Source organism: Budorcas taxicolor, chromosome 24 (genome assembly GCF_023091745.1).
Source record: "Budorcas taxicolor isolate Tak-1 chromosome 24, Takin1.1, whole genome shotgun sequence".
Classification (NCBI taxonomy): domain Eukaryota; kingdom Metazoa; phylum Chordata; class Mammalia; order Artiodactyla; family Bovidae; genus Budorcas; species Budorcas taxicolor.
In genome coordinates this window covers 32270135-32410289 of record NC_068933.1, presented here as the reverse complement: position 1 = coordinate 32410289, position 140155 = coordinate 32270135, and the positions used below count along the sequence as shown (strand labels likewise).

The 140155-nt window shown below is 51.1% G+C and overlaps 4 protein-coding genes and 1 non-coding gene across 6 annotated transcripts; 3 read left to right on the top strand and 2 right to left on the bottom strand.

Moving 5' to 3' along the window:
• Positions 1 to 21061: 21061 nt before the first annotated feature.
• On the top strand, positions 21062 to 53131 carry RAB11FIP1 (RAB11 family interacting protein 1). Its single transcript, XM_052661443.1, has 6 exons — positions 21062 to 21438; positions 38851 to 39290; positions 40490 to 41279; positions 42461 to 44191; positions 44854 to 44962; positions 52912 to 53131. Exons 1-6 carry the CDS (start codon positions 21062 to 21064, stop codon positions 53128 to 53130), a joined length of 3666 nt encoding a protein of 1221 aa, XP_052517403.1. The 3' UTR covers position 53131.
• TRNAE-UUC (transfer RNA glutamic acid (anticodon UUC)) lies at positions 51404 to 51477 on the top strand. The gene has a single exon. It is a non-coding gene; the product is annotated as a tRNA-Glu (tRNA).
• Positions 53132 to 61886: 8755 nt separating the features above from the next.
• On the top strand, positions 61887 to 66265 carry BRF2 (BRF2 RNA polymerase III transcription initiation factor subunit). The gene is made up of 4 exons (XM_052661301.1): positions 61887 to 62075; positions 62766 to 62825; positions 63723 to 64044; positions 64852 to 66265. The coding sequence occupies exons 1-4, from the start codon at positions 61922 to 61924 to the stop codon at positions 65579 to 65581; spliced, it is 1266 nt and encodes a 421-aa protein (XP_052517261.1). The 5' UTR covers positions 61887 to 61921; the 3' UTR covers positions 65582 to 66265.
• Positions 66201 to 102204, bottom strand: ADGRA2 (adhesion G protein-coupled receptor A2). Its single transcript, XM_052661300.1, has 19 exons — positions 101939 to 102204; positions 90000 to 90071; positions 78455 to 78526; positions 78135 to 78206; positions 77925 to 77996; positions 77485 to 77648; positions 76929 to 77142; positions 75957 to 76121; positions 75163 to 75361; positions 74614 to 74763; positions 74332 to 74493; positions 73136 to 73360; positions 72738 to 72954; positions 71906 to 72114; positions 70800 to 70927; positions 70410 to 70533; positions 69848 to 69993; positions 69120 to 69209; positions 66201 to 68935 (listed from the first exon to the last, which is right to left on the bottom strand). The coding sequence occupies exons 1-19, from the start codon at positions 102202 to 102204 to the stop codon at positions 67684 to 67686; spliced, it is 3999 nt and encodes a 1332-aa protein (XP_052517260.1). The 3' UTR covers positions 66201 to 67683.
• An 18450-nt stretch (positions 102205 to 120654) lies between these two features.
• Positions 120655 to 129107, bottom strand: PLPBP (pyridoxal phosphate binding protein). Of its 2 annotated transcripts, none has more exons than XM_052661369.1 (8): positions 128959 to 129107; positions 126608 to 126715; positions 126482 to 126517; positions 125921 to 125996; positions 125265 to 125399; positions 123322 to 123464; positions 122797 to 122895; positions 120655 to 121930 (listed from the first exon to the last, which is right to left on the bottom strand). In XM_052661369.1, exons 1-8 carry the CDS (start codon positions 129055 to 129057, stop codon positions 121799 to 121801), a joined length of 828 nt encoding a protein of 275 aa, XP_052517329.1. In that variant the 5' UTR covers positions 129058 to 129107; the 3' UTR covers positions 120655 to 121798. The 2 variants fall into 2 exon arrangements, with proteins under 2 accessions (XP_052517329.1, XP_052517330.1); XM_052661370.1 differs by having other exon boundaries at positions 123322 to 123440.
• Positions 129108 to 140155: the final 11048 nt, after the last annotated feature.

The following is a 140155-nucleotide window of genomic DNA, read 5'->3' as shown; positions in this document are numbered from 1 at the left end:
TGGGCAACAACACATTGTCCATGAGAACTTTTAGGCCGTCTACCCTACGAGTCCCTTCACTGCTAACCACCCATTCCTACCAGGAAGTGCAGAAGTTCAATGACAGAGTTTGGGTTTAGGACCTGTCTTATCAACAGTATGTCGGGTATCGCTGATGTGGTTGGTGTGGGGATGGGGTGAGCATTCAGTTCAGTTCAGTTCAGTCACTCAGTTGTGTCCAATTCTTTGTGACTCCACAGACTGCAGCATGCCAGGCTTCCCTGTACATCGCCAACTCCTGGAGTTTACTCAAACTTATGTCCATTGAGTTGGTGATGCCATCCAACCATCTCATCCTCTGTCATCCCCTTCTCCTCCCGCCTTCAATCTTTCCCAGCCTCAGGGTCTTTTCAAATGAGTCAGTTCTTCACATCAGGTGGCCAAAGTATTGGAGTTTCAGCTTCAGCATCAGTCCTTCCAACGAATATTCAGGACTGATTTCCTTTAGGATGGACTGGTTGGATCTCCTTGCAGTGCAAGGGATTCTCAAGAGTCTTCTCCAACAGCACAGTGGAGGTGAGCATCAAGCTTTGGGAAAAGGGTGGGTTTTGATGGAGGAGGGGTTGGAGTGGAGTAGGCAGCTTTTGAACTGTGGTGTTGGAGAAGATTCTTGAGAGTCCCTTGGACTGCAAGCAGATCCAACCAGTCCATTCTGAAGGAGATCAGCCCTGGGATTTCTTTGGAAGGAATGATGCTAAAGCTGAAACTCCAGTACTTTGGCCACCTCATGCAATGAGTTGACTCATTGGAAAAGACTCTGATGTGGGAGGGATTGGGGGCAGGAGGAAAAGGGGACGACAGAGGATGGGATGGCTGGATGGCATCACCAACTCGATGGACGTGAGTCTGAGTGAACTCCGGGAGATGGTGATGGACAGGGAGTCCTGGCGTGCTGCGATTCATGGGGTCTCAAAGAGTCAGACACGACCCAGCGACTGAACTGAACTGCACTGAACTGAGGCAGGGGACACGGAGCCATCTCCATGGCCTGCCCGGTTGTCCTGCTCAATCTTTGCTTCTCCCAATAGGCTCATGCAGTGGGAGGGAAACTCATTCCTCTCTAAACGGGACTCTCCCAGGCTCACACACATCGGCTCTCTCCCATTTCTCGACTTTTGAGACAGTAGGTGGTGCTGTTTAGCAAACTTAGGAACTAGGAAGAAGAATCCTGAATTTTCAACTTGAGAAGCGGGGCAGCTCTAGCCTGGCAACTCTCTCCTTCCACCAGCCAGGCAGAGGAGGGTGGGGGAGAGGAACCTCCTTCCTCCTCAACCTCTAAACAACTCCTTAGCTGGCCCCAGGGAGGTGGAGCCCTGGATCTGCTCTCAGGTGTCCTTCCCACGTGTGCTGGCATCCCTGATGTCTTTGGAATGCAGTTCAGGTGAAGACCTGGGTGGGGGCCACCTGCAGCTTGTCTAGGAGGGGTCAGGAAATTTGGAGGTGTTTTCACATTGCCCTCCACCCTCCAGGCTGACTCATTCTCCATCCAGCTTGGCGGTGGCCTCAATGACTTATCCTGCTTCCCCTGGTGCTCGGAGTCTCCCTTTTCGCCGAAAGCTCAAACTGCTCTGAGGCATCTTCGAGGCCACAGTAAAACAGCAAACACCTGAAAGCCATCTCCTTAAGCTTATTTAAAAAAATTATTTATTTATGTTTGGCTGCACTGGGTCTTTGTTGCTGCATGCAGGCTTTCTCTACTGCATTGAGCGGGGGCTACTCTTTATTACGGTGCGTGGTCTTCGCATTGCGATGGCTTCTCGTTGCAAAGCACAGGCCCTAGGGTGCTGGGACACTCTGTAGTTGTGGCTCAGCAGCTTAGTTGTCCCCTCTGTTGGCAGGCGAATTTGTAACTGATGGACCACCAGGGAAGTCCCTCCTTAAATATATTTTTAATTTTTAGGCTTCGGTCCAGTGATTGCAGGTTCCGGAAAGCCTGTGCAGGGACTGGTCGGTGAACTTGGCTGTGCTCTCCTCATGGGTTAGAGCACCGGGTTAGGTAGGAGGTCTGCTTCTGTCCTGGGAATCCGGATTTGATTGTTTCACTGGGCTTTGTCCCCAACAATGACAGGATTCTGGGGAATGAAAACAACACTGGTTTGACAGCTTCAGCAAGTTTTTAAGAGCCCAGAGCCCAGCGTGACCTTGGGGCTCCATGGGCTGTCGCTCACTCTTAGCACAGTTTCACGCCCCTACTCGTGTTTTTCCTCTGCTTCGCCTTTTTCTAGTACTGATCTAATTTATGTGCTTTAACTTCGTTATGTGGTTTTGTAAGCAGCCTTACGTCCTTTTTGAAACAAGATAGGGTAAATAAATAGACAGAAAAACAGGGCTCTGAAAGGTTAGATGCTCTGATATCGGCTGAACTTTGTGCTAACATAAGAAAATGACTCCATCCCTCAGCTTCCTTAACATCCAGAATCTTCCATGGCTGACGACAGAGAGAGGATCTGCTTACGGGAAAAGGTGACAGAACAACAGAGCCTTGACTTTGACTTCCACCCTGGCACTTCTGGGGCTTCCCCCAGCATCTTTCTAAGGTTGCTGCTGTTACCACCAAACCTTAGGGTGGGGTGGGGGCCGAGGATGCTGTGTCCCTTTAACTGTTTTGCTGTGGTGGACTTGTGACCTTTACTGTAAAACTCCCTGCAGAGCTTCTCAAGCTCTAAACCCAGAAGGTCAGAACATGTGAAATGACTTCTAAACAGATAAGCAAAATGGAGGCAGAACAGGGAACTAGGTCATCCAAGTGACAGTTTAGGAATTTTTATTTCATTTTCCATTAGAGGGGCCCCTCTTCCCTAGTCTTTAGCCTACCTTAAGACAGTGCTATCATCTTAGGATATACGCACACATCTCTTCCAAATCTAGAGAGCTAGCGAGCAAGGCCTAGACAGAACGAGGGAACATCCTTATCTGCCAGTCCTTTCCTGGTTTCATTTTCTATCTGCGTATCTGTCTCTCTTGACACTTGGAATGATGCCTTTCAGGGATGTTCCTGTCAAAACAATGTACTATTCTTAATACTAGTTACAAACAATAACCTCAGATATGCAGATGACACCACCCTTATGGCAGATAAGCCAAGAACTAGAGAGCCTCTTGATGAAAGTGAAAGAGGAGAGTGAAAAAGTTGGCTTAAAACTCAACATTCAGAAAAAAAAAAAGATCATGGCATCTGGTCCCATCACTTCATGACAAATAGATGGGGAAACAATGCAAACTGAGAAACTTTATATTTTTGGGCTCCAAAATCACTGCAGATGGTGACTGCAGCCATGAAATTAAAAGGCGCTTGCTCCTTGGAAGAAAAGCTATGACCAACTTGGACAGCATATTAAAAAGCAGAGACACGTTCAGTTCAGTTCAGTTCAGTTGCTCAGTCGTGTCCGACTCTTTGCGACCCCATGGACTGCAGCACACCAGGCCTCCCTGTCCATCACCAACTCCTGGAGTTTACTCAAACTTATGTCCACTGAGTCGACGATGCCATCCAACTATCTCATCCTCTGTCATCCCCTTCTCCTCCTGCCTTCAATCTTTCCCAGCGTCAGGGTCTTTTTCAATGAGTCAGTTCTTCACATCAGGTGGCCAAAGTATTAGAGTTTCAGCTTCAGTATTAGTTCTTCCAATGAATATTCAGGACTGATTTCCTTTAGGATGGACTGGTTGGCTTTCCTTGCAGTCCAAGGGACTCTCAAAAGTCTTTTCCAACACCACAGTTCAAAAGCATCAATTCTTCGGTGCTCAGCTTTTTTTATAGTCCAACTTTCACATCCTTACATGACTACTGGAAAAACCATAGCTTTGACTAGATGGACTTTTGTTGGCAAAGTAATGTCTCTGCTTTTTAATATGCTGTCTAGGTTGGTTATAACTTTTCTTCCAAGGAGCAAGTGCCTTTTAATTTCATGGCTTCAGTCACCATCTGCAGTGATTTTGGAGCCCAAGAAAATGAAGTCTGTCACTGTTTCCACTGTTTCCTCAGCTATTTGCCATGAAGTGATGGGACCGGATGCCATAATCTTAGTTTTCTGAATTGTCAGTTTTAAGCCAACCTTTTCACTCTCCTCTTTCACTTTCATCAAGAGGCTGTTTAGTTCTTCTTCACTTTTTGCCATAAGGGTGGTGTCATCTGCGTATCTGAGGTTAGTGATATTTCTCTCAGCAATCTTGATTCCAGCTTGTGCTTCATCCAGCCCAGCATTTCACATGATGTACTCTGCATATAAGTTAAATAAGCAGGGTGAAAATATATAGCCTTGACGTACTCCTTTCCCTATTTGGAACCAGTCTGTTCCATGTCCATTTCTAACTGTTGCTTCCTGACCTGCATACAGATTTCTCAAGAGGCAGGTCAGGTGGTCCGGTATTCCCATCTCTTTAAAAATTTTCCAGTTTGTTGTGATCCGCACAGTCAAAGGCTTTGGCATAGTTAATAAAGCAGAAATAGATGTTTTTTTCTGCAACACTCTTGCTTTTTCTATGATCCAACAGATGTTTGCAATTTGATCTCTGGTTCCTCTGCCTTTTCTAAATCCAGCTTGAACATCTGGAATTTCACAGTTCATGTACTGTTGAAGTCAGGCTTGGAGAATTTTGGGCATTACTTTACTAGCATGTGAGATGAGTGCAATTTTGTGGTAGTTTGAGCATTCTTTGGCATTGCCTTTCTTTGGGACTGGAATGAAAACTGCCCTTTCCAGTCCTGTGGCCACTGCTGAGTTTTCCAAGTTTCCTGGCATATTGAGTGCAGCACTTTTGCAGCATCATCTTTTAGGATTTGAAATAGCTCAACAGGAATTCCATCACCTCCACTAGCTTTGTTCATAGTGATGCTTCCTAAGGTCCACTTGAATTTGCATTCCAGGATGTCTGGTTCTAGGTGAGTGATCACACCATCATGATTATCTGGGTCATGAAGATGTTTTTTGTATAGTTCTTTTGTGTATTCTTGCCACCTCTTCTTAATATTTTCTGCTTCTGTTAGGTCCATACCATTTCTGTCCTTTATTGAATCCATCTTTGCATGAAATGTTCCCTTGGTATCTCTAATTTTCTTGAAGAGATCTCTAGTCATTCCCATTCTATTATTTTCCTCTATTTCCTTGCACTGATCACCGAGGAAGTCTTTCTTATCTCTTCTTGCTATTCTTTGGAACTCTGCATTCAAATGGGTATATCTTTCCTTTTCTCCTTTGCTTTTCACTTCTCTTCTTTTCTCAGCTATTTGTAAGGCCTCCCAGACAGCCATTTTGCTTTTTTGCATTTCTTTTTCTGCGGGATGGTCTTGATCCCCTGTCTCTTGTACAATGTCATGAACCTCCATCCATAGTTCATCAGGCACTCTGTCTATCAGATCTAGTCCCTTAAATCTATTTCTCACTTCCACTGTATAATCATAAGGGATTTGATTTAGGTCATACCTGAATGGTCTAGTGGTTTTCTCTACTTTCCTCAATTTAAATCTGAATTTGGCAATAAGGAGTTCATGATCCGAGCCACAGTCAGCTCCCAGCCTTGTTTTTGCTGACTGTATAGAGCTTCTCCATTTTTGGAGAAGATTGAATATAATAAATATATATCAGATTGAATATAATCAATCTGATTTCAGTATTGACCATCTGGTGATGTCCATGTGTAGAGTCTTCTCTTGTGTTGTTGGAAGAGGGTGTTTGCTATGACCAGTGTGTTCTCTTGGCAAAACTTTATTAGCCTTTGCCCTGCTTCATTCTGTACTCCAAGGCCAAATTTGCCTGTTACTCCAGGTGTTTCTTGACTTCCTGCTTTTGCATTCCAGTCCCCTATAATGAAAAGGACATCTTTTGGGGGGTGTTATTTCTAGAAGGTCTTGTAGGTCTTCATAGAACTGTTCAACTTCAGCTTCTTCAGCATTACTGATTGGGGCATAGACTTGGATTACTGTGATATTGAATTATTTGCCTTGGAAACGAACAGAGATCATTCTGTCAGACTCTTTTGTTGACTGTGGTGGCTACTCCATTTCCTCTAAGGGATTCTTGCCCACAGTAGTAGATATAATGGTCATCTGAGTTAAATTCACCCATTCCAGTCCATTTTAGTTCGCTGATTCCTAGAATGTCGATGTTCACTCTTGCCATCTTCTGTTTGACTACTTCCAATTTGCCTTGATTCATGGACCTAACATTCCAGGTTCCTATGCAATATTGTTCTTTACATCATTGGACTTTGCTTCTATCACCAGTCACATCCACAACTGGGTGTTGTTTTTGCTTTGACTCCATCTCTTAATTCTTTCTGGAGTTATTTCTCCACTGATCTCCAGTAGTGTATTGGGCACCTACCAACCTGGGGAGTTCATCTTTCAGTGTCCTATCTTTTTGCCTTTTCATACTGTTCATGGAAAGAAAGCTGAGCACTGAAGAATTGGTGCTTTTGAACTGTGGTGTTGGAAAAGAGTCTTGAGAGTCCCTTGGACTGCAAGGAGATCCAACCAGTCCATCCTAAAGGAAATCATTTCTGAATAGTCATTGGAAGGCCTGATGTAGAAGCTGAAACTCCAATACCTTGGCCAACTGTTGTGAAGAACTGACCCATTGGAAAAGACCCCGATGCTGGGAAAGATTGAAGGCAGGGGGAGAAGGGGATGACAGAGGATGAGATGGTTGAATGGCATCACCGACTCAATGGACATGACTTTGAGTAAACTCCAGGACTTGGTGATGGACAGGGAGGCCTGGCATGTTGCAGTCCATGGGGTCGCAAAAAGTCAGACACAACTGAGCAACTGAGCTGAACAAACCCGAGCTGTTCTCAAACTGTAAGACCACCCATCCCCTTCCCCCACAGGTGGTCCTTCCTTTCCTAGAATCACTTTCTTTTTTTTTTTTTTTTAGAATCACTTTCAAATCAGATGATGCTTCACAGCCTCCAGCACCAGCCCTGGCTTTCAGTTTTAACTCACAATTTTCTCCTCCAATCTTTTTTTTAATTCTTCACACCAGATTTTTATTCACTCATTCAAGCACCTTCTTTTCCATGTGGTTCAAGTGGTAGAGGTTACAATCTATTACTACTAGTACAAAACAGAATCAATCAACATTCTTACAATATTGAAAGACTAGGATCATTCCTAACACTACTTTGCTTTACTTCTTACTCCTAAATTTTAAGTCATCCATTCCTTCAACATGCAATCTCAGCATTATTGAAACAATGTTTTATATCTAGAGATTTTCTAAACTTTGTAGGGAACTAGATCTATAAACTGGAAGTTTTTTTTTTTGGTTATTAATACAAAAAAATGATTATTTCTGAGGTTTACAAGCTAATTATTGCCTGCAAAACTGAGTATTCTTCCTCTATACAAAGGTAACCAACTTAACTTCTCATTAGAAAAGAAAATAACCAAACAACAAACACAAAATAAGAAATTAGCCACAAAGCTACGGCTTGTTTCCCACTCAGAAAAAAAGCTTAACTGGTAACAAATAAGGTACAATTTTCATAAGTGGATATTTTTTTAAACTTGTAAGTTTTCCATTTCTAATACAGAAGAGTTGAGACACTTTTCTAATCAGCTTAATCTGTCAGAAGATTTATTATCAATATTTACACCCTCAGTACTTTCTATTTTGCTTTTCTAGTCTTTAAAGATGAATGTAGCCATATCAAATACTTAGAAATAACTCCCTGCCTTCAATGAGGTATTTCAAGCAAAGACCTGTGGTCAGAGACATCTCAATGTTGAAAAGTCATCTTTACCATACAAGTAGATTTCAAAGAATTTCTGAGACTAAGATAATAGAGGGGCTTCCCAGGTGGCTCTAGTGGTAAAGAACCTGCCTACCAATGCAGGAGACATAAGAGACGAGGTTTGATCCCTGGGTCTGGGAAGATCCCCTGGAGGTGGGTATGGCAACCCACTCCAGTATTCTTGCCTGGAGAATCCCATGGACAGAGGAGCCTGGCAGGCTGCAGTCTATAGCGTCATAGGAGTCAGACATGACTGAGCAACTGAGCACGCACACACTCAAGATCATAGAGATCTTTGGATACCATCCTTGCAGAATATTGAGGCTGGAAACAACTAGAGGACCTGCTGAAGTTTCCAGAGCTAAAGCGTCTACATTAAGATTGATGGCTGTTGATTCACAGACCACTCCTTTTCTCACCTCACTGCCCATATTGGTTTCTTCAACATCTAAATAGACGTGTAACTGTGCCTGGAATTTTCTTTACAGAAGTAGATGATATATATACACAAACACTTAATACATACATATATACACACACATGCAAGATAATAGGATTAGGAATTAAAGTATTCAAAGAATGACTCTGTGTTATGTACACAATTTTAACTGCTCATCTCAGGTGTCTTAAGATATGCACAGAAGCAAATCCGGACCACTAGTAGATGGAATGAATGAATGTGTCTGAAGGAGAAGAAAACTAAATGCAGAATTAGGGAAAACAATGAAATTTAGATGCGGTCCTACCCTTTATTTATCTTTTCTTTGGCCATGCCCGAAGGCTTATGGGATCTTTGTTTCCCAACCAGGGATCAAACCCTGGCCCCTGGCAGTGAGAGAGCAGCATCCTAACCACTGGACCATCAGAGAATCCTTGGTCCTATCTTTTATAAGTTCATGAAGGATAGACATGCTTAAATAATTCTAACATAGAGCAGATTTTGATGAACATTGTTACTGCTGACAATGTGTATAAGTATGTAGTGGGTGTATCGTTATATGTGTAGAGATAAGTGGTATCTCTAGAGATGGTATCATCTGAGATGAATTCTTGAGTCACTTTCAGCTTTTATATGTATTAGATATATATGTATATACTACAAACAAATGGAGTTTATTCCAGTGATGTAGGGCTTGATCAATATTTAAAATTCATTGAAGATAATCTGTCATATTAACAGTAAAAAAATCACATTGTATTAATTGTATCAATTGTTATGTATTTCGGGTAGAATTTCAAGGAGATATAGAGAGTTCATGACAGTGTTTGTGTGCATGTGTGGGCACTCAGTTGCTCAGTGGTGTCTCACTCTTTGTGACCTCATGAACTGTAGTCCACCAGGCTCTTCTGTCCATGGAATTTTCCAGGGAAAATTACTGGAGGGGACTGCCATTTCCTCCTCCAGCCATTTCCTCCTTCAGGGGATCTTCCAGACCCAGGGATTGAACCCAAGTCTCCTGCAGCTTCTGCATTGCAGGCAGATTCTTTACTGCTGAGCCCCTGGAGAAAGCCTATGACAATGTTTACAGATAGCAAAGGGTTCGAAGAGTTATAAAGGGCCTGTGCTGTGCTTAGTTGCTCAGTCGTGTCTGACTCTGCGACCTCATGAACTGTAACCTGCCAGGCTCCTCTGTCCATGGGGATTCTCCAGGCCAGAATACTGGAGTGGGTAGCCTTTCCCTTCTCCAGGGGGTCTTCCCAACCCAGAGATCGAACCCAGGTCTCCCACATTGCAGGTAGATTCTTCATCATCTGAGCCACTAGGGAAGCCCAGTATAAAGGGCTTGCTGCTACTGCTGCTGCTAAGTCGCTTCAGTCGTGTCCAACTCTGTGCGACCCCGTCCCTGGGATTCTTTAGGCAAGAACACTGGAGTGGGTTGCCATTTCCTTCTCCAATGCATGAAAGTGAAAAGTGAAAGTGAAGTCGCTTAGTCGCGTCCGGCTCTTCGAGACCCCATGGACTGCAGCCTACCAGGCTCCTCTGTGCGTGGGATTTTCCAGGCAAGAGTACTGGAGTGGGGTGCCATTACTTTCTCTGGTATAAAGGGCTTAGGGGAGGGAAAATCAATTATATGGTGCTGTCATGAAAATGTGGCTTCAGGGTAAAGATGAAGCCAACTTTCACCCTTTCTGTGAAAAAGCCAGACTTATAAAAACTTTAAAGTCAGTTTTTACACAGTAGCCTCATAAGGAACCCTTGGTTTTATTCTATTTACATCTGATGAAGGAAATGCATTTCCAGTCCAGACCTCTCCTTTCCACCAGTCTGTTTACCATCCTCTTGGATGTCTCAAGGGTACCCAAAATTCACATGTCCAAATTGGAAACTGGTCCCTCTTCCCGTGTTCCCTAGCTCAGTAATGGCACCAACGCCCACACAGTTATGCAAGCCAGCACCCTGGAGACAGATTATAATCTCTTGGAGGGCAGGGACCTGGGCCTGTCTTATTTTCTGCTGTATTTTCAAGACCTACAACAGTGCACGGAACAGAGTGGGTTTTAATTACTGCCTGCAGTCTCTAGACTGCATTCACTTCCCTCCCTCTCCACCATTGCTACTCAATCCACCTCCCATAACTTCTCACTGGACCTGTTGCAGTAGCCTCCTAACTCACCTCCCTTGAGCTCTGTCTTCCACTCTAGCCAGTGATCTTTTCAAAACACAAATCTGATCCTAAGGCAAGTGTTCTTGCCACGGCCTCTGAGCACTTTTCCAACCTCCTTGCACGCAATGATTGCTCTTGTTCTTTAGATCCAATCAATTAGCCCCTTTTTACAATGCCTCCCATCACTGCTCTCTCCTGCCACAGGGCCTTTGCACGTATTGCTTTCTCTGCTTGGACCATTCTTCATCCACTTAATTTCTATTCATCCTCTGGATGTTACTCTCAGAGAATTTTACAGTATTAAGTCCTGTAGGTCCTGAGGAGACTGTATTTTATGGAGAAGTGCTAGTCAAAACATCTTGAAAAATGCTGGCAAGAGATATCTCATAGAACTTATTGTGGTTTCATTTTAATGTTTGCATGTAAATTATTTCCTGCCAAAAGTTTTTTCAACTTGTAAATTTTTGACATGAGACCAAAGATCTAATCAAGGACCATCGATGCTGTAACCATTTCTCCCTTTCTTTATGAAATTTTGGAAAGTATTATCAAATATGTTTCCCTCTTTTTTTTTTTCTATTAGACATAAATTCTGAGAAGAATTTACTCTTACTCTGTTTTGGGGTTAACATTTATAAAGATCATTCCTGGTACAATATGAATGTTTAATGATGCTTACTTAAAATATCTCATGATGGTAGACTGTGAGGTCCTCCTTCCTTTATGTTTATTTATTTATTTATTTTTGTCTGTGCTGCATGTGGGCTTTATTCTGGTTGCACAAAGTCGGGGCTACTCTTAGTTGTATGGGCTTAGTTGCTTCGTGGCATGTTGTTCCGTGGCATGTGGGATCATCCTGGACCAGGGATTGAACCTGTGTTTCCTGCATTGGCAGGTGGATTCTTTACCACCAAGCCACCAGAGAAGCCTTCTCCTCACTTCATAAATGCTCTATAGGATAGTTTAGGTGTAGTTCAGCCTGTTCATTATTTGGAAGGTTCGATAGTGTAAACATGTCAAATTTCCCCAAAATGAATCTATCAACACAATGCAATTTCAATAAAATTTTTTTTCAAAGAATTGAAACATGGATTCCAAAATATATATGAAAATGCAAAGGGCCAAGAATAACCAAGAAATCTAAACAAAGGAAGGACAAAGCTGGAGACTTTATGTGACTAGATACCTAGATATCTAGGTATCTATACATCTAGATGTATTTAAACAGCTATGATAATTAAGACAGTGTGGCATTGGTTCAAGAGTAGACTAATAATGCCCTTCAAGTCCATCCACGTTGCTGCAAATGGCATTATGCTAAGTGAAATAGGTCAGACAGAGAGAGACAAACACCATAAGATATTATTTATGTATGGAATCTAGAAATTTCAACAAATTAGTCAATAAAACAAAAAAGAAGCAGACTCAAAGAGAGTAACCTAGTAGCCACTAGGCGGGAGAGGGAAGCACAAGGGGCAGTATAAAGGCAGTGCTTTTGTGCTTTGTGCGCTTAGCTGCTCAGTCGTGTCCGACTCTTGAGATCCCACAGACGGAAGCCTGCCAGGCTCCTCTGTCCATTGGATTCTCCAGGCAAGAATACCAGAGTGGGTTGCCGTTTCCTTCTCCAGGGAATCTTCCCACCCAGGGATCGAACCCGGGTCTCCTGTATTGCAGTCAGAGTCTTTAGCGACTGACTGCAATATAGAGGGTTAAAAAAAGGGTTATCATGGGACTATATGAAATCATGTGTGTGAAACTTTAAAAAATTATAAAGCACTACAGAATTCAAATAATCTTTCATTCAGTAAAATAAATAAATGTATACAAATACCTCACCCCACCAATAGACTAATAGACCAACGGAAGATTGACCTCTATCTGATATGATCTGGTAGGGAAAATTTTGTGCTTCAGGGAAAACTGCATTTTCTGTAACATCTCTGGGTTATCTGATTTTGATTTTATGGTGGCTGTTTTAGAACTCTGAGGGAGTTCTTTGGTGGTCCAGTGGTTAAGACTGGACAATTCCTCTGCAGGGGAACTGGCTTGATCCTTGGCTGGCGAACTAAGATCCTGCACGCCGTGTTGCTCGGCCAAGTAAAATCCCTCTTCAAACAAACAGAAACTCTGCAACTTGTAGATTACTGATAGAAATACAAAACTCATGAAAATGAATTCTATCTGGTGGAGGGACACACCCTCAATCTTAAAAAAACTGGTTTTGCTTCAGTTTTGCACATTTATTAAAGTATTCCTGATGTGTACACGTGTCTATTCTTGATTCACCTCGGAACAGGTTGAAAAACCTTGCCACTTTTCCTTCTTAATTCATTAAGTAAACCTTTAACATTTGTTCATTTTTATATCTGTATGAGTCATTTTTTATTTTGAAAAATTATGTTTACAATAAAGTTAATCTCAGATGGACTGCTAACTTAAAGTGAAAGTAAAACAATAAAGCTTCTAGAGGACTATAAAGGAGCTGATATTTCTGACTCTGAGGCAGCAAAGATTTCTTAAATAGGATACAAAAGCACCAACTATAAAAGATTGATAACTCAGATTTCATTAAATGTAAGAATCTCTTTTCACCAAAAACACCATGAAGAGAGTGAAAAGGGAAACCATTGAGCGGGAGGGAATATTTGCATTAGATGTTTTTTAACAAAGGTATAATGTATGCATATATATTATATATATTCTGCAAATCAATAAGACAGACAACTGAAAAGAAAAATGGGTGAAAGAAATAAACAGGCAGGGGTTCCTTGGTGGCTCAGTGGTAAAGAATCCGTCTGCCAATGCAGGGGTCGTGGGTTCAATCCCTGATCTGGGAAGATTCCACATGCCACAGGGTAACTAAGCTTATGTGCCACAACGATTGAGCCTCTGCTCTAGAGCCTGGGAGCCACAACTACTGAGCCCACATTCCAGAGCCCCTGCTCTGCAACAAGAGAAGCCACTGCAATGAGAAGCCAGCACATCACAACGAGAGAGTAGCCCCCCTTGCTGCAACTAGAGAAAAGTCCAAGCAGCAACCAAGACCCAGCGCAGCCAAAAAGAAATAAAATTTAAAAATTTACATATATATATATAAAGAACAGGCATATCACAAAAGACCATATCCAAATGGTCAATAACCAAGCTCACAACCCCCTTAGTCATCAGGAAAGTACAAATCAAAACCACTACACACCCACCAGAATGACAAAGTAGGAGAGACTGACAGTACGAAGGTTGACAAACAGGCAGAGAAACTGGGTCTCTCAGACATTGTGGCTGGGAGTACAAATTGGTATCACTACTTTGGAAAATGATTTGGCAATCTCTCTTAGCGCTAAACATACATCCACCCTGTGACCCAGCAATTGCATTCTTCTGTGTGTGTATGTTTACTCATATGTACCAAAAGACATATGAGAATGTCCAGCGAATTTATTCCTACTAGAGGAGGTGACTCAGTGGTAAAGAATCTACCTGACAATGCAGGAGCTGCAGGTTGGATGCCTGGGTCAGGAAGATCCCCTGGAGAAGGAAATGACAGCTCGCTCCAGTACTGTTGCCTGGAGAATCCCAGGGACAGAAGAGCCTGGTGGGCTATAGCCCATGGGGTTGCATGGTGCTGGACATGACTAAACAACAACAGCAACAAAGCCTGTGTTAGTTTCCAGTGGCTGCACATTTGGTGGCTTAAAGCTCTAGTAATTTATTCTCTGGCTGTCAGTTCTGGAAGCCAGAAGTTCAACAGTAGAATGAAAAACTGTGGTATAGTCACACTGTGGAATACTACAAAACAATAAAGATGAACCCATGACAGCTATATGAACACCGTTGGTGAATTTCCTAAACATAATGCTGACTGAAAGAAGCCAGGCCCCAAATAAATACCTAATGTATGACTCATTTACGTCATGTTCAAAAAATAACAAGAGTGATCTGTGGGACAGAAGTCTGGGTAATGCTTACATTTGGAAGGAGGACACCAAGCGACTGGGGGTGAGCCAAGAGGACATTCCGCAGGGGCTGACCCTGTTCTGCGTCCTGATCTGGGTGGTGAAATTCACCAGGCTGGACACCTGTTTTGTATGTTTCTCCGTATAACATTTACAGTACATTTCCTTCTTCTTTCCTTGATTATAGCTCAGCTGTAATGTTATAATAAAGTTTATTTTAAAAAATATGTTCCTGGGACTTACCTGGCGGTCCAGTGGTTAAGAGTTTGCTTTCAATGCAGGGGGCCCAGGTTCAATCCCTGGGTGAGGAATTAAGATCCCACATGCCATGAGGTGTGGCTAAAATAAAATAAATCTGTTCTTGCCTGGATGGGAGGGGAAGAATGCATTCGGGTATATGTATGGCTGAGTCTCTTCACTGTTCCCCTGAAATTATCACAACATTGTTAACTGGCTATACCCCAATACAAAATAAAAAGTTAAAAAAATAGAAAACAAGCAAGCAAAAAAAAAAATCTGTTCTTATGTTATATAAGCATCTTTCTTTCATTTCCTGAATATTGTTGTTGAAAGTCACTCAGTTGTGTCTGACTCTTTGCGACCCCATGGACTGGCCATGGAATTCTCCAGGCCAGAATACTGGAGTGGGTAGCCTTTCCTTTCTCCAGGGGAATCTTTCCAACCCAGGAATCGAACCGGGGTCTCCTGCATTGCAGGCAAATTCTTTACCGACTGAGTTATCAGGGAAGCCCTTCCTGAATATATTAGATTTTAATACATATGTATATTAGAATTATGAATGATTATGACAATATTTTCATTCTCATTATGGGTTTAGGTGGTACCCTCTCTCAGGAATGTCTGTTTAAGGGACATGTATATGTATTTCTAGTCCAAAAGGTTTCGAAGAAAACTTGAATTGGAGGATCTGATTGTGCCATGGAACAGACTATTTTGTAATTTGTTTCCCCAACTATTCTCTAAGAGTTTAGTGTCACTACGCTTCCTGGCTAAAGGCATCCTCCAAACCTGGAGTGTGGATAGTTGGGGTGGGAATGCTACTCCAGAGTGCATGATTCAGACTTAGGAGTGGTGTTACACATCTTAGGATGGGTAAGGAATAGGATTTCCCAAAGAGGCATAGAGCTCTGTAAGAGGTATGTATGATTGAGGCCAGGAAGCAGGAGGCTTTTAAGGAGAGAAACTCATTGGAACCTGGTGCTGTACTCAGAGGGAAGCCCTGAAATAAGCTAGAGAGAATTCCCTGGTGATCCAGTAGTTAAGACTCCACACTTCACTGCATGGGGCAGGGGTTCAATCCCTCGTTGGGCACCAAGATCCTGCATGCCTTCATGTGGGCAGAAAAGGCAGGAGGGAAAGAAAGCTTTGTGCAGAAAGGGGGAAGGGGAGGGCTGCACATTCCTTGTAGCCTTTCAGCGGTGGGGTCTGGGGGCCTTTTCTGAAGGGACCTGACGAACTGGAAACGCTATACGTTTGCTTTATCAGTGAGGCAAGCTTTGTTAAACCAAGTACCACTGTCGTGGAGATTGGAGGGAAGTGGTACTTTGGCCATGGTTTCAACCTCCTCCCAGCCCCCTGGGCACAGGGAAAAGAGCCTGAGTGTGGTGCTCACTGACTCCAGGAAGGGCGCTTGCTTCTCTGAAGGAAACTCTGTCCACCGAGTGGGCAGGAGAAGCCAGAGGGCTGTTTGGGCGGCGCCCAGGGCATGAGTCATGTGTGTGGATGGCTGTTGCCACACCCCAGAGACTGAGGCGGAGGAGAAAGACCCACAGCCCTGCCAGCCCCTGCCTCATCCTCCGTGCGGGGCAAGCACCTTGGCACATCCAGGGTCCCCAGGACGACTTCTGAGGTCGTGCTCCTGCTGCTGGGGGATGCCGAGGGGACAGGAGTTGGGGGTGAGGGGGAGGCCGAAGTTAATAGGGTGGTGACGATTGTGGTTCCCAGGCCCTGCCTCCCACCTGGCCCGGACCTGCACAATGTCTTACAAAGAGAGAGCCTTCCAGCCGAGCGGAAGGACAGATCTGTGCTGGAGACCCACTGCAAAGCCTGGCGCTGCCCAGGGAGAGGCCCCGGGCCTCTCTGCTCTGCTGCTCTGGGAACACAAGCGGCTGACCCGCCCAGTCCAACCTGCCAGGCACCTTGTCTGTTGAACCGCCTTCCTCTCCCCGTCAGAGCACCGGGCAGGCGGGGTGAGAGGGAAGAGCAGCCAACCCTCCTCCACACCCGGGGCGGGCGTGGGAGGTGTTTACAAACACTCGGGGAATCCAGTGAGCCGGCCAGGGGTCAGTGGGCTCGGGGACTGGGGGGGCACAGGCCTGATGCCGGCCTTGCTTTTGTCGCTGGGGCCCTCGCCTCCACACCTGGACTCTGGGTCTATTAAGCTGGAGGAAGACAGCCTCTTGGACTCTGGATGGCCTTGATCGACAATGTGCTCAGCCTGGAGGAGGGGAGTAAGTCACCCCGAGGCATGTGGAGGGCAGGAAGCCAGCTCCGAAGCATACCCTGGGCTGGACCTCTTGGCATCTCTCCTCTGACGGATTTCCAACTCTGGCCTCCCATGAGGCCCCCTCCTCTGAGTTAACCCCTGCCCGTGTCCGGCGTCTAGAGACAAGGATCTTGAGGGGAGTTTTAGGGGGTGGCCAGGCTGCCCTCTTCTCCCCCAGCCTCCCGCTTCTGTTTAACCACAGAGACTATTTGTGTCTGACAGAAACCCAAACACATGAGGTCATCAGGTTTCTCCTCCCCTCCCCCACCCCTCTCTCTCTGTCCTCGACTCTTTTCCCTGAACGGAAGCGATGCTTCAGAGTCCTACTCAGCCTGTGGGGCTGTCCTGCTGGGTTTCATTCCTGATTCTGTCTCCTGTGGGGGCGGCTGTAACCTCATGAGGGTGGGGGAGGAGGGGAGGCCGGAGATGAAAACCTTGACTACCAGGGTCAGTTTTGATGTCAAATCTCTTTGTCCAGGTGCAATGTAGGGGAGCAGGGGATAGGCAGGGCAACCAGAGGGGAGCATGGTATGAGTTATTTAATCAGTACAACTGGCTTCCCAGGTAGCTCAGTGGTAAAGAACCCATCTGTCAATGCAGGAGACAGGGGTTTGATCCCTGAGTTGGAAAGATCTCCCGAAGGAGGAAATGGCAACGCACTCCAGTAGTCTTGCCATGGAAAATCCCATAGACAGAGAATCCTCGCGGGCTGCGGTCCATGGGGTGGCAGAGTCAGACACATCTGTGTGACAGAGCAAGCGCCCACAACTTAGAATCGTCTCCATGGATGGATCAGAGGTGGGGTGGAATACAGCCAGAGGCAGGAAGTCCTGAAGGCAGGTATCTGGCTGTGACCTGCTCTGCTATTGGCTGCTGGGCTGCTTCTGCTCATAACTGCCTTAAGGGCTGATCACGCCACTGCTCAAAGTCCCCTGGAGGCCTGCTCACCTGGTCCAGCACTCTGTGCACACTCCTTAGCCTGGTGTCCACAGTCTGCACAATCTGGGCTGATCTATCAGGGCTGTCTTATCTCCCTCACCCACCCACAGGGTGCTCCTAAAGTATCCCACAGTCCAGCCCCAGCGGGGTACCCTGGCCCCCACACTTTTGCTTTGACTATCTGTTCTCTCCTGAAAAGCCCTTCCTCCATGCTCCCTTCTCTGCCTGTCAAATCTGCCATCTCCTTTAGGGCCCAGCTCAATGTCACTTCCTTCATAAAAATCAATTGACTATATACATGTTAGCTATTATATCTAGAATGGATAAACAAGGTCCTGCTGTGTAGCATGAGGAACTATGTTCAATACTCTACGATAAACCATAACAAAGAATATTTTTAAAAGAATATGTGTATAACTGAATTACTTCCCAGTACAATAGAAATTAACACAACATTGTAAAAAACTACGATTTTAAAAAAATGCACTAGCTTAGGGAAATCACGATCTTCTAAAAATACCCTAAGCATTTGATGGATACAGGACTCCCTTTACAGCATTTATCAGGGTGTGCCGTGGGACCAATGGCACCCCACTCCAGTACTCCTGCCTGGAAAATCCCATGGGTGGAGGAGCCTGGAAGGCTGCAGTCCATGGGGTCGCTGAGGGTTGGACACAACTGAGCGACTTCATTTTCCCTTTTCACTTTCATGCATTGGAGAAGGAAATGGCAACCCACTCCAGTGTTCTTGCCTGGAGAATCCCAGGGACGAGGGAGCCTGGTGGGCTGCCATCTATGGGGTCGCACAGAGTCGGACACGACTGAAGCGACTTAGCAGCAGCAGCAGCTGAGGGACCAGGACTCATTAAAAGGACTGTGTGCTCTAAGTCAGTAGCACCCAGCACACGCTGGGTGCCAAGTAAGTTCTCAATAAATCTTTAAAGTAATGAATGGAGCCACGAGGTTGAATGAGGTTAACAGATTGTCACACAGGGGAAATGGCACTAAAACAACAGAGTTCTGCTAGGTTTTCCTGCCTCTTAGATGGCTGGTACCTCCTTTCCTTTCCCCTTCCGATCACCGTTAAACATTTACAATGTACTAAATAGGCCTTTCCCACACTGTAGCACCTCTCAGGAGGAAACCTGAGGCAAAATGTCTGTCTTCTAATTTCCGTCTTTTTAAAAAAATTTTATTTATTTGGCTGCACCAGGTCTTAGTTGCAGCAAGCAGGATCTTTGATTTTTAGTTGTGGTATGCAGGATTTAGTTCCCTGACCAGGGATCAAACCCAGGCCACCAGCATTTGCAGCAAGAGCCTTAGCCTCTGGACCACCAGGGAAGTCCCCATCTTCTAATTTCTTACATGGTAAAAAGCAAGCACAACATGGTTGACTGGCATAACTTGCCAACTCTTCAACTCTGTAGCACTTCCTGAATACCTACTGTGTGTCCAGGTTTCTGCTGGAGGAGACAAGTCACCACCTGGTTCTGCCCTGAAGAGGACTGTTGGAAGAAAAGCTTGGAGAAACCTGAGTGAAGCTTTGCAGTGGATAAGATGTGGGTTGGCCAGAGAGAGAGGTGTGCCGGGCAGCCGCGGGCCAGCCTAGTGAGTAAATGGCTGAAGTGGGACGTTTATCTGGGCTACAGTTTATTCAGGAGATAGAGGAGAGGGAATCAGGGTGGGGCCCACATAGGAATGCCTTGAATATCTGTTAAGTCTGAGGTTAACGCAGTTGATGGGGAGGTAATGTTGCAGAATTGGCTCAAGAGGAAAGGAGCCTACAGACAGCAGTCCAAGATGCGGGTTCTGAGGATCTGGGAGAAGTAAGGGATACAGCAGACACACTGGATGGGAGTCAGACACCCCGGGCTCTAGTCCTGGTTCTGCTGTAGGGCCTTGAACAAATCACTTCTGGGCCTTTCCTTAACTCTAAAATCTAAAAACCTTCTGCGACCTCTGCAATCTGATGCTCAATAGATACTTGAGTCCCCAGGATATTGGAAATGAAGGGAATCGCCAATCTAAAGGAAACTGCGAACCAGGAAGTGCCTGATCGAGAGCCCAGGGTTAAAGAGCGAGGAGAGACTGCAGGGGTCCAGCGAGGAGAAATGGGGAACTGCGCGGGTGGGGGTGGAGGGAGGGCCTCTGCTCCCGAGGAGGTCCGTGTGGCAATCCCATTTCCAGTTCCTCCTTTAGTCCCCTTCCCTGACTTAGCCTCTCGGCCTCACCTTATTTGGTGAGGGTGGGGCAAAGTAGAACGTTCCCAAGCCACCACAGGTGCCCCCTGCTTCCCCTTTTCAGGCCTTCAGAACATCTTCATCAATTGCCACCCACCTGGCACCCTCCCCGGACCGACTTCCCCCAGAGTAATGGCCCCAGCGGCCAAAGTAGGAAGAGCAACGAATCTGGGATCGCCTTCGCAGTCCCTCGCATTGTTTTCGTTCTTTAGTCGCTAAGTCGTGTCCGACACTTTTGCGACCCCTTGGACTCCAGCCTCCTCTGTCCATAGGATTTCCCAGGCAGGAATACTGAGTGGGTTGCCATTTCCTGCTCCAGGGGATCTTCTCCACCCAGGGATCGAACCTGCGTCTCCTGCACTGCACGCGGATACTTAACCACTCATCCTCATATCTACCATTTATTGAGAACTCGCCCTGTGCCAGGTAACATGACTTTTTTTTTTTTTTTAACGGCAATCTCTGAGGTGGTTGCTCTCTCATTTTACAGATAAAGAAACTGAGACCCAAAGGTAACTAAGGAAACTGTACAAAGCCAAACACCTGCCAGAGGGCAAGACCAGACTGGAAATGAGGTCTGCCTCGCCTAATCGCTGCTCCGGCCAGATCCGGTTGGGCTGGGCGAACTTTGGCCGTTGGGGACACCTTTCCACCTCTTAGCATCAACTCTGGGCATCACCGACTGCACGGACATGAGTTGAGCAAGCTCCGGGAATTGGTGACGGACAGGGAAGCCCGGGCTGCTGCAGTCCATGGGGTCGCAGACTCGGACACGACTGAGAGTGAACTGAACACAACCGACCACCCCTTAGGGTAGAAGTCTCCAAGGCCCCGCCCCCGCCCGCGCGGCCCAACCCGGGCCCTAAGGGGCGGAGTCGGCCAGGTCCTGCAGGTGGGGCGGTGGGCGGGGCCTGGCTGAGGCGGGGCACCGAGGGGGCGTGACCGGAAGCCTTAAAGAGGCCGCGGCGACTGGGGCGGGCGGTAGAGGCCGCCGGTCGCGGCGATCACCTCCTTGCTTTTCGGTTGGGTCGCAGAACCGTCACCATGTCCCTGGCAGCCTCGGCGGGCCGGGGCCCCGGGGCCGTGTGGTCCCCGACGCACGTGCAGGTGACGGTACTGCAGGCGCGGGGGTTGAGGGCCAAGGGTCCCGGGGGCACGAGCGACGCGTACGCGGTGATCCAGGTGGGCAAGGAGAAGTACGCCACCTCGGTGTCGGAGCGCAGCCTGGGCGCGCCCGTGTGGCGCGAAGAGGCCACCTTCGAGCTGCCGCCGCTGCTGTCGGCTGAGGCCGCGCCCGCCGCCGCCGCCACCCTGCAGCTCACCGTGCTGCACCGCGCGCTGCTCGGCCTCGACAAGTTCCTGGGCCGCGCCGAGGTGGACCTGCGGGGGCTGCACCAGGACCAGGGCCGCCGGAGGACCCAGTGAGTGTGCGGGCGGGTGGCGAGCGTGGGGAGACGGGCGGAGCGAGCACGAAGCCTGGCCGGAGCGCCGAGACCCTTGCAGAATGTGTCTCCCCAAGGGGACAGCCGGGGCCACGCCTTTGCAGAGGGGGACCCCCCCAATCCCCCCCCCACCCCGAATCCCTCCCCCCAATCCTCCCACCCGCTCGGCCGGTTCTAGGATTCTCGCCTAGCTTCTCCTTCTTGGGCTGTCCTGCCCCGGCTCTCCCAGTAGGTGGGTTCCGGTACTTGGGGATTTTTTTTTTTTGAATCTGCTGGACGGAGCTCAGCGTCTGGCATTTAGTAATCACTTCATGAATTTTTGATGAATTGAAACCATGTGTGGGCTGACGAATTCCTCTTATTAGCTGAGTAGCTGTGTATATTTGATGTAGGCATCAGCTTACGTGTGAAGCCTCCTGGGTATTTCATTGTACTGGACATCGAGCTGTGAATGGCTGGGCCGGGGCGCTGGGAAAACCAACTGGAGCAGTTAGATCCACTGACACCAAAGCCCTAGAGCCTCGCTCAGGGGCCAAGCTGGGGGCGTTACTGTGCTGGGTGGGTGTGGGTGAGGGGTGGGGAAAGGGGAACGGGGGCTGCCCAGCGAGGGCTCTCCCCTACCCCCATCTCACCAACGCCTTAAGGGTCGATTGGGAGAATTTGCCCCTCCCTCCTTCCTCTCCTCTAGGAATGCTAGAACAGTTTGGTCTTAACTTTCAGACTGAAATACACTAACCATGTTTGCCCTCGGTCCCAAATTAGTAAGGATTTCCCAGTGATGGCTGGAACCAGGGCCTGCGGTTGGCCAGGTTGAACTGAAAAGTAGGCCTTATTTCGCTCTGGAGTTTGCAAAGTTCTCTCTGGTCCTACTGAGTTGGGGGGGGCGGGGTTGGGGGGGCAGGATGGCTGCCCACCTGTAGCTCCCTTCCCTCCTTACGATGTTTGTGTTAGGGTATCACACTCCTTCAGGGAAAGCAAAGCAAACCCCTGTGCATTCTGAACTGTTACTGGTTTGTGTTCTCTCAGTGTTTGGAATGGAACATTTCATTATGCTCATCTGGTATACCCAGAGCTAGCCTCCCTTAGAGCTTCCTCTCTGGTTCAGCAGTAAAGAATTCACCTGCCAAGGCAGGAGATGCAGGTTCTATCCCTGGGTGGGGAAGATCCCCTAGAGAAGGAAATGGTAACCCACTCCAGTATTTTTGCCCAGAAATCCCATGGACAAAGGAGCCTGGTGGACTACAGTCCATGGGGTCCCACAAAAGTTGGACATGACTGAGCACACACACACACACACACACACACACACAGCCTCGCTTAGCTTAATTGGTTACTTTGCTGGACCTTAAATATGCTAGTCATGTTATCACCTAACTTCTGTGGTTTATGAAGTACTCTGATTCACGCTGTATGTTTTAGATATACATGGTATTTTAACTTTCCCTTGGGGAGGAAGCAGGAAGAGCCAGAAGATTTGATGTTACCAGACTCTTTTCTGTAGGTTCTTGCAAATGTTATCACTGCTTCCTTTATCCAGCCAAAGATCAACAGGCATTTCTGAGCTCGAATCAGATAAAAAGGGAGAGCCTAGAGGTGAGGATGGATGGGGTATCTTTGTGGCATCGGCTTACAAGCTGTAAGGTGAGCAGCAGCATCTTTGCTGACCAGGGGCCGAAGCAGTCCTAACTTTCTGCTTGATTAAATGACACTTGGGGCCTTGGATTTACTGTCCTTTGCCTTGTCCCATCCCAAATGTGTGGATATCATGTCTGTCTCTACCATCTGTTTCTTCTTATTCCCTTGAAAAGTAGATTGGATCTCCCTGCTAGAGATAGGGATTCCAGATCTCTGGGTCTGGTGCCCACTCTGGCCCTGACTCATTGTTGGGCTTCAGGATGCTCTGTCTCTAAATACCCAAGTTTCCCCATGTACAGATGGAGCTTGTGGCCAGACTTAGCTGATATTTATAAGATGTTTCTGGATTCCTGGATTAATGGAACCCCATGTGTAGATTCAAAGGGTCCTGTTACTGCTTTAGGAGGAACGAAAACCTCCTCAAGTTCCCTATTTTTCTCATCCTCTCTGATGTAATTCTAAACCTTGGTGAGTACTCCTGTCCCTGTTATATGAGCTTGTGACCACTTAGTCACAATATCAGCTTGTAGGAAAACCGTGCTTAGCTGATTTTTTAATAACTACAAAGGAAGCCTTCTTCGCTCCTCCAGCAGTAGGCAAAATCGCAAGCTTTCCATCTGTCACTTCCTGGGACTTTCCAAAATGCTGGGGGAACTCAGTTAAACCAGGCCTGTCTGATGTCCTGCTACGTCACTCGGGTGCTCAAGATAGCTGCGATTTGTAGCATGAAATATACACTGTTAGGTGGAAGTTTAACAGAAAGAAACTGGTTGGGTTAGGAGGATCATTTGAATGGTTATTAATGGCTTGACTTTACCTTAGACATTAAAATCAAAATCAAAAGAAAAGCTCACATCTTGGCCTGTAGTTTTATGTGTGTGTGTGTGCGCGTGTCTGCATGTATGTTAATCTTTACAGAAAACAGTTGCCATTCAGAAGTTAAAACTCAAGGTGTTAAGAGCTAACTGTGCTGATATTTTCATTTGTTCTCTTAATAAGACCCCACATATCACATATTTGGAATCAAGAGAATATGCTTTTGTAATGACTCAGATTTTGCCGACCTCAGATTAAGGTGATGATCAGTTCAGTTCAGTTCAGTCGCTCAGCTTTGTCTGACTCTTTGTGACCCCATGGACTGCAGCACATCAGGCTTCCCTGACCGTCACCAACTCCCGGAGCTCACTCAAACTCATGTCCACAGAGTTGGTGATGCCATCCAACCATCTCATCCTCTGTCATCCCCTTCTCCTACCGCCTTCAATCTTTCCCAGCCGCAGGGTCTTTTCCACTGAGTCATTTTTTTGCATCAGATGGCCAAAGTATTGGAGTTTCAGCTTCAGCATCAGTCTTTCCAATGTATATTCAGGACTGATTTCCTTTAGGATGGACTGGTTGGATCTCCTTGCCTTCCAAGAGACTCTCAGGAGTCTGCTCCAACACCACAGTTTAAAAACATCAATTCTTTGGTGCTCAGCTTTCTTTATGGTCCAACTTTCACATCCATACATGACTACTGGAAAAACCATAGTTTTGACTAGATGGATCTTTGTTGGCAAAGTAATGTCTCTGCTTTTTAATATGCTGTCTAGGTTGGTTATAGCTTTTCTTCCAAGGAGTAAGTGTTTTTTAATTTCATGGCTGCAGTGTGATAATACATATCTTTAAAACACTAGACAGAGATGGACATATAGATACGATCCACTTAATAGGGAAGAGTGCATGGCCCCTTTAGGTAAGAATAAATCAAAATAAACTGATTTTGCACTGATATTAATGCAATTGTCCCTCATATCCAAGGGTGATTGGTTCCAGCTCCCCCGCCCCAATGCCACAATCTGTGGATGTTGAAGCCCCTTATATAAAATGGCTTCATATTTGTGTATAACCTTTGTACATCCTCCTGTATACTTTAAATCATCTCTAGATTACTTATAATACCTAATATGATATATATGCCATGTTGTTCAGTGGCTCAGTTGTGTCTAACTCTTTACAAACCCATGGACTGCAGCATGCCAGGCTTCTTGTAAGTAGTTGTAAATACCATGGAAATGCTATATAAATAGTTGCCAGTGCATGAATCCAAGTTTTGCTTTTTAGAGTTTTCTGGAGTTTTTTTTTTTTTTTCTTGAATATTTTTGAGATATTTATATTTTGGTTGAATCTGAGGACCTGTGGATACAGAGGGCAGACTCATCCATACTTCTCTGTGGTCTCAGCTGAGCTTTGGTTAAATGGAAATCAGTTAAGTCCCGTGATCATGAAACAGACATGACTCTGAGAGGCAGAGTAAGGGGATCAACATGTGGTCTCCTCTGCTGTCTGGTCTTGAGTAGCTAAGGGTCCTAGATTGGACCAAAAGCACCAAACTCAAAACCAAGCATCTTTTAAGAATACCAACAGCAATGAAAATGGGGGCAGTAATCGCTTAAAGACAGATTAAAATAAATATTGAGGCTGATGACTGGAAGGCCATTGTGTAACCAGATAGGATGAAATTTGATACCACAATAGCCTTTCAGATATGGAGAGAGAGTGAAAGATGGAGGGTCATTTTCTCATCTTTCTCAAAGATTCAAAAGAGAATTTGGTTGCATATGAACGGATTTGGATACTGTAAAGATTAGACATTTTGAAGAACTGTAAGTGTAGTAAGATGGTGTAATATGTTACCAAAGGAAATTCAGGTGATTAAGAAGAAGGATGAGACCATCGTTTTTCTGGGAGAGTGGGAGGCAGAGAAGTCGCAGATGAGCACAGAGATCTCAGCTTCACAACTCTGAGCCGTCAGTGTTTGCACTTATAGAATACCTCTGGGTTTCCTAAGCACTTTTCGGCTTTTTGTAACGGACTGGAAAATTTGAGCAATGCTGTTACTGGTTAAGTATTTCTGTTTTTTTGAGATTCGTCTTAAAGATGACATTGGGGCTTTACTGGAAACCCTCCCACCTCCAAACTGGCAGAGGCTCCTCCCACCCAGTATAGGAAACTGATAGCTCAGTGTCCAGGACGGGTGATCTATGGGCTCTGGAAGAAGTAACTCCAGCCTGTTCACAGCGGGGGAATGGAGTGACTCAAAAGGGGAGGGTGCATCAAAGTCACGGTTCCTGTGATGTGAAAGGTGTGCTTTTTGTGATATGATTTGATGGTGATTTCATTTACAAGGCATTCAGTTAGCAATGCGGGAAGTTCTCACTGCCTTTCTCCCCCTTGTTTTTAAAGTTCATCCATACTTTTAGTAATTATTTTTTAATACCTACTATTTTTGAGGCACTGGGTAGATAGCATAAACAGTGATCCCTACTTTCAGGAAGCCCAGAGCCTTCTGGGGAGATAGACAGTAAACACACCATGAATATTCATTGGAAGGACTGATGCTGAAGCTGAAGCTTTAATACTTTGGCCACCTGATGCGACAAGCTGACTCAGTGGAAAAGACCCTGATGCTGGGAAAGATTGAGGGCAAGAATATAAGGGAGTGACAGAGGATGAGATAGTTGGATGGCATCACCGACTCAATGGACATGAATTGGAGCAAACTCTGGGAGATAGTGAACGACAGAGAAGTCCGGTGTGCTGCAGTCCACAGGGTCTCAAAGAGTCAGACACAACTTAGCGACTGAACACAGATGAACACAAAGATGAGTAATCTAGTGCTGCGATGAGTGTGGTAGAGGAAGAGAACAGGGTATCGTAAGAGAAAAGAGCAAAGATTGCAGATGGCCTCTCTGAGGCAGAGACCTGGAGGAATTTTTCCAGTGAAAAGTAGAGGAAGGGGAGCAGCCTGTGCAAGGCCCTGAGGCAGGAAGACCTGGGAAGCTGGAGAGGTTGCCTAGGTTGAGGCTGAAGAGGAAGGCCGGGCCTCCTTTAAGAGCAATGGAAACTGCTGAGCGTTGAAAGCAGAGGGGTGACGTGATCCAGTTTATGAAAGTCTGGCTGTCTGATGTAGAGCAGATTTGGAGCAGGTTTAGCCTGGAACCTGACAGGTGGGCTGGGAGGCTCTGGCAGGAGTAGGGTGACAGGCGTGGGCATGGACAGAGGTGGGTGGCTTTCAGAAATATTTCCGAGGTTCAGTTGGCCTTACTGGTGGTGGATTGGATGTGGGTGGGGGAGAGTGAGAGCAAGTGATAAGAACAAACAAATAAAAGAAGGAGAACTTGCTGTTGAACGTGAACCAGGAAACGGTGACGGCTTGCTTTCCCCAGCAGTCACCGTGATACAAGAGTAAGGTCAACATGTCTTGGCAAAGACAACATAGGCCATGATGCCTGTGTGTCGAGTCTTCCATTGGAGCAAATGAGTAGGAAACCCCATCGAAACCAGGGCGTGTACACATGTGTCCTGAAGTGTTTGCAGTTTTAGCACAGGCCAAGTCTTTGTTCTGTAATAGCGTAACTGATGTGACCTCACCGGCTGCGCCAACACGGCCGGTGGAGTCACTGCCACAAGGAACAGAGGACCAAGAAAAGAAAAAATAAATGATACACAACACGAGGGGAAGTAAACCCGTCAATGAAAAACACAGCTTTGGAGGCAAGTAAGTCAGCCGTTCCAACCATGTAAAGGTTTTTCGCATCAGGGGAAGGTGAATGTACAAAAGAGCCTTGTTTGGCTTAACTTCCCTTTGGTTACAAAGACCTCTGTTGTATATCTACAACCACCATCAGAGGAAGGTTTTTTATAAATAGTATCTCTGTCATTTTAATTGTAGTTATTAACTTAAAAATGTTATGATGACATTAAAAACAATACACGTGCTTATTAAACTGTCATCAGCTCCAACCTGTATTTGCTGACATCATCCTTCCGACCCCCTGGACAATAATCTTTGGTCTCCATTTCGCTGCTCTGGTTTTTAATTGCTCTATGTCTGAGAAAGCTGCTTCTCACCCTGTACATTGGGAAGGATGCTGGCCGTGGTTTAGCTCTAGAGGGTTCAGATGAGGCATTTAAGGCCTTATTTCATCTCACAACCAGGCCCTGGGTGGCCTTTGGTTCAGAGCCTACTTGGATCTCTAAGCCTCAGGGCCTTTGAATTCCAACAGGGTTAACAACCAGAACCTTGATCAGCCTTTGAAGAAAACCAGCATCTGTGTGGAAAGACTTGGTGAGCGGGTTGTGCTTCCCTGAAGGTGTCCTAGGTCGGACCTCGTGCCACAGCTGGCCCAGCAGGAGACCAGGCCAGTTGGCCCTCTTTCCCCTTGTCCAGGGCCCACTTCCATCTCTTCATTTGCTGTGTGACTCAGCCCAGGTGTTCTGACATCTCTGAACGGGCAAGTAAGTGGTTACACTCCTTGGAGACATAGGGCAGTGGGATGTGGAGATTCTACCCCACAGACTGGGGCCCCACCGGGCTCCCCTGTGCATGGGATTCTCCAGGCGAGAATACTGGAGTAGGTTGCCATTCCCTTCTCCAAGGGATCTTCCCGACCCAGGGATCGAACCTGGGTCTCCCGCATTGCAGGCAGAATCTTTACCGTCTGAGCCACCAGGGAAGACTCTGCTTCTTGGTGGGGAAGCAGAGCATCTGACTCTTCTGGTTAAGGTGAGTCCCAAGGAGGAAAAAAGAAAACGCATATACCGAGAGCATTTCAAAATCCTATTCTAACAACAAACTTCAGTAAAAATGAAGAGTTCCTTTCGTGTAAGAGGAAACCCCACAGCCTGGTGCTGTGGGAGGCGGCACCTTTGAAGAAACGGCCTGTCCCTCACACAGGACACGGTACTCACAAGAGGATCACAAGAGAATCACAAGAGGCCTTTTCAGACCAGGCCTTTTGTTGGCCGTGGTGGTTCTCCCCAGGGTAGCCACGTCTCTTGTAATAAACAAGAAGTTTAATATTAGTGTTCTAATTTCAAAAATTTGTTGTTGTCGTTCAGTTGCTCAGTCGTGCCCAACTCTTTGCAACCCCATGGACTGCAGCACCCCAGGCCTCCCCGTCCACCATCAACTCTCGGAGTTTGCTCAGTTGCATGTCCATTGAGTCGGTGATGCCATCCAACCATCTCATCCTCTGTCTCCCCCTTCTCCTCCCACCTTCAATCTTTCCCAGCATCAGGGTCTTTTCCAGTGAGTCAGCTCTTTACATCATGTGGCCAAAGTATTGGAGCTTCACCTTCAGCATCAATCCTTTCAATGAATATTCAGGGTTGATTTCCTTTAGGATTGACAGGTTTGATCTCCTTGCAGTCCAAAGGGACTCTCAAGAGGCTTCTCCAACACCACAGTTTGAAAGCATCAATTCTTCGGCCCTCGTCCTTCTTTATGGTCCAACTCTCACATCCATCCATGCATGACTACTGGAAAATCCATAGCTTTAGCTATTTGGACCTTTGTCAGCAAAGTGATATCTCTGCTTTGTAATATGCTGTCTGGGTTTCTCATAACTTTTCTTCCAAGGAGCAAGCGTCTTTTAATTTCATGGCTGCAGTCACCATCTGCAGTGATTCTGGAGCCCAAGAAAATAAAATCTGTCACTGTTTCCACTTTTTCCCCTTCTGTTTTGCCATGAAGTGATGGAACCAGATGCCATGATCTTAGGTTTTTGAAAGTTGAGTTTTAAGCCATCTTACATTTAGCCGAGTGGATTAGAGATGAAGGGTGGCCTCGGTGTGAACTTGGGGTCTGGCTTGCTCAGCACCAGAGAAGCAGGTCACCTGGGAGAAGCAGGTCACCTGCAGCTTGGGGGCTCACTGGTGCCTTTGGCAAAGGAGCCGCTTTTAGGCACTAATGAGATGAGAAATTCCTTTCCTGCAGAGAGAGGCGTGTAGATAATCTGTTAGAGAGAAATCGAGGGCTTTCGTCTCCAGGGTGTCCCTGAGGGACACATTTAGGAATGTGCCCATGGGGAGAAAAAAGGCAGCTGGAATTAAGTGTCTTTTCCTGAACGCTGCCCTCCCTAGTGGAGCTGAGGGAACAGGTTTTATAAGAAATGCCAGAAAAACTTTCAAGAGGTGTGACGGCTGCACGCTTCATTTTTAAACTTCTTGTTTATTAAAAGAGATGTGGCTAGCCCAGGTAGAGCCACCACGGCCTCCAGAAGGCCTGGTCTGAAAAGGCCCCTTGTAATCCGGAGTACCGTGTCCTGTGTGAGGGACAGGTGGGCCCCAGGGCTGTTTCTTCAAGGGTGCCGCCTCCCACAGCACTGGGCATTCTTACTGAAGTTTGTTGTTAGAACAGGATTTTGAAATGCTCTCGGTATGTGTTTTCTTTTCCCCTCTTCCGTGGGACTCACCTTGATAACCAGATGAGTCAGATGCTCTGCTTCCCCACCAGGAAGCAGAGTCTCCCCTGGTGGCTCAGATGGTAAAGATTCTGCCTGCAATGAGGGAGACCCAGGTTCCATCCCTGGCTTGGGAAGATCCTCTGGGGAAGGGAATGGCAACCCACTCCAGTATTCTTGCCTGGAGAATCCCATGGATGGAGGAGCCTGGCGGGGCCCCAGTCCGTGGGGTCACAAAGAGTCGTTGGACACAACTGAGTGACTAACACACACCCTCCCCACCAGGGGTTCCCAAGGAAAGAAGTGTGAGTCTGTCTGGGGGGCTGAGAGAGGACCGAAAGCTCTTTGATGTCTACTGTGCTGAAGTTTGTTTCTTTTGTCCTGGCCAGGGGGTGGTGAACCAGACCATCTCATTTCCTTTTTCCATCCTTAAGGGTCTCTGTGCCTGAGTGACAAAGGACCCCACAGAGACCCTTCTTTGGCAGATCACATAAAATACATTCAGTTCAGTTCAGTTCAGTCGCTCAGTTGTGCCCGACTCTTTGCAACCCCATGAATCAGAGCATGCAGGCCTCCCTGTCCATCACCAACTCCCGGAGTTCACTCAGACTCATGTCCATCGAGTCAGTGATGCCATCCAGCCATCTCATCCTCTGTCGTCCCCTTCTCCTCCTGCCCCCAATCCCTCCCAGCATCAGAGTCTTTTCCAATGAGTCAGCTTTTTGCATGAGGTGGCCAAAGTACTGGAGTTTCAGCTTTAGCATCATTCCTTCCAAAGAAATCCTTGAGGCAAAAGGCAAGATACCCGATCTGGTGTTAGAATATTAACATTTGTGGCTTTTTACGATATGGTCAAGTAGAACATTGATAACTAGATGATAGGAGGAGTGGCAGACTGCCCTGCTTATAAATGTGTCAATTTTTCTAATTCTTAGTGAATCTTAAAATGCTGGTGCTTGGTTATTTCCTGTAGTCTTTACCTACAAGGAGTGGAGTATTGCTTTCAACTTAGAAAATATGCCTTGATCCTTACACTTCAGCCAGTTAGGTCATCTTGGCATGTGCCTGAAATCATTTGGGGACCCTCTGTTTCTTCTCTCTCCCACCTCCGTAGAAGTTCTGAAGAGTTCTGAGGGTCATTAAATCTCATGATAAATTACAGAATTACATACTGATCACTTCACTTCACTTCATGAAGGACAGGGAAGCCTGGCATGCTGCAGTCCATGGGGTTGCAAAGAGTCGGACCCGACTGATTGACTGAACAACAACATGATATTTTGAAATATCATATCTGCTTTTTAATTTTGGAAATTGTATCATAAAAACTAATTTTATAATTGAGTTTTTTCTCCACTCCCTTCAAATGCAAATCATTGTTATTTGTGTTTGATGGTGTCAGTCTGGATCCCTAGGACTACCGTCAGTCTGAACTGTTGGTATCTTAAATTCCCTTCTGAGAACCACGTGCATGGCTGAACAATGGTATACATGCACTCCCCGAATACCATGCAGCCATTAAAAATGGTGGATGTGGGGACTGTATGAGAGCTATATTTAACACACTACAAATAGAATTGCATGTGTTCTCTGGTTATTACCAAGTCATGATCATAGCTAACACCAAGTGTTTATTAAGTGCCAGGCACTGTGCTAAGCTCTTTACATATATTAAGCCATTTAAGCTCAGGTGGTAAAGAATCCCCTTGCAGTGTGGGAGACCTGAGTTCGATCCCTAGGTTGGGAAGATCCCCTGGAGGAGGGCATGGCAACCCACTCCAGTATTATTCCCTGGAGAATCCCCATGGCCAGAGGAGCCTGGTGGGCTACAGTCCACGGGGTTGCAAAGAGTCGGGCAGGACTGAGCGACTAAGCACACACAATATTTGTAACATCCTTTGTAAGCACCTTATCGTAGGTGCTTTTAACTTTGTTTCAGAGGAGCCAGAGAAGTCAAGCGACTTGTCTGACGTCTCTCAGTTAAAACATGCAGGAAAAAGACTTCAAGAAAATACATCAAAAGGGAATGGTTGAATTAGCATTAGAGAGAGTCAGTTAAATTTTTTTTCCCTATAACCTGCTTTAATTACTTTCTAAGGGACTTTCTGTAGAGCAAATAGTATGGGAAGATCAAAAGCGTTTTCAACCTGCTTTTTATATGATCTCTCCTTTCCCGTATCATTTTCTAACTTTTAAGGATTGAATTTGGTGGCTACAGATAGCCTTTCAGTGCTGCAGAATGGCTGTTTCAGGGATTGGGGTCAAAACGAACCATTTGCAATCTTCATAATTTACCAACAAGTAGCTGGCGATGGGCAGATGGGAAAATCCATCTGGGGAGGGGAGTGGGGCGGCAAGAATGGCTGATCAGTGATTCTGTATTCAGAGTTAGGTAATGAGGACCAGCTATCTTGGTTAGTAACAAAACCTGTTAAACTGCTTAGCTTCTGCCGGGTACATCCCACAAGCGTTCTATAGGTCTTAAACGTCTTTGTCCCTGTTTGCTATGCATTGCTTCTGTACTACCAAGAGAAGAGTCTGGACACTTCACCCACGTGGAGTCACTCCTTCTTACAACCCCTTTTAGATATCCTCCTCTGCTGACCTTGCGAGATTCTCAGCCTTATTTTTCTTCCTCAGGGAAGACAGTGAAGGAACTGATTTTTAAAATTTTTCCATCAAGTGCATCCTCCATCTCAAACACATGAAACTCAGGTGCTGTTCTGTTCTTCCTGCTTCTCCCCTCACCCGAGGCCGTAATCCCCTGTGTCTTGAAGTTCAGTTACCATGGGGATGACTCATGCTACAAGTCAGGGTGGAGATATTGCACCGGAAGGGAACTAGGCGGTCCACCCTTGACCCTGGAGCCCATATAGACAGGATCCCTTGAAACGAACACTAACACATTAAAACAAGGAGCTGGTGGTCGTCTTTGCCTTTGTATTTCCTGGAGCTTCCTATGTCTGATGGGAGGGTAGAGCCTTAATTCATTTTGCCGGGTCCCCAAGTAGGTGGTTCTTATAGCCCCTTGGGATTTCACTTAGCTGAGAAACTTCTTTGTGTATAAGTGTAAGTTTTAGTCGCCCAGTCATGCCCGATTCTTTGCGACCCCATGGACTGCAGCCCACCAGGCTCTTCTGTCCATGAGATTTTCCAGGCAAGGATACTGGAGTGGGTTGCCATTTCCTTCTCTTTGTGTATGACAGTCCTTATTTGTGGGATTCCCTGGTAGTTCAAAGGGTCAAGAGTCTGCCGGCAATGCGGGAGACCCGGGTTCGAGCCCTGGGTCGGGAAGATTCCCTGGAGAAGGAAATGGCAACCCACTCCAGTATTCTTGCCTGGAAAATCCCATGGATGGAGAAGTCTGGCAGGCTACATACAATCCATGGGGTCACAAAGAGTCGGACACAACTGAGTGACTTCACACATGTCCTTATCTGTGATGAAATTGTATACGCTCGCAGGAATTTCTTTTCATGTTAAATTATTTTCTCACGCTTCATAATCAGAAAGAAAAAATAGCCTTTGATTCAGTGTAACAGACACTCCGTGACTGTTGGGTGAGCCGGTCCCCTCTCCCACTGTCTGGCCTCTTGGCTCTGTGTTTCCAGTGGCCGATGTGCCAGAGCACATGGACCACGTCTTTGTAGCCATTATTTCCCTGTCTCCGCCTTGGACCTCTGAAGCTGTCATTTTTTTTTTCCTTTGTCTACCCTGTGGAATGTTTTAAAGGAAAAAACACGTCTGCTTCAGCTGCAGACAGATTATTTTGGAGGCATACCGGCCCGTCCTTTACACAACCGTAAGCCCGCACGTCTGCTGGGATGCACTGCGAGAGCTTTCATTTCCCCAGAGCAGAAACCACACTGCCCACATTCCGATGGAGGGCCCCTGGGATCATCTTTCCTTGTCCTGAGAAACCTACATGCTGAGGCAAACCAGCCCTGAGAATTGCTTATGGTTGGGTTGTTTTAGCCGTTTCAAAACCTGAGTGTTTAAAAACCCAGGAGATTTGACAATGCGTATCTGGACTCCAGTCCCCCAGCCAGGCCCCTTGGGAGGCAGGCCCTGTGTCCTGCATTCTGTATGCTTTCCTTCCTGTACCCTGTTCCTTTTCTTTTTTTACATTCCCTTGCTGCTTTCTTCATAAGACATCTTTTTGAAAGGGTAAAAGCCTGAAATGAACTTTTCTGTATTTTTAGCTGTTTAGCCTTGTCTTATGTTTGACCAAGAAGACCCCAAACCAAAAAACCCCCAAACAGTTGGGCAGCCTGTTTGGATAACAGGCATTTTTTGCTTGAATGTTTATTCCCAAGAGCCTCGCTGTCAGTAATGCCTAACGCGGCTCCTGCGTTAGGCATTACTGACACCTCGCCTGACTGAGGGACATGGAGATTAAAGTTTCCTTTTGGACCATTTTGTATGATTGGATTTTTACCCTATGCCTGTTATTACTTTTTCATTTGTTTGTTTACAGAGGTATACTTTATCAATTTGTTGTAGGTCATAGCATAGGAGAAAAGGTTTTTCTGTGAAACAAAGATTAAAGTTAGTATAGTTTCCACAAAGTCATAAAGTTGTAAACCATACTCATCAGTTCAGTCAGTTCCATGTAATTGATTCCTGTTGATCTGGATGAAGCAAACAGGTTTTTCAGTCGAGTTTTGTCATTTATTGGGCTTCCCAGGTGGTGCAGTGATAAAGAATCAGCCTGCCAATGCAGGAGACGAGAGTTTGATCCCTGGGTCAGGAAGATCCCCTGGAGTAGGAAATGGCAACCCATTCCAGTATTCTTGCCTGGAAAATTCCAGGACAGAGGAGCCTGGAGGGCTACAGTCCATGGTGTCGCAAAAAGTCAGACATGACTGAGCACAGCACAGCAAAATTTTTGTCATTTGTTACTTGGTTTCGTGGTCTTATCTCTAAAGGCTATCAGAAACTTACATTTGTTAAGAAAAGTTCTTTTTACGAGTCTTCTTGAAAATCTTCATTCTGTAAAAGCATCATTGTAAAATCACAGTTGCTGTTATTACTTTACAATATAGTTTATATGTGTGTCCTATCACTTGCTGTATATTCAAAGATCCTCTTAACTTTGGAAGAACTAAATTTTAATTATAAGTAAAGATGACTGCTTATAGAGGGGATCCTTTTACTTTTCACTTTTTTGCTAGGTTGCAGGATTTTTTTTAAGAATAGAGGCTTAAAAATAAACCTTCTGCATTAGAATTATGGCTTTCTGTCTGTACTCTGCCCTTTGTACTGGGAAAACCCAGCCCTAATTTCTGAGATAACTCAAACTTTCTGGGCTGACGTGAAGGGTGGTGCTGGGTCCTACCCAGGCTGACATCACATGCTATGTGGCCACTCTGGGACCTGATTATTTATGAATTACTTCCCTGACATGCTGGAATTAAGTGCACTGAAAATCAAACTCACAGAAACACTGAAAAACTGAACCGATGCTTCAGTGTTGAAACCCACAAATATGTCCTGGTTTGAAATTTTTTAGGGTGAGACATTTCTGGATCATGGTTTTCATGAACTATCAAGTTATGCTTGTTTCAAAACTCCCTTGCTTCAGCTGTGTGGATTTAATGGTCAGGATAATGTTGCTGAAACGGTTCCTGTCTTCCTTTCTAGCTTTGATAAATCCAGCACAGATTGAGAGGGGGCTGCCTCCTTGCCTGTGATTCAGCCTGCCTTTCACATCCTTAAATAGCCCAGTGGTTGTTCTTAGCTATCTGGCTTTTGGTTTGGGGTTTGCTGGTGAAAATAAGCGACAGAAACAGTCAAAAGTGCATGTTCACACCTCCTGGTGGTGTTGGAAATTTCCAAAACAAATCCCATTCTTGTGCCCAGGGACTGAACCCATGGATCAGGTGGTAATAGGCCCTCGGGGAGGATCCTGGGGTTGGCTGCAGTTTCACTCAGAATAAATAGGCTTTGGTGTTGATACTTTGGGGAAGGCAGCCCCATCCAGGGGAATGGGCAAGTGGTATTCTTTGAAGGTCGGGAGTCTCTGCATCCCCTGGGAGGGTGAGCAGAGAGACTGTGTGAAAGAGCTGGGAGGAGGCCCTGGTGGAGAAGTGAGGTCTTCCCTTGTAGCCTGTGTAGTCATTTGAGCCTCCGAGTTCAGCTCTCAGCAACTTCCCCTTTTCAGGTGCCTACCCTTGGTATTTACTAAGGCTAGCCACTCCTCATCACCAAGGCTACCATGTCAGCACATGACTGTCAGGAGAGAAAGATACAAATAATCCTCTCAACATCTAAATGACAGATATGCAAACTGTTCTCCTAGAGGCCCTGGAGGTGTAATGGAAAGACACCAGGCTGGCGGGTGAGGCTGTCTGTAAAGCCTGTGCATCTTCCTTCCCCTCCAGCTGTGAACTGTAGCTTTGAAAATCCTAAACGCTTTCTTCTAAAGATCCAAAACTGCAGCTCCCACCATGTTCTCAGGTCTTGGTTGTATTTTGCCAACCCAGTATAAGTCTGGCCTTTAGATACAACCTTGTGACTTAGGGCTGAGGTCGGCGATAGAGGCTTTCCCCCTTCTTGTCTTTTGACTTAGAACATTTAAATTGGAAGCTTAAGCCTCCCTCAAAAAGAATGTTAATTCCAGCCCTATTTTTCCCTGTGTATCGTAAAAGATGGCCCAGCCAGGATGAGTTCAGAGAGAGTGCTAAGTTGGAATCTTGGTGTAGAGAAAGGAGCTTTGGGGAGATTGCAGAGCTGGTTCAAAGTCCTGGCTGTGCCTTTTAACAGTTGCAAGACCTTGTACAAGTTACCTAACTTGTGAGCCTCAACTTTCCTCATCTGTAAAGTGGGTATATCTGTAAAGTGGGTATACTGTCCACTTCATGCCATTCTCATGAGACTTAAAGGAGGACATTTCTCAGTGTGTTTCTGCTTCCCTCTGCGCCTTTAAGTGCAGAATGAGCTAAGACAGTGGGGGCAGCAATCCACTGGGTGAGTAAGACAAGCTGAAGGTGAAAGAGGAAATTGTGTTTATTTGGGCAAAACCATCATTTCCTTAAAGTCCATAGCCCTCAGCTCTTAAATAGGTCACCGAAAAGAGCCTCAGAGTGTGATTCTCAGCGTGTGAGTGTGACCCCGGGGGTGGCTGTGGGGAGGCCCTGTATGTGGAGTTGTTTGTTCAGTGGAAATCGTGCCATTTACTGGGCTCATATTTTTGCAATTCACCCGATGGAACACGCCAAGGAGAGGTTTCCTTCCTCTGCAGTTTGTCTTTCATGGGCTGATAGAATATCATTTGCCGTATCGTGAGGTTGCTTGCAAAGGACCAAGTGAAATGCTGGAATCATGCTTGAAACTGCTTTTTCTGATCATTAAGCTGGAGATGAGAGCCTCCTCTCAGGTTCTTGTTTTTTCCCATTGTGGTAAAATACACGTAACAGAAGTGACCATTTTAACCATGTTTTGTGCTCTGTGGCATTACTTACTTTCACATTGTTGTGCAGCTTTCCCCACCACCCAGGTCCAAAACTTTTTATCCCCCAGCTGACACTCTGTACCCGTGAAACACTAACTCCTCATTCGCCCCCACCCCCAGCGCCTGGCACCCACCATTCTCTTTCCTGTCTCTGATTTTGACTCGTCGAGGGGCCTTAAGCTACCCTCGTGGCTCAGACGGCAAAGAATCTACTTGCAATGCAGCAGACCCGGGTTCTGTCCCTGGGTCGGGAAGATCCCCTGGAGAAGGGAATGGCCACCCACTCCAGTGTTCTTGCCTGGAAAATCCATGGACACAGGAGCCTGACAGGGTGTAGTCCATGGGATCGCAAAGAGTCGGGCACAACTGAGCGAGGAACACTTTCACCCAGGGAAAGCCTCACATCCCTGGCATCACGCAGTATTTGTCACTTTGTTTCTGGCTTATTTCATTTCACCCTTTTTAAAAAAAATAGTTATTTTTCACTCTGTTTTGCAGTTTCCATTACTCCCTGGCAGGGACTGTTCTACAAACTCTTGCTTTTCTCTGAGATACTCTTGTAAATTTGCACTTTATCTTTGTAACTGTTTTACCCCTTTGAAGGAAGAAACCAGTCAGAGCCAGTCATAGGAAATGATTTGATGGAATGTGTATATTATTCTTGAAAATAACTCTCTACTCAATCAGGATTTTAGGTGACTATACACTAAGTACCGCTGGAGAAGGAAATGGCAACCCTTTTCAGTGTTCTTGCCTGGAGAATTCCATGGACAAAGGAGCCTGGCGGGCTACAGTCTGTGGGGTTGCAAAGAGTCGGACATGGCTGAGTGACTGTCACTCATACACTAAGTACAGAATCAGATCCTGTACTGCCTAGTGGATGTCTTCCTGGAAATAAAACTACGAGTTCTGCCCTCCCCTCCCCTCCCCTCTCCCCCCATTCTCCAAAGGAGGGAGCATAGCATGTGTTTCTATATGAGGCTGGCAGTAGCAGAGAGGAGACACCACATAAAGGACTGTGAGTGTTGTTTTAGGCTCTTGAATTCAAAGGTAACCTCTCAGCCTTTCTCCTCCTAGGTGGTACACCTTGAAATCCAAACCGGGAAAGAAGGATAAAGAGCGAGGAGAAATTGAGGTTGACATCCAGTTCATGAGAAACAACATGACTGCGAGCATGTTTGACCTTTCCATGAAAGACAAGTCTCGGAACCCGTTTGGGAAACTGAAGGACAAGATCAAGGGCAAGAATAAGGAGAGCGCGTCTGATACGGTGTCAGCCATTGTCCCCCACGTGACGCCCTTGGCTGACAGTGATGACGAGTCTCCTTCCAAAGACAAGAAGAAGAAGTCAAAGATCAAGACCTTGTTTTCCAAGTCCAACCTGCAGAGAACGCCGCTTTCGCAGTCCATGTCTGTCCTGCCGACCTCAAAGTCAGACAAAGTGATGCTTCGTCCTGGAGACTTCGAGTCCCGGTGGGAGGACGATGACGAGGACAAGTCCTCCTCTGCCTTGGATGGTGAGTCTCCTCCTTCTCCTTCTCACTCGGCTTCTCCCCCTCCTTTGCTTTGGGAGAGAAGAAACGAACAAATCTTGGTGGTGGCGGGGGGATGGTGTAGATGGTGGTGGTTACAGTAGTGATGATGATGGTGGTGGGGATGGTGTAGATGGTGGTGGTTACAGTAATGGTGATGGGGATGGTGTTGGGGGATGGTGTAGACGGTGGTGGTTACAGTAGTGGTGATGATAATGGTGGGGACTGTGCTTTTACTGATGGTGCTGGAGATGCTGGTGCTGGTGCCAATGGTCATAGTGATGATGATGGTGGGTACTAAAGAGTACTAACTAAGGTTAGGAAGCCTTCTCTAAGTCCTCTAGTTTCTGGTGCTGCTGATGCTAAGTCGCTTCAGTTGTGTCCGACTCTGTGCGACCCCATAGACGGCAGCCCACCAGGCTCCACCGTCCCTGGGACTCTCCAGACAAGAACACTGGAGTGGGTTGCCATTTCCTTCTCCAGTGCATGAAAGTGAAAAGTCAAAGTGAAGTCACTCAGTTGTGTCCGACTCTTAGCGACCCCATGGACTGCAGCCCACGAGGCTCCTCCATCCATGGGATTCTCCAGGCAAGAGTACTGGAATGGGGTGCCATTGCCTTCTCCCCTCTAGTTTCTAGGAATGTGTAAATTCCTTTCTCATAATGTCTGGCTCTATAACTGTTGAGCATTCGTATAAGCTTTTGGGGCTGGCATGCAATATTTTTGTTTTGCTTTTTTGTTTTTAGATAAAGGATAAAACCATAGAACCTTACAATAATTCTGATAGTTCATCAATTCACCAGGTATTATATTGAGCTTCCATGAAATACATTCCTAATGAAAGCTGAGGAATCCAATTCCATTAACTCTGAATTAACTAGGTATTTTAAAATTCAGTGACCAGTTCCCTACTACTGGCCAGATTCTGTAACCCAGCCAAGAGCGCTGCCCTGCTCCCTGGTTCTTGCAGAGTTTCTTGACCTCAGCACCACTGACAGTTGGGGTGGATAGCTCTTTGTTACTGGAGCCTTCCTGTATTTTGCGGCATCTCTAGCAGCATCCTGGCCTCCGCCTGCTGGATGCCAGTAGCACACCCCGCTCAGCTGTGACAACCAAAAAAAGGACTCAGGTGCTGCTTTCCCTTAATTTCTAACCCCCTTGGTTCTTGGGTCTTCTCCCCGCAGTCTTGTCTCACAAGAGGACAGCAAGCGCGGATCCTAAGCAGCTGAACCAGGTCAGCTTCAGTCTCCCCAAGAAGGAAGGCCTCTCCTTCCTGGGCGGCCTCCGGTCTAAGAACGATGTCCTCTCCCGCTCGAACGTCTGTATCAATGGGAACCACGTCTACGCGGAGCCGCCCGAGGCCAAGACCGAGACCAAGGACAGCTCCCCGTCCCCCTCCCCATCCCCCCAAGACCTCAGGAAGAAGCGGTGGTTCTCATCTATGGAAAACCTGGCCTCTCGGCCTTGGAGAGAGCCTGGAGAAGTAGGCGCGGTGCCTTCCGAGTCTTCCACAAAGGACGCCCTCAAGTCTGTGTCCCTGCCATCCTACCAGCCACAGGTCAGCAGGGACCTTGGGGAGAATGCGGCCCCAGCAACCTTGGAGGCTGCAAAGGAAACCAAAGAGAGCAAGAAACAGGAGAACAAGAAGCCGACTCTGCTCTTCCTGGTGCCGGGAAGGAAGGACACGGCCAAGGGCAGCGAGGGCGAAAGCCCTCCTGCTGCCGCCTCTGGGAAGGAGAGGGAGGGAGTGCCCGCTGCGCTCAGGGCCGGGGAGCACCAGCCAGGGCCTGCCGATGACCTTGTGAAGAGATTGGACAAAGAGGCTGCGCCTGTTGCCTCCGGACTAGGCCAAGCGCCAAACCCCTTTGAAGACAAGCAGCTCCCAGAACCAGAAGCTGACCCAGAGCCCAAGGCTGCGCCTGTCCCACCTGTTTTCTCGCCCAGGGCTCCCCAGACCAGAGCTGTGAAACCCCGGTGAGTCTCGGCCCTCCCTGTGGGGGCCCTGGCAGCCAGGCCTACTGTAGAGCGGGCCTTGCTTGTTGGTCTATGGTGGTCCCTGTAGCAGCTGGGGGTTTACTAGTCTAAGTTGCTCTTAGCCAGCCCCTGTGTGTCCCAGCCCGGGGCCTCTGCCAGCAGGCGTGGTCTGTCCCTTGTCTGGCCTATCCCCCATAAGTATCTTTGCCCCAGATATCTTGGCCACAAGTGTTTCCCCTGCAAATATTTTTTGCTTCTAGCAAAAGTATGCAGGACTGGTCTGTCCATCTCAGTGAGATAAGCAGAGCTCAGTGGAGCACCCAGGTTTTTGTAGCAGATTCTGAGTGTCAGGGTCTGGGAAAAACAACAGGTTTTCGTGGTGGTGGTGTGTGCCAAACTGGGAATCAGTCCACTCTTCCTGCGTATTTCGTTGGAGACAGATGTATTCTCTCCTCCTTGCACTTTGGTGTGGGTTTGCTGACACAAGAGCCCCTTGGTCCCCTGTCGAGTGTGCCTGGGTGGTCCTCTGTGTGTTCACTCTGCACCTTGTTGCAAGAGCCTTGGGGCTTCTGCTTTTCGGCATGACTCATATTCACTGTCATGATATTCCTACTGGCTGGGGTGGGAGAGACTTTTTTTTGAGATTCTGCCTATTTTGATTTCACAGACACAGACACACACAGACAGAGACACAGACACACACAGAGTTCCCCTTCAAAATCTGCCTCTTGCCCTGTGGTGCGCCTCGAATGGCTTTGAGTTTTTTCAGATGGTTTTTTTTATCACCAGAAGAGACTGCAGGCTGTTGCTTTCCCAGGACCTTTCTGTTTCTATTGCAACAGACCTTTCTGTAGCAGATGTGCTTGGTGATAAAAGCTTGCCTTTTATGGGTTAAGTATTGGCATTCCTTCTTTAACTTCTGAAGGTACTGCCCCAATATATATTAAAAAAAATATTGGTGTTCCTTCTTTAACTTCTGAACGTACTGCCCCCAATATATATTTAAAAATGTATATATATTGGTGTTCCTTCTTTAACTTCTGAAGGTACTGCCCCCAGTATATATATATTAAAAAAAAAAAAGAGTTCTTGTCTTTGGAAAGACTATAGTTTTACACATCTCTTGCCTCTCATGTTGCATCTGCAACTGACCTGCAGGTTTTATTTTGTCCTTTTTGCAGGCCAGAAGTGTCTCCAGAGGCTCGGCCCGCACCCAGGCCCCCTCCTTCCACTAACTCTCGCCTCTTTCTTTCCACTCTCGCTTCCGGCTCTGGGCAGATACCTGTCTCTTCTAAACTGGAGCGTGACTCAGAGACACTGTCCTCTGAGTCCCCTTCGGGCTCCTCCTCTGTCTCCTCTCCCATAGCGGCCCCCATCTCCACATCCACCCCAATTAAGAACTGGCCCTCTGCAGACCCGGGCCAAGCTGGCTCCAAAGAACCGCCTTCGCTCCTAGAACTAGAGCTGGAAAAGGAGACTCGGACCCGAGTTCCAAATATTGATCCCCACGCTGCGGGCTCACTTTCCAAGCAGACACCCGTTCCAGTGACTGGAGAGAGGGAAGACTATTCACCAGGGAAGACCAGTACTAACGACCTGGCACAGTCTCTCCGTACACAGCCTGAAGAGGGACAAGAAGGAGGGCTTCTGGGGTCTCCCTGGCAAGAACAACAAGGTGATATCGCTTCATCAGACGAGGCCCGAGAAGTAGTATCTGCTCTTGAGCCCAGGAGAGGCAGGAGGGGCAGCCCCGCTGGAAAGCCCCCAAGCAGGGAGGACCCAGACTCTGCGAAGGACGCAGGTGGCGGTGGCAGGCTGAGTCCTGCAGTTAAAGAAACGGCCCCCCCTCTCCACACGGGGGAGTCGGCCCCCACACCCGACTCCGCGACGACGCAGGGACATGAAGAGATGGGTCCGGATGCCCGTGACAGTGGAAAGGATACCAAGAAGCAGGCGTTGTTTTCCAAGCAGCTCTCTGTGGAAGAGGCCGGGGAGGAGGCCCCCAGGCTGGTCCATGGGGACAGAGGGCCCCCACAGGAGCCAACGGCACCAGGGGCAGCTCCCAGAAACGCGATGGACACGGGAGACTCCCAGGAGGGGGCGGCCGCGACTGGACCCGCGGCCCTGGCGACTGGCGCTCCCCGCCCCTCCTCCAAGGGGAGCTTCTCAGGGGGTCCCCAGCGGGCGACCGGCTCAGGGAGGGCTGGTCCCCTCCTCAGGAGTCAGGGAGATGACACCCGGATGGCACGGAACCAGAGCAAAGCCAGTGACCACGAAGGTCTGCTGTCCGACCCCCTGCGGGGCCTCCAGGCCCCCTGCGAGGCCAAGCCCCCAGGCGTGGCCCATCTGGACCTGACCCTGCCCTCCATCCCCGAGGTCGAGTCGGAGGACGAGAGAGGCGATCAGCCTGAAGACGGCGGAGGGGCGGCCCTGGTGGCAGGCCAGGGAGGAGGGGCTCCATCCTCCAGCAGGGGGCCCGTCCAGCCTGAGGGGGAGAGGGCGCCCAGTGAGGAGGCTGGCGGGTCAGCAGCAGGAAGCCTGCGTGACCCCACGCCAGGAGCACCCAGAGCGCCCGCCCCGGCTTCTGCAGAACAGACCCCAGGCCCCGGCGGCGATGGTGGGAAGGCAGGACCAGCCGGAGATGGGAGCCCGCCTCGGCCTCCAGCCGCTGCCCTGGGGTCCCCTGTGTCCAGCTCCCCCACCCTTCCCCCGCTTCCTGCCACACGCTCCTTTCCCCGCTCTGCACACTCTGACACCCCCCACACCAATACAGCAGAATCTCAAAAAAAAGCAACAGCCGAGGGCTCCGCGGGTAACGTGGAAAATCCCGGCAAGAGGAAGCCGCTTCTTCAGGCCCGGGTCTCCCCCTCAGAGACACAGCCGAGTGCTGGAAGCAGGCCGGCCAAGCACAGGTGAGAGCCGGTGTGGAGCGGGGGGACCGTCCTCGGGAGTGTACGCCAGCCCCCCAGCCCCGACTCCCCACCCCTGCTTCTGTCTCCGGCGTGAGGGCTTGCTCACGCATAGCTGTCCTGGTGGTGTATGTCCCCCACCCTGCCCCGGTGTTGACAGCAGGGCGTCTTTGGGAAGGCCGTCCTCTGGGCTGGAGAGGCTGCTGACCCGCCAGCCTCCTCACTGGGCGCCCTCTCCCCCTCAGGCTGGACGGCCCCCCGCTGGAGGATGGAGCCCCTCCTCCCTCCCCCTCTTGCTTGGAGCAAGAAAGTCGCAGCAGCGGCCATCCTCAGAGGCAGAGTGGGGATTGTCCTGCCCTGTCTGATATGGAGCTCTCCTTGCAGTGAAGCATCAGGAGCCGAGTTTTCTTTCCTGGTCTCAGAGACCAGCTGAGACTTGAGTGGGAAAAGCCAGTCCGGTGGACAGCTTACTCTATAAAAACCCCTCCCGGTGGGAAGCTGGCTTGTCTGTTGGAGCTCTGCAGGGCTCCAGGGCGGAGGTGTGAGCACGCATGTCTCCAGGCTCCCCTGCTGCCTGCCTCGATGGTTGCCACCCCCTGAGAGAGGTGGTCCCTCCGTGTTGTGGTTCCCGCAGGTCTAAGGGTCCTCTCCCCCTTCTCTTCCAGACTTCATCCCGTGAAGCCGATGAACACCACAGCCCCCAGGGTGTCTAACTCCACCTTGGGAACTGCCGCGATCGTGAGTGAGAACTTGATCAACGAAGCCGGGATGAAGGTATGTCTTCTTGGGGAGCAGCCAGGTTAGTCTGAGTCTCCATGGCAGACAGCTCCCAGGGGCAGTGGGGAGCCCTGGGATGACTCAACCACACATCTCTACTTTAGACGATCTTTGGAAGCCCCTACACCTCCCATGGCATACTCAACTTTTCCCCTCGTAGTTATTTGGCTGTTGTTGGATGTGTGTGTGTGTGTGTGTGTGTGTGTGTCTCAAGCAACATGATTGGCAACCAGTACTTCTTTTTAATGAGAAGAAAATGTCACCCACCCCCAACCCCCCACCCCCACCCTGGGTCATGCCAAATAGACATTCTGCTTTTCCCTATGCATCCTTTCGTATCTTTTGGCAAGAAGGTAAAATTCTTGTAGTTGTAACTGTGGCACAGATAGCCTTTTTTTGTAACTTTATTCTGAAGTGATTTCAAACTTGAAAAAAGTTGCAAGCGTAGCACAAAGAGCTCCTGTACGCCTTTCACGCCAGTCCACCAGCTTGTTGGCATTTCACCAGATTTGCTTTATCATGCTCACCCTCTCCTTCTCCATTCTCTTTGTATGTACATACGTTTTTTCCCCCCTGAATTATTTGAGAGTAAGTTGCCCACGTCATGCTCCTTTTACCCCTAAATACTTAAGTGTGTAATTCTTAAGAATAAGGACATTTATCAAAATGAAGAAACTTAACAGGCATATCGCACTGTTTTCTCATCTGTCGTCTGTATTTCAACGTCACCAGTTTGTCCCAGTGGTGGCCTTTCTTCTTTGTTTCCCAGTCCAGGGTCACCGAGAGACCCTGATGTCTTGTCTCAAGGATCTCCTTTACTTTGGAATGGTTCCTCAGCTTTTTTTGTCTTTGGAGACGTTGACCTTTCTCAAGAGTTTAGAACAGTTGTTTGGTAGAATTTTCCCATTTGGGTTTGCCTGACGTCTACTCGTGGTTTGATGGAGGCTGGGTCTTTTTGGCTAGTATTAACTATAGGAAAAACACGCCCTTCCCAGTGCATCATGTAAAGGGCCCACGGCACCCTGTCCTCTTAGTGGGGTGTTAACTTGGTGACTTAGGTTAGGTGGTGTCCACTGGGTTATTCAGTGCAGAGTAGCTATTTTTTCCCCTTCACAGTTAGTAGGAAATGTATGAGGAATTCATTTCAGGCCATGCAACCTCCTGCTCTTTATCAACCTCCCATTCATAGGCCTCAACGTCGACTGATGAGTGTAAGGTAGTAGCAGAAGGATGGGTCTCCAGCCCCATCGCCTGCGTGGAAACCCTCTGAAATCCTCTTGTTCGCTTAGTTTTTAATCATACACACTTCTGCACGTTGCTACTTAATTATTCTTTGAAATGGTTATGCTAGCCTATACTTACCCACTCCCCAGTTGGGTAATTGGCTCTTTAGCTTATTCTCTGTTTTTTGGTATGAATAACACTGTAGTCCGTAGTCTATGTTTCTTGCATAGGACTTTTCCCTTGTAGTTGACTTCCTTAAGCTGAATTTCCAGGAAGACTCTTGCTTGATGAAAGGATCTCTGCTCTGTAAAAAAGCTTGAGTGGCTACCACTGAAAAAAGCAGCTCCTCCCCTCAAAACCAAAGCCACCCCCCACCTCCCACCCCCATGAGTTCTGCTGGGGAGTGTCTCCATCCTGCCCTTTCCGGTTCTAGAACCAGAGGGATTGAGTCCTGCCTTGCTACCAGCCTCTTCGTCTTTGACTCATTGTCACATGGACAGAGAAGAATGATCTATTGAGTGACAGGGGACTGTTAATGAGAGGAGATGTGTTGTGTTTCTGACCCTGCAGACTACAGTTGGGAGACATAAACTTCATTTCTGTTTTACTGCAGGTGTCTAGAAGTTTCACTCAATCATAGATTGTACAGTCCCACGGATTCCAGGATGTCAAATAGTTTTTGTGCGGTTTTTTTGTGTGTTTTTTTCTGTTTTTGGGGGCAATTCGGGAGCACACCACTTAGCATACAGGATCTAAGTTCCCTGAGCAGGGATTGAACCTGTGCCCCTTGCAGTTTAAGCGTGGACTCTAAAACACTGGCACCAGGGAAGTCCCAGTTTTTGTGTTTTTTAAAAACAAAACTTCTGCTCACATGTCCTTCACTCCTGCAGGTATTTTTAAGTGCGGGGTGATGGGCTGACGCCTCTGGCTCTGTTGCACATTCCACTCTAGGAACTGGGCTGAAGGTCGTCCACTGAAAGCCAGAGATCTGAGTTCCGGGTCAAGAGACAGAGTGGTAATAAGGAACTGTTACTGAAAACCACTTAGCATCTTCTAGCCATCTTGCCTTCTCCTCCCTGTAGTCCGTGCTAACAGGGCGCCAGCCTGAAAATGATCAGCTGTAGCCAGAATTGTGTACCTATGGTCTTTTAGCCCCAGCCTAAAGACGGACTGGCTGTAACTTCACCAGCCCAGCTCGGCTGCCTTCTTTGGTTGTGTTAGAAGCAGCAGCACTTGTCTTCCTGGCATGGATGATATTTACCAGGAAATTGGGCAAAAGAACAGCACGAAAGGGACAATAACAAAAACCAGGGTCATTTCGCAGCTCCCCACCCCTCTTCCTTTAACAGTGGAATGCATCTTGGCTCCAAAGAGAAACAAACACCTAGCTTTCAGGAAGTCAGCTAGACCCTTGGTCCCCGGCTCTGTTTACTCATCCAAGCTCACTTAATCAGGGGCTTATCTCTGGGCCCCGACTGACAGTAACTTGCCTCAAAACCAAGGCAGCCGTTACTTATGTTGCTCATGATCTGTAAGCCCCGCTGCTGCCCCTCTGCCTGGCTGTAACAGAGCTGTTGGTCCCGGACCAGACCTGGTAACTCCTCTGAATAAATATGGAAGTGTTCCTGGAGACTGCCATTGGCCGGCCATAGAATAGGCGCTTTGTACTAAGGCATAAACAGTACTTATGAAAATAACTACTCTTTGGAATGTTGCAAAGTGAGAGAGAGGTTAGGGAAAGAAACTGCATGGCTGAAGTTATGGAAACCTAGCTGAATCATTACTTTAATGGCTTTTTTCTTTTTTGGTTATTGTGTTAGGGCCACCATCTTTTATAGATGATTAATAACTGGGAATGTATTATTTATTCAGGTGGCTTCCACACTTCCATTTAAAAATAACACAGCCAACTAGAGCCAAAAAGTCTTCTGTCAAATTATATGGGAAAAGTGGGAGACCAATGTGAATATACGTCATTATTGGTAAAACGATGGGGGGAAAAGTCCAATGTGAAAGTCCTGGAAGGAAATATGTGACGATGGGCACTATCGTTTCCTGAGTTAATGGGTATTTTCTTTGCACCTCTTCCTCTCCGTGGCCCTTCCTCACTTTCTGTGACTGCTGGATTGCTTTTTAATTTTTTTAGTCATCACATAAATAGGAATTTCTGATGATTTCAAAGTCCTGCATCATTTCTTCTTCAGATTACAGAATCCAAATGGAAGAGCTGTTTGACAGTTTGTAGGAGGTCCCGCTAGTCTTCCCTGGTGGCTTAGATGGAAAAGAGTCTGCCTGCAGTACAGGAGACCTGGGTTTGATCCTTGGGTCAGGAAGATCCCTTGGAGAAGGGAATGGCAACCCACTCCAATATTGCCTGGAAAATCCCATGGACAGAAGAGCCTGGTGGGCTATAGTCCATGGGGTCACAAAGAGCTGGACACGACTAAGCGACTAACACTCAGGAGGTACCTTAAGTGTGCATGCCATTTCAATTCTGTGTCTTGGTCTTAAGGAAATGTTTATGGATATGACCAAAGATTTATGTTCATGCCTTTGAATATGTTCTTATATAATTGTGAAAACTGAAACCAACTTAAATGACCAGCAACAGAGAGATGGTTAAAATACAACTAAGTTTAAAACATCCATTTAAAAAGCAATTTTTCTAAAATTTAATGATGGGAAAATGCTCACAAAATACCCAATTTTCAAAAGCCATAAAAATTGATTCTGTGTGAGGCTAAAGTTATCACAAAGAACACCTGTTACCAATTTAACAGACCCAAGTATTAGGTGTTGGAGTTATGGGTAATAATTTTTTCCCTTCTTCTAGATTTGAGATTTTCTATGATAATTTTTTTTTTCACAGTTCGAAACACAATTCTGTTATTGCAGGCAAAATTAATTTTTTAAAAAATGTATTTAATTTTTAATTGAAAGATAATTGCCTTACAGAATTTTGTTTTTTTCTGTCAAACATGATCAGAAAATTAATGTTAATTCATCTCCAGAGTCTGGGCCAGCAGTTACTACTCCATCTTTGAAGCTTGCCCCCATCACCCAGAAGCCAGGGTCTCTGGTTTGTCCAGCTCCTGGAGCACGTCCTGTCCCCCTGGACCCTGACGCCCTGCACCTCAGGTGAAGCCCCAGGTGTGTCAGACCCTGTTGGGGCCTGGTGCCTCCTCTCGACGAGCACTCTCCCTCCAGATGTCAGCTTCTGCTTCTATCCCCCAGACGCTCCTGCGAACGTCTTCTGTAATCAGTATTTTTTTTTTTTTTTAAGAGGAAGTTACTTATTTATTTTCGGCTGCCCTGGGTCTTCGTCGCTGCCCGAGGGCTCTCTCTAGTTGCCGCGAGCAGGGGCTGCTCTTCCTCGTGGCTTCTCACTGCGGCGGTTCTCTAGTGGGAGCACAGGCTCTGGGGCATGTGGGCTCCGGTAGTCGTGCCTGGCGGGGCCTAGGCCACAGGCTCAGCAGCTGTGGTGTGCAGGTTCAGTTGCTCCATGGCACGTGGGATCTTCCCCGACCAGGGGTGGGACCTGTGTCTCTGCATTGCCTTCCTATCCACTGCGCTACCAGGGAAGTCCTGTAATCAATATTGTTGAACAGATAAAATCCTTCTGTGACAGAGGTATAATCTAAAACTCTGTGAGGATATATTCTTGGCTATTGTTTTTACAAAGACTACTTGTTTTCTTGGTAGGATATGTAAACAGACATGCCACTTTGAAAAAAAAAAACTTGTGATAAAATAAACATAAAATTTACCGCCTCGACTGTTTTTAAGTGTCCATTTTCAGCAGTGTTAAGGACATTCCTATTGTTGCACAACCAATCTCCAGAGTTCTTTCTCAGACATGCAACTTTTTTGAAACGGTTGTTGTGGAAGTCACAAATAGGATGTGGAGGTCCAGAGGGGGGGACCCTGTGAGTGTCTGCCTTCAACAAGCTAAAAAAAAAAAAAAGAAAAAGATTAAAAGAGAGAAACAGTTTTTGACAAGTAGTCCAGTATCTCAGGGGCTTCCCTAGTGATAAAGAACCCACCTGCAATGCAGAAGACATGGGTTCGATCCTTGGGTCAGAAAGATCCCCTGGAGGAGGAAATGGCAACCCACTCCAGTATTCTTGCTTGGGAAGTTCCATGGACAGAAGAGCCTGGCGGGCTACAGTCCATGGGGTCGCAAAAGAGTAGGACGCGACTTAGCAACCAAACAACCACCACCATCTCACCTATTTCCAGGCCTCCTTTGTGAAGTTAGGCCTGCTGCATGTGTGGAAGTGTGAGGAGTTTCTAAGTTAGTAGCCATCATTGTGCTGTTCCTTGTAGCGAGGACAAGAGGGACACAATTTCTCTGGAACTCTGGCTGGTGTGCAGGCAGTTTGCATCCCTGGACCGAACAGGGGCTTCTCTCATGTTGTGTCAAGGTTCACCTGCTCCTGACGTGACTGCTTCTTGGAGCAGGTAGTTCTAGGCTTTCCTCAGTGAAACTATTTGACCCTCACGGTGGTGAAACCATGATTACCTCAGAGCTCTGCAGGCAAAACTGTCTTGAGGTTGCCCCACAACCTCATCTCTTTCAACTTTCGAACCTGAGTCATAGACTTCAGGAAAAGTTATTTTGGTTTTTTTTTTTTTAATTTCCCCCATCTCTCTGGAGACTTGGTACAACATGTTAGTTTACATAACGCTTATCTTGTGTCTCCTTGTGGTTGGGGCCTGAGCAGTTTGCAGTCAGACTCCAGGCCTCCCAGGTGATGATCGCAATCCCTGGGGCTCCTGCTTTCGTCAGGAGAGGGGCGGCCGCTCCAGCTGCGGCCACTGGACCCCGAGAGGGCACCACCAATGGCTGTGTGCTGGCCCTTGGCTTTGACTCTGCATAGGTTTTGAGAGTGAGATGACTTAGACTGGGGTCTCCCAGGCTGTCCTCCCAATCGCCAGGTCCCCTGAGCATAGTGGAGGCAGTAGCAGACCGTCTGGGATAAACGTCCACGTATTGTACTGGGAGGAGAGTGTTGCCTACTGTGTCATCTGCCGCTAGCATTTCTTCATGGGTCCCCCCAGCCTGGGGCTCAGATCCGCTTGGATACCTGGTTGTGCCAGTTCTGATGTTCACAGACCTCTAGTCGTGACGTCTCTAAATCCCAGGCCTAGAGGCTAGTCCAAGGGTCTGCAGGCTGTGAGTCAAGTATGATTTTCACGCTTTCAATCTGTCGTTCCCCACTGGTCCAGTGATCAGGACTCTGCATTTTCACTGCTGAGGGCCCCAGGTTCAATCCCTGGGTGGGGAAATAAGATCCCACCAACCTCAGTTCAGTTCAGTTCAGTCGCTCAGTTGTGTCCAACTCTTTGCGACCTCATGGACTACAGCATGCCAGGCCTCCCTGTCCATCACCAACTCCTGGGGTTTACCCAAACTCATGTCCATTGAGTCAGTGATGCCATCCAACCATTTCATCCTCTATCGTCCCCTTCTGCCTTCAATCTTTCCCAGCATCATGGTCTTTTCTAATGAGTCAGTTCTTCCCAGCAGGTGGCCAAAGTATTGGAGTTTCAGCTTCAGCATCAGTCCTTCCAATGCATATTCAGGACTGATTTCCTTTAGGATGGACTGGTTGGATCTCCTTGCAGTCCAAGGGACTCTCAAGAGTCTTCTCCAACACCACAGTTCAAAGGCATCAATTCTTTGGTGCTTAGCTTTCTTTATAGTCCAACTTTCACATCCATACATGACTACTGGAAAAACCATAGCTTTGACTAGACAGACTTTGTTGGCAAAGTAATATCTCTGCTTTTTAATATGCTATCTAGGTTGGTCATAACTTTTCTTCCAAGGAGTAAGCATCTTTTAATTTCATGGCTGCAGTCACCATCTGCAGTGATTTTGGAGCCCAAGAAAATAAAATCTGTCACTGTTTCCATTGTTTCCCCATCTATTTGCCATGAAGTGATGGGACTGGATGCCATGATCTTAGTTTTCTGAATGTTGAGTTTTAAGCCAACTTTTTCACTCTCCTCTTTCACTTTCATCAGGAGGCTCTTTAGTTCTTCTTCACTTTCTGCCATAAGAGTGGTGTCATCTGCATATCTGAGGTTATTGGTATTTCTCCCGGCAATCTTGATTCCAGCTTGTGCTTCATCCAGTCCAGCATTTCTCATGATGTACTCTGCATATAAGTGAAATATAAGTTAAATATACCAACCTCGTGGTAGGGCCAAAAGGAAAAAAAAAAAGAAAGAAAAGGTAATGAAACAAAAAAACCAAACCAAAAGACGAACATGCAGCAAAGGCCATCTGTGGCCTTGGCAGCCTGAGATACTTAACTCTCTGGCCCTTTACAGAAAGCTTCGTTGGCACAGGTTTTCACTGAAATTGCAAATGAATTCCCAGGAGACTCAGATCACAGACTCAATCACTAAAAGCTACCTCTTCTGTGTTTCTTTTATTTACTTATAACTAGTTATTTGTTCATAAATATTTACTTGGCTATGCCAGGTTTTAGCTGAGCCACACAGGGTCTTAGTTGTGCCATGTGGACTCTTAGTTGTAGCATGTGGGATCTAGTTCCCTGGCTGGGGACCGAACCTGGGTCCCCTGCGTTGGGAACGTGGAGTCTTAGCTACTGGACCACCAAGGGAGTCCCGGTATTTCTCTGAGATGTTTGACCTCTTGGCTGACTTTGTCAATTTTCTTGTTGTCTCCCCTTCCCGCCCCGCTGCCAAAGAAATACAAGCCCTCGGACCCTGCATTTGCCTACGTGCAGCTGACCCACGACGAGCTCATTCAGCTGGTCCTCAAACAGAAGGAAACGATCAGCAAGAAGGAATGTCAGGTGCGCCAACTGGAAGACTACATTGACAACCTGCTGGTCAGGGTCATGGAGGAGACCCCGAACATCCTCCGGGTTCCCTCTCAGGTCGGCAAAAAAGCAGGAAAGATGTGATCCGCCGGCCTCCAGCATCGAGACTCTGCCGTGAGTCTGTCTCCACCAGCTCCCGAGGCCGAGGACTCGCTGTGCCCGACAGCCGGGCACAGATTGCCATCTTCCTCCTAGGTTATCTGGCAGGAGTCCCTCCCACCCACGGAAGCCAGGTCAATGACTACAACGAATCTTTTCACTGTCCATTCCCAGGGTTTCATTTTTAAATGCCACTGTGCCTTTAACCATGTTGTAAATATTTTATGGTCTGACCGGAGACATGGTCATAAGATCTGATCCTGGCCCAGAGGTTCAGATGGCGCTGGGGGGTATTAATTAATGTATTTTAAACATTGGGATTTTCTTTCTTTGAATTTGAGATTTTTAAAGTACATCTCCCCCGGGTCTTTAAAGCTTCAGGTGAGATGACAAGGACCAGGTTATTGGGGCTGTGTTGCACATACCTTCTTGGCATTTGAGTAGCTCAGGCATGGCGTTTTGGCTGCAGATGCTAAATTTTTGATACCGTGTAAACCTACTTGACTCCTCGGACTTGGTCTTTTGTTTTGACTGGAGCAGAGGAGTGCAGAGTGTGCCTTTGAGATTTATAACAAGCTGCTTTTTCCAGACATCAGCCTCTACACCACAGTAGCCTTTAAAATTTGCTCTTTATCAATGGAGAGGGGCTGTCTATGGAGGGAAGCAGACCAGGGGACTTAGAGTCACTTTGCACTCAAGGGAATTGGTCAAAACCCCTCCTCTGGTGATCACAGAGCCCCTGTGATGGGGGTGGCCGAGGCAGTGCCTTGATTAGCCATCGAGTGCCCCAGGCGCTTGCTAAAATGGTTCTACCAGGTGTGGAGCGATGGCAGGGGGTCCGTTGGCCCTCTCCCCCCATGTCTTAGCTTGGCTCCCTGGTTTCCTTGGCAGCTCTTCGTGGCATCTTCCCTCCTTAGTATAACATTGTGAAGAGCAAGATGATATCTATTTTTAGATGGCTGTGTTTTTAAAACTAGATTGACACACTTTTTTTTTTTTTTTAACTAGGACCCCTTAACTAATAGCACCAGTTCAGATTCTTCAGGGCTTCCCTAGTGGTTCAGCGGTAGAGAATCCTCCTGCCAATGCAGGAGATGGGGGTTCTATCCCTGGGTTGGGAAGATCCCCTGGAGACTCTTCAGGTAATTTCATTGTTAGTAACCCGATATTAGAATGTTTTCTATATTACTCATTTTTGTTGTTGTTCCAGTTGAGACAGAATCTCATCAAATGTCATAGGCCAAGGGCGTGGGTAGGGCTTGAGGAGAGAGCAGTTATTAAACGGAACTCTCTCTGTGTTCATTCTTGTATTGAAGTTAAGAGGCAAGATGATTGGCAGTGGAATTCCTTCTCAGGATCACATCTGCTGCCACATTAGTTAATATCAGCACTTTAATCTGAAGGATGATACTGTAACTTGATTAAACTAATTCACTTTTAATTATCGATAGCTGTTTTATTTAATACCTTCCTACATACTGGGGACCACTGTAAACCTCTCAGACGACTTGTATTTTTGTAGCGCTACGAGATTTATTTACATCCCTATAAAGAGAACTGGATGTTTGCTTGAACTCTGGAGATATACGTGTATATATTTGTTATGCAGTGTTTTGTACTTGATGTCAGTGTACTTGGACTGTGATAACCCTTGTGCACTGGGTGGCAGGGGCCCTGAGTGGTTTCTCCCAGGAAGAGCTCACATGGAGACCCGAGTTCTTCCCGAAAGCTTTTTGTTGTGGGAGATCTGCTGCTAGGACCTTGGGGATGGGACCCGGTCCGTGTTTAAGAGCAAATTCCTCTGCTCTGAGATGCCACTCAAGAACTCTGGAGAATGAAGGACAATCAACTTCAAGAGTGCCTGGTTTCTACCAACTGCTGGAAAAAAATTCCACAGGTAGCATTCCTGCACCTCTCAAGGATGCCGGTTAACACCTGTCCTTGAGGACTCTGCTGTGAGGGAGAACTCGGTTGGGAAAGCTGGAGCAACAGCTCTGAGCTGTTCACAGGGGCAGGTGGACTGGAGGGCTGGAGCTGCTGCAGCCAGTGTGGGTCTGAGGGCTTACACCCACGTGTCTGCACCAGGAGAGTCTGGTTTAGCCTCTGGCCGCTGAGAATGCTCACTGAACTGATGAGTCCTGGGAGGCCCTGCTTGGCGGCCCACCTCCCACCCCCAGAAGACCAGTCAGTACTTCAGGGAAGCATCCAGTGAAATACCAAACACCTTGTGATGAACTTCCACTGGAGGTCAGCATCTAGAAAAAAAAAAGCCAATCCTTTGCCCAGTTGTTTCATATCATCTCTGTCGCTGGACTTTGACAGATGTCCTGCCCACCCCTTTTATTTCCTGTGGGTTAGCCTTCCCAGGTAGTGGGATGGAAGAGCAAGAAAGTCTGCCCTTCGCCACATGAACAGCCATTGACCCGGAGTGGAGGGTGTGTGGGCAGTGAGTGGCACACATGTGTGGTTTCCAGCTCTGCTGACAGTGGGGGCTCAGAAGGGCACAGAGTGGGGAGGGTCCACGACCCTTAGCCACCTGCCAGACTGAAGGCCAGAGGCAACTTGTTGTAAAATTAGGTGCGATCTTCACTCCCCATGCCTCTTCTCTTTTAGACCCATTCACCGATGAATGGTCCCTCAAGGCTGAAGGATCTGTTGGCCTCAGCGGGGCGGAGAGCTTACCCCTCCAGTTTCTACACCAATCTCAAACCTGTGGTTTTCTCAGTATCTATCGTGTGAGCTACTGACGTGACCTCTTCCTCCCTCTGATTGAAAGCTCACCCAGCATTTCTGGATTATAGAATTCTTATTTCCTGCCTTGTTACTTTGGGAATTTTGAATTTCTTTGCTTTTGTTTTTGAGAAGTAACCTAAAAACTTCCTACAACACTAAATAAAATGGTACTGGTACTACCTTTCAAAGTTTTGTGTTTGTGGTTTTGTATGGGTGTGATAAGAATTTCTGGCTTCCTGCAGAATCTCTCTTAGGGGGTGACCAGTGTTTCTCAGCCCATGAGGGTCTCTTGCCTGGGTTCCTGCTGCTGCCACTCTATCTGGTGCCCAGGGGCCCCAGTGCCCTTTCTCCTGCGGGGGTTGGGATATCTCTGATGACCTCCCTATGACACAACCCATATTTTGGGCTGGAAGGGACTCTAGCACTTATCAGCTGAACATTGTTTGAATTTCCTGTCCCTAGTGATACAGGCTAACACCTTTTCCTTAAGCTGAGCAGAGGAACAAGCCACCCCCACCCTGCACCACCCTGCACCACCCTCCACCACCCCCCACCACACACACACACCTCTTCACCCCCACCCCACTGATTTCCCAAAGAGTGAAATCCTGACTTTTGGAGTTTCGTTTGAACTCACTGTGCGTTCAGGACTGCCCAGATCTAGGAGCCAGGTCTCTGGTTCCACAAGTATAGCTCATTCATTTCTGAGTAGAGGGGATTATGGCTGTAAAAGACTCCTCCTGAGCTCATTCTACTAATCTCCAACCCTTCCCCGAAGAAGTGAGAGGTCTGCCTGCCTCAACCCAGGGTCCCAAGCTCTCTGAGTGGAGGGGATGCTCTTAGGGATGAAAGTCACATTGTAGAGGGACAGACGCAGGTGGACCCGGGTCGCTTCCAGGTCGGGTGGGGGAAGCTTCCTGAGGGCCTCCCCGGTTTGGGTGGAGGGGTCTGTTACCCAACCGGATGTAGATGGTGGAACCACCGTGTAAAATGATACAAAGCTGGTTTCTCTTAAAACATACAACCTTCCAGGTTTGGTCCAGACAATCAAAAAGCTCTCTGGAAAGGGTCTCCAAGGAAGGAATGTTTGTACAAATGACCCCCAACTCTCCCCTGAGATTCATCTCCCTTGCTTTTTTAGGGGGGCACCCTACCTACCTCCCCATGGAGAACATCACAGGGTACCGTTCCCACTCTGACCACAGCCAAAGCATCAGCACCATGCACATTCCCAGCCCTCAGACCCTGCCTCTAAGCCGATCGGGGGTGCCATCTTTTGGACTCTGCAGTCTCCCCATCCTGAGAAGGTGGGAACAATCTCTTTGCCTTCAAGTTCAAAGCTCTAAGCTGAGCTCTGTGGGGCCAGCGGTTCACAAAGCCACGAAACCTTCCAAGGGAAGATGTCCTCATGTGGCCTTGTGATGTTTGACTTTCTTACACACACCTGTATCCTGAGCCCTAGAAACAGTCACCCTGGTGACACCAGCAGGTCCTCAGAACTGAGAGGAAGCTGCTCCGTCCTTGTACATCAAGTGCTCACTTCAGGCTAAAACTTGACCACAAAAGGAAGGCCTGTTTGTTGAGTTCCTGCATTTCACTCAGCACTGCTGAGCACTGTTTCCAGTTCTCATCAAGGTAGATAATATCTCCATTGTGCAAATGAGGAAACGGAGACTTTCAGAGGCATCAGAACTGGAGTTTGCCTGGGGTCCCAGAGCAGGTAGTTAAAAAAGGATTTGAACTCACCTATCCAACCTGGGGTTCTAGAACAGGTGTCAAACTATGACCTCACTCTCGTTCATGTGGCCCTCAAACCAAGGGTGATTTTTCCTGGCAGTGCTCTAGTAGTCCAGGGGAAGGACATTGATTGCATTTTCACTCCTATGGTCCTGGATTTAATCCTTCATCAAGGAACTAAGATCCCATACGCAAAAAAAAAAACCCCAAAAACCCAACCCCAACAACAACAAAAAAACAAGGATGATTTCTCCTCTTTTTTTTTTTAATGTGGGATGAACCAGTCTAGAGATCAAATGGCCAGAATGACTGTAGTCAACAGCATTGCACTGAATACTGGAGATTTTTACATTTTTTTTAAACAATCAAAATAACAATAATTCATGACATTCAAATTTCAGTGTCTACACAATTTTATTGGGATACAGCTGAGTTCATTGTCTATGTCTGAGTAATTGTCTATGGCTGTGTCCATCCTGCAAAAGCAGACTTGAGTGGTTAAAACAAAAACTTTCGAATCCACCAAACCTAAATATTTGCTTTCGGGCCCTTTTAAGAAAATGTCTGTGGACACCCAGTCTAGGATTACTTTGGGGGGCCAAAGAGACAATATTCTGAGTGACCTGAAATACTGGAGGATGGGAACAGGCAGGGAAAGTGGAGCCCGTGACCCAACCCCACTCAAGCAAGGCCCTATAAGCCACGGCTCCCGAGGAGGGAATTTCCGGTGTGATTGAGCTCTAGGCCTGTGGCCACCTCCTCAGAGTTGCCAGGTGCGTTTGTTCCTGGGAGATGAAGAAACCCAACGCAGTGATCCTCAGCCAGGGGGAGGGAGAGAGTAAACAACAGGAAAAGGGAAAGTGAATATAAGCGAGGGCCCTGGTCGTGCCCTGGACTGAGGCTGTCACCACTGTTGTCAGAGGAGAATCAGCATCTGCTGAAAAGCTGAGATGACCAGGACCTAGTCAGAAAAGCTCCAAGGCCCAGGTTGGCGAGGAGAGTGGGTCCTCCAGGCTCAGAGTGAAACTGGGTTAGAGAGTCATCTGAGCTGGAAGAAGCCCAGGGTGAGGCCTTGGGAGAAGCCCAACCCCACCTCCCCCCAGTTACTCACTCCAGACTAAAAATGATCCTGCCACTGAGGAATTCCATCTATGTGTGGCCTCTGACAGGCCTACCCAGGACGGGTGTCCACAGGAGCTGAACAGCCTTTTGGTGTAACAGGCGTTCCTGGGACACAGGGATGAGACAGCCAGGTCATTCCCAGGGAGACTTGTAACAAAGTCAGACAGGCAGACCACTAACGAACACACACATGTAACCAGAGATGACAGGCCAGAGGCCTTCCATCAGCCTTCCTCTATGGCCTCCTCTCCAGAAAGAACTCTGGCCTCGAGGTCAGAATTTCACATCTGGACCATGTCTGAGGCATCTTTTCCAATGGCCTTCACTCCTCAGTAGCTTTCTGCTCTAATCCAGCTCATCTGGGCACTCAGCATTCCAAAAGCTGATGTGCCAAGTACCCTGTGGGCTCTGGCTTTAGGGACAAGAAACATGGCTCCAGCTTCACAGGCTTGGGGAGGAGCTGGGGAGAGGGCTTTGAGAAGCATCTGTTAAACAAATCATCACTGTCACTGAAGGACACTTAATTCTTAACCCGGGCCACCTGCATTGCAGGCAGAGTCTTTACTGTCTGAGCCACCAGGGCAGCCCTAAATCTTAGTAGAGTTTGTATCTGAAGGAAAGGCACCAAGGATGATATGTATGTCCTGATTTCCCAGAGGAAGACAAATTAATTTCCTAAATAAATGGTTTTCTTCATGACAACGTGAACCTTAGATTGCATGTCTTAGGAGAGCGCGCCATCTTCTGGCCTGGGTCCTGACTACCTCCCTGCCTGTTTGCGTCTGAGGGTGAGGCTCTCTGAGACCATCACATACTTGCAGCTGGAAGAGAATTACCTCTCCAACCCTGGAGTTGCTAGCTGTGTGTGTACTCAATCATGACTGACTCTTTGGGACCCCATGGACTATAAACCTGCCAGGCGCCTCTGTCCATGGGATTTTCCAGGCAAGAATACTGGAGTGGGTTGCCATTTCCTCCTCCAGGGGATCTTCCTGACCCAGGGATTGAACTCGAGTCTCCTGAGTCTCCTGTATTGCAGGCAGATTCTTTACCACTGTGCTACCTGGGAAGGCCCAGAGTTGCCGGATCATAAAACTGCTCTTCCACTTTACTATGAGAAATGTCAGGGAAAGCAGAATTTCAGGGCTTACTGTCATGGGTAGATGACTCTGTAGTGAAATCCCACTTTAAAAAAAAATGCAGTTAAGTTCACGATCTGCACAAAACTGGGATGAGCGGCGTCGGATACTGTTCTCTATGGGAGTGTAAAGACATACTCCCAGCGCCAGTTATATTCCTTTTAGGGACATGTTTACCCTCCCAGTTGGAGGAGGAAATGGCAACCCATTCCAGTATTCTTGCCTGGAGAATCCCATGGACAGAGGAGCTTGGTGGGCTACAGTCCACGGGTCGCAAATAGTCGGACACGACTGAACGACTTCACTTTCACTTTACCCTCCCAGTAAGGATGTCGATTGCACTGTCTGAAACTAACATCTTCTAAAATCTGCTAATGCCAGAGACTGCCTGAAATTCTCCAAGATCAAACAGAGAAGCAGAAATTCCCCACATACTTTCAGCACGGGCTGTGATAACGCCCGTCTGTTTTCTTGGAGTCAGAGGGACTGGCCACAGTTCTTTGTAACTTTAACTCAATTGTCTTATTTTTCAAACATAATTGATTCTAAAACTTTCAAGTGTTAAAAAACATTTATTTATTTATGTATTTATGCCACACCACATGGCTTGTGGAATCTTAGTTCCCTGACCAGGGATTGAACCTGGGCCCTCAGCAGTGAAGGCACAAAGCCTAACTACTAGGCTACCAGGGAATTCCTGAAAACCTTTATTCTTGATGAGTGCAATTGGGATTTACTTATGAGAAAACACATCCTCTTTGCTGACACTTATGTTATATTCAAACATGACATACAAAATCTCTCATTTGTGAGCCTGGTTTCTGGAACATTACTAGAGGCATATTTTTGCTTGATTCTTTGATCTATACTATACCACGCCAGGAACTTCGGAGCTAGAATCTTGGAGCATCTTAAAGCTTAAGGTTTTAAAAACATCTCAATTTGCTTAAATTCTTCAGACTGCCAAGGGCCTCACTAACCTCCATAGTTTTTCTCTCCAACTCCCTTAGACATTTCTTGCCTAGTCTCTGGAAGCCTCCTAGGTTGTCACTCTGCAAAGAGAGGAAACAACGTGCTTGTAGGGAAGCTGCTTTGGAAAGAACACAATTTCCTGCTCTCTCAATACACTACTCTTCCTTTTAGGCCACAAATTTTGTACTATGGCCAGAATCAACATTTATTAAGGGTCCGTCTAGTCAAGGCTATGGTTTTTCCTGTGGCCATGTATGGATGTGAGAGTTGGACTGTGAAGAAAGCTGAGCGCTGAAGAATTAATGCTTTTGAACTGTGGTGTTGGAGAAGACTCTTGAGAGTCCCTTGGACTGCAAGGAGATCCAACCAGTCCATTCTAAAGGAGATCAGCCTGGGATTTCTTTGGAAGGAATGATGCTAAAGCTGAAACTCCAGTACTTTGGCCACCTCATGAGAAGAGTTGACTCATTGGAAAAGACTGATGCTGGGAGGGATTGGGGGCAGGAGGAGAAGGGGACAACAGAGGATGAGACGGCTGGATGGCATCACTGACTCGAAAGACGTGAGTCCCAGTGAACTCCGGGAGTTGGTGATGGACAGGGAGGCCTGGCGTGCTGCAATTCATGGGGTCGCAAAGAGTCAGACACGACTGAGCGACTGAACTGAACTGAATTGAAGAGAAAAAGGAGAGTCGGCGATACCCTTGGCACTTTAGAAAGAATTGTTTGTGGCTGGCAACAGTTTTTTGTTTGTTACGCGCGTCCACAGCGGTAGAAAGCTCACTCAAGAGTAACCCCGAGCCTAGACAGCAAACCTCAAACTAAGTACAGATGGCGGGGAATCCGAAGATACAGTCCAGACCAGGAACCTCCTTTCCTCGATCACGTTTCTACCCGAGTCCGCAGAGGAAAGGACCGGAAGCCGCGGAGAAGGTGCCTACAGTACGGCTGTTACGCTGGCCGGAAGAGGAAGGTGCAACCCTATAAGACTCCGCTCCTACTTCCTGTTTCGGCACAGTTGCTGCTGTGGGCGGTAGGGTCGGTTAGCTGCCTGGGCTCTGGACCGCTTGTGCGATGCCGGGTGGAGGCCGCTGTCCCGATTGCGGCTCCGCTGAGCTAGTGGAAGACTCGCACTATTCCCAGAACCAGCTGGTGTGCTCCGACTGCGGCTGCGTGGTCACCGAGGGCGTTCTTACGACCACCTTCAGTGACGAGGGCAACCTCCGAGGTACCTGTGAGGGCTTTTCGGAGGCCATGGATACAGCCTGGGGCGATGGAGGGATTGACGTCAGGTGCTTCTTATCTCTTGCCGTCTCCCTGTCATGAGCACACTTAGATATGGGAGAAAACAGTGAAAGTGAACGAGTGAACTGCAGCTCAGGGGCTGCCATTATCTGTTTTCTTAGCACCATATCTGTTACATGTAGTAAATGAAACAGAGAGAAACAAAGTTCCACTGAATTTACCTAATTTGCCTATTTGGAAGCATTATATCAATAGGTCAGTGTTGTGCGAATGCGGGAAATACTACTACCCCGAAGCAGTTTTGAAAACTAATTGGCAAAAACTTATTTTTCTTTTTTTCATTTGTGTTCAAAGTCCCTGACCAGTGCAGCCCTCAAAATCTACAGGCAGGAAAATTGCCTGAATTGAATGTACAGGCGGGGTGGCTGGAAATTTGGAACACTTGGAACTGCTTTAATGCTAGTCCTAATCTTCTAAAGCTTTCTGTGTATTTGGTACTGCTTGTGGTTATAGAAAACCAGATGGACCTTTTACCTGCAAAGATGAGCACCTTCTGTGAGCTGGGGAGTGGATACCTGATGATTTGGATTCTGCTCCCTGGTTTTGTGTGGTGGGAGGGCAGGGGTCCATGAATAGAGACTAAACAAGCTATTTTTTGTCCGTTATCTTACAGAAGTAACATATTCTCGAAGCACCGGGGAAAACGAACAAGTTAGTCGAAGCCAGCAACGAGGTGAGAATCAACCTTTTATGACACAGTGGCTTTAAAGAAAATTCTCCTTATGGTCCAGCTCGTCTGCTTGTCTTTTCTGTTTTCAGCATTATTATGTAAAGGTAGAGAAGAAGAGAATGGTAATTAGAAATAAAGGATTGAGGTGGTTCTAAGAGAGGTAGCAATTAGGTGGAAGGTTTAAGTCTGCTTGGGTATGTTTGAGGTAGATTCGAGGAACCCAGGTCAAAGCTTGGTCACAAATCAACTTCCAAAAGATGAGGCGCTGAAGTGTTGACTTCTTTCCACAAATGTCTTTGTGCTTTTCAAATGGCCTTACCAAGTGTCACTCTTATCATTGTAAAAAGGTCCATTATTTGTGCATGTGGTATCTGAGGTGAGTTTAACAGAACTTGCTGGGAGCTCCTTTGACTCCTTCACGTATAATATCATGTCATCTGCAAACATGATATGAAGTGACGTTTTTACTTCCTTTCTAATTTAGATTCCTTTTAGTTTTCCTCTCTGTTTGCTTGGCTAGACCTTGCAAAGCTATGTTGAATAAAAGTGACGAGTGTGGGCATCTTTGTCTTGTTCTTAATCTTATAGGAAATGCTTTCAGCTTTTCACCATTGAGTATGATGTTAGTGTGAGTTTGTCGTATATGACATTTATTATATGTTGTTCCCTCTAGACCGACATTTTGGAGATATTATTATTATTATTGTAAATGGATGTTGTATTTTATCAAAAACTTGTTCTGCATCTATTGAAATGATCATATGGCTTATTCTCAGTTTGTTCATGTGGTGTATCACACTGATCTTTGCATCCTTGGGATAAACCCCACTCAATCCAGTTGTCTGATCCTGTTAACATATTGTTGGAAATGCCTCTAACTCCTGCCGTGGGTTTTCCTAGGTCTTCGCCGCGTGAGAGACCTCTGTCGAGTGCTGCAGCTGCCACCAACATTTGAGGACACGGCAGTTGCCTACTACCAACAGGCACACCAGCTCGCTGGCATCCGCACAGCCAGGCTGCAGAAGAAGGAGGTGCTGGCTGGTTGCTGCGTCCTAATCACCTGCCGGCAGCGTAACTGGCCCCTGACCATGGGGACCATCTGCACCCTGCTGTATGCAGATCTGGATGTGTTTTCTGGAACCTACATGCAGATAGTGAAGCTCCTGGGGCTGGATGTGCCATCTCTGTGCTTGGTGGATCTGGTAAAGACCTACTGTAGCAGGTACCTGCCTGGGGGAGACACGGGGGTGGCATGGGTTCAGACCCGAATCCTTTTACTTCTGGCTGTCTCTTTTTGACCAAGTCCATTCTATGAGGATGGACTTCTCCTCCTATGCCTGGCGCTGGTCGGGTGAATCCCATTTTACGTTTCTAGAATGTTGTATCATTTTCAAACCCCTTCGCTGTCACAGCAGCCTGATGCTGTAGGAAGGTTAAGTATCAGCTTTGGCACGGGGCTTCTGGGTTCTACCACTCAGGCCTGCTTGACTAAATGCCACAGCCCTGCCTCAGCAGGATCACGTTGTGTGTGATTAGAGCTGAAAGAGTATGAGCAAACTGACAGAGCTGAGTTAGAAGTTAATTTTTTTATTTAATAAGTAGCTGTGTTCTTTTCTTTTTGTTCTGACAAATATGGTAGAAAGCAAAGGCTGTCAGTGTCGAATGATCTTGAGTTTGAAGCTTGGTCACTTCTAAGCTGGATGACTGTGGGCAAGTTTTTCGACTCTTAAATGCACATAACAGGCTGTTGAGTAGATTAAAGAACATTTTGTAAAGCACTCACTCAGAATGATGGCTGATGGTGGGGGCGGGCGGGATTGTCAACAGATGTTAGTGCCCTTCTGCACTCTCTTGCCCTTCACCTCTCCTGCAGGAGACTCTCCCTGATTTCTCTTGGTACCTGAATAAAGTTGCTACCCAGCAGGCTTGTGTGTTCCCGAAAGAATAGCATAGCTTGCCTATCTTCTGTGCTTTGGAAGAGCTGTCTCCCTGAGGTACTGAGACCAGACCCTCATTTTGGTTATTTCAGCTTCAAGCTGTTTGAAGCCTCCCCATCTGTGCCAGCCAAGTACGTGGAAGACAAAGAGAAGATGCTGTCGCGAACACTGCAGTTGGTGGAGCTGGCCGATGAGACGTGGCTGGTGACTGGGCGGCACCCCTTGCCCGTCATCACCGCTGCCACTTTCCTGGCTTGGCAGTCCCTGCGGCCTTCAGATCGGCTGACCTGTTCCCTTGCCCGATTTTGTAAATTGGCGAATGTAGACCTGCCCTACCCCGCTTCCTCCCGCCTGCAGGAGCTGCTGGCTGTGCTGCTGCGGATGGCCGAGCAGCTGGCCTGGTTGCAGGTTCTGAAGCTTGACAAACGGTCTGTGGTCAAGCACATCGGCGACCTCCTCCAGCACCGCCACATGCTGGTCCGCAAGGCCTTTCGGGACGGAACAGCTGAGGTGGACGCCGGGGAGAAGGAACCGCAAGGCCAGGGGCAGGGGCAAGGACTGGGAGACGGGGATGTGGGGAGTAGCTCTTTAGAGCTGCCTGCGGGCAAGCGGCCCGCCAGCCCCGCCCTCCTCCTCCCACCCTGCATGTTGAAGCCCCCAAAGCGAGTCTGCTCCATCCCCCCTGTGTCCACAGTCACTGGAGATGAGGACATTTCTGATAGTGAAATCGAGCAGTATTTGCGTACCCCTCAGGAAATTAGGGACTTCCAGAAGGCCCAGGCAGCTAGACAAGCCGCCCAGAGTGTTCCGAACCCCACCTGATGCACATTGGGCATTGAGGGCGCTTCCCCTCATCTGATGACTTGCTAACTGGCCTGACACAGCCAGAGGAATCACTGTCCACAAGCCCTCGGGTGTTTCCATTCTCATTTAAGGGACCCAAGAGGGGTTGTGCATCCCAGAGGTGAAGTCAGAAGGAGCGTGGGGATGCCCGGGTTGGAGAGAGTCCCATCCCTTGGTCCAAGAGAGCGGCTTGCCTCCCTCTGGGTTCTGTGGGCTGGCTTTCTCTCGGGCTGTTGGGGCAGCGTCAGGGGCTCTTCTGCTCCCGGATTGGATTGGATACATGGTTGCCGCGGGGCTGGTGGAACCTATGCTGGTGTGGATCGTGGGTATTCCCAGCGTTACCAGCCGTCAGAGGATGGGAACTGAGCAACCCTCGGCCCTGTGTGTGTTCACAGATCCTGTGGGCTTATGTGTACAGTGTTAAAGATCCTCTCATCACAAAAGGACCGTGGGTGGAGGAGTAAGGTCATAGCTCAAAGGGCTTTGCAAAATTTTAATATATTAAAACAAGAGGCATCTGCTAGAAAACATTCTATTGTATAAAACCCGAGCTTTTAAAAACATGTTTTCTTTGGCACTTTTCATCCCCTCCCTCCCCTTTCCCCAGCGTATTGCAAAAAGCTCTCCAGTGCTAAGGCATTGGCGGGGTATGTAAACAGCAGCCAGCATACGTGGAAGAATAATATGAAGCTTTTTTTTTTTGCCTTTTTTTTTTCCTTCTAATATTGTCTGTGCAGCAAGCATAAATAACAGGATCCATCTCAGGGCGTGTGGGTTTTCTCACTTTCCCCTGTCTGTCTGCTCTCGCCTTGGTGATCAGGCTGGAATGATATGGAGACTGGGCTGAGTTTCCCTCCACTTCGATCGTGTGCTGTAATCAAAGGCTGGTGGTTGCTCTTTAGGTTGGGGGAAATATGAGTGTTGGAGTTTAAAAGCAGTGAAGGCACAGGTTCCAGGTGATTCGCAGGGACCCTACCCTTTGCCTTGGGGATTTGGTTTGGGCTTCAGTGGGGCAGGAAGCTGGTTTTATTTTTTTGGAGGTTTCTTATATGGACCTAGACATCAGATCATTGATGATTCTCCTGTCTGGCCTCATGGAGGTGGGGAGGCCTCTTAGTCCCTGGGAGGTGGAAGGCTGTGCCATTAACAGTAATGCTTTTCCAGCACCACCTGAAGCCTGGCAGCGGCGCCCCTCTTCAGAGCGTTTTTTTCAGTAGGACTAGGTTTGAGGCAGGACTACCTTCAGCCCCAAATCGAAGTACTAGCTCTGCTGTCCTCCCCAGGTACCTGGCAGTCAGCGTCTTAGGTGTAAGACCTTAGCTTTGTCCTGAAATGCCCCCTGAGCCCTCCCATGTGGGTCTTGTCCCGGTCCTGTGGGAATGGCCTCCAGCCCTAATCCTGTACCCCTCCTTCCACTTGCCCCCTCCCTTCCAGAGAGCTGGTTGGTCCCAGCTGCCTTTCACGCGGCCCGCCTTCTCCTTTTGCATAGTTAATTCCAAAAAGCAGCACCTTGTTCCCTCTGGCTTGTCCTGGTCACCTGGCTCATCTGCTAGGCTCCCTAGTTAGCCAGAGTCGGGGTGGGAGAGAAGCTCTGGGGTGTGGGCACAGAGGGGAGACTTCAGAGGAGGGCGGTTAGGCGAGAACGCCTCACTCAGGCTCCATCACAGTGTTCCCAGTAAGGCGGATGCCGCCAGTGAGGCGGGTGTACCTTAGAAGGGGCCCGCCCGAGCTGTCCCCGCCACTCTCGGTCGCACCGCAGACCGGCAGGACTTTAGCCCGCAAGCCTGGATGGCAGGTGCTGCCGAAAACCGGCCTGGGCCGGGACGGAAACCTACCCCGCCCGCGGTCCAGGGATTGTCTGTCGCTACGCCGGGGAGGCCCGCCCCGTAGTGGTGGGCCTGCGCCTTTCCCTCCCCCGGCCTCCAGGACTACAGCTGGAGAGCCCACGTGCAGCGAGGCACCTCCACTCCAACCTGGGGGCGTACCGATCGACGTCTCTGGGGCGCCCCCCGCCCCTCCGCTAGAAGCGGGGTCAGGAGCCTGCACGGCCCACTCGTGCCGAAGCGGCGCCCGCGCCCACCCTAGACGGTGGTCTCGCTTTTCCAGAGGCCAGTCTTCATGCAGCCGCCGCCGGCCGCCTCCGCGCCGCTCGAGGGGACGTCATCGTACTTGCCGCCCTTGGGAGCGCCGTTGAGGCTGGCCGAGTTGAGCGGGTACGAGCGGCGCTTGCTCTCCTTCTCCAGCGCGCCGCCCCGGAGGTTGTCGCGGCTGGCGCTGCGGCGCTGGCCCGGCCGGCCGGCCTCGGGGGGCGGCGCTGCGCTCGTGTCGCTGCCTTCGGACAGCGTGAGCGCGGCCTCGCCCTCGAGCCGGGGCCCGGCGCCCGGGCTGTGGCGGCTGCTGCCCAGGTAGCTCTCGGACGGGCTGTGGTGCGGGCTGCCGCTCTCGCTTGACTGTAGCTCGGCCGCGCCCCCGCGCAGCGCCCGGAGCCGGTTCTTGCCGCCGGCCTCCCCCGCGCGGTGCCCCTTGGCGCGGCTCTTGTGGCCCCGGCGGCCGTGGTGCAGGTTGTTGGGATGGCGCTGGCCGAGGCCGGCCCGGGGACCCGGGGGCTCGGGCTCCCCCTCCCCGCGGGCCGCCGCCTCCGCCTCGCATGCCTGGCTCTGCGCCAGCTGCAGGTTGGTGAGCTTGCAGGGCCCCGGGGGCGGCGCGTGGCCGCTGCTGCCGCTCGGGGACGACTTGAGAGACGGGGGTCCTTCTCCGAACACCGGGGACCCGTCTTCGGGGCCGGCAGGCACGGCCCGCGGGGAGGCGCGGGATCCCGAGGCCGGGGGCCGGCAGGCGCGCCAGGAGGCCCTGACGTCCCTGCGCCTGGCACAGTGGTGGGTGAAGACGAAGAGACCCAGGGCGGAGGCCGCCACGCCGTACAGACAGCTGCACACAACCCGGGGCAGCCAGCGCTGCGACACCGTCAGCGCCCCGCAGGCCCACGTGGCCAGGTAGAGGAAATGCGTGGTCACCAGCGCCCCCAGCTGGACTCCCGGAGAATAGAGGCCGTCGCCGTCCTCCGGGGGCCCGGGCGTCACCATCCCTGTGCTTGCAGCCGCCAGGAGGGAACCTGAGTCACTCAGGAGGGGGCCGCTGCTCCTGAGCCTGGTGGAACCCCTCAGCTCCTCCCTCGGCTCCAGAGAGACCCGGCCGGTGCCCCCCTTTGGGCTCTGTGCCAGGGGACTGCGTAAGCGCAACCCTGCGCACAGGAAATAGATCCAGGTGATGAGCAGAATCAAAGCCACCGGGATGTAGAAGGCGCCTAGGCTTGGGCGCCACACCAGCCAGCAGCTGCGGGGAGACACGGCGTGTGTGAGGTGGGGCCCCGAGGCCGGGTGGGTGGGGAGGCGGCTCGGGCCACATGCAGGGGTTGGGGCTGGGTGACTGGCTGGGCGGGTGGGTGGTACCCCCCGTGGTGAGGAGTAGGAGGCACCCCGCCAAGCAGGGAGGTCAGTGGCGGGGGCAAGACGCTCACTAGGGGCTGTGGTCCCGGTAGTTGTGGATGTTGACAGCGGCCGTGATGCCACAGATAATGAGTGGGATCCCTCCCGCGATCAGATAGAACCTGGAGAGAGGGAGTTTGGGGGTCAGAGAGATGGGGAACAAGGAGGGGACCTGGTACTCGGAACCGTCACCGAGGGGTCTCCGCCCCATTCTCCTTCCCCGGAGAGTCGTGTTCGAGTTTTTTTTCCAGGGATGCAAGGCCCCTCTAGGGCAGGTCATAGGTCCCTAGGGGATTTGGCCAAGACTGCTCTAAGAGACAGAGGCCAGAATTGCTTTCTGTCCCTCTAAACAGCACGGAACCCAGTGCCGCTCTGGTTCCCAGGATCCCTGCCCAGTGCCCTGCAAAGTTGCTTACTTCCATGCCGTGGTATGCCTCAAAACCCCAAGGAGGCACCCCCTCCATGGCACTGGGCAAACCTGGTGCCACCTAGGCCCTTGCCTCTCCTGCCTTTTTTTTTTAAATGGCCACAGGGTCTTAGTTCCCCAATTAGCAACTGGACTCAGGCCATGGTAGTGAAAGCACCAAGTCCTAACCACTGGACTGCCAGGGAAGCCCCCCACCTCCTCTTGTGTCTTGGGAGTGTGTCTCCCAGGACCTTGGACCCACCCTGCATCCACCCTGGGAGAACAGCCTTTGATGTCTTTCCCGCACCCCCGGAGCCCTTCCCCACCACAAAGCTGACAGATGGAAGTGCCTACCGCAGCATGGGTCGGGGGGCAGGCGGGGCAGCGTCCCCTTCTGGTGGAGGGGGCGCCCTCCAGGTGAGCTCCTTGTGGAGGACGCGGGCCTTCACGCCCATCCAGAGGAGTGTAGACAGCGAAGAGTAGTGCAGGGTGATGCCCACCTGTGGGGTCAAGGGCTGAGGGCTGGGGGGCCGGCCACCCCGAAGCCTCAGCCCCCACAGTGTTCTCCCCTGCCTCCCACGTGCCCCGCCCCCAGCTCCACCCAGACCCTCCCCAGGGTTGTGTCTCTGCTGTTACCCTCTCTACTTCCAGCCCAGGGCTCTCCATGCGCCAGGGTGGCTGTCGTTGCTGCCGGCCTCGTCCCTGACTGCTCTTCCATCGCAGGCCCCCCACCCTGCACTTCACCCCTGCTCCTAGTGTCTCTGCTTCTCACCCCCCGCCCTCCAAAACAAGGCTGGACTCAGAGCCGTGGAGCTGGAGCCCATGGCCCACCCCCACTTCCGGCCTGTGTGCCTTCCTCCTCTGTGCCCAGGCTAATGGCACCCATCCTGGAGAACCCAGCCCTTCCTTTGCTTACCGCCTGGCAGACCATCTGGTAGTTGGTGAGCGTGATGCCTCCCGCAAATACGGCAGAGGTCATGGCCATGTGGAAGCACACGTTCAGCAGCATGTGCCAGCCCTTCCGGGACACATGGATGGAGCTGCCGCAGAAACAGTCTCTAGTTAGTGGACCACGCAACCCAAGGTCGTGCCCTTGGGCCCTCAAGACCACCAGTAGAGTCGAAGAGAAGGCAGACTTTGGTGTGCGTGCGTGAAACGGGACAGACACCTTAAGCCCCAGACGTGTTTTTCAACCTCAGAACGCTCGCAGGAAATGCTGGGCGGGAGCCTGGGGAAGGGACACTCGCCAGGGCTGAGCGACCCGCTTGGCCTTCCCCGCACACCCGCTCCCCCTGCAGGAGCTCACCTGTGGTTGAGGATGTAGGTGATGATGGTGGAGAAGAGGCAGAGCAGCAGTAGGGCCGTGCAGGGGTACACGACGGGGTGCAGCCCCGCCCCGGAGCCCCCCGCCTCCCTGGGGAAGGCGTTCAGCTCCTGGAAAGACAGGACAGGGGGTGAGCAACAGGAAGCCAGGGGCCGCGAGGCCCCCCCTGTGGGGTCCGGCCCGGTTCCCCAGGCCGGTTCTCCCCTCCCAAGCCCAGTCAGCCTTGGGCCCCAACTTTGGCCCTTTGCTATCCGGGTAGCAAAGATGGAAGCACCACCACATTTGGTCTAGGTGGCATTTCTGACCTGCCTTTCTGGGAGCTTTGCAGGTTCTCAGCCTGAAAATCAGAGATGAGGAAAGAGAAAGAAGGTACTATGCATGGTACAGCCACACACCTGCTCAGGATCCGGGAGTTCGGGCTACGAAGTGTAGTGCAGGAGGTGAGGGGCTGGACAGGGCTGGGCGGGGAGGGGGACAGAGGGCAGACATGCCCAGGTTCATTTTTCACTTTAACAACCCGGGTGTCAGAGTGAAGGATGTGGAGACCCCGCCTGGTGGTTCCTGAGCCATCTCTCTAGACATGGGAATAGAGGGCCTCCCTGTCTATCTTCTTTTTTTCCTTTTCCCCCCCAAAAGGCTGTGGGGCTTTTTTCCTTTTTTCCCCCCACAAAAGGGTCTGGGGCTTCCCTGGTGGCTCAGACGGTAAAGAATCCACCCACAATGCAGGAGCCCCTGGTTTTGATCCCTGGGTCAGGAAGATCCCCTGGAGAAGGGAATGATGACCCACTCCGGTATTCTTGCCTAGAGAATCCCCATGGACAGGGGAGCCTGGCGGGCTACAGTCCATGGGGTCGCAAAGAATCAAACATGAGTTAGCAACTAACATGTTCACTTTCCTGATAGAGGGCCTGAGGACCTCCCTGTCTCCTGCGAGATGAAGAGGTGTGGGGCAGACCAGAGGGACAGGTCCCTGCGAGTCTTCCCCATCACGAGGCCCGATCAGGCCACCATTCTTTCTGTATTTCCCTGTGGCCCCAGGCGGTCAGGGTGCCCTGCCGCCCTCCACCCCCAGTGCCCACTTGGCTCACCATGAGCACGGCCACATTGCCCAGGTGCTGGCAGTGCAGGGAGCTGACGTTGGGCTGGCTGGAGCGCAGCTGGCAGCCTTCAGAGCGCCAGCCCCCGGGCCCCCCTGGCCCCTCCTGGCTCCACCAGGCCGCCACGGGCTCGGCCCCCTCAGCCCAGTGCCGCAGTGAGACGGCCACTGGCTCGGTCAGGTTCCCCACGCCACAGCCACCTAGGGTGGGAAGGGGAGGGGGGTCCACTCAGGCCTGGGTGGGTGTGTGGGGGCTTGGGGGGACCTGGGGGATAGACTTAGATGCCACATGCAGGCCCGCCCCCTACCCCGGAGCCTCAGCCCAACTGGGGAGATGCAAGGATGAATCAAAACAAAGGCACGGCGAGCTGGTGGCCCTCCTTAGTGCCAAAGGGGTCGTGGTGACTTGGCTAGGAAGGGAGTGGTGACTTGGCTAGGAAGGGAGGACTCCGGGGTCGGGGACAAGAAGGGGGAAGGTGACACCGAGGGACCAAAAGCCAGAGTGAAGGGAGGATACCGGAGGGCAGGCACCCTGCGGGGGCAGCTGGCACCAGGTGATGACGGGGAGGAGAGGGAGGCCCATGCGGGTGGAAGGTCTGTGCTTGGAGCCCTTCGGAAATGTGACGAGTCTGGGATGTGAAACCCTGGGTCCCCGGAGCCTTTTCTCCACCCGTCCCTTCCTTCACGGGACACCCCTGTCCAGCATCGTCCTCAGAAACGGTGCGGGAGCCACCATCCCCTGCCTCCAGGGGTGAGGGCAAGGCCAGACAGGGCGGGGGCCCGGCCGCCCCCACAGTGGCGTAGGGCGGGGCGCAGGCCCTTACTGGTCCCCGCAAAGATGACAGGGGTGGCCACGCCGCGCCTCCTCCCAGGCCCTGCGGCTCCGGGGCGGGAGGTGTTGCCCAGAGTGCGGAAGAGGCGCCCGTTGCGGAAGATGAGCAGCTGGAGGGTGCAGTCTGGGGGCACCGGAGGGGCCAGGGCCGCCGGGGGTGTCGAGAACAGACTGGGCGGCAGCTGGATGGAGGCCAGGGCCACGCTGTTCTGGGGGGGACACGGGAGTTCCTCAGAGACGCCTGGGGTCCCCGGGACTCTGCTGGCCCCCAGGGCCACCTCCACGTGTCCCCTCCCCTACCTGCATCCCCTCACACCCCCTGCCCCCTCTAGGCACCTCGCCTCCCACCCACCCCCCACCTGCTCAGCACCCTGCCTCCCCAGCGCCCACCTTGATGTGGAAGGCTGACAGAGACACGTTGGGCCTGCCGGTGGTGCAGCGGAAGCGGAGCTGCTGGTCGGCCAGGGGCTCCGGCTCGGGTGACGGGCTCTGGCCGGGGCCCGCGGGCCGCGTGCCGGGCATGCCCGCCTCCCGCCTCTGGAAGGCCGTGCAGGTCAGGCCCACATAGCTGTGTGGCTTGATGAGGTAGGCCTCCAAGGCCACGTTCCTCGAGTTCTAGGGACAGGGACCCCGTCACCCTATCCTGGCCTGCTCCTGCTCGAGACCACAGACCTGCTCCGACCGACCCCTGGTCCCTTGCCCGTCGCCCAGGGCCTGGGAACCCCGAGTCGGCCATGGAGTCCCCCCAGTGCTGCTCCGCCCTCCCTCCCGCTCACTCACCCTCAACCTTGCAGCCCGCTCAGCTCCCCACACGCCCTGGTCCTCTTGCCCCAGCTAAGCCGGAGAGGAGGGGCCATGTGCCACCTCCTTGTATCCCCCCTGCCCTGGTGCCCAGAGAAGATGTGGTGGCCTCCTTTTTGACTGTTAATAGTTCCCCACCCTTCACTGGACACGTCCCCTCTTCTTGGGGATCTGAAGTCTCCATTAGGTCCCACTCGATCCCAGTCCTGCCCTCTGCTTCCAAACCCTCCTCCTGGTTTTTCTTCTCCTCCTTGCCCCTTCTTGTGTATTTCCATCCGTCTAGCCCTTCAACTCAGGGTTTTCCCAGGTAGCTCAGTGGTAAAGAATCCTCCTGCCAAGGCAGGAGAGGTGGGTTCAACCCCTGGACAGGGAAGAGCCCCTGGAGAAGGAAATGGCAACCCCCTCCAGTATTCTTGCCCGGAGAATCCCATGGACAGTGGAGCCCGGCGGGCTACGGTCCATGTGGTTGCAAAGAGTCGGACACACCTTAGTGACTAAACAACGACACAGCCTTTCAACTCGGTTCCCCGCACGAAGCCTTGGGTAACTGCTGTGGCGTCACTGGCCTCCCTCTCCTCTGCACTGCCCCTGACAAGCTGGAATTTGATGCCACGTGACCGGGATGGGACCCTAGTCATGTTCGGGTTCTTGATAAATCGGGCACACGGCCGGCCCACACTTGGACTTGCTCCTGGATGATGAGGGCTGGGGCTGACCCCTGTCACCTCTAAGGCCCCTCCCTGTGCCTCCCTGGTTGGGGCGGCCTCCCAGCTGGCCCACGGTACCACGGAGATGTGCTGGGCGTGGGCGCTCAGCGCAGCTCCCCCGATGCGCTCCAGGGCGCCCACGATGCCACTGCAGGCCTTGTCCTCGCGCTGGGCCAGCCACAGAAGGTGCTCGTCCACAAGCATCAGGTTGCTGGCCATGTCCACCATCACCTCAACCAGCTGGGGGCAGGAGGGGCGGGAGTTACGCCAGGCAGGAGCGGGGCTGGGGCGACAGAGGCTTGAGCAGTTGAAGGCGGGTGGGTGATTTCCAAGGGACCCAGAGGCCCGACTGAATCTCACCTCTTTGATCTGGTCAACATAACCCAGAAACTTCTGGATCATCTGAGCCACATAGACGACGTCCATCATGTCGGAGAAGCTGGCGGCCTCGGCCGTGTACACTCGAAGCTGGTGGGCCAGGGTCAGCGCATTGGAGGCGTTGATGGGCATCTGAGTTGGAGAGGGGAGGAAAGGACACCATCCAATCTGGCTCCTGCCCACGCCTGAGTCTGATCCCGATGGGCGAGGCAGATGTAAAGAGAGGTCTGCACGACTCAGGGCCGCCCTCCAGCTGCGCCACCCCTAAGGACAACGGGATGACCTCACGCTTCCCTCTTAAGTCGGACCTTGCTGTACTGGGGGACAAAGAGGATCGGGGTGGCCCTCCCGTCCCGAGTGTGGCCCTGGGGAGTCTGAATCCCCGGGAAGAGGAGACGAGTGTGAGACACAGTGCTGGCCCTGTGGCTCCTCGCCGTGCCTCCCAAGGACGCAGGGGCCCCCAGCCCCGTGGGGCCAGCCAGCTTCTCCCCTTCCCCTTCCCCATGGCCTCCACCCCCGCCCCGGCCTCACCAGCACAAAGGTGTAGAGCACCCGGGTGATGTCATTGGTGTACAGACAGTGGGAGTAGTCCCCCGGCTCCCAGCGGCCAGCGCGGTCGCACCGGCGGGAGGCTCGGGTGCCAGGGGCTCCCCCGCTCAGGGGCACCGAGGTGAAGGGGTACTGCAGGCAGGACTGGTAGGCTGTGATGCCAGCTAGAGTTCGCGGCCACCTGGGGGCAGAGGTGGAGAGTTGCCGATGACCCAGGCTCCTCAGGGCCAGGGTCCGTCCCTTCCCTGCCCTGAGAACTGTGAGGCCAGACCCCTTGGGAGCTGGAGGCAGGGTCCAGAAGAGGCCGTGTGGACTGGACTTCAAGGGCTTCCCAAGCTCCCCCTAAGTTCTTAAGCTGTGTTTGTTGGGACAGTGCTGTCACTGCTGTGAGGCTGGCCTTGGAGTCCTGACTTCAGGTCACTTATACTTTCTGGGCCTCAGTCTTCTCAATTGTAGGATGGGAGAATAACACCTGTCCTGACTAAGGGAGAGGCCCCTGGGACATCTGTCATGGGAGAGTTTTGTCAACTATCCATGTAGGGAAGCAACTGCCCCCTCCAAAAAAAAAACCCCAAACCCCTGTTTGTTCTGCACAGCACATCTTGAAGGGTGATTTTATATAAAAGGATATATGGTCTCTCTAAACACACCAATGGGACTCGGAGCTGAATGACAAGAGGAAGTGTTTTCTCCATCTTAGAGCAGGGGGGGGACTGTTCACTCGCATCACAGAGGCTTGGGTGGGGGGCAGGGGACAGCCGGGGGTGGTCCCAAACCTGAAGTCCCCGCGGTTGTTGGCGACACGCTCAGCGGGGCAGTAGGAAGCCGAGGTCTCCAGCACCACGATCTCCACCTTCTTGCTGGCATTTCCCTGGACCGTGGACACCGAGCACTCCCATTCGCCTGAGGCCCACACGCCGATGTGAGACAGGGTCAGCTCGCTGCGGGGGGGCGGGCAGGCGGGCAGGCGGGCGAGGGCTGGCTGGAGGCGCTCCTGGCGGCCACGCCACCCTCCCTGAGCGCCCGGGTGCCAGCTTCAGGCTCTTTTCTTTTTTTTCAGTTGAGTCATGCAAGATCTTAGTTCCCCCACCGGAGATGGAACCTGGGCCCCCCGGCAGTGGATCACCAAGGAAGTCCCCCAGGCTCTGAGCCAAGGGTACAGGCTCATACTCCCTTAATGCTGGCCTTACGATAGTGTTTTTCTGGGCTTCAATCTCCCCACCCTCATCATGGAGGTAATAAAACCTCTCTTGCAAGACGTTTGCAGAGAGCAAGTCCAACAATATAGGTGAGACCCTCTGTATCCTTGTAAAGGTACTGAAGAAATGTCAGATTTAATCAGCTTTTTTCCTATCAGGCAATCTGTAGGGCTTCCCAGGTGGTTCAGTGGTTAAGAATCCACCTGCCACTGCAGGAGACTGATTGGATACCTGGGTCGGGAAGATCCCCTGGAGAAGGAAACAGGAACCCACTCCAGTATTCTTGTTTGGGAAATCCCATGGACAGAGGAGCCTGGCAGCTACAGTCCATGGGGTTGCAGAAGAGTCGGACATGACTTAGTGACTAAAACAACAATTCAATTTGTATCCCTCACGCAGACCATTTCTGACTTAGTTCTGGATCTGCATAAACACGCCCACAGATATTCCCAGGAGCAGACCAGCTCCTCTCGGGGGTGGGTGGGTGGGTGAGGGTTCTGGCTCCCCCCGCCCGTGCTCTGGGCTGAGAAGGGGCTGCAGGGCCTGTACCTGGTGATGAAGGTGCAGTCGTGGACCAGGCTGTCGGCCAGCAGGACGCCTGCCTGCTCGTCGCCCTCCACGGGGGCCCGGTTGTGGTACCAGCGGATGCGGGTGTCGTTGCCCAGGTAGCTGGCCGAGCACTGAAAGGGCAGCCGGTCGCCCTGGAAGACCACTTGGCGGAGGGATGGGATGAGGTGGAGTGTGTGGAGCTCCAGGGCCCCCTCTGTGGGCGAGGACACCGGGAGTGAGCCTGAGTGTCAGGTGAGGACCAGGCCCCTCTGTCTGGAGCCCACCCTAGTTCAGAAGAAGGGGGCTGGAGTGTCTCCAGAGATTAAAGCAGAAGAGAGGAGCAGGCAGGTTTTGAACGAGTAAAAGTGCGTCTTTCCATAGCACGCTTTGTCACCCCAAGAGGTGGGACCAGATGAAAAACATAAACCAAGCAGCGCTCCCCCAGGAAGTTTAGAAAATCGGATGGAGGACGGGTCCCCAGTGGGGTCTAAGGGAGAGGACACCCTGGAGACCAAGCCCACCGCCTCGGGAGCCTTGAGGGCTCGGGTCAGCTCACCGCAGCGCAGCTGGGCCTCTTGGAGGCCGGCCAGAGCCTGGGCATGCAGGGCGCTGGGGTAGGCACAGAGCGTGCGCTCCGACAGCTGCAGGGAGCGGTTGCGGGCCCAGGGAAGCAGCCACCGCAGGCGGCAATCACAGGTCAGGAACTCGGTGCCGAAGTCCCTGCAGAGGGTGGAGGGACCCAGGGTAGAGCAGAGGGGTTCCCTGGGCTCCTGGGGTGGGGATGGAGCCCCAGGGAGAGACTGAGGCTGGAGAGGGCAAACTCTGCGTGCAAGCCTGCGCCCTGCGGTGCCCTGCGGCCATCACCGCAGATGGTGGGGCTTCGCCCAGCCCATCGTCCGCCCCGCCTCCTCAGAAGGCTGGCCACGTGGTTGCAGTGTTTATGTGTCCCCCTCCTGGCCGAGGAAGGAAGCAGGGGCCTGGGGAAAGGATACTCACACCACCTTAAGGGCTGGCAGCTCATCAAAGACCCCAGGTTGCAGACTGGAGAAGATGTTTCCAGATATGTTTCTGCAGTGGAACAGGGAGACGGGATCTTAGGTTCTCCCTGGGCTGGGGGTGAGCCCTTAGAATGCAGGGCCCATGAGGGTCTGGGGAGCCTTCCCTCACACCCCACCCTCCGCCCCCGCCTTCCCTGCCCGCACTCACAGCCGGAGAAGCCTGGGGAGGCCCTGGAAGGTCCCGGAGGTGAGACAGCCGATCCGGTTGTTGGAGAGGTCCCTGGAGAGACACGCAGACCCTCAGCACGTCGGCCACGTAGCAGCACATAGGTCCACCCGTGAGGGACACACGTGTGAGGCTGGGGCTTGTGTGGGGAGCGGAGAAAAAGGGGATGGGGTTGGGGCATGAAGCTTCTGCCCCCCCACCCCGTATGTATGGTGAAGAGGGACAGTGGGTGACTGGGATCCACGGGACCTCCTTCAGGGATGCAGGGCCTGGGGGCACGGTGGTCAGGACACACCACTCACAAGCGCTTCAGCTCCCCCAGACCCAGGAAGGCGCCGGGCTGCACCGTGCTGATGACGTTGTTTCTCAGGTCCCTGCGGAAGACAAGTGGGGGGCCCTGACACCTCGCCCACTCGGGGGGCACACGGCCCACCTGGGTGGGCAGCTCTTGCCCTAGTCGGGGCTGGGGTCTCCGTTGCCCTCGAAATCCCTGGTGTCCTCAGTGGCGGCCAGGAGGCCGCTTGAAGGACCTGGCCCCTCAGATGGGTGCCCGCGGCCTCCCCGGCTCCCTGGTCAGACCGGCACAGGGAGGGTGCAGAAGGGCCTTGGGTGGACGAACGAGGCGGCAAACCCCGTGGAAATGGGAGGGGAGGGCCCCGAGCCTGGTATCAGGAGGCCCCAGCTGCCACGAGCTGCCCCGAGTTTCTCCATCTCTCAGGGCTGCTGTTGCATCATTTGAAAATGGGCGTGACGGTCCTCTGTGGACTGCCGTGCCGCGCTCAGTCCCCCAGTTGTGTCCGACTCTCTGTGACCCCACAGACCGTAGCCCGCCGGGCTCCTCCTCCGACCACGGGGATCTGCCACACAAAGGTACAGTCTCCTCGAGCCTGGCTGCAGGGAGGTATTCTGGAGTTGATCCTGTGGCCCTCTCCTCCTGGCAGGTGAGGAAGAGTCCCCGGCTGGCTGGCTGCCGCGGGATGCTGCCTGCTATCCATCACCCGGCCGCACCCCTCAGCCCTCAGCTGGAGAAGCTGAGGCCACAGGGGCCACGGGCCAGCTTCCGCCAGGTCTCCTCGGAGCCCCCAGTGCAGACAGAAGGCGCCAGGGGAAGTGTCACCTCAGGCTGGCCTCCAGCAGGTCACAGACTGGACGGAAGGAAAGATGGTGACCGCCCCCGGGGCTCCCCAGGGCCAAGGGGCACCCCTCAGGAGGAGTGACCTGCAGGGTGGCCGAGTCTGTGGCTCAGACTCCACCGCAGGGCCAGAGTGTCACTCTCCCTCCCCTCTGTCACGTCCCAGAGGGGTGGCAGAAACTGAAGAGGCCATCCCCGGGGACCAGCCAGTGCCCACCTGGCCCCAGCACCCCCACCAGGCCCGGCACCCCTCTGGGACCACCAAGGTGAGGGCTGGCCCCCAGCCTGCGGCTTGCGTCAGCGCCGCATCCTCTGTGCAGTCACAGCAGCGGGAGAGGGGCTGGCCGCACCAGCCTCTTGCCTACGCTCCCCGAGGCCCACCTGGGGCTTTCCTGAACCAAACCAGCACAGGCTCAGGGCTCACAGAGACCCCACCAGGAGGCCTCACTGCCCACTGGGAGGGGGCTGCAGGCTCTCCACTCTGCTTCCTGCTCTCCAGCATCCTCTCAGGCCTCCCAGAACGCCCAGGAGAGAGGCGAGCATGGCTGGGGGTCGGGGGTGCGGTGGTGTTCCTGGAGTAACCGAACTAGCTCGGCCGGTGGGGCCAATCTGCTTTCCAAGGCCTGGCCACCCCCAGCTCCAGCTCCAGGAAGGGGCTCTTGGCTTTGCAGGCCAAAGCCTCGGGGGCACCTCTGGATTCCGGGCAGGAGGGGGTTAACTGAGGCAGCTCCCTGCTGGGGGAGAGGAAATGGGTGTCCAGGATGGGGAGGTGCCTTCCCACTAAGGGGCCTGTTTTCACAGGGCCAGCCCAGCTGGGGACAAAAACACCCAGAGAGAGACAGAGAGACAGGGAGAGAGACAGAGAGACAGACAATAACAGAGAGAGAGAGAGAGAGAGAGACAGAGAGATGGAGTCAGACAGACACAGACAGAAAGAGACAGGGAGATGGAGACAGGCAATAACAGAGAGAGAGAGACAGAGAGACAAAGACATAGAGAGAGAGACAGACAAACACAGAGAAATGGAACATGTCCCCTGCCCAGCCCTGCCCCTGGCCCGGGGGCCTCACACCTCCGCGCCCTCTCCCACCGAGGACCTGGCCTCCTAACCCTGCGCCCCTTGAGAAAGAAGAGGCAGCCACCAGGGTGCGTCCCACGGGGTGACTTCCACCCCCAGGGCGCAGGCAGGGAATGTGTGAGAACGCAGGGCCCAGAAGGCTCCTCCAGGGTGGAGTCTGGAGATGGGGATGGCCCCCACCCCGAGCTGCCCTTCCTGCCCGCTCCCCGCCCCCCTTGCTGCCCAGAGCCCCACCCGCACAGCCCGCGCCTCCGATGCCGCTCCGGCCTGTGCCCCCTGGCCCCTCTGGGGGTCTGGCCGTTCTCAGGGCTCTGCCTCCCACCCCGCGCGGGGGAAACACATTCCTCATTGTGTCACTTCCCTTCATGGGCTGCCAAGGGGCCCGGCCGCAGCCCCCCGCCCCTTCCCCCTCTGCTCACTGTGTTTATTCTCATTTCCTCCCTCCCCCCCCCAAGAACCCCCACCCAGCTGCCCCACTGATGCTCCACAGATGGGAGCAAGGCAGGCGGCTTGGGCCCAGCCCCTTCCTGCCCCGGGTTTCCTGCAGCCCCCGCCAGCCACCGGGGCCTTCAGAAAGGGGAGCTTCCAGCGAGTATCTGCAGTCCTGACCCCCTAGTCTCACACCCGCAGAGCAGCTTCCGGGGTGGGCAAGGCAGCCCTTGGACGGAGTGCCCTCAGAGTTGGCCTGGATCTACCAGTCCCGGTCCTCTCCAGGGGGAGGGGAGCAAGGGTCAGGGGCAGCTCCCCGCACTGAACTGATAGCCCGATGCGGGCTGCCCCCCTCCACCTCCAGCAGCTCAGGCCTCCTGGTCCCCAAGGTAGGGGCACAGCTCTGGGGCTGTACCCTCCCAAGTGGTAGGAGGAGATGCTCACGTAGAACTTGGGTATTTCTGTGGGCCTCTGAGGCCCCTACCGGTTGGTTGGTGGTTCAGCACCTTGCTGGCTGAGCGGAATCCTTTTTTGAGTATCTGCTGCAGGCTATGGAGTCCCACCCCAGAAGAATGCACTACCCCTCAGTACTATGCACCTGATTTCAGAGGCTCATGGAACCCAGGTTACAAACCCCTGCTCTGGTCTTTCTCATCCGACCCCTTCATCTCTTAGGTGAGGTCACAAGGACACACGGACGCGTCCATGATGTGCATCCTTCTGTAATCTCCCACCCCGTCTGCTTCCACAGGGCCCTCCCTGGTACTGGAACCTGGAGAAAAGGCAGCTTATGTGCGGAACCTCCCTCCCCACCCTCTCACCATGCTTAACCCAGACCAGGCTCCCCGCCTCCAGACATATCCCTCTCCCCCTATCTGTGCCCACACGGAGGAGCAGGATCCCCCTGTGGCAGAAGTTGGGGCAGGGGACTCCTGGGAACAAATCTCACCCTATACCCTTCTTGGGAAAAAGGAGCTCAAGGAGCTGTGTGTGTAAGACTGAGTGTGTGAGTACAAGGAGCTGAGTAAGACTGTGTGAGCACAAGCAATAAAACAGCAGATCGATTGATAGGTTGGACTTGAAAATTTTAAAGCTTTGCTCTTGAAAGTATATCACCCAAGAAAGGGCACCCCATGGGATGAGAGAAAATATTTGCAAATCAAATGACCAATGAATGCATGAAGAGGTGCTCAACATCATTAGGGAAATACTTGTCCACTAAGATGATTATAATTTAAAAAACAGAGATTGGAATCCTTATATGTTATTGATGGGAGTGTAAAATGGCACAGCCACTTTGGAAAACAGCCTGGCAGTTAAAGCTACCATTGTTTGTTGTTGTTTAGATGCTAAGTTGTGTCTGACTCTTGTGCAACCCCATGGACTGGAACCTGCCAGACTCCTCTGTCCATGGGATTTCCCAGGCAAGAATACTGGAGTGGGCTGCATTTCCTTCTCCAGGGGATCTTCCCGACCCAGGGATTGAACTTGTGTCTCCTGCATTAACAGGCGAATTCTTGACCACTGAGCCACCAGGGAAGCCCTACATGACCCAGCAATTCCACTCCTTGGCACACATCTAAGAGAAGTGAACATACACGCACACAAGAACATACACAGGAATATTCATAGCAGCACTATTCATAAGCCCCGAGTGGAAACACCCCAAATGTCTATCACCTTATTAAGAAATAAAATATGGTATCTTTATACAATGGAATAGTTATTTGGCCATAAAAAAAGAATGATGTAGAGACTTCCCTAGTGGTCCAGTGGTTAAGAACCTGCCTGCCAATGCATGGGACACAGGTTCAATCCTTGGTCAGGGAACTAAAATCCCACATGCCGTGGATTAACTAAGCCCACGCACCACAACAAAGATCCCGTGTGCCACAACTAAGACACAATGCAGCCAAAGATAATAAAGAAATAAACCTGAAAGAATGACGTGCTAATACATGCTATATGGATGAACTTGGCTAATACATGCTATATGGATGAACTTGGAAAACACTATGCTTCATGAAAGAATGCGGTTACCAAAGATCACATACGGTGTGGTCCAGGCAAATCTACGGAGACAGAAAGTAGCTTAGTAGTTACTTGTTTGAGTCACTAAGTTCTGTCCGACTCTTATGGGACCCCATGGACTGTAGCCCTCCAGGCGCCTCTGTCCATGGGATTTCCCAGGCAAGAATACTAGAGTGGGTTGCCATTTCCTTCTCCAGGGGATCTTCCTGACCCAGAGAGTCTCCTGCATTAGCAGGCAGATTCTTTACCACTGAGCCACCTGAGAAGCCCAGCATTTGCTCAGGGCTGGGAAATACAGAAGGTGGAGGAAGGGGGAAGTGATTGCTAAGGATTCAAGGTTGCTTTAGGGGATGATGAAAATGTTCTAAAATTAGATTATGATGATGAATGCATAGCTGTAAGTGTACTCAAAAACCACTGGATCCTACCCTTTAAACGGGTGAACATTATGGTACGTAAATAAGGTCTCACTAAACTATTGAGTGTGTGACCTTGTATGACAGTATGTATTTGAGTGTGTTGTGTGTATGTGTGTGAGTGTGTATCCACACTCGGACAGGGTGGGGCAGGACGAAGCTGGCTCCCTCTGGCCCCCACAGACCTCCCTGCTTGTGGGTTTGAAAACCAAATTATAGGTTTGGAGGCCGCAGAGCAGCTCCCTTGGGCCCTCCAGGACTTTCAGGGTTCCTTAGAAAGTGGGCGGGGGGGGGGGGGGAGGGCTGGCTGCGGAGTGGGTACGACACCCCCGCAGGTACAGAGGTTGTCCAGGGGAGGCGGGCGGGGAAAGGCAGAGGTCTTGGGGGCCAGGAGGGAAACCCAGACGGTCCGAGGCTCCCTCCCATCCGCGCGCCCCGGGCCCCTCTTGTCTCTGATCTCACCCAATAGGTATTTATGGAGCACATACCCCGTGCCAGGCCTTGGGCCTACAGCAGCGAGCAGGAGGGCTGTCCCCGGACCCATTAGCCTCCCTGCTCGGGCCCTCGGGCAGCCTCTGCGCCGCGTTCCTCTCCGGCGGCGGCGCGGCCGGGAGGGCAGTGGGGGCAGGGGGTACGCCAGAGCCCGGCCCCCGGCCCCGCCCATAGATTAATGGAAGCCACCTGGCTGGGGAGCCTCAGCCCCCCGCCCGGCCCCCACCGTTCCCGTGAACATCCGCGTCTAATGAGAGCCCCAGCGCCGCCGCATACCAGCCCCCGGGGCTCATTAATCTCATTAGGCAACGACAAATCATCCCGGGCCTCGGCTCCAGGCTCCCACCCCGGGCCCTCGGCTCCAGGCGTGCTCAGGCCACTGGGGCCGTGCGCGCATCCACGCGGACCCACACGCAGGCCCGCACGCCCAGTCCGGGGCTCCCTCGGCCTTCACCCCACCCCCCGGGGGGACTGTCTGCCCCGTGGCCCGCTTGGGTCTGCTGGGAAAGTCCGGTGGCCGGGTCCCTGCTGAACGCACGGAGATGCGCGGGACCGGAGAAACGATCCGATCGCCCGCGAGACCTTTTCGCGCAGACACTTGTCTCCACCACCGCATGCCCGGGGCTGGGGGCTGCGGATGAATCAAGCGATCAGGGGCGGCTGGTGTGACATCTTGCCACTTATAACTCTTCTGAGGAGCAAGGGACCACCTGTACTGAGAGCCCGAAGTGTCCCCCTGCTGTCTTCCTGGGTGAGAGCCTCTTACCTCCGTGATCGCCCATCAGCGAGCTGCGCCTGGCCCCTTGATCCAGGCGAGAAGCCCACGGCTTGCACAGGCACCCGGAAGGTGAAGGATGGAGGGGCAATTCCATCCCAGTCTCTTTTCACTCCAGGGCAAAGTCCTGTGCCCTTTCATCATCCGTCCCTTCACCCAAAGGTCTTTCCCCTGGACAACTGTCTAGTCCACGCTGAGGGGTGGTGGGCCATGGGGCTCAGAGGCAGGGCGTCAGAAGTCTGGGCTCTTCAGCCACAGGCCTGGACTATCCTTGAACTCTACCAAGCTATTTCAGGTTCTCCTGTCCAGCCTGCCTAGCTGATAAAGGTGTGTCTCCCCACCCCACCCCACCCTACCCCTCCCTGGGCCACAGGTCCACCATGGGATCGTCTCAGGCACGTTCCCTCGGGGTGCCCTTTCTGGGTCCACTCCCCTACCTCTGGGCTCTGCACTGCAAAACAGGGGCCCCTTACACCCCACCCATCCGCAGAGGCCAGAGGGGCACTCGGCATGGGCAGGCAATTCTGGCACTTTCTGGAGCAGCACAGACTGAGTTACCAGACGGAGTTACAGGACTTGAGTTACGGGAGTTATGTAACTGAGTTATCGGACTTGCTGCCCGGCCCGTGGGATGTGAAGCTGCCACTGGATTCACCGAGGCAGCCTGGACGGCCCAGTCCGAGAGGACAGAGAGATCAGTGTTTCCTGGCACCAACTGCACACCAGGCCACGGCGTCTCATTCGCAATGAATAGGCCCACAGTGTAGGGGTCATCTGGTCCGCTGGTTCCCAACCCGGACGAGCATGAGAATCGCCTGCCTACCTTGTCAGCGATTCCCAGGCCCTTGCTGACCTGATCAGTAGCATCTCCAGGACCAGGGCCCAGGGCCTCTCTGCACCTCTGGGGAGTGACTGTGATGATCACTTTATGTGTCAGACTGTAGCCGCGGTCCCTAACCCGGGGCCACAGACTGGTACTGATCCGTGGCCCATAGGAACCAGGCTGCACATGAGGAGGTGAGCGGCAGGTGAGCAACTGAAGCTCTATCTGTGTTTATGGCTGCTCTCTATCACCTGCATTACTGCCTGAGCTCCGCCTCCTCTCGGATCAGCGGTGGCAGCGTTAGATTCTCATAGGAGCATAAACCCTCACCCTAAAATCAAGGTGGAATATCCTGAGATTGCCACTACATAGAAATAAAGTGCACAATAAATGTAATGCATCCAGAAACCACCCCCCACCCTGTCTGTGGAAAATTTGTCTTCCACAAAACTGGTACCCAAAAAAGTTGGGGACTGCTGGACTATAGCACCCAGTGACTTAATCACTAATTAATCACTAATCACTCGTCACTAATCTAGGTGCTGCTGTGGAGGTATTTTGAAGATGTGGTTTTAACATCTACCAATGAATCTATCAATTGACTTTAAATAAAGGAGATGACTTTGCTAACATGGGTGGGCCTCATCCAACCATTTGAAGGCCCTGAGAGTAAAACCCAGGTTTTCCAGAGAAGTTCTGCCTTCAGACTGCAGCATCCATTCCTACCTGACTCTCCAACCTACTGACCGGTCCCTACAGATTTTGGATTTGCTAGCCCCCACAATTAACACTACAGTCCATGGGATCACAGAGTCAGACACAGCTGAGCACATGCACACGCACACACACAATTACACGAGCCATTTTCTTAAAGTAAATTTCTTTATGTTGTTGTTCAGTCACTAAGTTGCATCCAACTCTGAGACCCCATGGACTGTAGCCCATCAGGATTCTCTGTCCGTGGGATTTTCCAGGCAAGAATACTGGAGTGAGTTGCCATTTCCTTCTTCAGGGGCTCTTCCTGACCCAGGGATCGAATCCACTTTGACAGAAGTCTCCTGCATTAGCAGGTGGATAAAGAAATAATTTCTTAGAATTCCTGGCAGTCCAGTGGTTAGGACTTGGCACTTTTACTACCATGGGGCTGAGTTCAATCCCTGGTCAGGGAGCTAAGATCTAGAAAGTTTTGCTGTGCAGCTAAAAAATGTAACTACTAACTAAATGTATGTGTGCAGGCTCAGACATGTCTGACTCCTTGCAACCTCATGGACTGCAGCCCACCAGGCTCCTCTGTCCATGGAATTTTTCAGGCAAGAATACTGGAGGAGGTTGCCATTCCTTTCTCCAGGGAGTCTTCGCAGTCCAGGAATTGACCCTGTGGCTCTTGTATCTCCTACACTGGCAGGTGAATTCTTTACCACTAGTGCCACCTGGGAAGTCCAACTAACTGACTAATTTCTTTGCCTATTTATAGAAGGACACACACATCCACCTCCTTTCAGTGCCGTCTCTCTGCAGAAGGCTGACTGATACAGTGGTGCTCAGCCAGGCTCGAGGCCCTGGGCTCCTCCAGGCCCGCACTGCCTCTCCATCCCGGGGAAGTGCGGGCGCCTGCTGAACGCAGCACCCCCTCTGCTTCCCCTCCTCTGAAAGCCCAGGTGGCCGTGTCACTGGGCTCTTTTATATTTTTTCCTTCTGCAACAACCATGGGTATCGCCCACACCCAAGGATCATAGAGTTTAGAATCCAGAAGGCACTTTAGAAACCACCCTGTCTCTCCACTTTTAACAATCAAGCAAACCTAAGGCTCCATCTAACCCCACCTCGCACCACTCCCCAGTCATGCTGCCCTCTTTCGGCGCCTCAAACGTACCAGCCAGACTGGACCCCAGGGCCTTCCCACCTGCTGCTGCCTCTGCCTCCAGACAGCTACCTGCAGGTCAGCTTCCTCCCTCCCACGCGCTCAGGCTCCATCACCTCCAGCATGGCCTTAACCTCACTACATCAAATAGCATCTCCACTCCAGTGCTTTCTGTCCCCCTTCCCCTGCTGGTTGTTTTTCTCTGCAGCATTCCTGGTCTCCCGATCTATTGTTCAGTTCTTGGCTATTTTCTGGGTCCTGTCCGTGGCAGGTGAGTTCCATGGGGCAGGCACCTGGCCTGCTGTGTTCATTCTTGATGCCCAGCGTGCAGCCTGGCACACAGAGGGGGCTCAAGAAACATCTCGGGAGCGGACGACTAGGCGGTTCCTAACAGGGCAGGAGCATTTAGTCATTACTCCCAACTCCCGTCCCACTGTTCTCTGCCTGCCTCCATGGTTTGACAGGCGCCCCTGGTGACTCAAACGGTAAAGATTCTGCCCACAGTGCGGGAGACCAGGGTTTGATCCCTGTGTCGGGAAGATGCCCTGGAGAAGGAAATGGCAACCCACTCCAGTACTCTTGCCTGGAGAATCCCATGGACGGAGGAGCCTGGCAGGCTACAGTCTATGGGGTCGCAAAGAGTCGGACACGACTGAGCGACTTCACTTTCACTTTCACCGTGGTTTGAATACACCTGCAGTGCAGTGATTCAGGTCCCTGCGGGTACTATAGGTTTGCATGGGGTAGTGGGGAGAGGGCCATCTTCTCATCTTCATCAGAAAATCTACCCTCCTGGGACTGAAGGATGACCCGGCAGACCCAGCAAGTGGGCAGACCTAGCATGTCTGGAGCTGATAAGGCAAGATGGTAAAGCTGGAAGGATGTCCTAGAGGCTTCCAGAGGCTTCTGCGGTTAGTCTTTCTCCAAAAGATCCCTGGAGGGAGCATCTGGTTTCTGGCAATTCAGCCCTCTAAGACCTGGGCTGAGTGCAGGAATTATAGCTCCCGAGTGCTTAGCTGCTCCTGGGAGAGAAAATCTTTCCCTTTTTGTTTGTACCTACCGAGTGGTTTTTTGTGGTTTTTGTTTTTTTTTTTTTGCTTTTATACAAAGTTTTTTTTTTTAATTAATAAAACGTTTTGTTTTTTAAAAAAAATACTCTGTGTGAAAAAATAACTATAAATGCAAACTTGTTGTTATCTTTTAGTTGCTAAGTCATATCCAACTCTTTGAGACCCCCATGGACTCTACCCTGCCAGGCTCTTCTGTCCATGAGATTTCCCAGGCAAGAACAGGGGAGTGGGTTTCCATTTCTATCTCCATGAATGTTTTTTTTTTAAGTTATTTTTAATTTTTGGCTGCGTCACTTGGCATGCGGGATCTTACTTCCCTGATCAGGGGTCATATCCATGCCCCCTGCAGTGGTCGGTCAGAGTCTCAACCACTTGGACTGCCAGGGAAGTCCGTAATGAGTCTTTTAAAAAGGAGTTTGGTGGCAGCCCTTCCTCCCTGTTGGAGCAGATGGTCAGCAGGACTGGTCATGGCTGTGTGTGTTCACGGCCAGCAACCCCGGGACCCCTCCCAACTCCAAGATGCCCGGATCACACGGAACATGCTCTACCTTGCCACCCCAACGAACCCAGCCAGGCGGCCACCAAGCTCTCCCCGAGCCCCAGGGGGACTGGGAGAGGGGCTTGCCCTTCTCCTGGGAAGTGGGCATCATAGAGACAACCTCATGAGATTGTTGTCCCAGTTAAAGGTGTCACGTAGATACTGCTTCCCTACTACCCTTGAACTTTTTAGCCTTCCCTGAGCCCTCCTCTGGACTTCACAGAAACCCTGACTGACCTGCTTCATTTTTCTATATATGGCATGGTCTGTGGTCTCACGAGACGGTAATCTCTTTGGCTCTTTGAGAGCAGGCGTCCGCCTTATCCTTGAGTAGCCTCCATCGCTCTGATCTAAGCTTTTTAGGCAAAAGGGTACTGGAGGGGACAGGGCCCTGCTGGAGGCCTTGGGAATGCCCAGGGGGTGGAAGCAGAGATGGGAGATGGCGGCGGAGGGCTTGGAGGTGGGGGAGCTAGAGAGGGTCTGGCTCCAGCGGGGACAGGAGGCCCAGGTGTCCCGTGGAGAAGACAGGACCCAAAGCTGTTGTACAGGCCGTGGATCAGAAGCTGCCAACTGAACGGGGAACTGAGAGAGGGCTCGATTCAATCCTCACCTTTACCCATGATGGAGGCAGGTCCCCAACTCGGGGAAGGAGCTTCTCTCAGGCTAGCAGGACCCTTGTCAACCTAATGCCCCACCACCAACCTCCAGCCCCACAGGGCAGCTGATGCAACAGTAATCAGGGTGGTGGGGGAACAGGGGGCAGAAGAATCGGATGTGACCTGCTGTCCCCACCCTTGGCCGGGACTCTGGCCCCTGGGAGCTTGGTTATTGCTTGTGTTTAGGGAAGCAGGAAAGAGGCCCCAGTCACACTAAACCCTCCCTCTGCCGGGTCTGCTGGGCCCCCAGCTGGGAGGGGGCGGTGGCTTCTGGCCAGTTAAGGGGCTCGGCCCTTGGAGCTAATTGCTCATTAAAGAGCGTTAATGAGCTTCCCACAGCCCCACCCCTGCCTGGACCAGCGAGGTGTCCTCAGGCCTCTCTGCTGTCCCCGGGGAGGGAGCGGGTCTCTCTTTCCCAGAGCAGCCCCTCCGCTTGGTGGTCAAGTCTGACTGTGGGCCCTGCTCCACCAGCAGGTTCTGGGTCGAGGTGCCCCTCGGCAGTTAGCAACCCTCATCCTCCCCGGCCCACCCTGCCCAAGCACTTACAATTTCTCCAGCAGGGACAGTCCCAGGAAGGCTCTGCTCCGGAGGCCGGTGATCTTGTTGTTGCTCAAGAGCCTGGAGGACCGGGGAGAACACAGATGGGAGAAGAACACTTGCCTTCCCTGTAAGTGGCACCCCCTGAGGTTGTGCAACGAGCAGCCCCACCCTGGGCTCCAGGAGACCATGGGGAGGAGCCAGCCAATAGCTCAGGCAGAATATAGTCAGCCCACTGAGCCCCAGCTCGGCCGTGTCAACCTGCCCAGGATCCCACGCCTGGATCTGACTTGGGCTCCATATAAGCAGGCATGCCACCCCGTTTCCACCTGGGAATCACAGGGCCATGCCCACAGCCCGCCCTTTCTTCCCCCCTACCCAGCCCCAATAGCTCTGTCTTGCTCAAGCTATCAGTCTTGACCTGAGGACAGTGATGGGGAGAAGGGTCTAGCAAGTAGAACAAGAAACCCAGTAGGTGTGGGGGCAAGTGGAAGGGATTGCCCTTCCTTGAGGTCTTCCTCACTCTGGGAGCTTAGGGCCTCACCAGAAGGTGACCCCTCCTTCCCTGCCCTCAAAGGCCCCCAACTCAGAGGAACAGAGTGCCCATGTGTCCCTGTCTACAACCAGAAACTGATGAAGTCCTGGGCCCCCCCAGGGAGCCCAAGCCTCAGGCTCTGCCTCTGAGTCTTTGTTTATTTATTCGTTTGTACTGGCAGGAGGCGGAAAGGGGGCCCCAAGCTCCTGACAGAATGCACTCTGCCCACCCACTCAGTCTTTCTCTGCCAGGCTCCCCGCTGGGAGAAGAGAGATCCAGACCAGTCAAAGGGCTCATCCCTTGAGTTAATTGCTTATTAAAAAGCTTTAATGAGGGACTTTCCTGGTGGTCCAGAGTTTAAGACTCACGCTTCCACTATAGGGGGCGGGGGTTCGATCCCTGGTCGGGGAACTAAGATCCTACATGCCATGTGAGACCAAAAAAAAAAAAAAAAAGGCTTTAATGAGCCTCTCAGCTCAAGCTCTTGCAAAGGGTTTCTTTGCTCAGCGTGGTGGAGAGCAGACCTGGGAAGGCCAGAGGGGCAGGCCTCCGGCCTCCTCTCCAGTGGGCAGCCTCAGGGCTGGACAGTAAGAGAGAGGGCGGGGGCAGGGACTGGGTATGAGAGGGGCTATCGGAGCTCTGCGCAAAGCCTCCTGGAAGTGGGTGGGTGCACTCACCAGCCGAACAGTGAGAGGACCCCAGACACCTGCGCTACGCCAAGTTCAAGGGGCACGTGGAGGACAGACCGTGGCCAGATGGAGGCATGGACGGGAAGGGCTTTGTGGGTCAAGGGAAAGAGGTGGACAGCTCATCTCCTTCTCCGCTTTCTCCGCTCTCCAGAGAGGCCCCTCCTCCCCTCCTGGACCCCGCCTCACTGTCTCTCCACCTCATCATCCACAGTGACTGTGTGCACAGGTTCCGGGGAAGTGCTGTTTCCAAAGTGCTTCACACACACACACACACACAGAGACACACACACCTTGATATTTCAAAAAGCACATCACAGTAGTCATCATATGAATACTTAAAACTTTCTTGAACCCCTTTATTCTCATTTTATGCGTTTTGTTCTTGTTCCATTTAGTCACCAAGGCGTGTCCAACTCTTTGCGATTCCACAGACTGTAGCCCACCAGGCTTCTCTGTCCATGGGATTTTCCAGGCAAGAATACTGGAGTGGGTTGCCATTTCCTCCTCCAGGCGATCTTCCTGAGGACAGTTTTGTTTCCCATTACCTATGGTGGCTGATTGTAAATAATATTGTCAGTTCTTACAGCTCTAAGGGTCTGGTGGGGCTGAGGTTGCCCCCTTGGTGGTGACAGGCTCCTGATGGTGTGAGTTTTAAATCCAAACCTGCCCCTCGTCAATTGCACCTCATTTCTTCATACAGCCTCAGGGCCTGAGGCTCAGAGGTTGCATTAATTGTCAAAAAAAAAAGGTGAGAGGACCCCTCAGTATCCTTATGTGGGGGAAAGATCCTGAAATACCAGGAGGAAGGGTGAGAAAGGGCATCTGTTTCAGCCTCCCCCACCCCAAGGTCTCTCCAGGGATGACTCGTGCCTGGGTCTTGGGAGGAAGACAGATTAGGATGCTGATGGGGGTGGGGGGCACAGAGAGGGGTCAGGGGTATGGAAGGACAGAGGAATGGGGGAGCCAGGTTATCACAGCCCGGAGAACCAATGGGGAAGCCTAAGAACACTGCCAAACTTGAGTGGCGTATGGACCTGTTAAAGGGAGGGGAAAGCTGGTTTATCTCCTGCAAATATATCTGTGGATCCCAGTTTGAGAAACACTGACCTCAGGAATGAAAATAAATACCTTCTAAGAAAAAATTATCTCAAAATTATCATTAAAAGATTTTTGTTTACAGATCACTGAATTGAAAACAGAAAATTAAAGAAGTCTCCAACTCCCAAATCCCTGATATTAAAACTCAGGATCGTAACTGGAGAACCCCATCCAGACACGACTAGAGGTAGTGCTGGGGAGTAGGTCCCCCACATTCCCCAGGCTCTTTAGCCTTTAACCCTTGAACACCTTTCACATACCCCAAATTTAACCCAGAGTCACTCAACAGAAATACAAAGCCAGCTGCATATGTAATGGAATGTTCTAGCAGCCACACTTTTTAGAAGTTAAAAATTAAGTTAATAATAGACCTTATCCCAGTATATCCAAAACGTTATCATTTTAACATGTAATACATATGTTATTATGTATTATAAATATATATTATAAATAGAAACATTACATATATATTATATATGCTTATATATTATAAATACACAATATAAATTATATACATAGCAAAAATTATGAATGAGCTATGTTCCTTCTTTTTGTGCTGTCTTGGAATCTGGTGTGCACTGTTCTCTTCCAGCACAACTTAATTTAGACCAGCCACATTGCAAGTACTCAGATGTCACATGGGGCTGGTGACCTTAACCCTCATCCCTGATCTAGTCTGCTTGTAGCCAGCACTGCCCCCCATGAGGAAGTCTGGGCTGCCGGGGAGATCCCGAGGCAGCCGGGGTGCTGTGTGTGTATGTGTGTGTATGTCTGTGTGTCTGTGTGTGTCTGTGTGCGTGGGGCCTGGGAGCAGCGCAAAGGATGGGGCCCAGCACCTGAGGCAGGTGAGGCTGAGCCTTTGGTCCAGGAGAGCTCCTTCCTGGCTCCTGCCCCGCTCTGAAGCGGGCTCTGTGGGCTGGGGAGGAGAGGGCACAGCAGCGTGGGAGAGGGGTCGGCTGCAGCCCACGCAGCTGCCGGCCCCAGTGCAAACTCCCAGCCCAGAGTCTTGAAATGAGATTTTTTTTTTTCCTCTTGTGTTTGAGAACATGCTCTCCCGATCCCCTACCCTCTAAGCCACTCACAGAAGTGGGGACCCCAAGCCAACATCACTGCATCTTCCCCCTCCAATGGACCCCTTCTTGCCACATCTCCAGTTCTTGGAAAGATGTCACCGATACCATTATGGTTTAGCCCCCAAGTACCCAAAATTGGATCTTTTGGTCTTAACAACCTAGACTGGGCTGAGGAGATTTTATTTCTGTCCCAGAGTGTGGGGACTGAAATAATGGTGCCTGCGGGTTCAGTTCTTTGGAGGTGCCCCTTGTGTGTCTGGCCAGGAATTTGGGACAGCGTTTGGGGGAGGTAGGAAGCTGGCAATCACAAGGCTGCTCATGGGGGTAAATGAAACACACACACACACAGCCTCATCCATTAGGAAGCAAAATGTTCCCACCACACTTGGCTCCCATAGGAGGCAAACAGGCAGGGCGGCCCCAAGCTTCTGTCCAGAGTAGCAGACACGGTGCAGTCTTGACCCCTTCTTCCTAATACCCTCAGCCACCCTGCTCTCCCAAGAGCCTCAGCAGCAGCAGCCTTCCCAGCCCCAGCACAGTGTGCCCACCAGGTGGGTTTTCTTCCCAGCCATGCCACTTGCCTCTCCAGCTGGCCCAGCCCAGCATCCTCAACATCTTCCTCCCTCCCTCCGCCCCACTACCACCCAGGGTCACATTTTCACAGGAAGCGGGGGGTGGGGGGGGGGGGGTGGGAGGGGGGCAGTCTCTGGAGGCCCCTGTTCTCTACTCCAGAATTTGAAACCTGGCCAAGGAGAGGGGACGCACAGTGTCCATTCCAGAACTCTGTCCACGCCCGGGTCCTATTTTAGGGAAGAGGAGCAAGCAGCGTTACTGCTAACGAGGCTGGAGGCCACAGGAGCGAGTAGCTGGCATCGGCTGGGGCCCTGTGGCCTCCGGGCAGCCGCAAGAACTCGCCAGATCCCGGCCTGATGTCCAAGATGACCCTTGTAGGGGTCCCGCAGGACCTGCTCAGTGGGGCGTGGGGCCAGCGCATGCCTGCACCGAAGGGGCCTCACACGTGCTGGAAGAGTCACACGTGTCACCCTCCCAGCCCCCACCCGACCCAGCAGACACACACATGCCAGGGCCCCACGCTCTCCAGGAATCCTGAGCCTGGAATGCAGGCTGCTGCCAGGGTCCTCTGGGCTGGGAGGGCCCCGTCACCAACACCTGCTGCTGGCACCTTGGCTGTGTCTTTGGGAGACTGTCAGTGCGGGGAGCAGGGTGGTCTGCTTGCTGACGCAAGAAGAGCCCCAGGCTCATAACCATCAATGTGAGACTGTTCTCCCCTAAGCCCCCTCCCGTGGGCACAGTACCCAGGGCCTTGGAGCATTTCCAGGCCCACAAGGGCATCTGAAACCAAAAAAAAAAAAAAAAAAAAAATCACTACTGAATATAGATGCTGCAAGTGTAAATTAATGAAAGTTTAACTACAGAACTACTAAATGTCATATTATTGCCAATTAGCAATCATCGTTCAGTTTCATGAAGGATGTGGGTGCAGTTTAGCCTGACTGATAGGACAATGGGGCCTCCAAACGTGAGACTGCCTCTGGTCCACGGGCCTGGCTCTAACACACACCTTTGCCTAAAGGCTGTGCCCATGTCCACTGAGCCTGACTGCGGGGCACAGAAATGCTGGAGAGGACACAGCACTCCCAGACCTCCTGCCATCCTTCCCTTGGCTGGAAGACTATCCGGTCAGCCCTGAACACCTACTGGTTAGGAGGTCACCCAGGTGGGGCCTCTTCTCCCCAGGCTTTAGAGGGCCATGTCCTGAGATAGCCTCTGACCTCAGCCTTGAAGCTGAGCTGTCCAGGCAGGGCCTGAGGTCAAGGTAAAGAGGGAAAATTGTCTTGCAATGGCTCCTACACACAGGGCCTTCCCGCGGTCCTCTTCTCTAACCTGCCCTCTCTGCAGGGGCACTGCATCTGGGCGATCAGCAGGCAGAAACCAAGAAACTGGAGAAGGCAAACCTGCAGCTGTTCATGGTGGGTAGTTGATATGCCTTGACTGGGATGTGGGAGCCCCCAGCACTGGAATTCAGTCTGTTGTGAGCATTCACCCCTGGGCATCCACTCACTCCTTATTCAATCCTACATGGACACTTACTGTGTGCTGGGCCCTGGGGAATACACCAGCACTGCAAACACAAATGAGACCTGGTGTCTACCATTTCCCACTCAGGCAAGGTGGAAGAACGTGTGTCAGACAGGGTAGACTATTTGTGTAGCTGTGTCCACCCGGTTTCAGGAAGCTGGGAACTTACTCCCAGTCACACTTCCTGCAGACACGTCCTAAAATCTCACCACTGGGGACTCAGACTTTTAGGCAAAGAAAGTGGTTTTTTTCTTTTTTAAATACAAATAAACCTGAAAGGATCTGTTATCAATCTTTTACACCTAAGCATAAATTAGTCCTTTAATCCTTCCACTCAAGATTTTTCTTGGAAACTTGGAGGCTCCCCTTCCTTCCTTCTTTGTGAGCCTGTATCCAGCCTCCACCGAGAGACTGCAAGGCCCCCGAAGGGCAGAGACCAGCTCTCTATGGCCTCCTGGCAGTGGAAGCAAGACACACAACACAGGCAACTGCCGGACTGGGTGGGTGCGCGGGAGTCTGGTGGGGTACAGCTCCAGGGGAAGTGGGGGTGGTCCATGAACCCCCAGTTTTCCCAAGTCAGGAGGCAGTTTCCTCTTTGCCTTCATTTCCCCACCAAGTCTTCTGTGCAGTGATGTTGCACAGTGGTCCCCTAAGCACACGTGTATCAGTGTGGGTGGGGGCCTCTCTTCCTGGCTCACTATCCACGTGGAGGAAGCTGATTGATTATCTCCCTGCCCGGTCCCCAGGGAGGACGGCTCTGATTGGTCAGTGTGGGAACAGGGGGTTGACCAGGAGCTGGAGTCAAGGGATCTGGCTGGGAGTTGGGTGACCTTGGGCAGGTCAGCCGCAATGGGGTGCCTTCTTAGGAAAAGAAGGGTTTGGACTGGAAAAGCCCACTCCTTAGTGTGATGGCTTTTCCCACCCTGAGTCTCCTGAAATCTAGAATTTCTGCTCCAACACACAACTCCCAGCAGGCGAAGCGCCCTGGGGGCGGGGGCAGGGGGGGGCGGAGCGGGAGGGAGAGAAGCGGGAGGTGGGGGCTCTCGACCTCCTCTTTGCTTTCCAGCTGGGAGACGTCTGGGCCTTCGAGCTCAGGCTGGAACTGCCTCCCGGGCTGCTCCCTCCAGCCGGTTCCCTGCTCCACCGTGACAGACTGTCCCGTGCCCCTCACCTGGCCCCATCCATCTTGCACACCCGTCTCCCCCAGCCGGCCTCTCCCCACTCCCAGGGCTGGGAAAGCGGGGTCCTGGGAGGCCGCCGGGCGTTAGCTACACTCCGCAGCGTCTCTGCTCCCCCACCCCCATCACCCAGTCCTAAAAGCAAAGGAATGTTCTGGAGTTTGGGAAGGATGGGCCCCCCACCCCCACCCCGAGGAGGAGGAGGGAGGAAGGGGAGGAGGCAGCTTTGTCCTGTCAGTGTCTGAGCTCTAAATAGAACAGAGCGGCTGGGCTGGGGGAATGAAAATAAACAGCCCCTCTGAACAGCCCCGTCTTAGCCGTCAACCGGATTTTCCTTCTGGTTCCCCAGCCCAGGGCCATTTCCCTCCCCTCCCCTCCCCTGCTCTCCGTCTGGGCCCCTGGAGGCCAAGGCTCTACCTCGGGGTGGGGGGCGGGGGGTGGGATGGGGGAGTGAACGGGGGTCTTAGTCCATGCTGTGTGGCCTTGGGGAACTCGCCTCCCCTCTCTGGGCTTTGGGGATGACATGCTTGCCAGAATGGAAGGATGGAGATCAACTCAGAGGTGGCTGGAACTTTTTCTCCTTCAGGAAAGAGTTCTTACCCCAATGACTCCCATGTGGCATAAACTTAGGAACACTCTCTCCCTTTAAACACATGACCCCAAATTTAAGGGTCAATTTATGGTGAGGTTCAAATTACACTGGTTTGCCTGTGCCTTTGGGGGAAATTCTCAGACTTACCAGGACTGGAGATTGCATCCCAGCCCACTCCCCACTCCCCCAAAGCCCAGCCCAGAGGGGTGAGCTGTAGTAGCAAAAACAGGCTTCCTTGGGGGGTCAGGAGTGGCTGGGTTCTTGCATGGGTTCTGAATAATTCTGCAAATAACCCATTCTGGGTCCTGGCCCGACTCGGGATGAATGGGGGTTGAATTTTAGGTCCACTGTCTCGGGTGCAAGAAAGACTCAACCCAGGGAAGCATGGAGGGCTCTGCTGTCTGCCTAGTGCTTCTGAGATGAAACCCTGGGTCCTGCACCTACGGGCAGGGTTCCTCACACCTCCAGGAAGGGCTGATGAGTCCAGGAACCTGGGCTCTGGTGGCTTCAGCAACGCCAGGAGGTGGTCGGGGGAGTCAGGGAAGCACGTGGATTTCTTCAGGGCTCCTCACTTCAGACAAGCGGGGGGTCCCAGAGCCCCGCTGAGGGGAAGAGTGTGCTGGAGTCCCGGGCCTCTTCCCTCCTTTCCTTCCTTCCCTCCTTTCTCCTCTCTCCCTCCCCCTCCCCCTCCTCTCCCGCACAAAAGCTCTCTGTACACAGCCACTTCCTCTGGCTGCTGTCTCTGAGCCCAGACCTTATGAGAACCATATGGGGGAAAGAGGGTGGAAGGGAAGGGGGTGGGGAGGCCGCGTGGGCCCGCCCCTTCAGTCGGCATCTCTCCCCTCCCCTCCTTGCAGGCCGTTGGCACACTTTGCCCCCAGCTCCCCCAACTGGACCCCACAGCTGGGGCGAGGAATGCTGAAGGGAGGGCACAAGGGGAGTGGGGGGAGGGCTGGGAAGGGGCCTCCCTCCCCCATGGTGCTCTGAAGACCACCAAACTCACAGCAAAGGGCCCAAGCTCCTTCTCTCCTTGGGGGGGCAGCCTATGTGGTGGGCAGCCCCCCAGACTGAGTGGATGAGGGTTCATCCATGCCTGCCTCCCATCCCCACCCAGCCTTGGAATGTTCCCAGGTCAAGGGGCCTGGGTCCTGCTGGGAAGGAACCGGGTTTTCTAAATCAGCCTTTGTGTCCATTGGCTCCCAAGTCCAGCCAGGTGAACACTGACTCTCTTACCTGAAAGGAACACGAGGGGAACCCCACCAGCTAATCCTGACGCTGGCATCAGCCAGCTAAGCTGTGCGGCTCTGGAGCAAGACATGGCCTTCTCCCCATCTGGCCTCAGTTTGCTCAGCTGTCAGATATTCATGTAGAGGCTGGACCCGCTGGTCTTTAAGGCCCTTTTTGGCCCAGGGGCCCCAGAAACTTATGACACTGCCCGGTATCTTCTGAGGGCCTGCTCAGAGGTCCTGGGAGGTCCTCAGGGAGATTTCCTTCTAGAGTTACCCATTGTCAGTGTCTTGGTGGAATCCCTGAATATCCCCTCTCCACTGTCCCCATCTCTGTAACTCCCAGAGCCCAGGATCAGAGGACAGGCCCATCAGCTGCTGCCCAGGGGTGAGCGGGGGGCTCACAGTGGTCTGTGTCTCCATCCCCTGCCTATGATAAGCCACTCTCCCCCATGAGAACTTGCCCCTCAAGGGAGGCCCATAAAGGCTCCTGCTCTGGGCTGGGGAGGGGGTGGGGTGGCAGGGACATGCCCACAGCTGCCCCCTGGACCAGCTGTGAGACTAGGGGGTGGGGTGGGCAGACAGATCAGGAAGAAAGCCAAGAGTTCTACTTTCCTGGAAAAACTTCGAATGAAAACCCATTAGAGGAAAGAAAAAAAAAGCCAAGAGTGGAGAGAGGGGCCTGCAAAACAGAAGGCGGGACTGCAGATAACAGGGTGGGAGCGGAAGGGTTTTCCCTGAGGTGAGCGGCTCTGTTGACAGGGTTGCCCCTGATCAGCCTGGAGGCTGGCTGCAGACGGGCACCTTATCTAGCACTTTCTCTGTCTGGAGAGCCTGCCAGACTTCCCAAGGTGGAGGCCTGACTTTCCCCCTGCCCACCCAGGACCCACATGGGCAGGGCGGTGCATGGAGGGGACTGACAGCTGGCGGCCCATTCTGGAGGAAAACAGGAGAGAGGGGAAAGCTATAATGCAAAGGCTACTGGCCGAGTCCATTGTTTGCCCTAGGTCATGGGCAGAATGGGGAAAGGAGAAATTTGGGGGAAAAAAATAATAATAAAGGAGGGAAGTGTTTGGAAGGGTGTGAAGGTTTCCGCACTCTCAGTCTCCATTTGCAGCCAGACTGGAGTGGCCAAAGCCCCTTCCCAGCCCTTCTTCCCTCGAGATGCATGCTGGCTAGGGATGGGTTTACTGGGGGGACTGAGCCCCCAGAAGAGAATCCGTGCACAGCTCGTGCTGAAGGAGAATGTGGGCTCTTTTCCTTTAGAAGCCAGCTTGGGGGACGGGTTGCAGTCTGGATCTGGATTAGGTGGTCCGTGGGGTGGTCTCTGAAGCAAATGTCCATGGCAGGTCCCAGTCTCACCCCGGGGCGGGCTGACGGGCCAGCGGGCTCTCAGGGGGCTGCTCCAGCTTGGCCTACCCTGTCCAGTTGTCCCTGCTGAAATGTCTGGCCAGGCTGACGGGTGGGGGGCTGTTCTTTGGAAGGACTCTTGGGCCAGGTAGGTCAGTGGCCTGGAACAAAAGGGGGGCGGCCCTTCCTCTGGGGATGGTTAAGGACGGGAAGATGAGCGAGGGGTCCTGTTGGCTGCCACCCTGTCCTCATATCTTTTCACCCAGCGTCTCTCTTGCTGAGAATGTATCTTCTCACCCCACTCTGTCTCCTTGGAGTGGCATCCATGGGAATTAGCTGTGGCTGGAAAGCATTAGTTGCCAAATCATTCTAAGATGTACTGCAAAACCACCTTTAATGTTTTTCCCCTTCTTTCTGCCGTCGTCAGTACGTTAGGATGTCCTAATCTCAGCATATGTGTGTGAGCAGGGCTGAAAGATCCAGCGCGCACACACACACACACACACACACACACACACACACACCCCTCTTGGAGCTCAATTCTCATTGCCCAGCAGGGACTCACACAGACACACTGGCCCAATCATTCCACACAGCAAGCATTTTTCTGCTCCAGAACTGAGTGGGCTGGGGAATGCCCAGGCCTGTCTGGACACTTCCACACCAGTGGACTCTCAGGGGGATGGGAATCAGATGCCACAGCTGTCTTCCCAGGCCATGGCCCTGTCCCCTAGGCGGCGGGAACCCGGGAGAGAGCAGAGGGACACGGCTTCCACCCCGCTAATACACACAGGCACACACCCACCCAGGCTGGGGAGAATGCAGGCCAGGCGCCCAACGTCAGAGGCTGACCAGTCGTGTCCTGTCAGGAAGCGCACAGCCTCTGAACTCACCCAACCAGAGTCGTTACTGTATTGTTCTGGACACAATCGGATAGACCCTGAGCCAGCTCCAACTCCGGGGCAAGGGGTGGTGGGGAAACGGTCGCCACCGGGGTCAGGAGGACAGGGAAGGGGAAGCAGCTTGGAGGCTGGGTCTAGGACAGGACAGGAAGGGGCCGCCGCCAGGGCCGGACCCCCCACTCCACGGCATGCGTGGAGCTCCGAGCACGTGGTCCGCGCAGGAAATCGCCGCGGTGGGGAGCGGTCCGTAATTCTCCTGCGGGCTGGCAGGATCTCGGACCCTCATTGGGGAGGCTGGGGGTCGGGCTGTAGCGCAGCGGGCAGAGCCGGTTGCCAATGAGGGCTTAATAAGGCCCGGGCTGAGAAGGGAACGACGGGATGACTGAGGGAGGTTGGGAGGCAGCCTCCTTCCCCTCCGCCAGGTTTGCTTCTCTGCAATCCGCGCGAAGAAGTCAATCGAGAAACGGCCAAAGTTCGTCTTCACATCCGAGGAGGAAGGGAGGAGGAAGGGATGCAGGACTAGGAGCACAGGTCAATTTACAGATGCGCGCGGCGGGACAGGGGCCCAAGAGGAATTGGGACGCCGGGGGGTCTCGTTCACATCAGAAGCGCCTGCACCCCAAGGATAGACATTTTTCCGAACCCACCCTGCTGTCTGAGCTAGAGAGACGGGCTGCAAGCGGGGCTGGCAGGCCCAGAGGTCGGATGGGGCGCCCCCATCTGGAGGATCCAGACCGGCGGGCTGAACCCGGGAAACTCCCCCAGTGCGGCCAGGGACGCGTCCGCGGTGGTGACGACCACAGGCACCTACTGGGCCGCAGGCGTCGATCTCCGCTGAGCCTTCCTCCCATCCCACCCACCTCAGGTCCCCAAAGTCCGCAACACCAGCCCCGGCTAGAAAGCCAAGGGGTCTGGGCGTCCCGCCAGCGCGCGTTCCCCTTCACCTGTACAGGTGAGTGGGCGCCCCTTGGTGCCTCTCTTTGGGGCGCATCCGTCCCCAGTGCTCCTTCCTCCCTCCTTCCACGCCTGGAGCCCTAATCTTTCCCCTGCTTCTCCCAAGCCTCCCTTCTCGGTTTCTGGACTCAGGCCCGAAGTCTCTGAAGTGGTGGCATCGTCTCTGTCCCCCATTCCCCAGCCCTCCCGTCTGGTCTCCTGTCGTGCCCTCGTCGGGACTGGGGCCCGGCCGGGCCGAATAGGGTACTCACAGGGTAACGGTGCTGTTCGGCAGAAGGCCGGGATCGGGAGGCTCCGGGAGGTCCCCGCCGCCGCACACCACCCTCCTGCGCGCCGGGTTGGGGGCGCCGCCGCTGAGCCCCTTGGGCCGCTCCCCCGAGCACTTGCAGCTGCGGATGGGCACCGGGCAGCCGGGCGCTCCCCGAGTCTCGGGCGTCAAAAGCAGCAGCCACGGCAGCAGCAGCGGCAGCAGCAGGCGCGCGGGCGCCCCCCGCATCCTGCGTCCCGCGGCGCCCATCAGCCCATCTCCCCGCGGGGACCCACAGCGCCAGGGCCCGTCTGCGCGCCGGCCGGAGGGATCCGGGCGGGCGGGAGGCGTGCTCAGCGGGGGCCCGGGGCGCCCGAGGGCGGGGCGGGGGGCCCTGGGCGGAGGCGAGCCCCGGGGTCCCCGCCGCCGCGCCCCGGGGGCATGTCCAGCGAGCGCCCCGGCGGGGAGGACGCGGGCGCGGCTGTCAGCGCGGCGCTGGCGGCTCCCGGCGGCGCGGCCCGACTTTCGGCGCCGTGCGCTCGGGCTGGATGAGGCCGGGCCCCTCCGCGTCGCCTGCTCGCTCTGCGCGGGGCTGGGACCTAGCGGATCGCGCCGGGCTCCTGCCGCCGCCGCCGCCGCCTCTCCGTGCCATGGATGGAGGCAGCTCGGCGCGGCGCCGCTGCCGCCGCCTCCAGTCCCCGCCCGCCCTCCGGAGAGGGCGCCCTCCCCTCGCCAGCTCGTCCGTCCGCGAGGCCCTAGCGCCTCCCGATGCGCGGCCAGGCCGCTTCCCTCCTCCAAGTCGCAGCCGGCCCGCCGGCGGGAGGCACCGCGCGTTCTCCGCGCCCGCCCTGACCCTGGACGTTTCCCGGCCGCCCCTCTCCCCGGAGCCGAGGTTCTTCCTCTCCACAACCCCAGCCAACCGCTAGCACTTCCCACGGAATCCTGCCTCACTCTTGCCCGTCCAGCCTGCACCCCGACGCTTCTGGGGCCTTCATCGACCCGCGGGCTTGACCAGAGATGTCCCTGGGTGGGAATGAACTTTGTACCCCTCTTTGGGGTTGCTGAGGCTCGGCTTCCCCTGACCCCTGACCTGGTGGGCCAGGCTAGAAGCCCGGCGCTCACTCTCGCAGCTCTGCTCCAGTCAGTGCAGGATATAAACGAGCTGGAGACGAAGGAGGCTCTCGGACCCTCCGGGTGACCTCGCCCAGCGGGGGTTGCATGTCATTGGGCCAGGAGGGGTCAAAGGCCGAGACAGATCTGATCTAGGGGCCTATCTTTTCCACATCCACACGCGCAGGCGCGCGTGTGTAGGGGGGACGTGGGTGGGTGGGAATGAGCAGAACTGAGAAGGCAAAAGCAGAGATTCCCACTGGCTGTGAGAAGAGCGCTGCAGTGAGTCAGGAGGGCCCGGTCTGGGCGGCTCTGACTAAGGACACAGTCCCTAACATCCTGGGGGGTCAAATCTCCGCAGTCCAAAGGGGCCCTTCCACCCCCTAGTTTGTGACTGCAAGTTTTGGCCTGAGAATGAGTGAGTGGGCGGGGGCCACTCCGGTGGCTATGAAAACTCTCGGTCTTAGATGGGCTGGAATGCAGGCTAGGAACCCGGCTGGGGACAGAGGGTAGAGTGAGGTGTGGCCCAGTGTGCCTACTTCCTCAGTTTCCCCACGAAGGCGGCCTTTTCTGCCACTTAATAGCACCTTTGCGGTGGAGATGCAGGCTGCTGGGGTTTGGGGGACCCCTGAGGCGAGCCCCCTTTCCCCCTCCTCCGTTGGGCCACCAAAGTGGTCTGATGACTGCCGCCTTCTTGGGTGCCGCGGGTGTGTGTGGTACCTTTTCCAGCACGGTGGCCTTTCAGCTGGGTTCCCCCCACCCACCCCCTTTCCTGGGAAGGGTTTCTTTCCCTCGTGTGGGCGGCAGACGCTGAGCCCAGACACGGACTTCTGGCTCCACAAGCCTCTCCCAGTTGCAGGCTCTGGTTCCTTCAACTTCCAAAGATAAATAAATAGTGATTGCAAATGGAGCAAGGGAGAAGGGGACGGCCCCCCCTCCCCCCAGCAGGAGCCCTCCTCAGGGCGGGCGCAGGGGCCAGGCCTGCATTCCTAGGAAGGGTCGTCACAGAGCCACGGCCCACAGGCAGGTCTGCCACCCGGCCCTCCTGTTCCCAGGCCAGGGAACTTCTCAGAGAGGAGAGCAGGGGATGCCTCGGTCCTGGGTCACACAGCTCTCCTGTCATTTCTTTTTCTTTTTTTGCTCAGCGGAGACACTCTAAGTCCGGAAAGGAATTCCACCGCAACAGCCGCTCTCTGAGGCTGAATTGAGGCCAAATGACATTTAATGAGGCAGTGATTCCTCACAGGTGGGAATGAGGCGCGGGGAGGAAACATTTGCAAAATGCTGTCCTATCCTGCTGGACATCCCTTTTGATCTCTCTTCGCATCCAGAAAGGTGATGGATGAGCGGTAGAGACAGGGTTGGGGACTTATCCTCCGCTTCCTTTTTCTGCATGCTGTTTTCTCTGAGCCACTCAAAGCTTTCCTCATGAAAAACCTTCCTGGTTATCTGTTCTCAGAGATACAGGCTGGAATGAATGAGTTGCCTGCATGTGTTGAAGTTTGTTTGGGATAGAAAGATGACTCAAGCTGAGTTCCCACCCTCAAGACATCTGGTTAGGAAGCTGGGCTCTGATCGTGTGGGATAACCTCTTCAGTGAACTCGGGATAAGGTAGCGTGATACAGGGAGGAGGCTGAATTAATCCTGCCTGAAACAAAATGGGGGTGGGGGTGGGGGTGGGGGAGGCCTGATCCAAAATGTTAGTCCAATCTAGGGCAGAAATGTAGCTCACCTGAACTTACTAGACCATTGCTGTCCTCTTAAGGGCCCTGGGGCTCGCACCCGCTAAGCCCTCTCTAAAGAAGCTTTCCCCGGAACTTCCTGGCTTGATCCCTGGTAGGGGAACTAGAATCCAACATGCTTCGGAGCAACTAAATCTGAGCGCTGCAAAGACAGAGTCCGTGAGGCGCCGCAAAGATTCTGCGTGCTGCCACGAAGACCCGACTCAACCAAATAAACAAATAGAGGAAAAAAATGTCCAAAAAGAAAAGAAAAAGTGTGCCTCTGCTGGGTTCTAGCTGCTTGGCTAGCCTCTCTCTTGCCTCCACCCGCAATGCTGATCCATTCCCCTTCGTCAGGCAGTGGCTGGGGGTGCTCTTCTCCCACGATTGACAGACCCTCCATTGGGGGCAGCTGAGAGTGGGAGATGGGGGGGTCACGATTCGTGTCCCCTTCCTCCAAGCCCAGAGCAGACCAGAGCTAGCACAGGGCAGCCAGCGTTTACTGAGGGCTTGTTATGTGCCGGGCACTTGCGACTACATTTTACGAGAATTAGCTCATTTTGTCCTCATACCAGGGTGAGGATGGCTGTTTTAATGGACAAAAGGGGAAGAGGCACCCTGAATAGTAAACTTACCCGAGGATACACAGCCCGGAAGTGATGGAAATCAGGATTTTAAAATATGAATGTATTTATCTACTTGTTTTGGCTGTGCTGGGTCTTCACTGCCACGTGGGCTTTTCTCTAGTCGCAGCAGGTGGGGACCACTCTCTAGCGGCGGTGTCTTCTCTTGTTGTGGAGGACGGGCTTTTGGCGCTTCAGTAGTTACATTTCCAAGGCTCGCGAGCACGGGCTCTTTAGTTGTGGCACAGGAGTTTAGTTGCCCCGTGGCATGTGGAATCTTCCCAGGCCAGGGATCAAATCCATGCCCCCCTGCATTGGCAGGTGGATTCTTTTTTTTTTTTTTTTAACTATTTTAAGTTATAATTTATTTTATTTTATTTATTTGGCTGCACCATGTCTTAGTGGTAGCATGTGAGATCTTGTTCCCTGACCAGGGATTGCACTTGGGTCCCCTGCATTGGGAGCTCAGAGTCTTAGTCACTGGAGCACGAGAGAAGTCCCGGCAGGTGGATTCTTAACAACTGGACCACCAGGGAAGTCCTAGAGTCCAGTTTTAACCACTGAGCTTTATAATTTCTGGGGTAGGAAGGCGCCCTCAGTAATCACCCCAAGAAATCCCCTCACTTCTGCTTAAGGTTGTCTCATTTTTATTTTCTGGCCTTCTCTGAGCTGAACCTTTACAGACATCCACCCCCCAAACCATAGCTAGTGGTGGAACAGGGATCTCCAGTCCTTATTCTTCCAGCAGAGTCAAGGGAGACAGAGACTTTCCCGAGGAGCTCCACACCGTGGCTAGAAGAGAATAGTCTCTAAAGACTATGAGAGAGACTTCCCTGGCAGTCCAGTGGTTAAGACTCTGATTTGCCCATGCAGGGGGACTTGGGTTTGATCTCTGATCAGGGAACCAAGATCCCACATGCCTCGCAGCCTGTCCAAAAGATAAAAATATATAAATTAAAAAAAAAAAAGGCTATGAGAGATTATAAACACATACAGAATCAGAGCTCATAATATCCAGCACCTCCCAGTTCCAGGCCCTGGTTTCTTCTCCCGGCCGTCAGAGGCCCCACTCGGGATGTCTGAATTTAATTGCTAGTTTTTCCAGTTCCCTCTGTGCCTTCTCATGCCAGAGGCAGGATCCTAACACAGACCCAGGATAACAGTGGATGAGGTCATGGCCCATAATTGGATCAATAATGCCAGCATGACTTTTTTCCAGGGCGCCATTAATTTAGAGACATGGAGGCTCAGAGCCCGTGAACACCACCCCTTTATCCCACCTCCCCACCAGGAAGGCTCTCTGGGGTGGTCCTCTGAGCTCTGTCCTCTCTTTCCTGTCCTGAACTTCCCCGTGGGGACTCTGCTAAGCCGCCCATCCTGTTGCAACTGTGACACTGAGGGTTCATAGCAGAGTGCTCATGCCTCAACCAGGAGGAATGAATAGGAACTGTGGGAAGCTACCCAGATAAGTATCTGGACCTCTAAGGACTTCCCTTCAGAGATTGGACATCGCCCCCTACGAGGTGCCTGTGTATACTTTAGACCCTCCCACAGGAGGGACTCATAATCTCTGTCTCCATAAAAACCTGACTCACCCTTTAAGTGAAATGATGGATGAGTTTCTGCACCATGATGATCATGCTTAAGAGCATGAAAGTGAAGCTAGATGCAAATCCCAGGCTCTCCATTTTATTGGTCTTGAGACTTTGGGCAACTGACTTAATCTGCCTTGGCCTCAGTTTTCTCATCTGTGCAATGGGGTGAAAAAATATTTACTTCAGAGGGCTGTGTTGATGATGTCAGTTACTTGTCAAAGGTGCCTGTGTGATATACTATAAAAATAGATTTGGTCTTTAAAAAAAATGAATGAATTAATTTTATTTTCTTGTCTGAGCTGGGCCTTTGTTGCTGAGTGAGGGCTTCCTCTAGGTGCGGGGGTCTATTCTCTGGTTGTGGTGCGTGGGCTGCTTGCTGCGGTGACTTCTCTTGATGCAGAGCACAGGCTCCAGAGCGTGGACTCAGTTGTTGCGGCTCCCACTCCATGGCCTGTGGGATCTTCCCGACCAGTGATGGGACCCATGTCCCCTGCATTGGCAGGTGGATTCTTAACCACTGGACACCAGTGAAGTACTGCATTTGGTCTTCATGCCCACCCATTCCTGACCCCCAGCTCCTAAAACCCTTGGCATTTCCTGAGGGACAGGAGTATCTTCTGATATTCCTCTGGCACAGCTGAGTTTATGCTAATAAGGGTTATACTCTTAGCCTCAGGATGGGGGCTGGTCAAGAAGGCTTGAACAATAAGATTCAGAGAGCTTCTGGGTTGGTGAACAGTCACGGTGGGGGGAGGGAGCCCACCCAGGATGGGCATGGAAGCTCCATGCCCCACACCCTTGCCCATACCCTGCCCTACGAATTGCTTCCACTTGGCTGGAAGCAGAAGTGATGAGTTGTATCCTTTTTTATATATATAATTAAATTTATTTATTTTTAATTGAAGGATAATTGCTCTACAATACTGTGTTGGTTTCTGCCATATATCAACATGAATCAGCCATAGGTATATTTATGACTGGTATCCTTTATAATAGACCAGCAAATGTGAATAAAGTGTTTTCTTGAGTTCCGTGAGCTGTTCTAGCAAACTATAGAACTTGAAGAGGGGGTCACAAAAATCTCTGATTTATAGTCAGTTGGTCAGAAGTATGGGCGCCCCAGGACATCTGAAGTAGAGGCAGTCTTGGGGAACTGAGCCCTTAGCTTGTGTGGTCTGTGTAAAGTAGTCAGTGTCAAAGTTGAATGAAATTATAGGACTCCCAGTAGGGGTTGGAGAATTGGAGAGTTGACTGGAGTCAGAAAACACCCCAGGGACTTCCCTGGTGGTCCAGTGGCTAAGACTCCATACTCCCAGTGCAGGGGACCTGGGTTCAATCCCTGGCCAGGGAACCAGATCCATAGGCCACAACTAAGCGTTTGCATGCTGTAACTAAAGATTCCACATGCCACAAGGAAGGTTGAGGATCTCATGTGCTGCAGCTAAGACCCAATGCAGCCAAATAAATAAAAGTAAATTCAAAACAAAACAAAACAAAACACCCCAGCCTGACACATTCACATGCTCAGTCAATGTTAATAGGGCCGGCTGGTGTGTTTCTTATTGAAACCTGCTTGGTTTTGTCCTGTTATAGTTCACTGCTTATCTATTTCACTCTTCCACTAGAACAGAAGGTCCAAGAAGAGACTATTATTTTCTTTATTTCTATGATTTCCAGCCTGTTTTAGTGACCAATGAATAGAAGAGACATTTAATTAACTTGCTCAGCAAAGTGTTCCTGAGTTTTTAATTATTTAAACAACAGTTACTGGGTGTTTACTATGTGCCAGACACTGTTTTGAGCACTGAATATACAGCAGTCAGTGCATAGACGATAAAGTCCACGGTTTCATGGAGGTAATGTTATAGCAGAGGGAGCCAGATAATATGTAAATAAACCAGTGAATCTGTTAATCTAGTGGGTGAGGATAAGATCTGTGAAGCAAAATTAAACAGGGTAAGGAAATAATAATGGGGGAATGGAAGCAATGTAAGTGTCCATCAAACGATGAGTATATAAAGAAGGTGTATATATACAGTGGAATACTACTCAGTCATAAAAAAGAAGGAAGTTTTGCCACTTGTAACTGCATAGTGATCTTGGAGAGAAGTATACTAAGCGAAATAAATCAAACTGAGAAAGACAAATACCACACAATAGCACACTTATATGTGGAATCTAAAAAATGTAACAAAATAGTGAATATAACAGAAAAGGTACAGACTCACAGATAGAGAGAACAGATCAGTGGTTATCAGTAGTAGGGAGAGGGAAGGGAGGAGGGTCAATATAGGGGTAGAAGAGTAAGAGGTACAAACAGTTACATATAAAAGAAATTCTGGGGATATATTATGCAATGTAGGGAATATAGCTAATATTTGGTAACAACTATAAATGGAATATGGGCTTCCCTGGTGGCTCAGCAGTAAAGAATGTACCTGCAATGCAGAAGACACAGAAGACGCAGGTTCGATCCCCGGATCAGGAAGATTCCCCCCTAAAGGAGGGCATGGCAACCCACTCCAGTATTCTCGCCTGGAGAATCCCATGGACAGAGGAGGTGGGCCACTGTCCATAGGGTGGCAAAGAGTCAGGCATCACTGAAGTGACTGAGCATGCATGCAAAAAAGGAATATAACCTTTAAAATTGTGAATCACTATATGGTACACCTGTAACTTATATACTATTGTACATTAATTATACTTCAATAAAAAAAAAGAGTGGTGAGGAAGACCTCTCTGACAAGGTGATCTTAGAGCAGAATTCTGAAGGAATGAAGGAAGTGGCCCAGGGATTTGGGGGGACAGGGCAGCATGGTGGGAGGTCCCCAGCTGTGACCCATCAAAGAAGAGCCAGCGACCAGCGTGGCTACCCCTCCGGCAGTGAGAGGGAGGGCAAGAAGGCGGTGGACATGGTATCCTAGACCTCAGTTATAGATCACGTAGGGCGTTGAAGGTCGTGGGAAGAATGTTGGATTTTATTCTGAACAAGAAGAGAGGTGTAGAAGGTTTGAAAAGAGGAATGATCTGATCTGAGATGGACTTTCACATCTTCTCTCTGCCTCTTGTGTGGTGGATGACTCTAGTGGGAGGACCACGGGGCCTGGAGACCCGCTCAGAGGTCGGGGTGACAGTTCGGTGGGTGAAGTCCTTGGTGGTGAGGGAGGTGGGGTGTGGGTGGAAAGTGCGTCCACTGGGATCCCTGACACAGTGAGCAGAGTGAGAAAAACCTGTCCAGGAGGGCCCCTAGGTGTCTGGCTTAGGCTGTGAGAATGGAATCCTGTTTATGAAACTGGAGAAGACTCAGGAAGGGTCAGATTTGGGGAGAAAATCAAGCATTGGGTCCATCACTCTTTGGAGCTGGGGGAGTCCAGCTTGGTGCCCTCATGGAGTCAATGGGCCTGTTAGGAGAGGCCAGGATGGGCACGAATGGGCGTCCAATCACACACCGTGACGAGTGCTGGGGAGGGGAGGGGGCCTTCGGGAGCACCACGGGGCCGGAGGACCCTGAGGGGGTCAGGACAGGCCTCTGAGGAGGTGACAGCTCAGCGGCCTGGAGGATGATCAGGCCTGGGGCAGGGAGGATCGTGGCGCCATGGGCTCAGGACATGTGGGGAGCAGCGGCAGGGAGGGTGGATGAGGGCCCTCTCCTGCTCCTGCCTCTCTCCGGCCAGCCCTCGAGCCCCCCGTGAGCTCCTGCGCGCCCCAGAGCTCAGGGACGCTGCGCCTCTCTTGCCTGGGATCTCCCGGGGCCTCTCGGCAGGTCAAGGTTCGGGGGGCTTTCCTGGTGCCCATCACTTCTCACTTCCCATCTGGTGCTGGGGCTCCTTGGGGCCCGTAATGGTTGTTTAGATCCTCCTCCCCAACCCTCAGGCAGGGGCTGCTCCAGCCACAGCCTTTCTCCTCAGAGGCGCCGAGAGGATGGGGCCCAGTCCCAGGCCGGCAACCCCTCCCGGAGCCCTACCAGGGTCAGAGTATTCAGGGCCTAGAGCGGGGAGAAGCAACTCTGGCCAGAAGAGTGTGTGTGAGTGTGTGTGTGTGTGAGAGTGAGTGTGTGTCTGAGTGTGTATATGTGTGTGAGTGTGTGTATATGTGTGCAAGTGTGTGTATGTGTGTGAATGTGTGTGTGTGAGTGCGTGTGTGAATGTATGTGTGTATGTATGTGAGTGTGTGTATGTATGTGAGTGTGTGCATGTGTGAGTGTATGTCTGTGTGTATGTGTGAATATGTGTAAGTGTATGTGTGGGCACAAGTGTGTGAGTGTGTGTGAGTGTGTGTGTGTGACAGGGTGTGTGAGTATATGTGTGTGTCTGAGTGTGTGTGACTATGAGTGTGTGTATGTGTATGTGTGTGAGTGCATGTGTATGTGTTTATGTGTGTGTATGTGTGTGAGTGTGTGTATGAGTGTGTACATGTGTGTGACTACATGTGAGTGTATGTGTGTGTGAGTGTGCGTGAATGTATGCCTGTGTGTGTGTGTAAGTGTGTGTGTGAGATTGTGTATATGAGTGTGTAAGTATATATGTGTGTGTGTCTGTGACGGGGTGTGTGTGTGACTCTGAATATATGTGTGTGTGTGTGTGTATGAGTGTGAGTGTGTATGTATGTGTGACTGTGTATGTGTGTGTATGTGTGTGAGTGAATGTGTGTGTATGTGTGTGAGTGTATGTGTGTGTGTTGAGTGTGTGTATGTGTTTGTGAGTGCATGTGTGTGTGTGTGTGAATGTATGTGTGTGTGTTTGTATATGTGTGTGTGAGTGAATGTGTGTGAGTGTGTATATATGTGTGTGTATATGTGTGTATGTGTGTGTATGTGAGTGTATGCGTGTGAATGTATGTGTGTATGTGTGTGTTTGTGTGTGAGTGAATGTGTGTATGTATGTGTGTATGTGTGTGTATGTGTGTTGAGTGTGTGTATATGTGTTTGTGAGTGCATGTGAGTGTATGTGTGTGTGAGTGTATGTATGTCTATGTGTGTATGTGAGTGTGTATGTGTGTGTGTGATTGTGTTATGACTGTGTGTGAGTATATGTGTGTGTGCATGTGTGACTGGGTGTGTATGAGTGTGTGTGTGTGTGTGTGTGTCACTGGCCACCTGCCTCTCCATGCTGTGCTGGGGCGCTTTGCGGAGCCGCTGGGTGGGCCCGGCTCTCAGGACACCCCTCCCACAGCGGCTGCCCGGCGCCCTGCGGTGGGCGGGTGTCAGTCCCTGGTCAGTCTCCGCACCCCAGGGCCGAGGCTTGCACATCCGCCCCCCGTCTTACCCCTGGGAGGCTGAGGCAAACAGAAGAGGAGCAGACGGCTGGTGGTGGAGGGTGCGGCGTTATTCTGGCAGGCGGGAGGGGAGGACGACCCAGGCTGGCCTGGCACGTCTGGGGTCACCCCCTGGGGCTCTGGGCCGGGTGGGGGGTGATTCTTCCTCTTCAAAGCCTGTGGCAGGGAGGCCCAGGTTGAGGCAAACTTCAAACATTTGTCTAGAGCCAAGCCTGCTTCCAGCCCTCACCACTATTTACAAGAATTATTTTTATCAAAGGAATACACGCATATGGTGAAGAAGTGGAGCAGTGCGCAAGAGCTTGTAAAGAGAAGCAAGACAGGGCCTCTTTCCAGTCCTGCTCCTAGCGGCGGCTGTGACCTGGTCCTCCTTTGACTTCTCTGCTCTTTGTAGATGCAACCTGGGAAGGAGGCCTCCGGGGTGGTTGGAAACCCGCGGGCTTTCTGGAGCGGCCCCTCCTAGAGGCGGTCCTTAGATTCCCAAGCCCGATCCTCTGGGTCACTGTCACCTTCCAGCGCCACCGCCCCCTGCCCGTAGGTCACTTCCCGCTGCCTGCAGCGCGTGGGAAGCCCCTCCAGTCACAAGGGATCTCAGAGAAACGTCCTTACTCACACAGCCTGGCAGAGTGGACTTCTTTTTCTTTTTTTAACTTCCTTGACCAGGGATTGAACCCCGGGGCCCTTGGCTGTGCTAACCACTGGACCTCCAGGGAATTCCGTAGATTTCTGTTTGGCTGGAAAAGTTGGGTTTTGCATGGAACCTTGATTCCCGGCAGCAGCTGTCCTCTTGGCGCCTGGTGGGCCCGTGGGGCTGGGGTTGAGGGGGCTCTGGAACTGGTCCTTTGGTGTTTGTCTTGTCACCTCTCTCTGCTTCTTTGTTCCTCTCTGTACTCTTCTTTCTTTTTATTTTTTTTAGTATTTATTTGGCTGCCCTGGGTCTTCGCTGCAGCGCATGAGATCTGAGATCTTCGTTGCAGTCTGTGGGACCTTTGGCATGTGGGCCCTTCATTCCCTGACCAAGGATTGAACCCGGGGCCCCCTGCCTTGGGAAACAGGGGTCCTAGCCACTGAACCACCACGGAGGTCCCCTTCTGTGTGCTTCTCTCTCTCCTTTCCTCTCCTGTGAGATGGTGTGGTGTTTTGGTTTCATTCTGGGCAGCTTTTGCTGTTTTTGCACCCCAGTCTCCAGCTGGCTCTTTCATTTCAAGCTAGGGGAACTGGAAGGGGAGGCTTGAGTGTCTGTCCTGGGCTGGCTTGTGAAGGGGAACGTGGCCTTACCACGGCCCCCGTGACCCTCTCAGTGTCAGACGCCCAAGGGGAGACGGTCGGGCTCTCAAGGCTTTAATTGCCTCTTGGAGGGTCCCCTTCCTCAGCCTCAGAGGCTCCTGTTTCATTTCTGAAGGAAGGTGGCAGTTCCCCCCGCCTCGATTCCCCCCCCGACTTCCACAGTTATCTGCTCCATCCATCAGCGCTCCGCTCGCCCCATTGCTCTGCAAAGATTCTAGCAGACTGCAAAGCCGAGCCGGGCTGGGTCCACCGCTGGCCCCTGATACTCAATGAGCACTTACTATGTGCAGAGCACGTGACGGGCTTTATCACATTTAAATGTCACAAGGACACCATGAGGCCCGATTTACAGGTTGGGGGGACGGAGGCACCACGGGTGCTTAGTCTCTGGCTCGAAGGAATGTGGCTGGCAGGGAACAGATTGGGGATTCGGACCCAGACAGAGTGTCAGAGTCCTGGAGCAAGCATCGTGGCCACGCGTGTGCCTGTGTGTGTATGAGTACGTGTGCACGCACACAGCTCCCCTCCCCCAGTGCAGTCTGTCTACTCCTGCGCCTGCAGCTCCTCTCCCTGGGAGCTGGTTCCCAAGCTCACTCCATAAAACCCTTTTGAGGCCCTGGGTTCCTCGCAGTGGACACAGTGAGAGGCCTGTTCCTTGCTCTCCACCTCCTGCCCTAGGAGGCTCCGGGCCTCAGCTCAGAGCGCCAAACGCCACGGAGGCTGCCAAAGAGGGCCTGGGTGTCCCAGGTGAGCAGAGCACTCTGGGAGCGGGCTAGGGGGGTTGGGGGGCGGGCAGGAACCCATCACACAGACACAGAGACACTGTGAGCCCCTGGGGGGGTGGGGGGAAAGGTGGCTCTCCGTGGACCTCCTGGCTCCCAACCTGGACTGGGAAGAGGGCCATACCAGGGCAGAGGCTCTTCCTGGCAGAGGGCTGCCCTCCACCATCAGCGCACACCCCAGAATCCTGGCACCCCTAGAAGCAAGCTCCCACCCGTGGAGGGATCAAGCTGCAAAGACACTTTGAGCCCTCCGGGGCCCCTCCTGTCACCTGTGGTTTGCAGGGGGAAGGGTGATGAGGGGGAATCCCAGGGAAAGCCAGCTGTCAGATGCAGAGAGGGTAAAAGGTGAGCTGGCTGGGCTCACCCAGAAGCCCCCAAATGGAGGGGTACCCCCCTCTTTCTCCAGGGGAGGAGATGCCCCTTTGGGAAGCCAGAGAAAGGCAGGAAGCCTGTGCCCAAGGGTAGATCAGGCGGGCTAGGCCTCCAGCCCCCAAACAGCTGCTGTCTGGGCAGGAAAGTGTCCGTGGGGAGTCCAGGGAGTGGGCGGGGGTCGGCAGCAGCCCCTGGAGCCTATGGCCCAGCTGGGCAAACCCCCTCCCCGGAGCTCGCCGGCCCAGCTGAGGAGGGCCGTGGGCAGGGCCTGCCTCTGCAGATCTGGCTTTATCTTCCACACACATTGAAACCATCAGGCCTGGCCCTACGAGCAGCCCGCCTAGCCCCATCAGCTAGAGACACTGAGCTTTCATCCAGACCAGACCTTCCCTCCTCCAGGTCCCTGCTCGGGGGAAGGGGGGCAGAGAGCGCAGCCCTGGAGCCAATTCCTGAACTTTTTAATTATTTGTCCCCTCTTCTACTCTCCTCTCTGAAATATCCATGAGGCCACCTCCCACTCTGGGCCCCCTCGCTCCCCGCCTCATCCTCCAAGGGGCATTTAGAGGATGCTAAGGAAAACAGGGAGTCCGGGGGCCCCCAAAGGACAGAGCTGTACCACCAAAGCAGTGAGGGTGCTTCTGTCCTTCCAGGTTTGGGGAAACCAATTCAAAGGCAAACCCCGAATGCCTCTTGCTTGGGGCCAATAAAAATCTTGCTTCAGTGCCGGCTTCCTCCGCTGAAATCAGATATCCTAGCAATAAACAAGTTTGAAAGGCAGGGAAAAGCTCTTACTTTCTTCTGATTAGTCTTTCTTCCAATACCCTCTCCTCTCACAGGATCCCTGCCCCAGAAACTTGAGTGCAGAACTGCTCCCTGACTCCAAAGTCCTAACCTCCCCCCCCAGGCTCCTGCAGGCGCGGGTGGGGCCTGGAACACTCAATGGCTTTGCTCAAAGGCAAGTCGCTTTGCTCAAAGGCAAGTCGAAGGGGGTTGGGGGGACGAACAGGCCTTGCAGCCTGGGGAGCTGGCTGCCAGCTTATAGTTCTCAGCCTTTGGCTGCTGGCAGCAGTCAGAAACAAGAAGTGGAGTTAGGACAAACTGGGCCCACTTTTTTCTCAGGTAATCCTTCTGAAGTCCCCTCCATGCACTGCAGGCTGTGAAAAGCCCAGCACCGTGGGGTTTTGTGTTGAGTGCACAGCTGGGAAAGCCAGCCAAGGTGGGTTTTGAGGTGTCAGAGAGGCTGGGAGGGCAGAGGACTTGGGGTTTCGCTTCCTCGCCCGGCCCACCAGCCCTCTCTCTTGTGTCTCTGTCCCAGGGGAGTGGTCCTCCATGGGCGGCCTGCTATGAGGAGCACCCTCCCCTAGGAGCTGACTTCTCTTCCCTACCGCCCTTCACCCCCCAATAGCTTTTTAAGTGACTTTGCTGTCCGAGATGCTATTCTGTTTGTTTTTCCTCCTGACACTATCTCTCCGGAGAGTTTCTGGTCAAGAGAATTATGTCGAGGCTGCAGATTGCAAGAGAATCGAGCCTAATGGGGAACAGACAGACAAGACACCTTTCATGTCCAGCCAAGTTTTGCTCTCCCCCCAACCCCCGTTCTTTCTCTCTCTCTCCCCTAACTTCTCATCTTCCCTTTTTGGCTTCAAAGTTGGCCCTGGTTTGCGCTAGTTTCTTTGGTACAGCTGGTGAATAAGGTCACACATTGATTTTATTTTGGAGATTGGCAGCTGGGTCAAGCCTAGCTCTGAAGCTGGGGAGCTCCAGGCAGGAGCGCAGCCAGCCAGCTCTCAGAGAGAACCTTCCAGAAGGCCATCAGCACTAGGAGGATGGCTTCTGCTCCTTTGGGGTCTCAAAGCTCAGGATCTGGACAGTGTATTGATTTTTAAATACAAGAAAAGTTGCCTACAGTACCCCCCCACCGTCGCCCTGCACCCCATCTCCGTACCCACCGTGTGCCGTGTCAGCCCCCTCTGTTGGAGCTGACAGAAGACAATGTTAGCTCTGAGGTCCCTTTTGGGACCCTGAAATGATTTTTTTTTCCAGAGAGGGACTCGACCTTGTGAATCAAGACTCAGCCACAGGCGGCCTGAGATATCTACAAACTGGGTATAAAGCCGGGTACGACTGGGTGTGGTTGAGGCAAAGTGGGTAGGAAAAAAAAAAGACAGAGAGAGACCGTCTCCCTACCTACGTGCTGCTTGAGGGGAGGGCAGATTAGCAAAAACTGTCTCGTGGACGGTTGGATGCTTTCGCCCTTAGTCACGAGGCTGATGTAATAGCATTCAACTGATTTCATGGTAAAGACAGCCACGGCTCCCAGCGCAGATCAGCTCAACTGCACCACTGCACTTCTAGTCTCATCGAAGCCCTCTAGGAACAGGGGGGCGAGGCATCCACCCTCGGTGCTTTGGGGACACTTCTCATCTCAAGGACAAGGATGTCCTGGATTTTCCGAATGCCCCACTTGACCTCCTTCCTCCTGGCCCAGCCTTGGGGAACAGAATTCAGCGCCTGTCTGGCCATGGGGGCTAAAGGGCACTATCCACACACTCTGAGCCCTGCAGCCTGTGACACAGTTTGCATCTACGTGAGGGAAACAGGGTAAAAGAAAGCAAAGGGTGAGTCCAATCAGGCTGGGTTTAATTCACTCCCTCCCTCCCTCCCATCCCATCCCCTCTACTTGGGGTTCCAAAATTTGTTCTGCATTAAGACTTGTCAGTTCTCAACAATGGCTGCAGGCTGGAAAACATCCATTTCTTTCATGGTAAGAATTTTCTTTTATATGACATTTTTAGAGAGGCCCTTGTGGCTAGGACTCGGAGCTTTCACTGCCGTGGGCATCGGTTCGATCCCTGGTTGGGGAACTAAGAGCCCACAAGCTGAGCGGTGCAGCCAAAGAAATCAAAACAATAATAAACTAAATGAGGCTTATAAATCTAAGGATATGCCGCTCACTAATTATTAAAGGCTGAGACAGCAGAGGAGGCCAGGCTGGTGTGGTGATCAAGCTCTGGACCAGGAATCAAAGGTCTTGAGTTTCTTTCTTGTCCTGCCACCAACCCACTCTGACCTCAGGGAAGGAGCACACAGAAGCTTCCTGGGTCTTGGTGCCCCATGCACAAAGGGACACTGCCCAGCAGCCTAAATCACCCTACTGGCTGCTGTGAGGGCAGAATCAGAGGATGTAGGGATGGTAATTTGTGTGACATGAATGATTATAAAAGGGGATGGAGGAGAACCATTTGAACATTAAGAGGTTGCTCTGTTAAGAGATGCGGTGAATTTGTGAGGAACTTCTCCAAAACAAAACCTTGAAGGATTCACTGGGGGATCTCTGCGTGTCCAGACCTTCTGGGGCTGGGTACCAGGCCCACCAGGGTCCAGGGGCTGGACAGCATCGTCAGAGACAGGCTGCACGGGTGGGTGTGATCCAGGATGGCGTGCGGTTGTCACTCAGGAAACTTGCCGTGGACGCTGTCAGGGTTTTGACGGAAATCTGAATACTCATGCCTGGCCCACGTAACACAAGACAGTCACAACTTGGCTGTCTCTGCAAGAGGTCCCGGCCTGTGGTGGGCATATTGGACTTCAGTTTCCTTTAGTGATCTGGGTTTGAATCAGCCTCCCAGGGATCCCCCCGGATCCCCTCCTTAGTTTTTCTTGATCTGCAGACACGCACAAGCCTGAGGGGTCTCTTGTTCCAACTATGTCTCTCCGAAAGTTTCCGTGGAACCCTCAGAACCCTCAGCTGAGTTTGCAAAAAAATGAGGTATCTGGAAGAAACTTGTGACTCTGCAGAAGTCAGCCACATCGCTTGGGAAAACCGTGTCTTTCCTGGTTTCTGTTTTGACTTATAAAGAATGGGTGAGGGGTGACTGGAGAACCTCGGAGGGCAGCCAGGGGGAGGTGGCAGATGCTGTGAGTGTGGTAGGCGGGGTGCCCTCCCTGACCCCGGCCCCTCTCTCAGATCTATACCCACTCAGATGAAGTTGAAAAAGAGAAGGGGTGGGACTTTCTCTGGTGGTCCAGTGGCTGAGACTCTACTCTCCTTTCAGGGGGACCAGGTTCAATCCCTGGTCAAAGAACTAAATCCCCCATGCCACGCAGCCAAATAAATAATCTCCGTTAGAAACCATTCTCCCGATAGATACATACATTTATTAAAAACAGGGTGATGCTAGATGACAGCCTCTCCCAGGGTAATTTGCCAACAGTGGCACCCGAATGCTTGCCCCTCAGGTTAGCCAATGTCGCCACCTACAGGTAGCTCTGAGTCTCTTATCAGCAAGAGGCTGCCTCTTTGTCTTCGTAATTCCTGAAATGTGAACATTTACCTTTCTGGCCTTTAGAACTTACAGTAATCAGTTCAGTTCAGCTGCTCAGTCGTGTCCAACTCTTTGCAAACTCATGAACCACGGCACACCAGGCCTCCCTGTCCATCACCAACTCCCCGAGTCCACCCAAACCCATGTCCATTGAGTCGGTGATGCCATCCCGCCATCTCATCCTCTGTTGTCCCCTTCTCCTCCTGCTCCCAATCCTCCCAACATCAGGGTCTTTTCCAATGAGTCAGCTCTCCGCATCAGGTGGCCAAAGTATTAGAGTTTCAGCCTCAGCATCAGTCCTTCCAATGAACACCCAGGACTGATCTCCTTGATGGACTGGTTGGATCTCCTTGCAGTCCAAGGGACTCTCAAGAGTCTACTCCAACACCACAGTTCAAAAGCATCAATTCTTTGGCACTCAGCTTTCTTTATAGTCCAACTCTCACATCCATACATGACCACTGGAAAAACCATAGCCTTGACTAGACGGACCTCTGTTGGCAAAGTAATATCTCTGCTTTTTAATATGTTGTCTAGGTTGGTCAAAACTTTCCTTCCAAGGAGTAAGCGTCTTTTAATTTCATGGCTGCAATCACCATCTGCAGTGATTTTGGAGCCCAGAAAAATAAAGTCAGCCACTGTTTCCCCATCTATTTCCCATGAAGTGATGAGACTGAATGCCATGATCTTAGTTTTCTGAATGTTGAGTTTTAAGCCAACTTTTTCGCTCTCCTTTTTCACTTTCAAGAGGCTTTTTAGTTCTTCTTCACTTTCTGCCATAAGGGTGGTATCATCTGCATATCTGAGGTTATTGATATTTCTCCTGGCAATCTTGATTCCAGCTTGTGCTTCTTCCAGCCCAGCGTTTCTCATGATACACTCTGCATAGAAGTTAAATAAGCAGGGTGACAATACACAGCCTTGATGTACTCCTTTTCCTATTTGGAACCAGTCAGTTTTTCCATGTCCAGTTCTAACTGTTGCTTCCTGACCTGCATACAGGTTTCTCAAGAGGCAGGTCAGGTGGTCTGGTATTGCTATCTCTTTCAGAATTTTCCAGTTTATTGTGATCTACACAGTCAAAGGCTTTGGCCTTGAACTTCAGAATCCCTCCTTTTATCTGCAGTGTGGCTTTGGCTGCATCTGTGACTCTTGAGAGTCCCTTGAACTTCTAAGATATCCAACCAATCCTAAAGGAAATTAGTTCTGGATATTTATTGGAAAGACTGACACTGAAGCTGAAGCTCCAGTACTTTGGCCACCTGATGAGAAGAACCGACTCATTGGAAAACACCCTGATGCTGGGAAAGATTGAGGGTTGGAGAAGAGGATGACAGAGGATGAGATGGTTGGATGGTATCACCAACTCAACGGACATGAGTTTGAGCAAGCTCCAGGAGTTGGTGGACAGGGAAGCCTGGCGTGCCGCAGTCCATGGGGTCAGAGAGTCAGACACGACTGAGTGACTGAACTTTGGCCTAAGGCGCACCCTCCTCACAAGCTGTGCAATGCCAGGATGGGTGTGGTGGCTTCCAGTTGGGTCCAATGCCCCCTCCTGTTAAGACTCACTCACTACACCAGATCGTAGAAAATAAACCTTTTAATTGCTTTGTAATTAGCACAGGTGTAATTTAAACTCATACTTTTATTTAATAGATGCTGAATTATCACACGAGAGCTTTGATTGAAACAGTATAGGAATTGTAATGGTTTCAGTTTTACAAAATTGCATTCGGCAGCAGCATCATGGGAGTTTTCATACAATAAAAGACTGGGGTTTGAATAAATAAGAAAAACCCACCTAGAAAACAAACAACGACCCAGACTACAGCTGTTTGTCGAGACTGCCCGAGAATTGTGCTTTCTGGGTTTTGAAGAGCTAGCTACTCTATTGACAATCTAGAGTTGCAAAATCCTGGCTTATAAATACCGTCAGGAGGGGAAGCTATAAATGCGCCTAAAAAGTACTCCCAGGAGTAGGACCCTCAAAGCCAAGTCTTGTGAAACTGTGAGCCTGAACTGGCTTTGGGGGAAATCTTTAATCTCTGGGGAACTACTGGAGATCCACTGGTGTTTGATGTGAAATCACCACAGCAAGGACCGCGGTGGGGGAAAAGTCGTATCATTGGACTCTCATCACCACAGGGCCCTGGGTAAAAGCTCAATGTCCTGTCTCTGGAGGGGATGGTAGGAAGGCCCAAGGCCCGCTCATGGTAGTTGCCCTGTAATTTTCAGGGTCACAGGGTGGTTGATGGATGACACAACTCTCATCGGCCACAATGTGGGTGTGCAGGGTTAACTTGAGCTGGGTCCTGAAGTTACCCGAACTGCCATCTGGAGTGGAGACCAATGTTAACTGGGTGGGATGGAAACTGGGGTGACAGAGGCCATGCTGCTCCAGTGTGGCAGAGGCGACTGCTCTGTGGGGTCTGTATGGAGATGGCAACAGGGATTTTCTATCCAAGTGGATGACGAGTGGGAATCCCTCTAACTGTGGCAATTACAGGCAACACCTAGGAAACGCATTCCTGGGCAAAGTTCAAGTTTGAACTCAACTCCTGGCTGTGGCCTGGAATCTGCAGGAACATCTGGATTCCTCAAATCTAGTCCAAAGCCACTGCTTGCAGCGAGCTTCCTGTGTCAGACACTAAGTAAGACGCTTTCCATCCACACACATCACCCTGGGCATGCTCTCGCCAGGTCCCCAGGAGGGCGTGGAGATGCGGTGACTCGGGGCCCGTGGGAGGACCCGGATTCCTGGATCCGGCTTCAGGTCAGTGTGCCTGGGCCGCCACCTCCGGGGCCTTCAGCTCTGCGGTGGGCTTGTCCGGGGCTGCTTTCTTGGAGTAATCTCGCTCTCCAAAAATGGTGCTTCCGATGCGGACGTTGGTAGATCCCACTTCAATCTGTGGGGGAAGAAGGAGGGGCTACGTTTAAAAAAATGAGGTGCAGCAGATCCTGAAGCTGTGTCTCATACGACAATGCAGCTGAAGGACTGTAGGGCAGTGGTCCAGCCTAAGGGGTGTTTACGAAGTAGGTAAGGATTCCCTCTGCTTCTGCAGAGACTGAGGAAGGCGACTGGCACTTAGTGGGCTGGGTGACAGGGGTGGCAGCCGTGCAGGACACAGCAGCATGACAGAGAGCCGTCTTGTGGCCCACACGCCCTTCTCACATGCTGGGGTTTCAGAGATGAGCAAGCCTCCCTGTGAGTTAGCGAGCAAAGGATCGAATTCCATTTTATGTAGAAACACCAACCATTTTTGCATCATGTTAATATACTCTATCTTCCAATTGTGCGACTACTATAGATCCAGAGGAAGGTTTTACAGTGTGGTTCTTGGAACTTGATCAAATTAGCCTCCGCTCTGGAAGATCGTGTATGTGAGTTGCTAACACAGCACATCTACCAGTGTGCTCAGAGCTGCTGCATCCTGGGGGATCTATGCGCACGATCAGACACTTTGTCAGGACTCGGTGTCATATGACCACGCCCAAGCATGAACACAGGGAAACGCCTTTTTAAAAAGCTGCAGTTTAACTTCTTTCGATTTTCCTTTAGATCCCACTTAGGGAATTAAACTGAGTTGTGGTATTTTGTTTGTTTTTAATGAGGGGTCAAGCTATAATTTCTATACAGTTCATTTGAAAAAAAGAAGGGGCCGGGGACGTCAGCATAGGTGAGAGACACTGCTGCGTGTGCCTTGACGCGACGGCGAGGCGTTGCCTTTGGACCTGTCCTGCAGGCACCCGAGGGCGCCCGGGAGATACTCACCGCGTGCTGGAAGTCCACGGACATGCCCATGCTCAGCTCCACCTGCTCGGGGGCGGCGCCCAGCTTCCTGCACAGCTCCTCCCGGAGGGACAGCAACACCTGATGGGGAGACAAGTGTGATGCCGTTTTACTCCTGCCTTCTCCGAGGATGGTGGAGAGGAGCTGAATCTCAACACCTCTGACAGAGACTACTTCTTTATTCCTCATGGCTTTGAGGCCTGTCAAAATCACAAGTCACTGAAAGGGTTTGTAGTGAACTCTCCTTCTTTCAAGAAACTGTCACTCGTTGGAGAGGAAGCTGGAACTCCTTTTCTCTGGAGACCGTGTGTCAGGCAGGTTCAGACTGAGTGAAGGGTCTGTGGGGGTTCGGGGGACCTGTCCCCGTTTTCCGTATGAGGAGTTTAAGAAGCGGGTTATGAAGTAGCATGGCAAGAGGCGTCTGGAAAGCCTGTGGGGCTGATGGCAGCAGCCAGCCCCGGGTACCCTCAGCGGACGTGAGCAGCGCCCCCCACCCAGGCCGAGTACCTGGAAGTCCGGGTTCGGTCCTTGACTGAGATCGTGCCCGAAGCTCCCGATGGTCATCAGCCCCACGAACTCCAGTCTGGGGCACTTGGCGTTGATGTGCTCCACCAGGGCCGCCGTCTCTGCAGGGGGCAGGCCATGTTTGCCTTCACAAAAGACAGAAGACCGAGAGGCTCTAGGAAGCCAGAGGAACACCCCTCCCCAGGACAGGGGAGGCGACTCTCAGGCAAGAGGACTTCTTGGAGAACTTGTCCTCAGGACTGAAATGGTGACTTTACACTGAGGTGTCTGACTGTGTTGCTCCCCTTCTGACCCGGTCCTGAGTGTCTCAAGGGAAGAGCTATAAACTGGATTCTCTTTATTCTGTCTCAGCATCTGAGCACAGATAGAGTGGAGGGAAAAGGGAAAAAACAAACCCAAAACACTGCTTTTCTTAAAATAGAAAGAAAAAAAATATCTGGAACTTTCCTGGCGGTTCAGTGGTTAAGATTATGTGCTTTCAGTGTGAGGGTGGGGCGGGGAGCCATCGGGTTTGATATCCCTGGTCAGGGAACTAAGATTCTGCATGTTGGGTATGCAGTGGAGCCAAAACATTTAAAAAGAAGAACAAAAAAAACACCAAGAAGACTCACACTGCCCAAACGCCAGATAAACCAGAGAATTATTTTTCAAAATCTGGCACTTCTACAGTTTCATTATTAGTGGAATTGTAAAAACAAATAAAAATGAAGTATGTATCATACAGTTTTGACTAGAACTTCGCAAAATTTACCTGATCTTGTTCATTAAAAAACCAGAGAAGGAGCCTGTGGCAAAACATTACTTGTTATGCAGGTATGAGGACAGATTCTGTCCCTCCCTCATTTAACAAAGAGAGATGCTAGTAACACTCCAATCTTTAATTAGGGCAAATGATAGCCATTGATCAAGAAATGCTGTAATGGACTCCATCAGGAATCCGTTTCAGGTTTACCTATCAGGATAAAGTAATGTATAATCTAGGTGCATGTACAGATAATGCTGATTGTTAAGATTTAATGAATGTTTACGTACCAGGCACACACGCCAAGTCCCTACAGTTTTTTTCTTTAATGCAGCAGCTCTGTGAAATAAGTGCTCTCACTCTCTCCATTCTAAAAAAAGAGGAGACTGAGGCTCCGGGAGGCTAAGGGCCTTTCTCGAGGCCACAGGGCCAGGAAGTACAGAACTGGGATGTGGATCCCGGCAGCCTGACTCTAGGCCCCAGGCCTGTTCCTTCAGCCTAAGCTCTATCAGCAAACGACTGGTCTGTAAACACGGATTCTTAGCAAACAGCTAACAAGTAAGACGCACAGGCTCCTGTACCAACAGCTTTACCTCCATCTCCACATTCAAGCCTCGCAACACCCTCGGAACTACCGCTCTGCTATCACTGGCAGGTAAGCAAAATGAAGGGTAGGAAGGTCAGGTACGTCACTCAAGGTTCCAGCACTGAAGCGTGGTGGAGCTCAAACCCCAGGTCTGCCTGGTTCCAGGCCCAGGCTCTGATTTCTGTGCTACACTGCTAACCCAAGCACCCTGACTGGTGCCCACAGTGAGTTTTGTTTGATTTTCTCCCAATAATGGAAACATGATTTTTTAAGGTTTGAGAAGTATTACACATGTAAATTCACAATCTCTTTTGGGAGGGAGGGTGACCTGCAGGAATTTTCAGGATCAAAGTCACACAAGCCCCTTCTTGAGTCCCCCTGCCGGCCTCTTCAGAAACTAAGAACGCATTAAAGAATTAGATGTGGACTGGTTTGGAGGTCCTTGTGCCACCAAGACCCTACATACAACAGCTTATTTAACGGCCCTGTGAGCTCCTTCTGTGACCTACTGCATCGGGTGTTTAGGCCTGCCATCCGTCCTGCGCTCCACCATGTCCTAAGGGGAAAAAGTCTGCCACCCCCCGTCTGCTCACTTACTCTCCTCTCCGCTGGTGTTTATCTGGACCATAACCTTTAACCTTTCGGGGGAACCTTTTTTCTGCCACGCACTGTTCACTCTGTCTGCCAGCTTCACAGAATCGACCGTCTCCAGCATGGAGAGGTTGGGGACAGCTGTAACGAGAGGGAGGTGAGGTTATAGTAGCCGTAACTGCTGAGCCTGTACGCCACACCAGAAGCCACTGCAGTGAGAAGCCGGTACAACAGAACGAAGAGTACCCCGCCTGCAGCGACGAAGGCCCAGCACAGCCAAAAATAAATAGATAAAAAGGAAATTATGTTCATTACACAATGAAATGAACCTCAAACAAAAAAAAGGAAAAGGACAAAAGTGTTTCCCGTGCTAGCCAAAAAAATTTATGGGCTTCGATTCCTTCTTATTTCAAAAACCGCCCCAAAAATGCACAATGTGTGCTAGGGTAGGTTTCCAAGTATATAATACCCAGCCAACTGTGAGTTCATTTTGTTCTTATCATGATGTTTTCCCTTTAATCAAGAACTAAGATTTCTTTCCCAAAAGAATCCCCAAAGCATAAATGAGGAATAATCTAAAATATTTTCTCTTCCACAGAAGGGACTGTATGTGATACAATGATGAAAAAAACTGTGTCTTCATATTTAGAGTTTTATCTCACCCATCAGTTTGTTGACATTCTGTTTCTGTAGATGGCCAATGAAGTGCCATTTGATTTCAGGACACGAAGACAGAATCTGAAGAGAAAGAGGTGGTCACGTTTAATTCAGAGGGAGGGCTGTGGAGGGCTTGCCAGCTCACACACTTCTCACATTCCTGTCTCACCTTTCTGGTCTAAGGGATAAACCACTATTGCATCTTCAGTCAGGCCCTTAAAGACACTTAGAGAAAAACTGAAGACTTCTGTTTCTCTTCCTTGTTTCTGTCAACTCTTCCCTTCTTTCAGATACCTCCCCTTGAGAAGAAACTGACTAAAGCTTTCAAATCTCAAAAGGATCCAAGGTTACAGCAAGCTTCTAAAATCATCATCTTCAAAAAGCCACAAAGAAGAAAACGGTCTTAAGAGAGAAAGTCTAGATGATAAATATTTGGGGCTCACAGCGAATGCAGGCATTTCTACCATCAGCCTGACCTCCTGCTCTGAAACTCAACTACCAAGGTGGGTCTAATGTTCCAACTAAACAGTCAAGATTTAGATACAAAGAATTCAGATTCCACTTACTTGAGGATTTGATGCTTTTTCAAGCAGTTCCTGAACCTACAGAGTAAAAAATAGAGTAAGTCAGAAGCCTGGCACATCTGACTCTTCTGAGGGCAGCTTACAGGCAGGAAAAGGGCCCTCACATACATAGTTCTCCCCGAAAGTGCGTTGCCCGTGACTGTAGGCCTCTATCACCATGTCTGCAGGTTTGGTTTTGCTGACCGCAACTAGCCGGGGCTGGATGGCTGGGAGATCCTGCCAAGAGGAAAAGAGCCAGATGAGTCAATGTTTGGACTTATTATCCCAATAAGTCCTGTAGGGCATCCCGTAGGATGGATCGGCAGAGACCTTTACTTGGCATTTGATAAGATCCACTTTTCCAATACAGTAGGGCTATCAGTATCAAATAATGTTGATGAAATGTCTTTTGTATGCATGGCATCTAAATCTAATATGTTAGCCACCTTAATATCTAGCAGAGCAGAAGGGACTACCCTGGTGGTCCAGGGGTTAAGAGTCTGTGCTTTCAGGGGGCGTGGGTTTGATCCCTGGTCGGGGAACTTAGATCTCACATGCTGTACTACATGGCCAAAAAATAAATACACGTAAGAAAACTAAATTAAAAAAAACATCTAGCAGAACACCTTTCCCTCTCAGGAGAGCTGGGCAGGTAAGTAAAAGCTTTATCTCCTAGGAGTGTGGTCTTTAACCAATATTACCAGTATCATCTGGGTCCCCTCCTGACCCACTGAGTCCTAATCTCAGGATGGAGTCTGAGAGTTTCCTTTAAAACAAATTCTTCAGCTGAGTCTCTTGCATGGCAAGGTTGGAGGTTTAAGAATCACTTAGTTAAGAAAAGGCATCACTCTCTGACTAGAAGGGAGGCCACTTAAAGCTCCTAAAACCCCAAGGTCAACAGTTCTGGAAACTCATTGGGATCCTGGGGTAGTTATCAATACTGTCTACAATATTGCCTCTCAGAAGCAGCCTTAGGGTAACTCTGCAATTTATGTGGCAGAACCAGTGGCAGAGGGGCGTCCCTGGTGATCCAGTGGTTAAGAATCTGCCTTCCAATGGAAGTTCCATCTCTGATAGGGGAACTAAGATCCCACATGTCTTGGGGCAATTAAGCCGACGTCACAACTAGAGACAAGAGGGCGTGCCACAACGAAGATCCTCGTGGTGCAACTAAGACCTGATGCAGCCAAATAAATAAAATATTGAAAAAAAAAAAAAAAGAAATGAACCAGTGGCAAAACTGAAGCTTCCCTCCCTCAGTCGGTAAAGCATCCGCCTATAATGAAGGAGACCGGGGTTTGATTCCTGGGTTGGGAAGATCCCTTGGAGAAGTAAATGGCAATCCATTCCAGTATTCTTGCCCGGAAAATTCCATGGACAGAGGAGCCTGGCGGGCTACAGTCCGTGGGGTCCCAGAGAGTCAGACTGGTCTGAGCGACTTCACTTTCTTTCAAGGTTAACATCTACTTAAGAAGTGAAGTGAAGTCACTTAGTCGTGTCCGCCTCTTTGCGACCCCATGGACTGTAGCCCGCCAGGCTCCTCCGTCCATGGGATTCTCCAGGCAAGAATACTGGAGTGGGTTGCCACTTCCTTCTCCAGGGGATCTTCCTGACCCAGGGATCGAACCCAGGTCTCCTGCATTACAGGCAGACGCTTTAACGTCTGAGCCACCAGGGAAGCAAACATCTACTTAAGAGCCAAGCAAAGGCTACGCTAATGCAGGTCTTCTGTCTCCAGGCCAGCACTCTGAGCTCTGACACCATAAATGCTTGAACAAAGAACTTTGACCTCTCTCCATTCAAGCCTGGCTCACTCCACACCATTCAATGTAAAACTTGCACTTGAGGGAGGCAGGTACTGACCTCTGAATAAATAAATAAATAAACAAACTCCAAGAGAAGACTAAATATAAACAAGGGAGGAAAAATCTCCCCCTAAACTGCTTGGGATTGGATGTCAGTTCGCTGCTGCCTCAAACGTGCAAGAGCAGCTCTGGGTGCTCCTCAAGTCGGGTCAATTCACCCTCTCCTTCGCTGGCGCGGCGCTGACATTTACTTTATGAACAATCTACCGGCTGAGACGCTGCCACACACGTGATCCCCGGCAGACCTGGCCTCCTTTGGGTGCTCCTGTAGTGGGCGTCTTCTCCTGCAGTCTCGATACAGGCCTGGCCCCTCTCCCCTCTGCCAAGGCTGCTGACCCCTACCACGAAGCGGGATGGACAATGGTCGCGTTGCCTAGAGACTGGTCATTTTCCTTGGATCGCTAACCTTCAGAAAACCTGACAGGAACTGGGGGACCCCCTTAGCCTTCGCTAGCCTTCTGGGGGGGCTCTGCAGCTTGCGCCAATGCCAAGGCAGCGGGCAGGTCCCGCCCCTCCAGGAGACCCCTCTGCGTCACCGTGACGACCCGTTCCCACGCAGGTGTCCCCCTTTCTCGGCGCGGCCGCCCACAGTCCCCGCGCGGTCCCCTTCCTCACCCGCGGCCGCCGCGCCACCGCCTGCTGCACGCGCTCGTTCACTGCTCGCAGAGCGAAGCCGATCCCCAGCTCCGCCGACATGCTGCCAGCTTTCCACATCCCCCAGGGACCAACGTGGAGCCCCGGGCCCGCGCACCCCGGGCAGAGACCCCTTCCGGTCCCGCCCAGCGCGGGTTTCCGTGAGGCCCAATCACCACTAAGCACCGGGTCGTTTTAGCCAATCGCCAGCGCGGGGTGGGACGAAGGTGGTGTGGCGGACAGCCCCGCCCCCAGCGACGCCATCTTGGGGAGGTCGCAGCCGGGGCCGTGTGAGGCTCTTGGATGCCGCTGGCGTCCTTCCGGGTGCCGCCGCCCGCCGCCCCGCCGCCCCCGAGGGATGCAGAGAACCTAGCGTGCTACCAAGGTCTTACTCCTCTAGCGGGGAGACGTGACTTTTATCTCAGATGATTCTTGGGAGGAACCGTTAAGAGAGAGAAAGCTGTTACTACAGAACTCGGCAGGATTTACATGCATGGCTGTTTTCCTCTGGTTATCCTTCAACTCTGTGCTGCCCGCTGTAAGCCACGTATGTAATTTAAATGTTTGGAATGAGTGAGTGAAGTCGCTCAGTCGTGTCCCGACTCTTTGCGACCCCGTGGACTGTAGCCTACCAGGCTCCTCCGTTCATGAGATTTTCTAGGCAAGAATACTGGAGTGGGTTGCCATTTCCTTCTCCAGGAGATCTTCCCGACCCCGGGATTGAACCCAGGTCTCCCACATTATAGGATGTTTTACCATCTGAGCCATCAGGGAAGTCTGGCAGTAACTAGCTAAATGCAAATTAAAGCCATAGGCACACACAAAAATATATTTGTCCTCTAAAGATGTACAAGTTGAGAGTTGCAAATTTATTGGGGGCAAGATGAGGTGCCCAGGAGGCGGCAGCTCAGATACTGAGCTGCTGCTGCTGCTGCTGTCGCTTCACTCATGTCCGACTCTGTGCGACCCCATAGAGGGTCTACCCCGGGCTACCCCGTCCCTGGGATTCTCCAGGCAAGAACACAGGAGTGGGTTGCCATTGCCTTCTCCCAGATAGCTGAGGGACTGCTCCAAAGAGGTAGTGGAGGAAGGTCAATATATAAGATTTTGGTGCAGGGGAAATTCAATGCAATCACTTTGTAAGAGTTTTTTCCCCTAGTGAGGAGGATCTGATGCCACCATGAAGGGATTTTATGCTTTTCTAGATAAGAGGAGATGAAAGGATCAGGATCATAAAACCTGTTCCTGAAAATATCCACCTATCTAAAGACCTGTGCCATCAGATTCCCTGGAGCACAGAGTACCTCACTATCCTGAACTCCCTCAGGGGGTGCTGAAGGTCAACAGCTGCTTGCATCTCATCATATCTAGAAAAGCACTAAATCCCTTCATGAGGACAACAGATACTGGCTGAATATCTTTTGTAAAGTGAGTTCCATGGTGGCTCAGATGGTAAAGCATCTGCCTACAATGTGGGAGAACTGGGTTCGATCCCTGGGTCGAGAAGATCCCCTGGAGAAGGAAATGGCAACCTACTCCAGTACTCCTGCCTGGAGAATCCCATGGATGGAGGAGCCTGGTGGGCTAAAGTCCATGGGGTCGCAGAGTTGGACACGACTGAGCGACTTACACGACTGAGCAACTTCACTTTCACTTTCTTTCACTTTTCAACAAAATCTTATATATTGAGCTTCCCCCACTGCCTCTTGGGAACAGTCTCTCAGAGCTATTGGAGGAGGTACTGCCTCCCAGGCTGCAATCCTCAGTTTGCCCCAAATAAAACTCAACTTGTAGCTCTAAAGTTGTGCATCATTTTTAGTTGACAATCACAACCCTTAGACAGTCAGTTCAGTTCAGTTCAGTCGCTCAGTCGTGTCCGACTCTTTGCGACCCCATGAATCGCAGCATGCCAGGCCTCCCTGTCCATCACCAACTCCTGGAGTTCACTCAGACTCACGTCCATTGAGTCCATGATGCCATCCAGCCATCTCATCCTCTGTTGTCCCCTTCTCCTCCTGCCCCCAAACCCTCCCAGCATCAGAGTCTTTTCCAATGAGTCAACTCTTCTCATGAGGTGGCCAAAGTACTGGAGTTTCAGCTTTAGCATCAGTCCTTCCAAAGAAATCCCAGGGCTGATCTCCTTCAGAATGGACTGGTTGGATCTCCTTACAGTCCAAGGGACTCTCAAGAGTCTTCTCCAACACCACAGTCCAAAAGCATCAATTCTTCGGCACTCAGCTTTACTTCACAGTCCAACTCTCACATCCATACATGACCACAGGAAAAACCATAGCCTTGACTAGACGGACCTTAGTCGGCAAAGTAATGTCTCTGCTTTTGAATATACTGTCTAGGTTGGTCATAACTTTTCTGCCAAGGAGTAAGTGTCTTTTAATTTCATGGCTGCAATCACCATCTGCAGTGATTTTTGAAGCCCCCAAAAATGAAGTGTGATGCTGTTTCCACTGTTTCCCCATCTATTTCCCATGAAGTGATGAGACCGGATGCCATGATCTTCGTTTTCTGAATGTTGAGCTTTAAGCCACCTTTTTCACTCTCCTCTTTCACTTTCATCTAGAGGCTTTTTAGTTCCTCTTCACTTTCTGCCATAAGGGTGGTGTCATCTGCATATCTGAGGTGATTGATATTTCTCCCGGCAATCTTGATTCCAGCTTGTGTTTCTTCCAGTCCAGTGTTTCTCATGATGTACTCTGCATAGAAGTTAAATAAGCAGGGTGACAATATACAGCCTTGATGTACTCCTTTTCCTATTTGGAACCAGTCTGTTGTTCCATGTCCAGTTCTAACTGTTGCTTCCTGACCTGCGTACAGATTTCTCAAGAGGCAGGTCAGGTGGTCTGCCTCTTTCAGAATTTTCCACAGTTTCTTGTGATCCACACAGTCAAAGGCTTTGGCATAGTCAATAAAAGTTACCCTAATCTGGAGCGACTGTATTAGACAGACATTCCTAAAGCATAATTATTCTTAATAGAGTTTATCTAACAGCTCATTGTTGCTGTTCAGTCGTTAAGTATCCGACTCTTTGCTACCTGATGGACTGCAGCACACTAGGCTTCCCTGTCCATCACCAGCTCCTGGAGCTTGGTCAAACTCATGTCCATCAAGTCGGTGATGCCATCCAACCATCTCATCTGTCATCCCCTTCTCCTCCTGCCTTCAATCTTTCTTAGCATCAGGGCCTTTTCCAATGAGTCAGTTCATCGCATCAGGTGGCCAAAGTATTGGAGTTTCAGCTTCAGCATCAGTCCTTCCAATGAATATTCAGGACTGATTTCCCTTAGGATTGACTGGTTGGATCTCCTTGCAGTCCAAGGGATTCTCGAAAGTCCTCTAACACCACAGTTCAAAAGCATCAATTCTTTGGCCCTCAGCTTTCTTTATGGCCCAGCTCTCACATCCACATGACTACTAGAAAAACCATAACTTTGACCAGACGGACCTTTGTTGGCAAAGAGACGTACAAATAGATTCAAAAGATATTTCACAGCTTTGTTTTCCGAACTTAGTTATGAAGCAGATATCACAATATTAAACTCACTAGTTGTGAATAACAGTTGGAACAAAAAATTTTTTTAAATGCTTCCTTCCCTTTTTTTCTCTTTTGGTTTCAGGAATTAGATGGTCTAAATAAGTGATCCAGAGAGCTCTGGTCTCAAGGCATAGAAGGAGTTATTACCTCAGAGCAAGAGATAAGTTTTTCAAGCTTTCTCTGGAGTCTAAAGAATATTGTGACCACACTGTCAAAAATCATCTTTTTTTTGGCCACCTGATGCGAAGAGTCACCTGATGACTCATTGGAAAAGACCCTGATGCTGGGAAAGATTGAAGGCAGGAGGACAAGGGGATGACAGAGGATGAGCTGGTTGGATGGCATCACTGATTCAATGGACATGAGTTTGAGCAAGCTCCCCACTGTGTGGTCATAGTTTTATAGCCAACATTTAGACCAAAGAGTGCTCAAATTGGCTCTGATAACAAGGGCAGATTGGTTCCAGTAGGGATTGTCCTCAGGAAGTGGGGGGGATGGGGGTCTTAGTTTGATCAGCCCCAGGCTGTTGATTGTAGGAGAAAACCCTAGAGATAAGGGAACTTGGGTCCATTTTCCTATCCTGTGTCAATAGAGAGCTAATATTTTTAGGCCAGTTTTCTTGTCACTGAATCATGGCTAGGGTGACCACTCATTAAAAAATTTTTTCCCAAGGGGTTCCCAGGTGGAGTGTGGAACCTTAGAGGAAGTGCTTCCCACATTAGCTCGAGAAGTTTGCACCAGATGTTTGCACGCTCATACCAAACCAAACCAGAACCTCACCTGCCAGGAGTCACACTCTAAATAAAACAAAAGGCAAAAAGATGCCCAGAAATCAAAACCCAAGTGGCAAGAGTGTTCCCAAAAGATGGTAAAGTGATGCCCAGAAATCAAAAGTCAAATGGCATAAATGCCAAACATGGGTTTCCAGTCTCACTAGACCTGCAACCTGGCAGAGTCAGTGCTAGCAGCCCTTTTAGTTCTGATATAGTTTTAAGCAATTTCTCTTGGTTCATGCGTGCTCAGTCATGTCTGACTCTTTGTGATCCTATGGACTGTAGCCTACCGGGCTCCTCTTGTCCATGGAATTCTCCAGGCAAGAATACTGGAGTGAGTTGCCATGCCCCTGTCAACTACAAATTGGCACTTAGCAACAGCAGAAGATATTAAGAAGACGTGGCAAGAATACACGGAAGAACTGTACAAAAAAGATCTTCACAACCCAGATAATCATGATAATGTGATCACTAATCTAGAGCCAGACATCTTGGAATGTGAAGTCAAGTGGGCCTTAGAAAGCATCACTACAAACAAAGTTAGTGGAGGTGATGAAATTCCAGTTGAGCTGTTTCAAATCCTGAAAAATGATGCTGTGAAAGTGCTGCACACAATATGCCAGCAAATTTGGAAAACTCAGCAGTGGCCACAGGACTGGAAAAGGTCAGTTTTCATTCCAATACCAAAGAAAGGCAATGCCAAAGAATGCTCAAACTACCGCACAATTGCACTCATCTCACATGCTAGTAAAGTAATGCTCAAAATTCTCCAAGCCAGGCTTCAGCAATACGTGAACCGTGAACTCCCTGATGTTCAAGCTGGTTTTAGAAAAGGCAGAGGAAGCAGAGATCAAATTGCCAACATCCGCTGGATCATCAAAAAAGCAAGAGAGTTCCAGAAAAACATCTATTTCTGCTTTATTGACTATGCCAAAGCCTTTGACTGCATGGATCACAACAAACTGTGGAAAATTCTGAAAGAGATGGGAATACCAGACCACCTGACCTGCCTCTTGAGAAATCTGTATGCAGGTCAGGAAGCAACAGTTAGAACTGGACATGGAACAACAGGCTGGTTCCAAATAGGAAAAGGAGTACGTCAAGGCTGTATATTGTCACCCTGCTTATTTAACTTCTATGCAGAGTACATCAAGAGAAACACTGGACTGGACGAAACACAAGCTGGAATCAAGATTGCCGGGAGAAATATCAATCACCTCAGATATGCAGATGACACCACCCTTATGGCAGAAAGTGAAGAGGAACTAAAAAGCCTCTAGATGAAAGTGAAAGAGGAGAGTGAAAAAGGTGGCTTAAGGCTCAACATTCAGAAAACGAAGATCATGGCATCCGGTCTCATCACTTCATGGGAAATAGATGGGGAAACAGTGGAAACAGCATCACACTTCATTTTTGGGGGCTCCAAAATCACTGCAGATGGTGATTGCAGCCATGAAATTAAAAGACATTTACTCCTTGGCAGAAAAGTTATGACCAACCTAGATAGTATATTCAAAAGCAGAGACATTACTTTGCCGACTAAGGTCCGTCTAGTCAAGGCTATGGTTTTTCCTGTGGTCATGTATGGATGTGAGAGTTGGACTGTGAAGTAAAGCTGAGCGCCGAAGAATTGATGCTTTTGAACTGTGGTGTTGGAGAAGACTCTTGAGAGTCCCTTGGACTGTAAGGAGATCCAACCAGTCCATTCTGAAGGAGATCAGCCCTGGGATTTCTTTGGAAGGACTGATGCTAAAGCTGAAACTCCAGTACTTTGGCCACCTCATGAGAAGAGTTGACTCATTGGAAAAGACTCTGATGCTGGGAGGGATTGGGGGCAGGAGGAGAAGGGGACAACAGAGGATGAGATGGCTGGATGGCATCATTGACTCGATGGACGTGAGTTTAAGTGAACTCCGGGAGTTGGTGATGGACAGGGAGGCCTGGCGTGCTGCGATTCATGGGGTCGCAAAGAGTCGGACACGACTGAGCGACTGAACTGAACTGAAGTGAAGAGCATTGCCAAGGAGTGAACAACAAAGGCATTTGCCATCTGCCTCTATGGAGACTGAACCTCATGCTGCTACAGCTGTTGACCTTCAACAACCCTGGAGGCAGTTCAGGGTGGAGTGAGGCACTCTGTGCTCCAGGGAATCTGGTGGGACAGGTCTTTAAATAGTTGGCTGTTTTTTGTAACAGATTTTATGATCTCAATCCTTTTGTCTTCTCACATCTAGAGAAGCACTGAATTCCTTCATGGTGACATCAGATCCTCATGACTAAAAAAAAAAGAAAAAAAAAAACCCTTTGGTAAAATGAGTGCTTCATGGTATTAAACTCCTCCTTCACCAAAACCTTATATGTTGACTTTCCCCCATTGCTGCTTTGGAGCAGTCTCTCAGAGCTATCTGAGCTGCTGCCTCTCGGGCTACAGTCCTCATTTTGCCCCGGATAAAACTTAACTTGCAACTCTCAAGTTTTACATTTTTTTTTGTCATTAACCTCCTCCAGGGGATCTTCTTGATGAGGGGATGGAAACCATGACTTCTGGATCTCCTGCATTGCAGGCCAATCCTTTACTGCTGAACTATAGGGGAAGTTGGTTCCCTTCAAAAATGTTACTCTATCATTTCCTGTTTTGGCAACTTCTAGATATCAAAGTAAGCCGGGCCAGCCTTTTCTAATTGTGTGTGCAAAAGTATCAATTTTGAAATATCAAAAGAGCCCCAATTTATCCATTTTAGGTTGAGGTCTCTTTTAGGTATAATTTCCCCAGTTAACTAGGTACTTGCAAGTATGCGCACCATATGTATTGTATGTGAATCTGGTTGGAGTGTTAGTCAGTGGTTGGTTTTCTGATGCCCCTCGTTTCTGTTTTTGAGAGGTTTTGTTTCCCACTTTAAGTTGATCAGGGATAAAAGTCACTAGTGAAAGTGCATGGTGGGCCCGTGGGCTTCTTGTGAGCTTAACTCCCCCAGCGGTCACCCCAGAGTCGTTTCTGCCTGTCTTACGTGACTCGGATTCTGCCTCCAGCAGTCCAAGACCACTGTGGCTGCTCTGATGGCTGAATGGTCAGTTCTTATTGTTATGCTCCGAGCCTGTATCTCCGGTCCAACCGCGAGAGTGAACAAGTCCACCACAGTAATGCAAAAGCAAGAAGGGAAGTTTATTTCTAGCGCGCTAGGGCTCAAGCCTCATCCGATGCAGCAGAATCAGTCGAGAGCCCCGAACAAAGGAGTATGGCGGCTTATATACAGGCAGTTCTTTGTCTCAGTTACAGGAGTAGCTGGCGTTACATGATTGGCCAGGCAGGATGAGCACATATCCTGTCTCTTTCTGGTAAACATGACTCAGGTCCTAGAGCCCGTCGTTTGGTCCCTAACATTCCCCTCTGTCCTTAGATCATATAGAGGAATCTTCCTCTCGGTTCTGAGACACAGTTTGATATTGTTGTCGAAGCACAAACAGCTGTACTGTATTTATGCGTTCCTTTACAAAGGCTACAAGTCTATTGATAATACATGGGCCAAAGGTAAGCATTAGTAAAAGTACTAGCAGGGGTCCTAGCAAGGTGGAGATTAAGGTAGTCAGCCAAGGGGATTGTTGAAACCAAGATTCAAACCATCCCTGTTGAGCCTCATGTTCACGTTGGGCTAATCCTTCTCTCACTTTGGCCATAGATTCCCTGACTATTCCGGTGTGATGAGCATAAAAACAGCACTCTTCTCCTAGGGCTGCACAAAGTCCTCCTTGTTGCAGAAAAAGCAGATCTAAACCTCTCCTGTTTTGCAGGACCACTTCAGATAGTGAAGTTAAAGATGATTCTAAATGACTAATAGATTGTTCTATACGGGTAATGTCTTTATCTATGGCCGCTCTTAAAGAGTTAAATCTTTGACTTTGCATGGACAGAGCTGCTATTCCAGTTCCAGCCCCGGCCATTTCCAGATCGAACATAGTTGCTATGGTTATGGCAGTAATGGGCTCTCTCTTAACTTTATAAGCTCTTTTTCTGTTGATTAAGAGTCAATTTGTGGGCCCAATAATGATATACAGCTTTTTCTGGTCGATACAGTATCTTTGGTATCACAGCCATCATAACACAGAATTTTTTTTTTTTTTTTAGGGTCAAAGATTGAGCTGTGTAAGCATGGAGTCAGCCCCGTGTGTGAACAGACCCTCCATCCTCCCATCCGTGGTATTAGCCACCTGGCTATGGGCAAGTCTGTAGGCTCAATGACATACACACACAGTGGAGACCTCTCTGATAATACCTTGCCCATACATAACTCTTTTCCCCATATCTCTCTCATTGTAAGGCCTACTTTTCGTTTTCCCCATCAACATTGGGGAGGATTGGTGCCGTTGGCCAGGTCGTAAGAGGCGTTGAGGCCTACTGCCTCGTAATAAGGGGGAATTAAGTTGTAACATAACCAACAGGATTTAGTTGCCTCAGGATGGGTTTGATTTAAGGTAGCATAAGCTGCCTTTACTAATTTCTATAGTGGATCTGTTTGTCCAAGTTTAGCAAGGGGGCCCGCCTCTGGGTCTTTTGTTGGTCCCTGGGATGTAGGTAGGGAGGTTGTCGGGTAGAGAGTTGCATGGACCTGTTCAACGGGGTTTGGACTGATACTATACATTTGTACCGGTTCTAAAACTTGACTCACAACAATGATCCCATTATAATATTCCCGGTATGGGAACCCATCAGTTTTGATCTGAAGCCCCCATGATATCCTGTTGACCCAGGCCTTTTTTTTTTTTTTGCTTTGTCAATGTTAAACCCTATTTTTACCTGGGCAAAGTTATGATCCTTTTCCCAATCGGAGTATAGAGGTACAGGTCCTACAAATGAGAAGTTAAGCAAGTCCCGATTTCCTACATCCCACCGTCTATACCCTGGAGTCTCCGACCCATCATTAGAAGTTACGCAGTCCCAAGATTTACAATAAGAGTCCTGTATCCCCCCATAGATCTTCCAGTTATGCCTGGGCGCACCTGGACATGCCCAGAATGCATGATTCCGGAGCTTGCCCCTCTTCCAGGGTACATTCACCACTGGCTTAAGGTCAAAGTATAAGTCTGGCCACCAAGTATTTGGTGGATGTATTGTGGTGGTGGGGTTAAGCATCTCATGTGTTAGTCCATTTTGCAGTTTCCAGGTGATTTTGACAGGTCGGTGTGGGTTCACACTGGCAGCTTCGGAGCAGAGTAACATGGTCATCCATAAGATGGTCCAGACGAGTTGCCTTGGTCCTGTCGACGCGCCGGAGTTTCAGCCTCAGGGGGTTGGACGGGTGCAGAGACACTTCCCATTCTTTTTCAGCGTCTTCGTGCTCTGCTGAAGTAGCTGGGCGTATATGGTTGCAATGCACCCAAGGCCCGATACCGTCGACCTTTAGGGCAGTTGGGGTGGTAAGAAGAACAACATAAGGACCCTTCCATTTAGGTTCTAGTGCCTTGGTGTGGTGCCTTTTGACCCACACCCAATCTCCGGGGCCGATGTTATGTGAGGGGATAGTCCCCTTGTTTTGACCCTGATGTATTTCCCGGAGCAGTTTCCAGACGCGAGAATGCACTTTGCCCAAAGCCATCAAAGCCTCCTGGAATTGCCCCAAAGTAGGAGGTGGAAATTGTTTTCCTTCAAATATTGGACATACAGGGGGAGGTCGCCCATACAGAATTTCAAATGGGGTCAGATTAAGCTGATAAGGAGTATTACATGCATGAAAGAGGGTGAAGGGAAGGAGAGTCACCCAGTCCCCGCCAGTCTCTATAGCCAATTTAGTTGAAGTTTTTTTTTTTTAAGGGTCCGATTCATTTTTTAACTTGCCCCGAGCTCTGTGGGCTGTATTTACAATGTAATTTTCATTTGGTCCCCAGAGCTAGGGCAAGGCCCTGAACTATTTGGCTCACAAAAGCAGGTCCATTATCAGAGCCAACAGTCACCGGCAGGCCAAACCTGGGAACTATTTCTTCTAAAATCTTTTTAGCCACTACCATTGCAGTTTTTCCCTTAGTAGGAAAAGCTTCTACCCACCCTGAGAAGGTATCTACCAACACTAACAACCACCGGTAACCATACTTGCTTGGCCTTACCTTGGTGAAATCTATTTCCCAGTGCTGCCCTGGCCCTTCTCCCCGATACCTCAGTCCTGCGTGTTGCCTCTTTCCTGGCCTCATCTGTTGACATGCCTTACAAGCATGTACTATGTTCTTCACAGTTGTTTGGTGCCAGGGGAACCGCAGGCGCGCAGTTTGAAAAAGCATCAGAGTCTTTTTCTCTCCCAGATGAGTAGACGAGTGTAGATGCTTACACAGTTGCCGTCCCAACTGAGCAGGGAGTATCAAGTAACCATCGGAGTCTCGGTACCATCCATCCTCTCCTTTTTGGAGGTTGGGATGTTCCTGGATCCAGGCAAGGTCTGTGGATGAATACTCAGGGGTTGGGGGCAAAGTTCCCATACCTGGGGGTGGAAGTCCGATCGCCAACACCGGATTAATAAAATCTTCATCAGCCGCTTTTCGAGCTGCCAGATCTGCGGCACGATTTCCTCGTGCCCTGGGGCTGTCCCCTTTTTAATGTCCAGGTACATGTACTATTGACACAGCCCGAGGCAACTGCACAGCCTCCAGAAGTCGACGGATCTCTGGCAAGTTTTTAATCTCTTTTCCTTTAGCTGTCAGAAACCCCCGTTCCCGATATATCGGGCCCTGGATGTGTACCATGCCAAAAGCATAGCGACTGTCAGTAAAGATAGTTATTTTTTTTTTCTTTAGCTCTCTCTAAAGCTTGAATCAGGGCAATTAACTCTGCTCTTTGTGCTGAGGTGTCTGGGGAAAGAGTCTCCGCCCATAT

What these genes read in the sequence shown, in the direction of transcription:
- RAB11FIP1 (XM_052661443.1), top strand. Translation starts at nt 21,062, where the DNA reads ATGTCCCTGGCAGCCTCGGCGGGCCGGGGCCCCGGGGCCGTGTGGTCC. An exon ending in GTCCTCCTCTGCCTTGGATG is followed by an intron (nt 39,291 to 40,489) that starts GTGAGTCTCCTC and finishes TTCTCCCCGCAG; the next exon opens with TCTTGTCTCACAAGAGGACA. An exon ending in AGCAGGCCGGCCAAGCACAG is followed by an intron (nt 44,192 to 44,853) that starts GTGAGAGCCGGT and finishes CTTCTCTTCCAG; the next exon opens with ACTTCATCCCGTGAAGCCGA.
- BRF2 (XM_052661301.1), top strand. Translation starts at nt 61,922, where the DNA reads ATGCCGGGTGGAGGCCGCTGTCCCGATTGCGGCTCCGCTGAGCTAGTG. An exon ending in TGACGAGGGCAACCTCCGAG is followed by an intron (nt 62,076 to 62,765) that starts GTACCTGTGAGG and finishes GTTATCTTACAG; the next exon opens with AAGTAACATATTCTCGAAGC. An exon ending in GTAAAGACCTACTGTAGCAG is followed by an intron (nt 64,045 to 64,851) that starts GTACCTGCCTGG and finishes TGGTTATTTCAG; the next exon opens with CTTCAAGCTGTTTGAAGCCT.
- ADGRA2 (XM_052661300.1), bottom strand. Translation starts at nt 102,204, where the DNA reads ATGGGCGCCGCGGGACGCAGGATGCGGGGGGCGCCCGCGCGCCTGCTG. An exon ending in CTGTCCCTGCTGGAGAAATT is followed by an intron (nt 78,527 to 89,999) that starts GTAAGTGCTTGG and finishes TGTCTTCCGCAG; the next exon opens with GGACCTGAGAAACAACGTCA. An exon ending in CTGGGGGAGCTGAAGCGCTT is followed by an intron (nt 78,207 to 78,454) that starts GTGAGTGGTGTG and finishes GTGTCTCTCCAG; the next exon opens with GGACCTCTCCAACAACCGGA.
- PLPBP (XM_052661369.1), bottom strand. Translation starts at nt 129,057, where the DNA reads ATGTGGAAAGCTGGCAGCATGTCGGCGGAGCTGGGGATCGGCTTCGCT. An exon ending in AAAAAGCATCAAATCCTCAA is followed by an intron (nt 125,997 to 126,481) that starts GTAAGTGGAATC and finishes CTTTCTCTTCAG; the next exon opens with ATTCTGTCTTCGTGTCCTGA. An exon ending in CCGTGGACTTCCAGCACGCG is followed by an intron (nt 121,931 to 122,796) that starts GTGAGTATCTCC and finishes CTTCCCCCACAG; the next exon opens with ATTGAAGTGGGATCTACCAA.